The 108743-nt window shown below is 53.1% G+C and overlaps 6 protein-coding genes, 1 long non-coding RNA gene and 1 other non-coding gene across 51 annotated transcripts in view; 5 read left to right on the top strand and 3 right to left on the bottom strand.

Moving 5' to 3' along the window:
- Nucleotides 1-403: 403 nt before the first annotated feature.
- ATXN2L (ataxin 2 like) lies at nt 404-14053 on the top strand. 32 transcript variants are annotated; one of them, XM_060172982.1, is made up of 24 exons: nt 462-944; nt 2098-2134; nt 2311-2367; nt 2451-2522; nt 2985-3135; nt 3666-3790; nt 6288-6379; nt 6640-6840; nt 7549-7724; nt 7881-7991; nt 9318-9530; nt 9618-9689; nt 9905-9975; nt 10148-10443; nt 10529-10598; nt 11055-11201; nt 11310-11382; nt 11469-11656; nt 11924-12053; nt 12134-12255; nt 12399-12611; nt 12751-12940; nt 13267-13303; nt 13573-14053. In XM_060172982.1, exons 1-23 carry the CDS (start codon nt 664-666, stop codon nt 13296-13298), a joined length of 3120 nt encoding a protein of 1039 aa, XP_060028965.1. In that variant the 5' UTR covers nt 462-663; the 3' UTR covers nt 13299-13303; nt 13573-14053. The 32 variants fall into 32 exon arrangements, with proteins under 32 accessions (XP_007534702.1, XP_007534701.1, XP_060028968.1 ...); XM_060172983.1 differs by having other exon boundaries at nt 13570-14053; XM_060172980.1 differs by having other exon boundaries at nt 13416-14053.
- On the top strand, nt 7156-7283 carry LOC132533250 (small nucleolar RNA SNORA66). The gene has a single exon (XR_009545147.1). It is a non-coding gene; the product is annotated as a small nucleolar RNA SNORA66 (small nucleolar RNA).
- A 6158-nt stretch (nt 14054-20211) lies between the features above and the next one.
- On the bottom strand, nt 20212-26315 carry TUFM (Tu translation elongation factor, mitochondrial). The gene is made up of 10 exons (XM_007534634.3): nt 26167-26315; nt 25864-26058; nt 25372-25538; nt 25104-25208; nt 24536-24700; nt 24282-24414; nt 24099-24203; nt 23835-23986; nt 23622-23741; nt 20212-20570 (listed from the first exon to the last, which is right to left on the bottom strand). Exons 1-10 carry the CDS (start codon nt 26207-26209, stop codon nt 20397-20399), a joined length of 1359 nt encoding a protein of 452 aa, XP_007534696.1. The 5' UTR covers nt 26210-26315; the 3' UTR covers nt 20212-20396.
- Nucleotides 26316-39535: 13220 nt separating this feature from the next.
- Nucleotides 39536-53165, top strand: SH2B1 (SH2B adaptor protein 1). Of its 6 annotated transcripts, none has more exons than XM_060172998.1 (10): nt 39983-40155; nt 41564-42597; nt 44231-44332; nt 47856-47947; nt 48040-48215; nt 50917-51120; nt 51239-51450; nt 51543-51714; nt 52168-52267; nt 52404-52772. In XM_060172998.1, exons 2-10 carry the CDS (start codon nt 41653-41655, stop codon nt 52420-52422), a joined length of 2022 nt encoding a protein of 673 aa, XP_060028981.1. In that variant the 5' UTR covers nt 39983-40155; nt 41564-41652; the 3' UTR covers nt 52423-52772. The 6 variants fall into 6 exon arrangements, with proteins under 6 accessions (XP_060028976.1, XP_060028977.1, XP_060028981.1 ...); XM_060172997.1 differs by having other exon boundaries at nt 51543-51770; nt 52404-52542; XM_060172993.1 differs by lacking the exons at nt 39983-40155; nt 52168-52267 and adding an exon at nt 39536-39669 and having other exon boundaries at nt 52404-53165.
- Nucleotides 48792-57265, bottom strand: LOC132533102 (uncharacterized). Of its 5 annotated transcripts, none has more exons than XR_009544991.1 (5): nt 57179-57265; nt 54709-54751; nt 54383-54604; nt 51230-51381; nt 48792-48922 (listed from the first exon to the last, which is right to left on the bottom strand). It is a non-coding gene; the product is annotated as an uncharacterized LOC132533102 (long non-coding RNA). The 5 variants fall into 5 exon arrangements; XR_009544988.1 differs by lacking the exon at nt 57179-57265 and adding an exon at nt 55324-55455; XR_009544989.1 differs by lacking the exon at nt 57179-57265 and adding an exon at nt 55324-55434 and having other exon boundaries at nt 54709-54754.
- Nucleotides 56338-78181, top strand: ATP2A1 (ATPase sarcoplasmic/endoplasmic reticulum Ca2+ transporting 1). The gene is made up of 22 exons (XM_060172991.1): nt 56338-56657; nt 56926-56943; nt 57220-57302; nt 58574-58678; nt 59680-59818; nt 61719-61799; nt 62517-62602; nt 62703-63000; nt 64359-64525; nt 66474-66562; nt 66766-66868; nt 67037-67168; nt 71102-71227; nt 71334-71552; nt 73070-73405; nt 74097-74317; nt 74419-74621; nt 76211-76296; nt 76692-76825; nt 76908-77025; nt 77141-77258; nt 77872-78181. Exons 1-22 carry the CDS (start codon nt 56540-56542, stop codon nt 77895-77897), a joined length of 3006 nt encoding a protein of 1001 aa, XP_060028974.1. The 5' UTR covers nt 56338-56539; the 3' UTR covers nt 77898-78181.
- On the bottom strand, nt 78137-94804 carry RABEP2 (rabaptin, RAB GTPase binding effector protein 2). 4 transcript variants are annotated; one of them, XM_060172999.1, is made up of 13 exons: nt 94218-94804; nt 93593-93802; nt 91186-91424; nt 88718-88828; nt 88269-88619; nt 85706-85801; nt 85512-85610; nt 82920-83075; nt 81390-81567; nt 81286-81297; nt 81151-81206; nt 80903-81016; nt 78137-78717 (listed from the first exon to the last, which is right to left on the bottom strand). In XM_060172999.1, exons 1-13 carry the CDS (start codon nt 94531-94533, stop codon nt 78616-78618), a joined length of 2040 nt encoding a protein of 679 aa, XP_060028982.1. In that variant the 5' UTR covers nt 94534-94804; the 3' UTR covers nt 78137-78615. The 4 variants fall into 4 exon arrangements, with proteins under 4 accessions (XP_060028982.1, XP_007534691.2, XP_060028983.1 ...); XM_007534629.3 differs by having other exon boundaries at nt 91186-91343; nt 94218-94799; XM_060173000.1 differs by lacking the exon at nt 85706-85801.
- Nucleotides 94805-105832: 11028 nt separating this feature from the next.
- Nucleotides 105833-108743, top strand: part of CD19 (CD19 molecule) — a 5597-nt gene continuing 2686 nt past the window's right edge. Inside the window, exons 1-4 of the mRNA XM_060174107.1 lie at nt 105833-106000; nt 106213-106482; nt 107126-107329; nt 107439-107732. Coding sequence (XP_060030090.1) covers nt 105916-106000; nt 106213-106482; nt 107126-107329; nt 107439-107732 — 853 coding nt within the window. The 5' untranslated portion in view covers nt 105833-105915. The remainder of the gene's footprint in view (nt 106001-106212; nt 106483-107125; nt 107330-107438; nt 107733-108743) is intronic.

The following is a 108743-nucleotide window of genomic DNA, read 5'->3' as shown; positions in this document are numbered from 1 at the left end:
CGCTCGGCCCCGCCCCCGGGCCGGCGGAAGAACTGCACGTTACGTCGTGACATCTCACGCGGTTGCGGAGGCATCGCGGCGCTGCGCCGGAGGCGTGGGCGGGGCGACCGGCCCTTCCTTCCTCTCGGCTTCTTGGGCTCCTCCCCCAGCGCTTCACACGCTCATTGTGAAGCGACCGGCCTGTAGGGCTGCTGGAGACCCAGCGCTTTTAAACCCGTGGCGCGCGTGAGCGCCCACGCAGCTCCTGCCCCACACGCCAAAGACGCGGGGCGCGAAGCCCACTTTTCTTCTCTGCTCTCTGGCCCGGCGCCAACCGCCCGGGCGCGCGCGGACTCCGCGCCGCCGCTCCTCTTCCCCGCCCCCTCCCCCCGGCTCCCGCCCGCGCGCTCCTCCCCCCTTCCCCGGCGACGCGCACGCGCGCCAGCCCGGCTCGCGCCCTCTCGCTTTCCTCCGGCCCGCGAGACCCCCTCCCCTTCCGCCTCGCGGCGCTTCCTCGCGCCGCGGCCTCGCCTATCCCCCCGACACCGCGGGGCTCCCCCCCGCCCGCCAACGGCGGGTCCCCGGCTTCCCGAGCCCCATCGCTTCCCGCGCTCTCCGGCGGGGGCCTAGCCCCGGCCTCCTCACCCTCCCTTCCCCCTAATTCCCTTTCCGGACGCTGCCATCATGTTGAAGCCTCAGCCGCCACAGCAGCCCTCCCAGCCCCAGCAGCCGCTCCCCGCGCAACAGGCCGTGGCCCGCCGGCCTCCCGGGGGCACCAGCCCTCCCAACGGCGGCCTGCCGGGGTCGCTGGCCTCCGCTCCGGCTCCCCCGGGGCCTCCTGCGGCCGTTTCCTCCTGCCTCGGGCCTGCCGCCGCCGCCGGGAGCGGGCTCCGCCGCGGGGCCGAGGGCATCCTGCCGCCGCAGCACCAGGAGCGACCGGGGACCGCGGCCGTCGGCAGCGCCAGGTGAGGAGGGTGGGCTTCCGGGCGGCGACGGCGAGGTGCCGACCCGGCGGCCGGGGTCTGGGCGCCCCGCGCCAAGCGCGTGTCGAGCCCGGCCACGTTTGAGAGACGCCGGAAGGGGGCGCGGGGATCCCCGCGAAGTTGGGGGGCGCAGAGGGAGGAGGCCAGGGGCCACGCTGGGCCCTGCGAGCCCCGTCACCCCGGGGCGGGTGCCTCCCGCCGGCGCCGTGGGGACGAGCTAGTGGGGGGGCGAGCAGGCGACCGGGGTTCCCGGCTCCATTGCCACGAAGGGTCTCGCGGTCCCCGGCTGCAGCCAATGGGGAGGCGGCTGCGGAAAGGGGTCCCCGGCCGCGGCCAATGGAGGGGGGCGCGCGGCTCACAGTTGGGCCAATGGGGAGGGCGGGACCCGCGCGGCGGCGGCCTCCCCTCGCGGCCGGGCCAGTAGGAGGGGAGCGGGGCGGGCTCGCGGCGGCGGGCGCGCGGAGCTCGGTCTCATGACCCGGGCACTGGCGAGCTCCAGGTGAGCCGCGGGCTGCGGGGGCCCGGCCGGGTGCGGGGCGCCGGGGAGCTGCCCCGCTCGGGGGATGTGCGGCGGCACACGCAGGCGCAGTGAGCTCTGGCGGAGGGGGCCCGGAGAGGCCCCGAGGCCCCAGCGCGCAGGCGCAGACCGGGCGAGGCCTCCTGGCACTGGCGTCTGCGGCTGCGCCGTCTCCCCGGCCCCGCCAACGGCTCGGTCGTCGCCCTCCTGCGAGCGCCGGTTACATCAGCCAGCGGGCGCTGCGGGGCCGGGGCCGCCGGGCACGGGTAGCTGCGGCGCTCCCTCCCCCGAACGGGTAACGGGGCTGAGCGAGCACCGAGGTGGGGCGGCGGCAGGCTGCGGAGAGGATGCTCCCTCCCTCCCTGCGGGGGCCCGCACCTCTGCGGCCATGGGCGGCCGGGGAGGCGGCGCGGCGGGTCGGCGACGCCGCTTGACAGCCTGGTTCCGGGGTCTGCGCCCCCCCCTCCCCCGCGCGCCGAGGGTTTGAGGGTGATTTGGGCTGATTGAATTGGAGCCTCGATCGGTACCTTCACATGGCGTGTAGCGCCAGCATCCTGAGCCCTTTGAGTTTAATCTGCAAGAGGACTTGGGTGTGACTAGTGTTTCCTTCTCTTGCAGGGGACAAAGCACAGGAAAGGGACCCCCCCAGTCACCGGTGAGTGTCTTTCCCCACCTGGGCTGCAGGGGTCTGGGGGGGGCGCACGGCAGGTTAGGCGCAGAGCTGGCTTCAGAAGGCCCCAGCCCGCAGCTGTGAAGCTGTGGCCTTTATTGTAGCTGGGGGGCGAGTGTTTCAGGGCTGAGCCTTGGTTTCTCCCTCCTGTGCCCTGACAGGTGTTTGAGGGTGTGTACAACAACTCCAGAATGCTGCATTTCCTCACAGCTGTTGTGGTAAGTGCGCCCTGACTCCTCATTGCCGGAGGACCACCAGCCCTGGCTTGCTGGAGCCGCTTCTCACCACCCTCCTCTTCCAGGGCTCCACTTGTGACGTGAAGGTGAAGAACGGCACCACCTATGAAGGCATCTTCAAGACTCTGAGCTCCAAGGTCAGTGACGGGAACAGGCTAGATTTTGTTCGAGAAGTTGACGGAATGGTGTCTTGGGTGGTTGCTCATTTCTGTAGTCTGGTGCCTGGTAGCACACTGCAGGCCATAAGACACGCCTTTGAAGTTGGAGGGTAGTTTAATGTCAAGAAGCCTAAATGGTTTAAAATTGAGCTGTAAAGTTTCTAAATTCTCGGGCTAGGGAGACAGCATAAAGGTTACGCAAAAGACTTTCATGCCTGAGGCTCTAAGGTCCCAGGTACAGTTCCCAGCACCACCATAAGCCAGAGCTGAGCAGTGCTCTGGTGTCTTTCTTTTGTTTAAAAATAAATTTAAAAAATTTTTTAAAAGTTTCTAAATTCTCTGGCTCATTCTGAGAAGGGCATGCACACGAGCACGTGGGGGGGGGGCGGACAGACAGTCATTTCTTCTGACTTCGGGTGTTGGGAAATGGGCCTTTTGCAGTTTGAACTAGCGGTGGACGCTGTGCACCGGAAGGCGCTTGAGCCGGCGGCTGGCCCTCGTCGCGAAGACATTGTGGATACCATGGTGTTTAAGCCAAATGATGTTTTGCTTGTCCACTTCCGAAATGTTGACTTCAATTATGCCACGAAAGGTATTGTGCCAACCTGGTGTTTGATTTGTGTGAGTAAAGATCGAAGAGCAATTAGTTATGTGATGGCTTGATCCCCACCTTCAGCCTTTTTGAGAAGGTGACTGGATTTTTCTTTTTTAAGACTTTACTTATTTATCCTTGAGAAAGAAAGGGAGAAAGAGTTAGACATCACTCTGGTACATGTGCTGCCAGGGATTGAACTTAGGACCTTATGCTTGAGAGTCCAACGCTTTATCCACTGCACCATCTCCTGGACCATTGGACTTCTCTTAAATAGATCATCATGTCTAAGATACAGTGGAGTGAATTCAAGCCTGTTGTGGTCTTTGTGATTTGTTTGCTTCGTTTTCAGCTTATTCTTTTGTTAAACTGTTGAAGGTGTGTGCTTTTTTTTTACGTTGCATCTCCCTCAAAGATGACATACACATGTACTTACTCTGGTTCTGAGGCTGTGAGTAATGAGTAATGTGAGGTGCTGAAAGGCCACAGAGCGTGGACTAGATTCCTGATCTTCCGCTCTGTCTCCGTAGACAAGTTCACTGATTCAGCCATTGCCATGAACTCAAAGGTGAATGGCGAGCACAAAGAGAAGGTGCTTCAGCGCTGGGAAGGAGGCGACAGTAACAGCGATGACTATGACCTGGAGTCTGACATGGTATGTGCAGTAGAGTCCTTCTCCCCAGCACGAGTCTGCTCGGGTGCCAGCATTGAGTGACATCACTCTTGGAACTGAGAGTTGCTTCTGGGGAGCAGGAAACTATTATCCCCTCCCCCAATTTTATATTTTATTAGCGGCAGGGTTATCGCTGAGGTTTGGTGTCTGCACAGTGAATCCACCACCCTCAGTGGCCATCCACCCCCTCCCTTTTTCATTTAGTAGGACAGGAAAATTGAGGGGGCTAAGATAAGAGACACTTGGAGCATTGCTCCCTGCATGTGGGGAGATCTGGGGCTGAGCCTGGGTCCTTGTGTGTTCTATCGGGCCCCACCACCTGGCCCTCCTATCGATTACTTGTTGATGGCAATAAAGTTTCAAAATATGGAGGGTTGCAGAAAATAAAAATTACCTCTTAAGCCACCATCTTCAATTGACAACTATTTGCATTTGCTTTGTATCTTTTATATGATATAGTAAGTATACTGTCAAGTAAGGAGTACCCTCATGGAATAGTACTGTGTGGACTCATCCGTCCCAAAGCTAACTTTGTTACATTCACAATTTCCTTTTCTTTTTTAAATTTTTGTTATTGGGTAGGGACAAATTTGAGAGGGGTGGAGGATACTGAGCGGGAGAGAATCCTGCAGCCCTACTTCACCGCTCGTGAAGCTTTTCCCCTCCAGGTGGGGACCAGGGGCTGGAACCTGGGTCCTTGCACATTATAATGTGAGTGCTTAACAGGTGCATCATCACCTGGCTCCCCAAATCTCCATGTACTGCTGCCTGCATCATCAGTTTGTGAGAATTTCCCCCCCCACACACACACACACACAAGAGCACTGCTCAACTCTGGCTTATGTTGGTGCCTGGGTTCAAGATTGGGGCATTGGAACCTTAGCCATAAAAGTCTTTTAAATTTTTATTTATTTTTTGCCTTTAGGGCTAATTGCTGGTGCTCAGTGCCTGCACTACGAATCCACTGCTCCTGGAGGCCATTTTTTCCCTTTTTTTTTTTTTGTTGTTGCCCTTGTTGTCATTGATGTTGTTAGGACAGAGAAATGGAGAGAAAAGGGGGAGAGACATTTGTAGACCTGCCTCACCGCCTGTGAAGTGACCCCCTGCAGGTGGGGAGCCGTGGGCTGGAACCGAGATCCTCAGGCCGGCCCTTGAGCTTTGCGCCATGTGCACTTAACACACTGGGCTACTGCCCGACCCCCTGAAAGTTTTTACGTAACCCATAGTCATTATGTTGTTTCCCCACCCTGCCTGTTTTTTTACTTTTAACTATTGTATGCTATTCTATTTTTCTACACACACATGTGGCATACATAACAAAACGAGTCCCTTTCTTACTATCCGCTATTAAAAATAGTCTTGTAATGAATTTTGGAGCATGTATCTCCATGGACATGAGCCAGAATTTCTTTGGGATGTAAACCTGAGATCACTTTTTAGATTCTAAGACTTGAACTTTGCCAGCTCAGGAGGTGGTGCAGTGGATAAGGTGTTGGACTGTGAAGCTTGAGGTCCTGACTTCCAGTAACTGGCACACCTGTGCTAGTGATGCTCTGGTTCACTCACATTGATAAGTTAAATCCTTATTTTTATTTATTGATTTTTTTTTTTTGCCTTCAGGGTTATTGCTGGGGCTCGGTGCCTGCACTACGATTCCACTGCTCCTAGAGGTCATTTTCCCCATTTTGTTGCCCTTGTTGTTGATGTTGTTACTGCCATTGCTGGATAGGACAGAGAAATTGAGAGAGGGGGGGGAGAGAAAGATAGATGCCTGCAGATCTGCTTCACTACTTGTGAAGCGACCCCACTGCAGGTGGGGAGCCACAGGTTCAAACTGGGATTCACAGTCCTTGCGCTTTCCGCCATGTGTGCTTAACCTGCTTTACTACCGCCCAGCCCTCTAAATCTTTATTTACTTATTTTCCCTTTTGTTGCCCCCTTTTTTTTTTTTATTGTTGTAGTTATTGTTATTGAAGTCATCGTTGGGTAGGACAGAGAGAAATGGAGAGAGGAGGGGGAACCGGGGAGAGAAAGATAAGACACCTGCAGACCTGCTTCACCGCCTCTGAAGTGACTCACCTGCAGGTGGGGAGCCGGGGGCTCGAACCGGGATCCCTAAGCTGGTCCTTGCACTTTGCACCACATGTGGTTAACCCGCTCCTCTACCACCCGACTCTAAATCTTTTTTTGTTTAGACTTGCTAGCTGTTGCTGAATATGGTGTAGTTTTCGTACTAGTTTAATGGTTCCTACTAGCCATGTTCCTATCTTCCACTTTTTAATTTGGTTATATTTTTAAGTATTTGTAAGGGAGGGAGGGCCAGGGAGAGCATCACTTTTAACACACTGAGTGCTGGGGATTTATTCAGGACCTCAGGCTGGCGAGTTCAGCACTTAGCTACTCTCCACCTCCCTGACCAAACACAAGGATAACATTGTTTTCCTGATGGATTTTAAGATTTTTCCTTCTTACTCCCCAGTCCAATGGATGGGACCCCAATGAAATGTTCAAGTTCAACGAGGAGAACTATGGTGTGAAGACCACCTATGATAGCAGCCTCTCTTCTTACACGTGAGCATCTTGATGGTTTCTGGGGGGGCGTGGTCTGAGGTGGGATCACACACAAGGGAAGGCAGCGGAATGAGTGGAAGCATACATAGCTCTTCTCACACTTTCTTGGCATCCTGGTTGGCCTTTGTCCTTTTAATGACCTAGTAATTCAGTGCTGAGCTGCAAAGGCCTCAAGCCCCTGCATGGCTCAGCTGATGATAGGACTAGTGGAATGGCTTTCTTTTCCCCTCCTTATCTCCTGACTACGATGGTCCTTGCAGGGTGCCGTTAGAGAAAGACAACTCAGAAGAGTTTCGCCAGCGGGAGCTGCGTGCCGCCCAGTTGGCTCGAGAGATTGAGTCGAGCCCCCAGTACCGCTTGCGCATCGCCATGGAGAACGATGACGGGCGCACGGAGGAAGAGAAGCACAGCGCGGTCCAGCGCCAGGGGTCTGGGCGGGAGAGCCCCAGCCTGGCGTCCAGGTGACTGGGCCTGTGCTGAGACCTCCTGATGCTCACGAGACAGGATATTAATGGAGTTGCTTGTAATTTTTACTTTTATAAGATTGAAGCCTGCGTCTGTTTAATGCTTGTCTAAGATGACCAAGCTGAAATTTTGGACTTGAAAAACATTCAGAATTTTGACATTTTTTTCCCCCTTCTCCTCTGACTATTCCAGTTTCACCCCTCACTTTTATAAACCTGAAAGGCCACCCATGATCTGTCTTCTCATGAAAATTGCCCCTTAGACAGCCCCCTTGCCCAGACATAGCTCAGGAGCTGGAAGAATGGAACATTGAGCAGACTCGATCCCTAACTGCACGGTATTGCAGGAGTGAAGGGAACCAAGTTTGCTAAGGTCATTGTGGTGGATAGGAATTCAGCCTCAGCAGCTGCTGAGGTGTCCGTTCTGTCCTGCTGTGTTTGTTTTGTTTTTAAAGAGAACAGCTGGAGCATTGGTCGGACTGGTTGGGTCAGGGGTAGTGGTAAAGCACAGACTCAGAAGGCCGGAGCCACGGTCCATTTAGCTAGGATGAGAGTTTTGAGCTGTGTGATGCAAGACCTTGATGTTTGAGTAGAGTGTAGGGTGCGGCAGGGAGTGGACTTTAAAAGGAAAGGTTTCATCTTCCCCAAAATGTGGGTTTTCTGACAACTTAACCTACCTAACCTACTTAAAACTCTCTTCCCTAGGGAGGGAAAGTATATTCCTCTACCCCAGCGAGTTCGGGAAGGTCCCCGGGGAGGAGTTCGATGCAGTAGTTCTCGGGGCGGCCGGCCTGGCCTTAGCTCTTTGCCACCTCGTGGCCCTCACCATCTTGACAACAGTAGCCCTGGCCCAGGTTCTGAGGCACGTGGTATCAATGGAGGTGAGTCATGAGAGCTTCTTGTGGGGATAGGAGGCTAGGAAGTGAGGGGTAACTGATGGGATTGGAGTGGCTTGGAGCATTTGATGGCATGGTTGGTAATGTACTAGCAGCTACTGCCTCTTGCTTATCTCCATCTCATCTTTATCATTTGAACAGGCCCTTCCCGCATGTCCCCTAAGGCACAGCGGCCCCTGAGAGGTGCCAAGACTCTGCCTTCACCCAGCACCAGGCCTTCTGGAGAAACCTCTGTTCCTCCATCGCCTGCAGGTAAGATTTCGATGGTATTGCGTGAAGATGTTGAGCTTACTAAGCACTAGTGAGTGTTGCTTGTTGAAAAGTTGGGGTGACGGTTCCAAGATCTGAAAGGGCTAGATGTATGTCATATAGGAAAAGTTGATTTTTCTCAGGAAGTCCTAGTGTAATCCATGCATCCTGATTGGCTGGTAGGGTTTTCTTTTTTTTTCTGGGCTCTGCACAATTCCACTGCTGCTGACAATCCTCCCCCAATAAAAGGTGAAGGGGGGCTGGGCAGTAGTGCAGCGGGTTGAGCGTACTTGGTGCAAAACATAAGGACTGGCTTAAGTATCCCGGTTCGAGCCCCCAACTTCCCCCTTGCAGAGGGGGGTTGCTTCACAAGTGGTGAAGAGTCTCCAGGTGTCTTTCTCTCCACTTTGTCTTCCCCTCCTCTCAATTTCTCTCTGTCCTATCCAACAATGACAGCAATAAGAATAATAATAATAACTGCAATAAACAACAAGGGCAACAAAAGGGAAAAAATAGCCTCCAGGAGCAGTGGATTCACCGAACCCCAGTGATAACCCTGGAGGCAAAAAAGAAATAGTTAAGGAAGGACAGGAGTACATAGTATATAATGGTTACGCAAAGAGAGACTTGTGCCTGAGGCTCCAAAGTCTCAGGTTCAATCCCCTGCACCACCATTAACCAGAGCTGGGCAGCGCTTTGGCAAGAATAAATAAAAGGTGGAAGGATGGAGACACCACAATATTGACCGCTTAAGAAGGCTCTCCCTGGCGAGGTATCTCCCATGTTGTGGCCAGGGTTTCAAAACTGGGACCTCATGCATGAGGAAGTATGCGCTCTACCAGGCAAGCTAGCTGCTTTGTTAAGTCTTGGTCATGGTGATGAACCTGGTACTTTGGAGCCTCAGGCATGAAAGGCTTTTTGTACACCTGTTATGCTCTCTCTTCTGGCCCTTGAACTGTTCATTAATTTTATTTTTTTCTTGGGTAGAGACAGAAAGGGAAGGGAGGGATAGAGAGGGAGACAGACACGTCTGCAGCCCTGCTTCACCAATTGTGAAGTTTTTTCCCTGCTGGTGTTTTGTTAAAGCAAAAGAGATGAGAGAAAGGTTTTTTTTTCCCCTTGAAATATGTAAAGTTAGGCCAGCACTGCATAGCTAGCTCTGAGTGGCTCTAGCTGAATGCAGCTGCCCCCGTAAGCATTGCCAGTCTTTCTGGTGCCCATGAGGCTGTTTGACCTGCCATGGGTTGGTGGTGATGTCTATTAAGTGGTGTTTCTTCTAAGTTCTCTTTTGTACCTATTAATTATTGACCAGCAGTAACCATTGTACAGCTTTCCCTTTTCTTCCAGTGGGCCGGATGTACCCCCCACGTTCTCCCAAGTCTGCTGCCCCTGCCCCAATTTCTGCTTCCTGCCCTGAGCCTCCCATCGGCTCTGCAGTACCAACCTCTTCATCTTCCATCCCTGTGACGTCGTCGGTTGTGGATCCTGGAGTGGGCTCCCTCTCCCCAGCTTCTCCAAAGATCTCTCTGGCTCCCACAGATGGTAAGGACCACATAGTGGGTACTATACACAGTGGGGAGGCATGATGATATGCGCAGAAGGACCTCAGGCCTCTTTTCTCTTGCTTAGTAAAAGAACTTCCGACCAAGGAACCTGGGAGAACTCTGGAGTCCCAGGAGTTGTCCCGAATAGCTGGAAAAGGTAAGGGTTGTCCACGTCCCCTGTTCCCCCCCCCCCCATGAGATTTAATGCCCTTTCAATTAAAAGGAAAGTTGTTGAAACTCAGATGAAGTGCTCGTCCATTATCTAGTTTTTTTGTTTGTTTTTTTCAAGAGTTTTTCATAGACTTTTGGGCTACTAGTATGGTATTTGAGTTACCTTTGAAAAACGTTTTTCCGTCTTCCTGTTTCTGCTAGTTCCCGGTCTGCAGAACGAACAGAAACGCTTTCAACTGGAAGAACTGAGGAAGTTCGGAGCTCAGTTTAAGGTAAGAGGTGTGAGAATGAGTTGGAATGGTGGGGAAGGTGGCAGGGACTTGGGCTTTTTAAAGAGTCACAGGACTGACGGGATAGAAGAAATGAGAGCAAGCATGGGAGAGGATGGGGGGGGGGGCTGGGGGGGTTGCATCGACGTTGCTGTATGTGTGTTTCTCCTTCCAGCTTCAGCCCAGTAGCTCCCCTGAGAGCAGCCTGGACCCCTTTCCTCCTCGGATCTTAAAGGAGGAGGCCAAAGGGAAGGAGAAGGAGGTGGATGGTCTATTGACATCAGAGCCCATGGGCTCCCCAGTCTCCTCGAAGACAGAGTCCGTATCGGATAAGGAGGATAAACCTCCCCTGCCTCCAGCAGGAGGCACTGAGGGGCCGGAGCAGCCCCCACCACCTTGCCCGAGCCAGACGGGCAGCCCTCCAGTGGGCCTCATCAAGGGAGATGACAAAGATGAGGGGCCTGTTGCAGAGTGAGTGGGATGAGGGGCCGGGTGGGTGTCAGTCAGGCAGGTGAGAGATAGGCCGCGAGAGCTGACTTTTGTTGTTCTCTTGTAGACAAGTGAAGAAGTCAACATTGAACCCCAACGCCAAGGAGTTCAATCCCACAAAGCCTCTCCTCTCTGTGGTGAGACGGGTTGGGAGTGTGTAGTTTGGTTTTCATGCGGGAGACTTGGGAGTGGGGTCATGGAGCAGCTGGCTGTCCTGTCAGACCACTTAACCTCTGCCTCGGTTTTCTCACCTATAATTTGGGGAGTGTGGGAACTGGGTGTTGGCACCCATATTAATGAGTGCAAAGGCCTGGATTCAAGCCCCCAGTGCCTACCAACGCCTCATTCGTTGATGGAGCAGTGCTGCAGGTGTCTTATCTCTCATTCTTTATCAAGAAAAAGCAATAGAGGCGATAGCCAGGAGCTGTGGAGGCACACAGGCACCAAGCCCCAGTGGTAGCTCTGGGTTGGATGGGGTTTACTGTATGGCATGTGTGAGCATCCCCAAAGGCTGCTGCTGTTGGCAGGCACAGGAGGTGGGGTGTGAAAGTCGCAGAAGCAGCTCTTACATGTACTTCCCTTCTCTCTTACAGAATAAATCCACCAGTACCCCAACTTCTCCAGGACCCCGAACTCACTCAACACCCTCCATCCCGGTGCTGACAGCAGGCCAGAGTGGACTGTACAGTCCCCAGTACATCTCCTACATACCTCAGATTCACATGGGACCGGCTGTTCAGGTGAGAGGGAGCTGGCTTGGGGCCAGGGGAAGAAGCCTGGTCGGGCAGACTGGGCCAGCAGACAGCCTGTCCCTGAGTTATTCAGCCTCCCTGTGCTCTTGGCTCTAGGCCCCTCAGATGTATCCATATCCTGTATCCAACTCAGTGCCTGGACAGCAGGGCAAGTACCGGGGAGCAAAAGGTGAGGGGGCTTAAGATGGGGCAGTTGGTGGGGTCCCTTGCCTACAGGCAGACAGCTAGAACTGGCCCCCCTTTCTCCATCCTCAGGCTCCTTGCCTCCCCAGCGCTCGGACCAACACCAGCCAGCCTCAGCCCCTCCTATGATGCAGGCCGCCGCCGCCGCTGGCCCCCCTCTGGTGGCCGCCACCCCCTACTCCTCATACATCCCCTACAACCCGCAGCAGTTCCCGGGCCAGCCCGCCATGATGCAGCCCATGGCCCATTACCCCTCGCAGGTGACTTGGGGGGGGGGGGGGCAGCACACAGGCTCGTGGTCCCACTTACCTCTAGGCTCGGGAGTGATGGGAGGCAGCTTTCGGGGTGGCAACGTCAGGCTCCGCAGGGCGTTGAAGACTGAGCCCTAGCTCTTTGAGCACTGTGGGTAAAGCACATCGTCCTGGGAGAAGTGCTGCAGGGAGTTGTGACTAGGTCTGGTGACCGTGAGCAGAACGTGTCTCCCATGTCCTCGCTGTGCCAACCTCCCTGTCTCCCCGTCTCTGCAGCCGGTGTTTGCCCCCATGCTTCAAAGCAGCCCACGCATGCTGACTTCGGGGAGCCACCCCCAGGCCATTGTGTCATCCTCTACCCCCCAGTATCCTTCTGCAGAGCAGCCCACCCCCCAGGCCCTTTATGGTGAGTTCGGCACCTGCCCCTCCAGGCTGCACAACTGCCTTCCCGCGTGTGCTCAGCCAGCTCTTTTCTTCCCGCCATAGCCACTGTCCACCAGTCCTACCCACACCATGCCACGCAGCTCCATGCCCACCAGCCGCAGCCGGCCACCACGCCCACTGGAAGCCAGCCGCAGTCCCAGCATGCGGCCCCCAGTCCCGTCCAGGTGCTTGCCATAGTAGGGAAGGATGGTTGGGCAGGGTGGGGTGAGCTCTCAATCTCGGGGTGGGAGGTGATGGTGGTGTGTGAGGTGGGCCTGGGTTGCAGAGGCCTGGCTGGCACTCACCACCCTTCCACTTCCCCTGACAGCACCAGGCGGGGCAGGCCCCACACCTGGGCAGTGGACAGCCCCAGCAGAATCTGTACCACCCAGGGGCCCTGACAGGCACGCCGCCTTCTCTGCCACCGGGGCCTTCCGCCCAATCCCCTCAGAGCAGCTTTCCCCAGCCAGCCGCTGTGTATGCCATCCATGCCCATCAGCAGCTGCCTCACGGCTTCACCAACATGGCCCATGTCACCCAGGTAAGAGCCCAGGGCATCCACTCAGCCGGGCCCTTGCAGAGCACCCGCACCACGGGGCTGTTGCACTCTGCCACCTTTGCTTTGATTCCCTGAGTGTGCAGGTGCGTGTGGTGCTCCCGGGCTCTCTCTCTCTCTGCAGGCCCATGTCCAAACTGGAATCACAGCAGCCCCGCCCCCTCACCCTGGGGCTCCCCACCCGCCCCAGGTGATGCTGCTGCACCCACCCCAGAGCCATGGGGGCCCCCCCCAAGGCGCAGTGCCCCAGAGTGGGGTGCCTGCACTCTCAGCTTCCACACCCTCACCCTACCCCTACATCGGACACCCCCAAGGTGAGCAGCCTGGCCAGGCGCCTGGATTTCCAGGAGGAGCCGATGACAGGATTCGTGAGTTCTCGTTAGCTGGGGGAATTTGGCATGGACGAGCTGACGGGCTGCAGGTGGGGCAGGACGCGCGGGTTCTGGGCGGGGAGTGAGGGGTCTTGGAGGCAGGGCTGGCCCACAGGGCGCCTGCCGACCTGCACCTGTCTGTGAAGTATGTAGGGTGGGCAGAAGCCACAGTCGCCGCCGCCAGGGGCTTGCTCCTGGCTCTGTCCTTTGCTTCCCTCCGTCCTCGCTCAGTTGTGATCCAGCAGCCCCCCTCCCCACTGCCTCCCCAGCTCTCAGTGACCCCGACTGTCTCCTGACTTAGCCGAGGTAAGGTCAGCGCAGCAGGCAGGCCCAGGCTGGGATGTGGGGGGCTGAGCTGGGCACATGAGCAAGGGCACTGGCTCACTGGGAAACAGCGATTGATCTGTGCTTCTGACAGCCCCGAGACACCTCGAGGAGGCCGCTCCTACCCACCCCAGCGCTCCCCCACACCCCACACTGGATGGCATTGGATGAAGGGACAGCTGCTTGGGTTCTAATGCTCCTGCTCTCTTCTCTTTCCCCTCCAACCAGTTCAATCTCATCCCTCCCAGCAGCTCCCCTTCCACCCCCCGGGGAACTGAAGATTGTCCTGGCCGCGACCTGAGACTTCCATGAGCGAGGGAAGAGTGCCCTCTCTCTTCCCCCAGCAGCTCGGACCAGTCCCAGCCCCCAACCCCCCTCCCACCCCCACCCCCCTTCCCCAGGAGAGCTGGGGAATTCCTGCCAAGCACCTTGAATGGGAGGGGCCTCGGAATGGGCAGGGGCCAGCGGGGGTGGGGGGTTCCTGCTCTGCCCTGCCCGTCCTCCACGTCCTCCCTTCTTGCCTCTCGTCCATCCCCCGCTGGAGACGGAAGATCTTTTATTTTCTATTATTTATAACTTCAGACTTGGGCCCCCTGTTCTTTCTTCCCCATTAACTTGAGAGATCTGCGTGAGAGACAGACAGATGCCCCACAAAGATGGTTGGACAAGGACTTTTACTTTTTATTACATAAAAATATTAAAAAAAATAAAAAAAATAAAATTTTAAACTAACTTAACCTGCCTGTGCTTTCCTTGGAAGAATAAGTGTGATAGCCAGAGCTGGCGCGCGTGCGAGGCCGGCCTTGGGGCTGTCTGTTTGTTGTCGAAAGGTCTCCAATCTGGGGCCAGTGAAGCATGTCTGATGTTATTGCCTAGACAGGTCACCTGCTCTCCCAGTGACTCTCAAGGGTGGGTGGGTGGGTGTGTGCGCACACGCGCACACTTGTGCTGGGGGCTGAACTTGAGTCCCTTGCTGCCTCACACATGAACGTCTTCGTGCCTCACCATTTATCTTATCTCCCCAGCTTTCTGTGATTCCTTATTTTAACATTGGCCTCATCTTGGTGTCACCGACTTGAAATGCCCCAGAAGTGTCATTTCCCTTTTTAGAGTGAAGAAGCACTTGAGGGGCTGGGTGGTGGGGCACGTGATCAAGTGCACATTTACAGTGTGCAAGGACCCGGGTTCGAGCCTGCCAGTCCCCACCTGTAGGGGGAAAGCTTTGTAAGTGGTGAAGCAGGGCTACAGGTGTTTGTCTCCCCCTCTATCACCCCCTTCCCTCTCAATTTCTGGCTGTCTCCAATAAAGAATAAAAAACATTAAAAGGGCGGAGGGTAGATGGTTATGCAAACAGACTCTCGTGCCTGAGACTGCACAATGTCCCAGGTTTAATCCCCCGTACCACCATAAGCCAGAACCGAACAGTATTCTGGTCAAAAAACAAAACACGAGTCTCTGGCCCCTGGGCAGGTCTGGCTGCTGAGGAGCGCACTCAGGTCTGTGAGCAGAGGAGGTAGAAGGCGGGGCAGGGCCCATCCCGTATCTACAGGGGCTGGGATGTTGAAGTGACTGAGTGCACAGGAAGGTGTTGCTTTTTACTCTGGTTTCGCCCTTGCAGGGACACGAGGTGGGAAGGTGCATAGGGACCCTGGGCTGGGGCCCAGGCAGGCAGACTGAAGGGAGGCTGCAGAGGTCCCAGGTGTGAGGGTTTGAGCTGTGGTGGCATGAGGCTGGGCGGGAGGTGAGTGTAAACATCGTCCAGTTGCCTCCTTCCTGAGGGAGCAGTCTGCTGAAGCTGAAGCAAGCCACTGGTCAGCATGTTTGAATTGATGGGAAGAGGTCTGCAGAAAGATTGCAGACGACTAAGTCTCAAAGCTGGAAGAGAATTTCGTCCCCACCCCCTCAGGAATTCCTGTGAAACCTTTCAGCTCTGTCTTCGATGCTGAGGGGAGGGTAAAACAGACCTAGGAACGTGCTGCACTACACCAATCCACTGCTGCTGGAGAATCCACTGCTCCTGGAGGCCACTTTTTTCCCTTTTGTTGCCCTTGTTCATCGTTATTGCTATTGTTGCCAACAATGACATTAGGACAGAGAAATGGAGAGAGGAAGGGGAAAGATAGACACCTACAGACCTTCACTGCTTGTGAAACGACCCTCCTGCAGGTGGGGAGCCAGGGGCTCATGAGCAGTCATTATTAAAGTCTTTAAAAATCTCAGCATGGTGGTCTGGGAGGTGGCACAGTGGATAAAGTGCTTGACTCTCAAGCATGAGGTCCTAGGTTCAATCCCCGGGCGCACATGTACCAGGGTGATGCCTGGTTCTTTCTCTCCTGTCTTTCTCGTGAATAAATAAAATATTAAAAAAAAAAAAATCTCAGCATGAATCTTGGTAAATACCGAAAATAAAATCTCTAGTCTATAGCTTCGGTCTTGTGCTGGGTACTGGTGATACAACAATTACCACTTAAAAAAGAGATTGTTGTGGTCCAGGAGGTGGCATGGTGGATAAGGCATTGGACTCTCAAGCATGAGGTCCTAAGTTCAATCCCTGGCAGCACATGTACCAGAGTGATGTCTAGTTCTTTCTCTCGCTCCTATAATTTCTCATGAATCAATAAAATCTTTAAAAAAAAAATTGTTGACTATGGTCTGCAGTGAATAAAGCCTGAGGTCCTGAGTTCAGTCCATAGCAGCACATGTACTGATGGAATTTCTGGTTCTCTATCTTCATGAATAAATAAAATCTTACAAGAAAAAGAAAAAAAGCTCGTTACTGAGTACTTCATGTGCAGGGTGTTGGCCCCAGTATCAGCTGAGCAAAAAGCTGCATTTTTTTTTTAATTGTGGTGCAGGAGGTGGTGTAGTGGATAAATCACTGGATTCTCAACCATGAGGTCCCGAATTCAATCCCCAGCAGCACATATACCAGAATGACATCTGGTTCTTTCCTATGAATAAAATCTTTAAAAAAAATTATGTGAAAGATAAGAGAACCAGATGTCACTCTGGTACATGTGCTGTCAGGAACTGAACTCAGAATCTCATGCTTGAGAGTCTAGTGCTTTATTCACTGCACCATCTCCTGGACCATGAGCTGGATTTTCTTTAATAGACAAAGGGGTAGAGGAGAGATAAGGAGAAAATGTGAAACACAAGCCGCTCTGCTTCAATTTAAAGATTCCTCCTGCAGGTGGGAGCTTGAACCCGGGTCCTTGAGTTGTGCTCTCAGCTGGGTGTGCCACTGACTGGACTTTAAGTTTTTTATTGAGAGAGAACCAGACATCACTGGCACATGGACTGCTGAGGATTGAACTCGGGGCCCTCATGCCCAAGAGTCCAACACAAACTACTACCCCACACTGACTTTTTTCGTTTTTGTTACTAGACAGAGAGGCAGACACCTTAGCTCCACCACTTCGGAAGCTCTCCCCCTGCAGGTGGGATGGAGGGGCTTAAACCGAGTCCTTGCACACTACAGTGTGTGCTTAACTGGCCCCCACAGTGACTTTTCTCTTGCTGCCAGGCGTATCATTGGGGCTTGGTACCAGCACTATGAATCCATAGCTCCTGGCAGCCAGTTTTTCCTATTTGATAGGATAGAGAAATTGAGGGGGGAGGAGGTTGGCAGAGACACCAGATCTGCTTCACCTCTTGTGCAGGTGGAAAGTGGGTCTCAATTAGGTGCACCACTGCCCAACCCCCTCACGATGATTTTAAAAGTGCTTAATGCTTATGGTTCCAGGTTTAAGCCTTAGCACTGCTAGGGGGAAAGGTAACAAGAGCACTGCTCAGTTCTGGCTTAGGGTTATGGCAGGCTTATGGTCAGCCTGGGACCTTGGAGCCTCAGGAATGAAGGTATTTTTGCATAAGCATTGTGCTATCAGGCATTATGTTGACTTTTAAGTCCAGGGTAGCATAAGGCCCAAGAATCATTTGGATTGGTCCTGCAAATGCAACTGAATTTTTTTTTTTTTTTTTTTTTTTTTTGCCTCCAGTTATCGCTGGGGCTCAGTGCCTGCACTATGAATCCACTGCTCCTGGAGGCCATTTTTTCCCCCTTTTGTTGTCCTTGTCGTTACCTATGTTGTTGTCATAATCACTGTCATTGCTGTTGTCACTGGATAAGACAGAAATGGAGAGAGGAGGGGCAGACAGAGAGGGGGACAGACCTGCTTCACCGCCTGTGAAGCGACCCCCCCATGCAGATGGGGAGCCAGGGGCTCAAACAGGGATCCTTATACAGGTTCTTGTGCTTTGTACCATATACACTTCTTCTTCTAGTGTTTGCCCTTCTTCCGTAGCCAGTCAACAGCATCAGGTTGAGCCTGATGTAAAGTTTCGAGACCTCCTTTGAATCTGGAGAGGTGGCAGTCGTTGACTATGTGGGTCATAGTCTGTCTGGAGCCGCAGGGGCAGTTCGGGTCGTCTCTGGCTCCCCAGCGATGGAACATAGCGGCGCACCGGCCATGGCCTGTTCGATAGCGATGAAGGAGGGCCCAATCACAACGTGCTAGGTCAAAGCCGGGCTGACGCTTGCAGGGGTCTGTGATGAGGTGTTTGTTCTTTACCTCAGCTGACTGCCAACTCTGTTTCCAAGAGTCTGGAACAGAGAAGTTCAGTGTAGGCGTAGGGGACCAGATTGGGTGACGAGACGTCAAGCGTTGGACAGGGTGGGCAAAGATATCCGCGTATGTTGGCAGGTCCGGTCGAGCGTAGACGTGGGAAATGAACTTAGATGATGCCGCATCCCGACAAATATCTGGCGGGGCGATGTTGCTAAGAACTGGGAGCCATGGAACCGGGGTGGAATGGATGGTTCCAGAAATGATCCTCACGGAGGAATATAATTTGGAATCGACCAAGTGGACATGGGGGCTACGGAACCATACTGGGGCACAGTATTCTGCAGTGGAATAGCATAATGCCAGAGATGATGATCGTAGTGTGGAAGCGCTCGCGCCCCATGAGGAGCTGGCCAGTCTTACAATGTTATTCCTCGCGCCCACCTTTGCTGCAGTTTTTATGAGATGACAGAGTGCGATCGAGAGTAATGCCAAGATAGACTGGCTGGGCTTCATGCCGGATTCTCGTATCGTCAAACTGCACATTAAGCTCACGCGAGGCCGAGGCATGGTGTAGATGGAAAACAGATGATACTGTTTTTGCAGTGCTAGGGATTAGTCACCATTTTTTACAGTAATCAGATATCAGAGACATGTCTTTCGTGAGTGTTTCCTTGAGGATGTCGAACTTGGATGCCTGAGTTGCACAGCAGATGTCATCGGCGTAGATGAACTTCCTTGAAGAGGTTTCTGGGAGGTCATTGATGTAAATATTAAATAGCGTAGGAGCCAGAACAGAGCCCTGGGGGAGGCCACTTGAGACAAGTCTCCATCTGCTAGACTTGTCACCCAGATGCACCCGGAATCTTCTGTTTTGGAGAAGAAACGATATAGTGTTGGCCACCCGTGGAGGCAGGCATCTTGAGATCTTGACTAGGAGACCACGGTGCCAGACCGTGTCATAGGCTGCTGTGAGATCAACAAAGACAGCACCCGTCTTTAAATTCCTCTTGAATCCATTTTCAATATAAGTTGAGAGGGCCAGGGCTTGTTCGCAGGTAGATCTTCCTGGGCGGAAACCAGCTTGGGCGGGTGATAGGAATTTCTCTGTAAGAGGAGAAATACGTGACAGAAGCAGCCTCTCAAGGAGTTTGTAACACACGGAGAGGAGAGAAATTGGTCTATAGCTGGCGGCCAGTGTTGGGTCTTTCTTTGGTTTCAAAACCGCTATTATCTTCGCACGACGCCAAACTTTGGGCATAGACTCAGATTCCAAGATGTGGGACAGGAATGAAGCAAGCCACTTCTTTGCCGCAGCGCCCAGGTTAAGAATGAGTTCTGGGGTGATGTTATCATAGCCAGCAGCTGTTCCCGGTTTAACCCTCTTCAAAGCGTCTTCCAGTTCAGACAGTGTAACGGGAGAGAGTTTTGGAGATGGACAAGATAACCGCAAGTGGGAATGACCACTCATGGGAAATTCCTCTTTTCCATATGCACTTAACCCCTGTGCTACCACTGCCCCCCCCCACCCTTTTTTTTAACTAGAGCTGTGCTCAGCTTGGATTTATGAAGGTGCTAGGGATTGAATCTGGGACCTTGGAGCCTCAGGCATGAGTCTGTTTGCATAACTATGCTAGCTTCCCTGTCCTTCACAAATTTTTGACAGGATGTAAGTTGAGAGGGGAGGGGAGATGGGGAGAAAGAGACACCTGTAGACCTGCTTCACTGCTGATGTTCCCTGCAGGTAGGAAGTGAGGGCGTCCACCCAGGTCTTTGTACACTGTAATATATGCACCCTACTAGGTGTGCCACCACCTGGACCCCCAAAACTGTTGCCCTAGTTTTATTGTTGTAGTTATTATTGTTATTGATGTTGTTGTTGGATAGGACAGAGAGAAATGGAGAGAGGAGGGGAAGACAGACACCTACAGACCTGCTTCACTGCTTGTGAAGCGACTCCTCTGCAGGGGGGGGAGCCAGAGGCTCGAACCAGGATCCTTATGCTGGTCCTTGTACTTTGTGCCACCTGCATTTAACCTGCTGCACTACTACTGTCCGACTCCTGTTTTTTTTGTTTTTGTTTTTTTTACATTTATTTTTACTAGAGCACTGCTGAGCTCTGGTTTATGGTGGTTTGGGGGATTGATCCTGAGACTTTTGGAGCCTCAGGCATGAGTCTCTTCTAACCATTATGCCTTCTACCCCTGCCCCAGGTATCTCTTCTCTTCCTATCAAACTAAAACAGGTGAGCTCAGTTCACATGAGCTTAAGTCCAGGGCATCCCCCCATGCTCCAACTTACAGAGGACACAGGACACAGGCTAGGTGCCTATTCACAGAACAGTTTATTACACCGCCTCCCCTGGCAAGGCACACAGCCCCTCGCACCAGGGCAGGTCTACCCGTCTAGCTGTGCTCTCCCAGTTGCAGCAAGTGCCCTGGGAAGGGGACACCAGAAGCAGGACGACACTGACCAGCTCGAATACAGGGCAGCCAGAGCAGGTTCCAGACTCAACCCCACTTGATGTTTTTGTCCTCCTCAGTCAGGGACACTGTGCCTGTGACGAGGCCGGTGCCGATAGTTCGGTTGCCATCCCGCAAGGTGAAGCGCTGGCCTTTCTCTAAGATCATCGGCTGCCGCAAGACTAAGGTGAGTTTCACATCCTCCCCGGGCATGGCGAGTTCCTGGGAGAGAGCAGAGCCGTGGGGATCATGTGCTCTCTTCAGTAACCGGTTGGGTTGCTGAAAACAGCCAGTGACTACCTCTTTCTGGGAGCAGCCCTTCCCCTGCTACCCAAGGTAGAAAAGGCCTAGTGGGGCGGGGGAGGTGGTATCATGGTTCTGCCAAAAGGCGAGTCTGATAAGCCAGGCCTCACCAGCGCTCTGGCTAAAATGGACCCAAACTAGCGAACAATGTTCTTTATCTTTTCGTTCTTGTGTCTGGGGCTTCACTGTTCGCCAAAGACAACCTTTTTAGGTAGACAGGCAGTGAAAGGCCTGGATGCTTCCCTAAGGCCATACCAGCCTACAAGAACCTGGGTCATGAGTATGACAAAGCAGGCACGGCATCCAACTTATTCTAATTGTTGGGGAAACATATTTAGGAAGTTTTGGGGTTATGGAGGCTTTAGATGCAGAACTTTAAAAAAATTTTTTAACTTTGTTATTGGATATAGACAGAGAAATTGAGAGAGAAGGGGGAGATAGAGAGGAAGAGACAGAGATACCTACAGACCTGCTTCACCACCTGTGAAGCAACTCCCCTGCAGGTGGGGAGCTGGGGGCTTGAACCCGGATCCTGACCAGTCCTTGTGCTTTGCGCCATGTGCGCTTAACCCCCTGTGCTACCGCTCGACTCCCATAGATGCAGAACTTCTCTAAGTTCTTATAAAACAGGAGAATCCCCCCCACACACCTGCAGGGGTATCGCTTCACAAGCGGTGAAGCAGGTCTGCAGGTGTCTATCTTTCTCCCCCTCTCTGTCTTCCCCCTCCCCTCTCCATTTCTCTCAGTCCTATCCAACAACGATGACAACAATAATAACTACAACAATAAAACATCAAGGGCAACAAAAGGGAATAAATAAAAATAAATACAAAAATATTTTAAAAAAAAACAACAAAAAACAGGAGAATCCCCACAAGGACCCAGGTTCAAACCCCTGGCTCCCAGCCCCCACCTGCAGGGGGAAAGTCTCAAAAGCAGTGAAGAAGCAGTGCTGCAGGTATCTCCTCTACCTCCCTAAAAAAACAAAAATTTAGAGCAAGTGCAATCCTTTTCTGGCAAACCCTTCTGTTGGTTAAATATTGGTATAACTCATTTTTTTTAAAGAATATTTTCTTTATTCCCTTTTGTTGCCCTTGTTGTTTTATTGTTGCAGTTATTATTGTTGTCGTCATTGGATAGGACAGAGAAATGGAGAGAGGTGGGGAAGACAGAGGGGGGGAGAGAAAGATAGACACCTGCAGACCTGCTTGTGAAGTGACTCCCCTGCAGGTGGGGAGCCGGGGGCTCAAACCAGGATCCTTACACCCGTCCTTTGTGTTTGCACCACCTGTGCGTAACTGCTGCACTACCTCCTGACTCCCATATCCACATTTCTAACCTGTTTCAGCCTAGAGAATAATGGAAATGGATTTGTTCTCCTAACTTCAGGCCATTGTGTCTACTAGTCTCCTTTGAATCTAAGCTTTCTTCACCCAAGAAAAAAGAAATCGACATCTCTCAATGAGCATAAGGCCCCAAGTTTAATCCCTAGGCATTACACTTAATAGAGTGACTCTTTGGTTCTCTCTTACTAATCTTAAAACAAGGAATTATTTATGAATGAAAAAGATAAAGAGAGCCAGGCTGCCATGAATACAACTCAGGACCTCATGCTTGAGAGTCCAGTGCTTTATCTGCTGTGTTATCGCCAAGACCACTTTTTAAATTTAAAAAAAAAAAATTTTTTTTTAATCTTTACTTTTTGGATAGATAGCCAGAAATTGAGAGGCTGGAGGAGATAGGGAGACAGAGACACCTGCAGCCCTGCTTCACCAGTTGTGAAGCTTTCCCCCTGCAGGTGGGGACCAGGGACTTGAACCTGGGTCCTTGTGCACTGTAACAAGTGCGCTCAACCAGGTGCGCCACCACCCAGCCCCCACTTTTTAAATTTTATTTGTTTTTATTTTACCACAGTACTGCTCAGTTCTGGCTTATGTTATCTCCCCCATACCATTTTTTAAAGATTATCTTTATTGGACAGCCAGAAATTGAGAGGGGAGGGGGGAGATAAGAGACAGAGAGACACCTGAAGCACTGCTTCACCACTTGCAAAGCTTTGCCCCTGCAGGTAGGGGACAGGGGCTTGAACTCAGGTCCTTGCGCATTATAACGTGAGCTCAACTAGGTGCACCACTACCCCCCCCATTTTTAATAAGGTCTCAGGTGGAGAGATAGCATAATGGTTATGCAAAGAGACTGCCAAGTTCAATCTTCCCATCAGAAGTCAGAGCTGAGCAGTGTTCTGGTTACAAAAAAAAAGTCCATGTCCTTGGAACTATGACAGGAAGAGTGATCTCATGTCATACACACCCTCCCACGCCCCCTTACCTTCCTTTTTTTTTGCCTTCAGGGTTATTGCTGGGGCTCAGTAACTGCACTACCCCTGGAGGCTATTTTATTTTTTTCACTTTTGTTACCCTTGTTGTTTATAGTTGTTATTTTTTAAAGATTATTTTAATGTTTATTCATTTATTCCCTTTCATTGCCCTTGTTGTTTTATTGTTGTAGTTATTGATGTTATTGCTGTTGTACAATACAGAGAAATTGAGAGAGGAGGGGAAGACAGAGATGGGGGAAAGAAAGATAGACACCTGCAGACCTGCTTCACCACTTATGAAGTGACTCCCCTGCAGGTGGGGAGCTGGGGGCACAAACTGGGATCCTTATGCTGGTCCTTACGCTTTGCACCATGTGTGCTTAACCCGCCCCACTACCGCCGCACTACCGCCCAACTCCCAGTTGTTGTTATTCTTATTGTTGTCACTGCTGTCATTGTTAGATAGGACAGAGAGAAAAGGAGAGAGGAGGGGAGGCCAGGGAGAGAGAAAGACAGACACCTGCAGACCTGCTTCACCGCTTGTGAAGTGACTTCCCTGCAGGTGGGGGCCAGGGCTCAAACCTGGCTGGTCCTTGCACTTTGTGTCATGTGCACTTAACCTGATGTGCTACCACCCGGCCCCTCCCCCTTACCTTTCCTGGAGGTAAAGTGACACGGCAAGCCATGTCCCAAGTCAGGGAGAACATGATAGGAATGAAGTTGGATACAACTGGCTTGTGTCGGCCACCCTCCTTCTTGCTGAGGAGGTAAACCTGGAGAGTGAGCAGAGGGAGGAGCTGGGCTTGGCTTCTGTGCCAGGGACAGGAGCAGCAGCACCCAGCCTTGTCACCACCCCTGGAGCTCACCTGTGCCTCGACCTTCTGATGGGGCTGGATGGAGCCTGGCTTGACCATGACCACACCCCGCCTCAAGTCCTCGCGCTTCAAGCCTCGAACCAAGGCTCCGAGGTTATCCCCTGCTTCTGCCCTGTCCAGGCTTTTGTGAAACATCTCAATGCCTAGGGTGGGAGTGGGGAAAGCAAGAGGCAGAAGGAAGCCACAGGGCAGTGCCTACAAGGCCCGAGGTCATCCTGGAGGCGGCCTCTGTGCCCCAAGCCTGCTTTGCCATACCTGTCACCACACTGCGGAAGTTCTTGCTATGTCCTAGGAACTCACACTCGTCTCCCTTCTTCAAAGTGCCTCGCTCCAATGTCCCTGTCACTACCGTGCCCCGTCCTGGAGGAAACAGGAAGGGACGTCACGGGATATGGAGAAGCCCTTGCCAGAGGGAGTCTGCATGGGCAGGGCCCTCACCAGGGATAGAGTAAATCGACTCCACAGGCAGCAAGAATGGCTTCTCCAGGTCTCGAGTGGGCACCGGAATGTAAGTGTCCACAGCATCCAGCAGTTTCTGCACGGACTTCAAGCCCAGCTCCGGGTCACGTTGCTGCAGGGAGAGGTAATGGGGCCCTGGAACTCCCAGCATTCTCAGCCACCAAGAGCCACAACCCAGACTCAGAGCAGAGCTCTGGCTGGCCACACAGCCTTGGCCTGGTGCCTGCATTCACCTCCAAGGCACAGAGGGCAGAGCCTACGATGACCGGGGCTTCATCCCCTTTGTAGCCGAACTCAGTTAGCAGCTCCCGGACCTCTAGCTCGACAAGTTCCACCATCTCGGCATCTTGGACAGCATCGGCCTTGTTCACGTACACAACAATGTGCTCTACTCCAATCTGGAAGGAGAAAAGTGACAGAGATGGCGCTGTCTTCCGGAAAGATATGGAGAGAACCAGAGCATCACTCTGGAGCATGTGATGTCAAGGGACCAGCCTCAGGCCTTCTTTTTTTCCCTGGGCGTGAAATCTGATATGCAGGTGGATCCAAGTTATTGTCTGAGGAGATGATGTCATGGCTGGGAAAAGGACCAGAAAGCTAGATCAGGGAAGAGAGAGTAGCTCCCTAATATGGGAAAGGGGTATAAATATTGCTGATTGTAAACCCCATCCATTTGATGTGACCTGGGCAGACTCAGGCCTTCTACCTTGAGTCCAACACCTAATCTGCCCTGCTGCCCCCTGGCGCACAGAGATGGCGTCTCCTGCTGCCCGCCGCCCCCCGGGGCTGTGAGTACTGTACCTGCTTGGCCAGCAGTAAATGCTCTCTTGTCTGGGGCATGGGGCCGTCATTGGCTGCCACCACCAGGATGCAACCGTCTAGGGGGGAGGTGCCTGTGATCATATTCTGGGGTGGGCGGGAGGAGAGGAGAAAACATTACTCAGCCCAGTTCAGGAACCTTCTCCCCTCTCCAGCCACCGGCCAACCATCACGACGAGGACCCAGTCCTCCGCCACCTGCTCCCAGACACCTGAGTGTCTTTCCCCTCGAACCCACGAGCTCCTCTCACCTTGATGTAGTCGGCGTGGCCGGGGCAGTCGGTGTGCGCGTAGTGGCGGGCGGCCGTGCTGTACTCCACGTGGGCCGCGTTGATGGTGATGCCGCGGGCGCGCTCCTCCGGGGCATTGTCGATCTCCTCGTACTTCTTGAACTTGGCCCCGCCACCCTCGGCGAGAACTAAGGGCGGGCAGGGAAGCCGAGTGAGTCCCGGGTGGGCTCCCAGGCAGAGGCGGCGCGCGCGCCACGCCCCCGAGCCCCTCCCACCCAAACAAGTGACAAGCCCGCGAGGTCCCCCGGAGGGAGTCCCTCTAGCAGGACGAGCAGCAGCGGCCCCGGATCCCGCCCGGCGACGCCCCCGGGGCAGAGCTCCAGCTTGCGGGGCGCATCCCACGGCCTGCGGGTGCGGGTGCGGGTGCGGGGGGAGAGCGGCTTTCCGCCCCGGAGAGTCTGTCCGACCCCGGCGCCCTCTCCGCGGGCCTCACCCGCCCCAGCCCCGGCTAACTTTTCGTGATGGCCGCGGTCAGTGTGGTCTTGCCGTGGTCCACATGGCCGATGGTCCCCACGTTGATGTGGGGCTTGTCGCGCACATAGGTCTTCTTGGCCTCCACGGCCAGGCCGCGGCACAGAGCGGACAGAGCCGGCGCCTTCCGCGGCCGCAACAGACCCTGCAGCAGCGGGGTCGGGCCGCTGCCGAGACCTGCCGGGGCAGACAGACGCTCGCGGTCAGACCGCGGGACGGGTCCCGGCCGCCCCCGACGACCCCCACGTGTCCCCGGACCCACTTCGCCCTCCCCGCCCCCCTCACCGCCGAAGAGGGGCGTCGCGCGCAGCAGAGTGCTGACCGCCATTGTGGCCGGACCCGCTCCCGGAGCACCGGCGCACACGCGAGTAAAACGAAAGGGCACTTGCGCCTAGAGGCCACTTCCGGCGGAAGCGATGGTCGGGAGGACAAACGTAGGCGCCTCTAGCCCCCAGTTTCTATGGCCTTCTCCGCCCACTTCCGGGAGCAACGAGGAAGACGCTGGGAAGCTGCGCGTCCGAGGTGGTTGGGGGGTGCGGGCAGACCCGGCTGAGACATCCCATAATGCCGCGGCGCCGCAAAGGCTCATGGTAGTGTAGTTCTCCGGGCGGGACTTAGAAAGATGGTCGTCGTGATTTAGAGGAGCTGGGTGGGGGGGACTACTCGGCCGCGTCTTCGCGCAGAGCCCGGTGGAGTCAGACCCAGCGCACGGATCTGGCGAGAGATCTGGCGGCCCTCGTGCTGCAGCTGGAGATGGTGACGACGCCACTGAGAGCCTTCCTGGGATGGGGCGCCTGCGGGACCCTTCTCTCTGCGGCCCCCTTGTTTTCACATGTGGGAGGTGGGTGGTAGCATCTGCTTCCCGGGAAGGAGGCCGGGGTGGGGGGTCCTTGACCCGCAGGCAGGTAGCCGCCCTTCCAGCCCTGTACTGCCCCTCTCGCAGGACCCGAGCCCCCAGGACCACGCCAGGCTCTGCGCCCGCCCCGCACCTCCACCCTACCCCAAGGCCACTGGTTTTTCCCTCTCCCTCTCTCCCTATCTCTCCCTCTCTCTCTCTCTCTCTCTCTCTCTCTCTCCTCCCATCTTTATTTATTATCTGAATAGAGATAGCCAGAAATCGAGAGGGAAGGGGATGATAGGAAGAGTGACAGACAGACACCTGCAGCACTGCTTCACCACTCACAAAGCTTTCCCCCTGCAGCTGGGCACCGGGGGCTGCAACCCGGGTCCTTGTACATTGTAACATGTGCGCTCAACCAGGTGCATCGCCACCCAGCCCCTACTGGTTATCCTGAAGGTGGCCACTTCTCTCTAGCTTCACGGATGACAGCATGATTCAAGCTAGGAACATTTCTCGTTTTGGTTACCTCATCACTTCTGTTCTTTTTCTTTCTTTTTATTTTATTTATTTATTTATTCCCTTTTGTTGCCCTTGTTGTTTTATTGTTGTAGTTATTGTTGTTGTTGGATAGGACAGAGAAATGGAGAGAGGAGGGGAAGACAGAGAGGGGGAGAGAAAGGTAGACACCTGCAGACCTGCTTCACTGCCTGTGAAGCGACTCCCCTGCAGGTGGGGAGCCGGGGTTCGAACCGGGATCCTTATGCCGGTCCTTGTGCTTTGCGCCACGTGCACTTAACCCGCTGAGCTACCGCCTGACTCCCTTGATTTTTTTTTTTTTTTCTTAAATAGGACAGAGAAATTGAGAGGGAAGGGAAGATAAAAGTGGGAGAGAAAAATAAGACACCTATAGCCTTGCTTCACTGCTTGTGAAGAGACCTCCCTGCATATGGAAACTGGGGGCTCAAACTGGGATCCTTGCTCCGTCTTTGTGTTTCGTATTATGTGGCTTAACCCAATGTGCCACCACCCACCCCGACCCCGACACCTCCAAAGTTCCTGTAGTTCTAACATTTCAAAGGGTAGGATCTGATATAATTGCAACCAATTTGTAATCTGCTTTTGGTCAGAGGCAGAAGTTAAGAGGGAAGTGGGAGAGAGAGAGAGAGAGAGAAACCTGTCATCAATACTTCATCACTCCTGAAACTTTCCCCCTGCAAGTGGGGATTGGAAGCTTGAACCCAAGTCCTTGTGCACAGTAATGTGTGCTCAATCAGGTGCACCACCACCCAGCCCCTGACCAATTTGTTTTTGTACCAGAGCACACTCAGCTCTGGTGCTGGGAATTGAACCTGGGATCTCAGAACCTCGGCTATGAAAGTCATTTGCAAGGAGTCATTTGCAAGGTGGTAGCTCAGCAGGTTAAGTGCACGTGGCACAAAGCGCAAGGACCGGCATAAGGATCCCGGTTCAAGCCCCCAGCTCCCCACCTGCAGGGGAGTCGCTTCACAGGCGGTGAAGCAGGTCTGCAGGTGTCTATCTTTCTCTCCCCCCTCTGTCTTCCCTCCTCTCTTCATTTCTCTCTGTCCTAACAACGATGACATCAGTAACAACAACAATAATAACTACAGCAACAATAAAAAGAACAACAGGGGCAACAAAAGAGAAAATAAATTAAAAAAAAAAAAAAGAAAGTTGTTTGCAGAACTATTGTGCTGGGTGACCAGCAGTAGCTGATTGAGGGATAGTATCCAGAGCTTTGTCCTCAGTGCCCCCAACACTTATTAGAAATTGAACCACTGCCTAAAAAAGAGAAAGAGAGAAAAAAAGAAATTGAGGGGCCAACAAAGGCAACAAAAGGAAATAAATTAATAAATATTAAAATAAAAGAAATTGGGGAGTCGGGCGGTAGTGCAGTGGGTTAAGCGCACATGGCGCAAAGCACAAGGACCTGCGTAAGGATCCCTGTTCGAGCCCCCGGCTCCCCACCTGCAAGGGAGTCACTTCACAGGCGGTGAAGCAGGTCTGCAGGCGTCTATCTTTCTCTCCCCCTCTCTGTCTTCCCCTCCTCTCTCCATTTCTCTCTGTCCTAGCCAACAACAACATAAATAATAACTACAACAATAAAACAACAAGGACAACAAAGGGAATAAATAAATATAAAAAATGAAAAAAAATCTTTTAAAAAAAAGAAATTGAGAGGCATTCTTCACTCATTTTTCACCCACAGTCAGCTTGGCATTACCTCTTCAGAAATCTCCAGACAACTGTGGGCAGGCGGCCTCCCTAACAGAGTGCACAGGTTACCATGCCTCAGGGCCCAGGTTCAAGTCTCCAGGCCTCATCTACAGGGAGAAGCTTCACAAGTGGTGGAACAATGCGGCAGGCGTCTCTCCTATCTGTCTGTCTATCTCTCTCTTTCACCCATATCAAACAAAAAGAGGAGGAGGAGGAGAAGAAAAAGAATAGGGGCGTCAGGCGATAGCGCAGTGGGTTAAGTGCACGTGGCGCAAAGTGCAAGGACCAATATAAGGATCCAGGTTCGAGCCCCCGGCTCCCCACCTGCAGGGGAGTCGCTTCACAGGCGGTGAAGCAGGTCTGCAGGTGTCTGTCTTTCTCTCCCCTCTCTGTCTTCCCCTCCTCTCTCCATTTCTCTCTGTCCTATCCAACGACGACATCAATAACAACAGCAGTAACTACAACAATAAAACAATAAGGGCAACAAAAGGGGGGGAATAAAAAAAGGGAGGGCTGGTTGGAAGCACACCTGGTTACAGGGCACATATTATCAAGTGGGGTCCACTTCATGAGTGGTGAAGCAGGCCTGCAGCTGTCTCTTTTTAACCACCAGAGTTATTGCTGGGGCTCAGTGCTGGCTCTAGCAATCTGCTGCTTCTGACAGCTACTTTTTCCATTTTAGTGGATAGGACAGAGAAATCGAGATAGGAAGGGAGAGATAGAGAAGGAGAAAGATGGGAGTCGGGCAGTAGCGCAGTGGGTTAAGCACACGTGTCACAAAGCGCAAGTACCATAAGGATCCCGGTTCGAGCCCCTGGCTCCCCACCTGTAGGGGAGTCGCTTCACAGGCGGTGAAGCAGGTCTGCAGGTGTCTATCTTTCTCTCTCCCTCTCTGTCTTCCCCTCCTCTCCATTTCTCTCTGTCCTATCCAACAATGACATCAATAACAACAACAACAAAACGATAAGGAGAAAGACAGACCCACCTGCAGACCTGCTTCACCACTTGTGAAATGGCCCCCTGCAGGTGGGGTGTCAGGTGATTGAACCTGGATCCTAGCACGGGTCCTTGTGCTTCATACTATGTGTGCTTAGCCAGGTACACCACCGCCTGGCCCCCTCTCTTCCTCTCTTGCCCTCTCTCCCAGTCCTCTCTCAATTTCTGTCTGTCCTATCTAATATAAATTAGAAAAAAAAAAAAAAAAAGGTTAAATCCCCTGCACCACTTTAAGCCAAAATAGAACAGTGTTCTGGTAAAAACAGGTAAATAGGGAGTCGGGTGGTAGCGCAGCGGGTTAAGCTCACATGGCACCAAGTGCAAGGACCAGAATAAGGATCCCGGTTCAATCCCCTGGCTCCCCACCTGTAGGGGAGTTGCTTCACAAGAGGTGAAGCAGGTCTGCAGGTGTCTATCTTTCTCCCCCCCTCTGTCTTTCTCTTCTCTATTTCTGTCCTATCCAACAACAACAAGAGCAATAACAACAACAATTATAAACAACAAAGACAACAAGAGGGAAAAATATAGCCTCCAGGAGCAGCGGATTTGTATTGCAGGCACCGAGCTCCAACAATAACCCTGAAGACAAAAAAAAAAGTAAAAAAATGGTAAATAAATATAAAAAATTTTTAAAAAAGAAAGAGAAAAAATGGCCACTGGGAGCAGTGGATTTGTAGCACTGAGCCCCAACAATAACCCTAATGACAAAAAGAAAGAAGGAGAGGCAGGCTGGTGGTGCAGTGGGTTAAGCACGCATGGTGTGAAACGCAAGGACTGGTGTAAGGATCCCGGTCCGAGCCCCCCAGCTCCCCACCTGCAGGGGAGCCCCTTCCCAGGCAGTGAAGCAGGTCTGTAGGTTTCTTTCTCTCCTCCTCTCTCTGTCTTCCCCTCCTCTCTCCATTTCTCTCGGTCCTATTCAACAACAATGACAACAACAGTAATAACAACAATGATAAACAAGGGCAACAAAAGAGGGAAAATGTTCTCCAGGAGCAGTGGATTTGAAGTACAGGCACTTCTTCTTCTTCTAGCGTTTGCCCTTCTTCCGTAGCCAGTCAACAGCGTCAGGTTGAGCCTGATGTCAAGTTTCGAGACCTCCTTTGAATCTGGAGAGGTGGCAGTCGTTGACTATGTGGGTCATAGTCTGTCTGTAGCCGCAGGGGCAGTTCGGGTCGTCTCTGGCATTGAGCCCCAGCAAAAAAGAAAAAAGAAAAAGAAGGAAAGAAAGGGGAGGGAGCGAGGGACGGATAAAAGGGAACTACATGCGGGGTCAGGTGGTAGCACAGCGGGTTAAGAGCATATGGCGCAAAGCAGAAGGACCGGCTAAAGAATCCTGGTTCGAGCCCCCAGCTCCCCACCTGCAGGGGAGTCACTTCACAGGCGGTGAAGCAGGTCTGCAGGTGTCTATCTTTCTCTCCTCCTCTCTGTCTTCCCCTCCTCTCTCCATTTCTCTCTGTCCTATCCAACAACAAACAACATCATCAACAACAATAATAACTACAACAAGGCTACTACAATAAGGGCAACAAAATGGGGGGGTGGCCTCGAGGAGCAGTGGATTCATGGTGCAGGCACTGAGCGCCGGGCAGTGGTGCACCTGGTTGGGTATGTTATAGTATGCAAGGACCTGGGTTCGAGCCCCTGGTCACCTGTAAGGGGAAAGCAAAGTGGTGAAGCAGTGTTGCAGATGTCTTTCTGTGCCTCTCCTCTATCTCCCACTTCCCTCTTGATTTCTGGCTATGTCTATTAAATAAAGATAATAATAATAATAATAATAATAATGGCATTTATGGGGAGTCGGGCTGTAGCGCAGTGGGTTAAGCGCAGGTGGCGCAAAGCGCAAGGACCGGCATAAGGATCCCGGTTCGAACCCCGGCTCCCCACCTGCAGGGGAGTCGCTTCACAGGCAGTGAAGCAGGTCTGCAGGTGTCTGTCTTTCTCTCCTCCTCTCTGTCTTCCCCTCCTCTCTCCGTTTCTCTCTGTCCTATCCCACAACAACGACAACAACAACAATAACTACAACAATAAAACAACAAGGGCAACAAAAGGGAATAAATAAATAAAATAAATATTTAAAAAATAATAATAATGGCATTTATGAAATGGCCTAGTGTCCAGGAGGTGGCACAATGGATAAAGCATTGGATCCTCACGCATGAGGTTCAATCCCCACAGCACGTGTACCAGGGTGATGCTCTGGTTTCCCTTCTCTCTTTCTCTCATTAGTAAATAAATAAAAATCTTTAAAAAAAAAAAGGGTGGGGAATGTTATGCATGTACTAACTATTGTATTTACTGTTGAATGTAAAACATTAATTCCCCAATAAAGAAATAAATTTTAAAAAAAGGGGTGGTGGCCTCAGTGGCTTTACCTGGTTCCCTAGAGACCAGACCTTCAGACGGAGGCTGGAAAAAGCAAGACTGATGGAAGAGAAGGGTGGTGGCCATTCATTCAGAGGCAGAGCCTCTGTGAGGCTGCCGTGCTCCAGGCTGTCAAAGTGTTCCCACTGCACAGGCTACTCTGCTTGAGGACCCAGGTTCAAGCCCCCGAGTCCCACCTGCAGGGAGGAAGCTTCATGAGACGTGAAGCAGTGGGTTATTAAGCGCAGGTGGCGCAAAGTGCAAGTGTTTTTTTATTGTTGTTGTAGTTATCGTTGTTGTTATTGATGTTGTCATAGTTAGATAGGACAGAGAGAAATGGAGAGAGGAGGGAAAGACAGAGAGGGGAGAAAAAGATAGACAAATGTAGACCTGCTTCACTACCTGTGAAGCGACTCCCCTACAGGTGGGGAGCCGGGGGCTCGAACCGGGATTTTTAGGCCGGTCCTTGCGCTTTGCGCCATTTGTGCTTAACCCGCTGCGCTACCGCCCGACTCCCTTTTTTCTTTTTTTTTTTTAGATTAAGACGGAAAGAATTGAGAAAGGAGAGGAGATAGAGACAGGGGTGGTGGGGGAGATAGCATAATGATTCTGCTAAGATTCTCATGCCTATGGCTCCAAAGTCCCAAATTCAATCCCCCACACCACCATAAGCCAGGGCTGAGCAGTGTTCGAGTCCCCGGCTCCCCACCTGCAGGGGAGTCGCTTCACAGGTGGTGAACCAGATCTGTAGGTGTCTTTCTCTCCCCCTCGTTGTCTTCCCCTCCTCTCTCTATCTCTCTGTCCTATTCAAGAACGAACGATATCAACAACAATAATAACCACAACAAGGCCACAACAACAAGGGCAACAAAAGGGGGAAAAATGGCCTCCAGGAGCAGTGGATTCATGGTGCAGGCACTGAGCCCCAGCAATAACCCTGGAGGCAAAAACAACAACAACAAAAAAATACCAAAATTCTATTTCAACCCTAACTGCTTACTGCAGTGTTCTGTTCTGTTTTTTCAGAAATCACACATGCCATGCATGGCTTTACTACTTCTGGGTTGCAATTCATCTTCATTCAGCCACTACAACACTGCAGCTTCCTCTGATGCCCCCCCATGTGGTGCAGGGGCTCACACACAGGCAGTGTGCACAGCAAGTGCACATCCTACTTGGTGAGCGATCTCTCTGGGCCCTCCTGAACTTACTGTAAACACTAGTGACTCAGAGTTAGCACAGACTCTACAAGTTCAGGATCACTTCACCTCAAGACTACCTACCCTTTTTTTTTTTTTTGCCTCCAGGGTTATCACTGGCGCTGGGTACAGGCACTACAAATCCACTGTTCACGGTGGCCTTTTTTTTTTTTTTTTAGTATTTATTTTCCTTTTTGTTGCCCTTGTTGTTTATCATTGTTGTTGTAGTTATTATTTTTGTTGTTGATGTCCTTGTTGTTAGATAGGACACAGAGAAATGGAGAGAGGAGGGGAAGACAGAGAGAGGGAGAGAAAGACACCTGCAGACCTGCCTCACCGCTTGTGAAGGGACTCCCCTTGCAGGTGGGGAGCCGGGGGCTTGAACTGGGATACTTAGGCCGGTCCTTGCGCTTTGCGCCATGTGCGCTTAACCCGCTGTGCTACCTCCTGACTCCCTGTGGCTTTTTTTTTTTCTTTTCTCTTTTGTTGTCCTTGTTTTTTTATTGTTGTTGTAGTTATCGTTGTTGTTATTGATGTTGTCATAGTTAGATAGGACAGAGAGAAATGGAGAGAGGAGGGAAAGACAGAGAGGGGAGAAAAAGATAGACAAATGTAGACCTGCTTCACTACCTGTGAAGCGACTCCCCTACAGGTGGGGAGCCGGGGGCTCAAACCGGGATTCTTAGGCCGGTCCTTGCGCTTTGCGCCATTTGTGCTTAACCCGCTGCGCTACCGCCCGACTCCCTTTTTTCTTTTTTTTTTTTTTAGATTAAGACGGAAAGAATTGAGAAAGGAGAGGAGATAGAGACAGGGGTGGTGGGGGAGATAGCATAATGATTCTGCTAAGATTCTCATGCCTATGGCTCCAAAGTCCCAAATTCAATCCCCCACACCACCATAAGCCAGGGCTGAGCAGTGCTCTGATGTAAAAAAGAAGAGGGAGAGGGAGAGTTAGACACCTGCAGACCTGCTTCACCACTCACGAAGAGGACCCCATTGGACCCCCTGCAGGTGTGGAGCGAGGGCTCAAACCCAGGTCCTAGTGCTTGGTGATGTGTGTGTGTAACCAGGTGCACCACCACCTGGCCCCTAGGCTTCCTCCTCTTCCTTCATTCCCTCCAACTGGCTGCACGTTTGGGGGGGGGGTCCCCATGAGGTCCTTCAAATTTGATCGCTGGTTAGAACAACTCACAGAATACAGAAGAGCTCTACTACTTGGTGGTACACTTGGTTGAGTGCACAAATTACCATGCACAAGGACTTGGGTTCGAGCCCCTACTCCCTATCTGCATGGAGCAGTGAAGCAGGTCTACAGGTTCTCTCTCTCTCTCTCTCTCTCTTTCTCTTTTTGCCTCCAGGGTTATTGCTGGGACTTAGTGCCTATACTACGAACCCACTGCTCCTGGAGGCCATTTTTTTCTTTTGTTGCCCTTGTTGTTTATCATTGTTGTTATTATTATTGTTGTTGTTGCTATCATTGTTGTTTGATAGGACAGAGAGAAATGGAGAGAGGAGGGGAAGACAGAGAGGGGGAGAGAAAGACAGACACCTGCAGACATGCTTCACTGCTTGTGAAGGGATCCACCCTGCAGGGAGGGAACTGGGGGCTCAAACCGGGATCCTTACACCGGTCCTTGTGCTTGGTGCCATTTGCGCTTAACCCACTGCACTACTGCCCGGCCCCCACCCCCCTTTTATATATATATAATTTTCCTTTTGTTGCCCTTGTTGTTTTATTGTTGTAGTTATTATTGTTGTTGTCGTTGGATAGGACAGAGAGAAATGGAGAGAGGAGGGAAGACAGAGAGGGGGAGAGAAAGAGAGACCCCTGCAGACCTGCTTCACCGCCTGTGAACTGACTCCCCTGCAGGTGGGGAGTCAGAGGCTCAAACCGGGATCCTTATGTCGGTCCTTGAGCTTTGCATCACCTGCTCCTAACCCACGGCGCTACCAACCCCTCCCCCCCTTTTTTTTTGTACTAGAGCACTCTTCAGCTCTGGCTTGTGGTGGTGCGGGGGACTGAACCTGGGACTCTGGAGTCTCAGGTATGAGAGTGTATTTCCATAACCATTATGCTATCTACCCTCCGCCCCCATTCTCTTCTATATAGCTCTTACCAAAAAAAAAAAAAAAAAGTAAAAACTGGCTGCTAGGAGGTGTGGATTCTTTTTTTTTTTTACCTGAGCACTGCTCAGCTCTGGCTTATAGCGGTGCAGGGGATTGAACCTGGGCTTGGGAGCCTCAGGCATGACAGTGTCTTTGCATAACCATTATGCTATTTACCCCTGCCATTTTTTAAAAGATTTTATTTATTTATTAATGAGAATGACAGGAAGAGAGAGAGAAAGAACTAGACATCACTTTGGTACATGTGCTGCTGGGGACCGAACTAAAAACCTTATGCTTGAGAGTCTAGTGTCTTAGCCACTGCGCCACCTCCTGGGCCACGGGAGCTGTGGATTCCTTTTTTTTTAGATTTATTTTGTTGCCCTTGTTGTTTTAGGAGCTGTGGATTCTTAGTGCTGGCACAGATCCCCAGTGATAACCCTGGTGGCAATAAAAATATAAATTAGGGAGTTGGGTGGTAGTGCAGCAGGTTAAGCGCACATAGCATGAAGTGCAAGGACCGGCATAAGGATTCCAGTTCGAGCCCCCAGCTCCTTACCTGCAGGGGAGTCACTTCACAAGTGGTGAAGCAGGTCTGCAGGTGTCTATCTTTCTCTCCCCCTCTCTGTCTCCCCCTCCTCTCTCCATTTCTCTCTGTCCTATCCAACAACGACGACATCAATAACAACAAAAATTACAACAATAAGGGCAACAAAAGGAGGTAAATAAAAATTTTAAAAAAATATACATATAAATTAAACAAAAAAAGAACATAGGCAGGGAATGTACATACAGATGAAAGGTGAGGTCTGGGAGGTCGAATGCTCTGTCCACTTGCAATCAGTCCCCACCCCCAGCATGTTAATATACAAAGCCAAGAAGCCCACTGCATTTGTGTCAAGTTTTTTTTTTTAAGTATTTATTAAATAGACACACATCAAGAGAGAAAGGATGTAGATGGAGAGGGAGAAAAAGAGACACCTGCAGCCCTGCTTTACCACTTGTGAAGCTTTTCCCCTGCAGGTGGGGGCTGGGTGCTTGAACCGAGGTCCTTATGCACTTGACCAGGTGCACCACCTCCTGGACCCCTGTGTGGAGTTTTTCTTGGGGCTCCATTACTTAGGAATGACTAATTTTTTTAATTTCTCTCTGTCTCTTATCTATCCAATAATATGAAAAATAAATAAGAAAAAGGAAAAAGTCCTGGAGTTGTCATGCAAACACTGAAACTTAGCAACAAAAACCTTGTGGCAGAAAATAAAAAACTTTTCTAGTCATTAAGATGTTTGTGTCTTAATTCCTGGGGTTCCTAAATATCTCAGCACACATAACCAAATAATTCTGTAGATGTTAATAATTGAAGGATTGTAATTTAAGAAGATTGTCCTTGATTATCCAGATGAGTTCAGTGTAATCATAATGTTTTTTTTTTTTTTTTCTCCTCCAGGGTTATTGCTGGGCTCGGTGCCTGCACCATGAATCCACCGCTCCTGGAGGCCATTTTTCCCCCTTTTTGTTGCCCTAGTTGTTGCAGCCTTGTTGCGGTTATTATTGCCATTGTTGACGTTGCTTTGTTGTTGGATAGGAATAGAGAGAAATGGAGAGAGGAGGGGAAGACAGAGAGAGGGGGAGAGAAAGACACCTGCAGACCTGCTTCACTGCCCGTGAAACGACTCCCCTGCAGGTGGGGAGCCGGGGGCTCGAACCGGGATCCTTACGCCGGTCCCTGTGCTCTGCGCCACCTGCGCTTAACCCGCTGCGCCACCGCCCGACCCCCTCATAATGGTTTTATAACATGTGTGCTCAACCAGGTGTGCCACTGACCAGCCCCAGGCATGACTAATTAAGTCATTGCCTTGTGACTGGAATCAATCTTCAGTCCCCCTACCCCCCTCCATGGCGATCACACTGGCTCAAAACCCCAACCCTGCAATCAGTAGGCTGGTCTTGCTGGAGACCAGGTCCCATTCTGACGCTCTCTGGAGGCTGCCACGAGTCCCCTAGTTTTGCAAGAACTCAGGTGCTGTGACCTGGGAGTTGATGCAATGGATAAAGTGTTGGATTCTCAAGCATGAGGCCCTGGGTTTGACTCCCACATCACATGTGCCAGAGTGAAGCTCTGATTCTCTTCCTTGCTATCTCATCAATTAAAAAACAAAGAAAACAAACAAAAAAACCTTCTTTTTGGGTCAGGTGGTGGTGGTACATGCTGTTGAGTGGACATGCTGTCATTTGCAAGGACCTGGGTTCAACTTCCAGTCCCCACCCGCAGAGGGGTAAACGTCATGACCAGTGAAGCAGTGCTGCAAGTGTCTTTCCTTCTATCTCCTCTTCCCCTCTCATCCCCCCCCCCTCCCATATATATATCCTCCAGGGTTATCTCTGGGGCTCAGTGTCAGCTCTAAAAATCCACTGTTCCTAGTAGCCATTTTTTCCATTTTATTGGGTAGGATAGAGAGAAACTTAGAGAGGAGGGAAGACTGAGAGGGAGAAAGACACCTGCAGACCTGCTTCACCGCTTGTGAAGCATCCCCCCTGCAGGTGGGAAGTGGGGCTCAACCCAGATCCTTGCTGTTCGAACTATGTGGGCTTAACCGGGTGCACCACCGCCCGACCCTCTAAAATATATTTTTAAAAATTCTTGAACATTTTTATCCATAAGTTGGGGAGATGGCATAATGGTTCTGCAACAAGACTCTCTTGCCTAAGACACCAGGGTCCCAGGTCCAATGCCCAGCACCACCATAAGCCAGAGTTGAGCAATATTTTGGTAGAAAACAACAAAGAAATTATTAACGAGTGACAGAGCTAGAGAATATTACTCTAGTACATGTGATGCCAGGGCTTGAACTGAGTACCCCAAGCATGCTGTGTCATCTCCAGGGCAAGTAATTTTTTTTGCCTCCAGTGTGGCAAAGCTCAGTGCCTGCACCATGAATCCACTGCTCCTGGAGGCCATTTCCCCCCCTTTTGTTGCCATTGTTGTTGTAGCCTTGTTGTAGTTATTATTGTTATTGTTGATATTGTTCGTTGGATAGGACAGAGAGAAATGGAGAGAGGAGGGGAAGACAGAGGGGGAGAGAAAGACAGACACCTGCAGACCTGCTTCACTGCCTGTGAAGCGACTCCCGTGCAGGTGGGGAGCCGGGGGCCTGAACCTGGATCCTCATGCCGGTCCTTGCGCTTTGTGCCACGTGCGCTTAACCCGCTGCGCTACAGCCCGACTCCCCCAGGTCGCGCTTTTTAAAGCTCTTTTCACTCTGGAGTTTTCACTGCCTTGCACTGGCAGATGCCCTCAGCTAGAGCTGGGTCAACCAGACCCACAGGACCGCACCAGGCTGTGACTTCAACCACCCGCTAGACCTGAATGCGGCTCAAGTTCTGTGTGTGGTCTCCATGTCTTGCTTCCTTACGTCCCACAAAGACGCCCCAAACTGACTGCACTGTTTTCGCTCCCACCCCCACTTTATCCAGGATGGGTTCCCCAGCCCCTTTTGCTCCGATGAGCCTCCTCCAGGGGCCTCTCCAAGGTCACCCGCTTTTTCGCAGGCACGGCCCGTTGGCTGCGGTGTCGGCGAGCAGCCAGGCCGGACGCTCTAGGCTGCATCGGGCCCGGATAAAGGTCGGTTCGTCTCGTTGGTTTCTAAGCACCCGGTGGCTACTCTAGCCTCCAATAGCGTCTGGGGACTCTATGGTTGACAAGCCCTCTTTTGTCCCTGAATTCCTTCCGCGAGATGCCCTGATGGGTTTCAACTCCTTCCTTAGGGTCCTTCTAGGGTCTCTTTTAGATGCACCTGGTGACGTCCCGGAACCCTCGAGAGTCACATGTTCCTAAGTGTCTCCAAGTGTCTCCACGGATCGGGAGGACAACGCAACTATGAAGGTGCCCTTCCCTCTCGCCTTTCCTCTCGATGGTCGTTTCCTCTGGTGACCGGAAGAAGGGTCCCCCACGTCTGCGCAGAACCCACCTGGACGCTAGGAGTGGAGGGGGTGGGCAGGGAGTCTGAGCTGCCGCCGCGGCCGGAGTTAACCGCGGGGACCGAGATGCAGGTGGGACCGGAACCGGAACTCCCCCTCTTCTAGTAGCTCTTCCCTCTCCGCGACCCAGCCCCGGCACCCGAGGGGAGTCCTGGGTGGGGGCGGGCGTGGGAGGCTCCCCGCGGCAGGTGGGACGCTCGGCCCTGGAGATCGAAGCCCGCGGGACGGGCGCGGAGGAAGCTGCGGCCCGGGAGAAGGGGCGGGGCGGGGCGGGGCGGGGTGGAGGGACCCCCGGGCCCGCAGCCCAGCCTGCAGCTCCCACCCCTCCTCCCGCGGGGGCCGAGCCCAGAGGCAGGTGCGCGGGGGACGGTGTCCAGCCCGCGGGCAGGAGACGCCGAGTCGCCGCTCGGGGGGCACCTGGGTCGCGGGGCGGGGGGCTCGTCTCCCCCACTCCCGCCTCATTCGCTTTGGCGAGGAGTGACCCCCGCGTCTGCAGCCATCGGCGCGCGTGCGGCCGCCGCCCTGGAGGGAGGAAGAGCCCCGGGTGGCCGCCTGCAGGTCCGGCCAGGAGCCCGAGGGCCGAGGGGAGACTTTGCTGAGCTGCCCGGCCCCCCCTTTCTAGCAGCACTTAGAGCCCCCTGCCCGGCTCTGCCCCCCACCCGCCGCTTCCTTTGCGACCGGTCGGTGGCTCCCGCGGCTCTGCTGCAAGGGCCCCGCATGGGGATGTCACGCCCGTCCTCACCCCGTAACTTTAACCTCCAAGCTTCCCAGTGAGGAACGAGCGAGGTGGAGAGTCTCATAACCCCCACACTGACTGTTTGGTTTGACGGATTTTTATTTTTAGTTTTTTTGAATTTTTATTTGGCAATGAGAGAGAACCAGAGCATCACTCTGGTCCATGCGATGCAGATGTCGGGGGTTGAACTCAGGACGTCATGCATGAGAGTCCAAGGCTTTAGCCACTGCCCGCCACCACTCCCCCCCCTTACTGATTTTGTGGTCAGCCACGCCTTGCCCTGACCCCCTTCCTCACCTGCTGCCGCTGTCTCTGGGCCCCAGACGGAAGGGCACCGGTGAAGCCAGTTGTGGTGGTTCCAAGTCTCCTTCCTGCAGGGCTTGGGTGCTGGGTTCAGGGGCCAGCTTTCAAGGCAGTTGCCGTTTTAGTTAGTTTTAATCCTACCGGTGGTAATCTGGGGCTTAGGTGCTGTAACCGAAAACCCACCACTCTCGGAGTTTTTGAGAAGGATGAGGGAGCTAGAAAAGGAGAGAGAGAGAGAGTAGTCTGGGGTGTGGTGCGGGCGATAAAGCATTGGACTCTGTAGCGTGAGGTCCTGAGTTCAGTCCCCGGCAGCACATGTACCAGAGTGAAGTCTAGTTCTTTCTCTTCTCCTTTCTCAATAATAACATATATATAAAAGGAGGGAGAGAGAACTGCAGCACTGCTTCACCACTCCTGAAGCTTCTCCCCCATGCAGGTGGGGATGGGGGTTTGAACCCTGGTCCTTGTGCATGGTAATGTGTGCACTCTACTGGGTGTGTCCCACCCACCCTGACGTTAATCAGTCATCATCCTCTCGGCCACCCTCCCCTGAGATGGACCAGAGGATGCTCGAGGCAGGGCCTGGGGACCTTGTAGAGCCCCCCGAGTGAGGACGGTGGGGGGCTGTGACCGAGGTTGGCACTTGACTAACTAGTGGGAGAAGCAGCGGCTCGTAGTTGGAGCTCCAACCTCCTCGGCAGGAACTGAGATCCAGCCTGTGGCAGGGAATGGTGGAGCGAGTGCCCTGGATGGGAGATGAGGGGCAGAAGCCCTCTCTCAGAGGTGGCCGGGAGCCAGCACCCAGGAAGCAGCTGGAGAAGGGTGCAGGCTCAACTTGGGGGGCTTGTGGGGTGGGAGGAGCGGGGCCAGGGCAGCACTGGGAGGGCCGGAGCCCACGGGGTAACTGTGCCTCTCTTCCTCCTGCAGCGGCTGCGGCTCTGCCCACTTCACCTGGCCCTGCCCCTCGTCACCGGTCCCTGCCGCAGGCTGCCCCTCTCCTCCTCCTGGGGCCCATCATGAATGGTGCCCCTTCCCCGGAGGACGGGGCCTCCCCCTCGCCACCCCCGCTGCCACCCCCGCCTCCCCCGAGCTGGCGGGAGTTCTGCGAGTCCCACGCCCGTGCTGCCGCCCTGGACTTCGCCCACCGCTTCCGCCTCTACCTGGCCTCGCACCCCCAGTATGCGCACCCCCAGTACGAGGTCGCCTTCTCCCGGCGCTTCGCCGAGCTCTTCCTGAAGCACTTCGAGGCGGAGGTGGCCCGGGCCTCGGGCTCGCTGTCACCGTCCGTCCTGGCACCCCTGAGCCCCGGCGTGGAGCTGCCTCCTCACGAGCTGGGTCTGGAGAGCTGCCGGCCGGTCGGGCCCCTGGCGGTGCTGGGCCCCTCTCGCTCCTCCGAGGACCTGGCCGGCCCCCTGCCCAGGTCCTCCGCCTCGGCCTCGGCCTCCTCCACGGTGTCCTCCAAACCCAAGCTCAAGAAACGCTTCTCTCTGCGCTCGGTGGGGCGCTCAGTCCGGGGCTCTGTCCGGGGTATCCTGCAGTGGCGGGGGGCCGGTGACCCTCCCTCCCCGGCGGGACCCGTGGAAACCTCATCGGGGCCTGCAGTCTTAGGTGGGAACAGCAACTCCAACTCCTCTGGTGGCACCGGGACTCTTGGCAGGGGCCTGGGCAGTGACGGAACCTCTCCAGGGGACCGATGGACTCACCGCTTCGAGAGGCTGAGACTCAGTCGGGGTGGGGGCACCGTGAAGGATTCTGGGGGGCTGGTGCAGAGGGAGGAGCTACTGAGCTTCATGGGGGCCGAGGAGGCAGCCCCCGACCCAGCTGGACTGGGCCGGGGTGGAGGGGCGGCCGGGCCCAGCTCCGGGGGAGGAGGGCAGCCGCAGTGGCAGAAGTGTCGCCTACTGCTTCGAAGTGAAGGAGGAGGAGGCGGAAGCCGGCTGGAGTTCTTTGTGCCGCCGAAGGTGAGGCCCAGGGCAGGTGGGGGACAGCCGAGCCGCCGGAGCCCTGCTTGCTAGATTTGTTGATGTATTCCTTTTGTAAGAGGAGAGATGCCAGGGTCCCATCAGGCCTATGCAGAGTTGGGGACCAAATGTGGTACCTCCTGCTTGGAAGTCTGAATGTTACCCCTATGCCACCACCTGGGCTGCTTGCTTCATTTTTTTTTTTTTTATTTGTTTGTTTTTGCCTCCAGAGTTATCGCTGGAGGTTGGTGCCCGCTCTGTGAATCCACTGCTCCTGGAGGCTTTTTTCCCCCTGTTGCTTATCTTTGTTGTTGTTGGATAGAACAGAGAATTGGAGAGATGAGGACAAGATAGGGGAGAGAAAGGTGACACCTGCAGACTTGCTTCACAGCCTGTGAAGTGACCCCTTCTGCATGTGGGGAGCCGGGGTCTCGAACCAGTATCCTTACACCAGTCTGCGCTTTGCGCCATGTGTGCTTAACCCACTGCGCTACTGCCCAGCTCCCCATTTTTGGTTTTATTTTACTACATGTAAGAGAGAGGAGAGAGAGAGAAGCCAGAGCATCTCTCGGGTACGTGTGGTACTGAGAATCAAACTGGGAACCCTTGGCAGGCAAGTCCAGTGCTTTGCTAGCTGATCCATTTCCCCAGCTGTGTTTGCTTCAGTTTTGTTTTTGTTTGTTTGTTTGCTTCTTTGTTTTGAAGATGCTGTTTGTTGTTGAGAGATTACCAGAGCATCACTCTGGCACATGAGATGCCCGGAATTGAACTTGGCACCTCATGCTTGAGAATCCACCGCTTTAGCCATTGCACCATCTTCTGGTCCTTGCTTGCTCCATTAAAAAAAAAAAAAAGATTTTACTTATTTATTAACACAATAGGGGCTGGGTGATGGCTCCCCTGGTAACATGCACATGCACAATGTGTAAGGACCAGGGTTCAGGCCCCCCAGCCAGTTCTCACCTGCAGGGGGGTCGTTTCACAAGTAGTGAAACACGGCTACAGGTGTCTCTGTTGCTCTCTATCTAGCTCCCTTTCCTCTTTCTCTGTTGCAATACAAAATTGCATAAATACTAACACAAGATAGAGAACCAGAGCATCACTCTAGCACATGTGATAGCAGGGCTTAAACTTGGGCCTTGATGGCTCCAAGTTCAGCACCTACCCACTGCATCGCCTTCCTGCCCTTGGCTTCATTGCTTGTTTATGTATGAACCTGTCCACAAATGACTCCGCTCTGGCATGTGGGGTTGATCCTGGGACTTGAGTCCCGGGCAGGATTGTCTGCTGTATAAACCGCTGTGTTACTTCTCTAGCACTTGCTTTGCCGTCTTGAAGCTAACTCCTGGTTTGGGGTTAGTAGCTGTGGGCAGGGCTTAAAAACCAGGATTGTGGGCAGGGATAGATAACATAATAATTATGCAAAGAGACTCTTATGCCTGAGGCTCCGAAGTCCCAGGTTCAATGCTCTGCACCACCATAAACCAGAGTTGAGCAGTGCTTTCGTGAAAAACAAACACAAAGAAACCCAGGATTGTTAGAATCTGTTTGCCAGCCTGAATGCAAGGGAGGGAAAGATGGTTGCCCTGTACCCACCCAAATCGTAATTTGTTTCTCCCCCACTCCAACCTAGGCATCCCGGCCTCGACTCAGCATCCCCTGCTCTGCTATCACAGACGTGCGGACCACCACTGCCCTGGAGATGCCCGACCGGGAGAACACATTTGTGGTCAAGGTAGGAGGCCTTGGTGCCCTACCCCTTGAAGCATGTGTGGAGGGGAGAAAGCTATTAGCATAGCTGTCTGTTTGCTTTTAAAGATTGCTAGTGAGAGAGGAGGAGCGGGAGGAGAAGGAGAACCAGAGCACCATTCTGGGATATGTGATACCAGGTGTCAAACTCATGCTTAAGAGTCCAGACTTCATCCTCTGTGCTACCTCTCATGCCACAGTAGCGCAGTGGGTTAAGCACACGTCGTGACGCGAAGCGCAAGGACCGGCATAAGGCTCCCAGTTCAAGCCCTCAGCTCCCCACCTGCAGGGGAGTTGCTTCACAGGCGGTGAAGCAGGTCTGCAGGTGTCTGTCTTTCTCTCCCCCTCTCTGTCTTCCCCTCCTCTCTCCATTTCTCTCTGTCCTATCCAACAACAACTACAATAATAACTACAACAACAACAAAAAAACAAGGGCAACAAAAGGGAAGATAAATAAAAAAAAAAAATTGAATATTTCATAGTGCTAAGCACAAGGACCTGCCCAGGGATCCCGGTTCAAGCCCCCAGCTCCCCACCTGCAGTGGGTAGCTTCATAAGCTTCATAAGCGGTGAAGCAAGTCTACAGGTGCCAGTCTTTCTCCCTCTCTATCTCCCTTTCCCCTCTCAATTTCTCTCTGTCGTACTGAATAAAATGGGGAGGAGGGGGACAGGAGCTGTGGATTCATTGTGCTGGCAGCAGCCCTAGTGATAATCTTGGAGACAAAAAATAAATAAATAAATTGTTAACGAACAAGATAATTTGTATCAGAGCATCACCCTGGCACATTCACTGGTAGGGATTAAACTCAGGATCATGTGTTTGTAAGCCCACAGTGTCACATCCTTCGGCTATTAACTTTTTTTTTTTTTTTTTTACCAGAGCATTGCTAAGCTTTGGCTTATAGGTAGTGCCAGGACTTGAACCTGGGACCTCTTGTGCCTCTAGCATGAAAGCCTGTTGCATAAACCATTGTGCTATTTTCCCCAGCTTGCTGCTTTTATTTAAAAAGAAAGAAGGGGCGGGGGATGGTGCACTGGGTTAAGCACACGTAGTACAAAGTATAAGGATCCTGGTTCAAGTCCCCAACTCCCCACCTGCAGGGGGGTTGCTTCATAATTTGTGAAGCAGGTCTGTAGGTGTCTAGCTTCTTTCTCCCTCTCTATATCCTCCCCTCCTCTCAATTTCTCTCTGTCCTATCCAAAAAAAGTGAAAAAATGGCCACAGAAGCAGTGTTTTTGTTTTGGGGTTATATTGCCTCCAGGGTCATCGCTGGGGCTCAGTGCGCACTACAAAAACACTACTCCTGGAGGCTATTTTTTTCCTTTAGTTACCCTTGTTTATTTTATTTTATTTTATTTTATTTTATTTTTTTAAGATTTTATTTATTGATTGATGAGAAAGATAGAGAAAGAACCAGACATCACTCTGGTACATGTGCTTCCGGGGATTGAACTCAGGACCTCATGCTTGAGAGTCAAGCACTTTATCTGCTGCACCACCTCCGGGACCACTACCCTTATTTTTGTTGTTATTGCCTTTGTTGTCATTGGATAGGACAGAGAGAAATAGAGGAGAGGAAGACAGAGAGAGGCAGAGAAAGATTGACCTGCTTCACCGCTTGCGACCCTCCTGCAGATGGGGAGCTTGAACTGGGATCCTCATGCTTTGTGCCATGTGCACTTAACTCGGCCCCCCTATGTTGTTTTTAATGAGAAAAGTACAAAGAGAGAGAGACACACACTGCTCAGCTCTGGCTGATGGTAGTGCTGGGAGTTGAACCTGGGACTTCAGAGCCTCAGGCATGAATTTTTTTTTTAAATTTATTGTGGAATTAATGTTTTGAATTTTTTTTTAAAGAAATGTTTTTTATTTTATTTTATTTATTCCCTTTTGTTGCCCTTGTTGTTTTATTGTTGTTATTATTATTATTGTTGTCATTGTTGGATAGGACAGAGAGAAATGGAGAGAGGAGGGGAAGACAGAGAGGAGGAGAGAAAGATAGACACCTGCAGACCTGCTTCACCGCCTGTGAAGCGACTCCCCTGCAGGTGGGGAGCCGGGGTTCGAACCGGGATCCTTATGCCGGTCCTTGTGCTTTGTGAATTTTTTTTTTAAAGAATTTTTTTGGGAGTCGGGCGGTACCGTAGTGGGTTAAGTGCACATGGTGCAAAACGCAAGGACTGGTGTAAGGATCTTGGTTCGAGCCCTGGCTCCCCACCTGCAAGTCTGCAGGTATCTCTCTGTCTCTCTTCCTCTCTGTCTCCCCCTTCTCTCTCAATTTCTCTCTGTCTCCAATAACAAATTTAAAAAAGTTTTTTTTTTTTTTTTTTTTTATTCATGAGAAAGATAAGAGAGAGGAAGAACCAGACATCACTCTGGTACATGTGCTGTCCGGGATTGAATTAAGAACCTCATGCTTGAGAAGCCAATGCTTTATCCACTGCACCACCTCCCAGAACACTGATTTTTTTTTTTTTTTGGCAGAACCACTGTTATCTCTCCAGCCATGTTTATTTATTTGCTTGTTTATTTATAATTGCTGCTGGTGCCACATGCCTGCATGACTCCACTGTTCTGTTTCTTAAATATTTTAATTTATTTATTATTGGATAGAGACAGAGAAAAATTGAAGGAAGGGGGAAATGGAGAGGGAGAGAGACAGCGAGACACCTACAGCCCTGCTTCACCACTCATTAAGCTTTCTCCCTTGCAGGTGGGGACCAGGGGCTTAAACCTGGGTCCTTGCACACTGTAATGTGAATGCTTAACCAGGTGCACCCCTGCCTGGGCCCTGACTCCCATTGTTCTGATGAACTCCCCCCCCTTCAGTTCCAAATAGAAATGGATAAAGGGGGTGGGTGGTGGTGCACCTGATACATACACTACCATGTGTAAGGACCTGGGTTCAAGCCCCTGGCCACCACCTGTAGAGGGAAGCCTCATGAGTGGCAAAGCAGGGCTGTAGTTATTTGTCTCTCTCCCTATGTCCCCCTTCCCTCCTAATTTTTCTTTGTCTCTACCCAATAGTAAACAAATAAAAAAAATTAAAAGTCAAAAGGGGAAGAGAGGAGAAACACTGCTTCACCCTCCAGTTTTTTTTAAGATTTTATTTATTTATTAATGAGAAAGATAATATAGAGAGAAAGAACCAGACATCACTTTGGGGCATGTGCTTCTGGGGATTGAACTCAGGACCTCATGTCTGAGAGTCTAGCCACTGTGCCACCTCCCGGACCAACTGCTTCAGCATTCATTAAACTGCTTCCCCATGCTGCAGTACATGGGGCTCAAACCCAGGTCCTAGTAAAGTGTTGCTCTACCGGCTCAGAGCTGCCTCCCAGCACATTAGCCGTGTAAGCAAGGTGGTAGGGGGGTACATACGTGTGTCGAGAGCCTGTCTACGGTGCAGTGGTTCTGGCAGGAAGGGGCAGGGAGGAGCTTCCTAGCCTCATTGCGTGAGTCGGTGAAAGTCTTGACGTGGCCTGCGTGCCCACCTGTGTCCCTGTAGGTGGAAGGCCCCTCGGAGTACATCCTGGAGACAGTTGACGCACTGCACGTGAAAGCCTGGGTGGCTGACATCCAAGAATGCCTGAGCCCAGGGTGAGGAGCTGCTGCTGAGGGATGCTGGGAGTGAGGTCGGGGAGCAACCCTGCACCTCTCACCTGGCGACTTGCCTCCTGTCATCCCCACAGCCCCTGCCCTGCCACCAGTCCCCGCCCCATGACCCTCCCGCTGGTCCCCGGCACCTCCTTCCTCCCACGGGAGAGCACGGGCACCCTGGAGCCGCCCTGCCTGAATCACTCAGAGAGCCTGCCCAGCCAGGACCTGCTGCTGGGCCCCAGCGAGAGCAATGACCGTCTGTCGCAGGGTAAGGGGGCCCTTGGAGGGGTGACCCTCACAGCAGCCCTCAGCCTGGCTCTTCTCTGCATCCTGGCTCTGCTCCCCAGCCGTCTTGTCTTCTGCCTCTGAACCCATCAAGCCACTGTCAGCCATTAGAACCATCTCCACCCTCAATCTACCAGAGCCCCAAGCCTCTCCCAGCCACCCTGATTTATTTTTATTTTTATTTTTATTGGGAGAGGTACAGACAGACCAACAAGCGCACTGCTTAGCTGTGGCTTATGGTAGTGCTGGGGACTGAACCTGGGACCTTGGAGTCTCAGGCATGACAGTCTTTGCATAGCCATTGTGCTGTCTCCCCTGTCACCCAGCTGGCCTTCTGTGCCCAGCCTTTTCATCTTTCCCAAACTCTCATGGCAGCCACAACCCTAACTGGTAATAATGGCTCTCTCCTCCAGACTTCCGGAACTCGTAGGCATCTTGGTTTTGGCCTTGTTCTTTGTTTCTCTGCAAATGTCAGCAATACTTTTTAAAAGATTTTTTTTTCAAATTTTTAATTTAATTTGTTAGGACAGAGAGAAATTGAGAGGAGGAAGGGGGTAATAGAGAGACACCTGCAGCATTGCTTCACCACTCATGAAGCTTCTTCCTCCCCCACTCCTGTGGGTGCTGACTGGGGTCTTGAACCCGGGTCCTTGTAAATGGTAATGTGTGCTCAATCAGGTGTGCCGCGACCTCGCTTAAAAATTAGTTTATTAGTGAGAGGAAGAGAGAGAAGCAGCACTTCACTCTGGCACACACGATGTGGGGGATCAGACTCAGGACTTCATGCTTAAGAACCCCAGTGCTATGTCCACTGCCCTCCCTCCTGGGCTCTGTAGTACTTCTTGGCCGGATTAAACACACACCCAGCTGACCATGTAAACTCCCAGAACCGCGTCTGCCTCACTGAGTGTCATTCTGGCCTGCAGGCCGTGCTCAGTCAGTGGACAGATGAACTCGACATTCTCAGTGTTAGAGTGAACCTTACAAGTGGTCAGTTCTAGCTCCCTCATTTCTCAGCTGGAATCAGGGAGGGACTTCTGGGCTCACCCGAGGGTTGCTGACTAGCCCTGTGTCAGGCTGCGGGCCGGGGCGGGGCTCGGTGGGGTGGCACAGGGGTGCCCGAAATGAGCTCCTCACCCTCCTGGGGGCCCACAGTCTAGCTGAGTTGTCAAGACTTCACCCCCTGTCCAAAGTGCCACCTCTAAAGCGGAGAGCCCCATGCTCGGTGTCCTCCGAGCACTGTGAGCAGGAAGCGTCTCGGAAGCTCAGAGGAGGAAGAGAATCGAGGAAGGAAGGCGGATAGACAGGGAATGCTACCCAGAGGAGGTGAGAGAAAGACGCGGGGCTGGAGGAGGCAAGCGGCCAGAGCTGAGCTGTGACGGGCAGAACTCAGGACCTGCGGGGAAGCTGGATGGGGGAGCTGGGCTGAAGTGGAGGGTGACCTGGATGCGAGTTAGCATAAGGATCAGCTTGGCCCCATGGCGGTGTGTGTGTGTGGGGGGGGGGGTTAGTCATCAAAAGCAGTTCTCTAAAGCCTCTTGAGTGGTGAGGACTTTATAGGCCAGCAGAGACCCTCCACCTGCCCTTTTGGTTTTAATCACATCCAGGGTTATCTCCGGGGCTCGGTGTTGGCACTGCCACTCCCAGAAGCCATTTCCCCCCCTTTTCCTTTCTGTTTTATTGAAAGGGGAGTGAGAGATAGAGGGAGAAAGAAAGACTTGCAGATCTGCTTCATCACTCGTGAGGCATCCCCCCCTGCAGGTGGGGAGCAGGGTTCCAACCCAGGTCCTTGCACATGCTAATGTGTGTATTCAACCAGGGGCACCACTGTCCAGCTCCCCCCACTCTTAATATATATTTTAAAGTAGAAACAAGAGAGAGAGAATGAGAGTGTGACTCTGGTACATGCCATGCCGGTGATTGAACTCAGGACCTTGCACTTTACTGTTTTATTTTGTTTCTTATTGGATAGAGATAGAAATTGCGAGGGAAGGGGGAGATAGAGAGGGAGAGACAGACGCCTGCAGCTCTTACTCCCTTCGGTGGGGACCAGGAGCTTGAGCCTCAGTCATTGCACACTGTAGTGTGTGTGCTTAACCAGCTGCACCACCAGTTGCCCACACCTTAGAGTTTTAAGTTTAAAATTTTAGCCACTACACTATCCCCTGGGCCACACGATCCCCGCCTTTTATAATACTTTGGATAGAGACAAATTGGGGGGGGGGGTTGAGAGTGAGAGTGAGAGAGAGAGAGAGAGAGAGAGAGACCTGCAGCACTGCTTCACCACTTGTGAAACTTCTCCCCTGCAGGTGGGGACTGGAGGCTTGAACACAGGTCCTTGTGCATGGTAATGCGTGCTCAACCAGATGCGACACCTTCCAGCCCCACACAACCCCCCTTTTAAATGCAGAAGTATTTGAGGGATTCTGCCTTTATCTGCAACAATAGCCGTCATTTAAGCCACTGTTCAGGAAAAGCACAGGCGGGCCTGGGCGCTGGGTCATGTCTGCAGCTCGGGAGAGTGAAGCCGCTGCAAACGCGCCGGCAGCCACGGCCTAAGACACCTGGCAGTTTGCTCAGCAGGGCTCTGTGGGCGCCTGGGGAGGTGGACCCAGGCGGAAGGGTCCTGCCAAAGGGTGGCTGGCAGAGTTGTCAGCTCGACCCGCTTCTGTTTTTACCCACAGGGGCATACGGGGGCCTCTCAGACCGTCCCTCAGCGTCCATCTCCCCCAGTTCGGCCTCTATCGCTGCCTCCCATTTCGATTCGATGGAACTGCTTCCCCCTGAGTTGCCCCCTCGCATCCCCATTGAAGAGGGGCCCCCAGCAGGGACAGTGCACCCCCTCTCAGCCCCCTACCCACCCCTGGACACTCCAGAAATAGCTACAGGTACCAGTGGTGGGTGTCTGCCCCACAGGAGGGTGGTGGGGTGTGTGTGGGGGGGGCAGCCATCCAGGATGGGGGAGACCTCCCTGACTCCACTTTGCCTCCTCCTCACCTTCTGAAGGGTCATTCCCGTTTCCCGGGGAGACAGAGGGCAGTGACAGCGACCAGCCCCTCTCAGGGTATCCGTGGTTCCATGGGATGCTCTCTCGGCTCAAGGCCGCCCAGCTTGTCCTGGCGGGGGGCACCGGCTCCCATGGTGTCTTCCTGGTCCGGCAGAGCGAGACAAGGCGGGGTGAATACGTCTTGACTTTCAACTTCCAGGGCAAGGCCAAGGTGAGTGTCGGGAAGGGTGGGTGGGGGTGTGTCGGGGAGTCTGTCTGTCTGGGGCACGTGCTCCTGCCTCACCTGGCTCCCCCCGCCCTCAGCACCTGCGCCTGTCGCTGAACGAGGAGGGCCAGTGCCGGGTCCAGCACCTGTGGTTCCAGTCCATCTTCGACATGCTCGAGCACTTCCGGGTGCACCCCATCCCCCTGGAGTCCGGAGGCCCCAGCGACGTGGTCCTTGTCAGCTATGTCGTATCCGCCCACCGACAGCAGGGTGAGCAGAGCAGGTCTGCAGGGGAGGAGGTGCCCGTGCACCCACGAATCGAGGAGGTGTGTGTGCCAGAAAGACGGGCCGGGAGTGGGGCGGGGGGGAGGGGGGGGGCTGGCGTGAGGAGGAAAGGCTTGTTGGGGGTGGGGGACTGGGCAGAAGGAGCTCGCGGCGAAGACCCAGGCAGGCGAGGGATGGAGTGGGGGGACACTTGCTTGGGCCAGGGGGGCAGCTGAGCGGTGGGAGGCGCATCCCCATTCCATTCAGCCCTATGTTCCATCATCGTCTGTCTCCGGACCCTCCCGGCCTTGTCCTCCTCTGCCCTCCCTCCGTCCGTCCGTTGCAGCCTGGCCTTGGGCGTGCCCGGCTCCCCCAGTGTCTGACAGCCCTGTCTGATCTCTCCCTCTCCCCCACCCCAACGTCCCATCTGTCCCCACATTCCCCCACCCCCACCCCCAGGCCGGGAGCAGGCTGGGAGCCATGCAGGGGTGTGCGAGGGAGATCGATGCTACCCCGATGCCTCCTCCACCCTCATGCCCTTCGGAGCGAGTGACTGTGTGTAAGTGTGGTGCTCCTCAGCGCCGCCCATGCTCCATCCTCCACAGACGGGGGGGCTGCTCAGGACACGGGGCGCGGGCCGAGCGAGGGCCAGCCTCCCTCCACAATCCATGTGTCTTCTCGCCCTTCCTCTCCAGAGCCGAATACCTCCCATGACCCACCCCAGCCCCCTGAACCCCCTTCATGGACAGGTCCCCCACAGCCTGGGGCAGAAGAGGCGTCGAGGACGCCAGAAGTGGCCACCGCAGCAGCCAAAGAGAGGCAAGAGAAAGAGAAAGCGGGCGTTGGAGGGGTCCAGGAAGAGCTGGTCCCCGTGGCTGAGCTGGTCCCCATGGTTGAATTGGAAGAGGCCATAGCAGCAGGCGTGGAGGCCCCGGGGGACACCGGATCCCGTGGGGACTCTGGGGCCAGCCAGATGGTGCAGCTCTCGCAGCTACCGCTAGGGGGTGAAGGAGACGCAGGGGGCCACCCCAGAGCCATTAACAACCAGTACTCCTTCGTGTGAGACCCCCTCCCCCTCCACAGTCCACCTCCTTGCTCCGCAGCCAGCCCTCAACTCATGAGGGGCTGTGCAGAGACCGAGAGCAGTAGGAACCCCCCTCTACACACTTCCCAACCCTTGACAGCCAAGGGCATGTATGTCGGTACAAGAAAAGGTTCGAGAGCCCCGTTCACTCCCCACACCCCCAGTTCAGACACTACAGGCACTCCCTCCCCTGGGCAAGGGACCTGGGCTCCATTACCTCCCCAAGGGGCTATTACAGTTGGCCCCACCCTGGGGGCCATTTCCCCATTAATCACCCCCCAGCCCTCGGAAGGGTGAGGGGGGAAGGGCTGTCAGTTCTATTAAGGTTGTTGTTGTTGTTTTAAACAAAATGAAGACAAATAAATAAATAAATGGTTTATCTCCATTCCAGCATGATTACTGACGGGGGGGGGGGGGGGGGGCATTGGTGGCTGGTTCAGGTGGCTGGAGGAGCAGCCCCCAGAGGACAGGCCCCCACGCCAGCTTCATGCCTTTAGCCCACCTCTCTGTGGGCTGCTCTGTTTGTTGAGCAAAAAGGGGAGAGCCAGACATCACTTTAGGGGTCTCCAGCCAAGAGCAGTGGGGAATAGCAAGCAGCAGCTGAGCCCCGCAGGCACTTCCTCCTCGCTCTGCTGTGAGGCTGGGGTGAGAGGGCGCAGGCGGGGAGGGGTACAGTCTGGCACAGAAGGGCCCCAGAGCAGGCTGGCTGTAACTTAGAGCCAGGCGGGGAAGCCGGAGGCTGGGCGACAAGGGACACTGGCTTCTGTCACTGTAACCTGGACAAGGTGCAGCCACTCCATCTCATCTCAGTTCTCTCAGCTGCCAAGTGGGAAGAAGCCTCATCCAGGCCCGGACTGCGGCCATGGTGTGTGCTTAGCCCAGATGCTGCCCTTGGGACCTGGCTTCCAAGACCAGAAGGCCTGGCTTCCAGGGAAGCTCCCGCTCTGCAACTCTGAACAGAACCGTGCCCCCCCACCCCCAGCACTGGGCTCCCCAGGTGTGGGATGAGTGATGGAAGCCAGTGCAGGGGCAGGCTCTGGAGAATCCCACTTCTTGGTCTCCCCCCCCATCTGTGCTCCTCAGCCTCTGCCCCCACCTCCAGGAGGCCCTTCCCCTCATTTGTGACCTTGCTATTCTGGGCCTCGTGTCCTGTCTGGAGATGGACAGGAGACAGCTGGGCTCTCACAGGCCACCCAGGCTGGGGGCTAGTGGGGGTGGGGGTGGCAGAGCCGGCTGGCTTGCCCGATGCAATTGAATCCCTGGGGCTCCCCCAAGCCTTGGCCTCAGGAGAGGTAGAATCAGCCGTGAAGAGCAGGGATGATTTGGGGATCTGGGTGGCGGGTTCTCAAAGCCAGGTGGCAGGGCTGTGGTGCCCCTGGGGAAGCAAGACCTTGTGCCACTAATCCTCCAGCAATTGGTTCTGTGAGGTTCCCCTCCCGACCTCTCAGCCTTCAGTGACTTGCTTTCTGAGGGTAGGGTGCAGAGGTGGCCCCTCCGTGGGCAGTGGGCCTCAGAAGCAGTCAGGGCTTGGCCAGGCTACACATCCTCCTTCCAACTCCGGGCCCCAGACTCTGGGTGGGAGGGACACACCTGCTCTCCAGGGTGATCCTCCAGTGGCCCTGGCTGGTGGCTGGCTGGCTGGTTGGCTTCAGTTGTCCCCTCCGGGAAGCTGGGGGAGGCAGAGACCTTAAAGGGCCCCACTGGCAGCACTCTGTCCTGGGTCTCACAGCACCACCGCCTCCTTGAAGCCCAGCTCTGTCGGGATCACTGCTCCATGTTTGGGCATTCCTGCTTCTTTAAGACATCAGTCCTCTGGTGGGTGGTGGGGAGAAGTCAGTGGGTGCCAAAAAGGCCTGGCTCCAGCCTGGGGGGTGGGTGCAGGCCAGGTGGTGGTGGCTGTATGATGAGATACTCACACCCCATTGTCTGGGCTCCCCCCTCCAGGGTCACAGCAGGATTCTGCTAGGGGAGGGAAAGGAACACCTTGTCCTCAGGTCACCCGGGAGGCTGCCCCTCCCCCACGAGCAGGCAGTGGATGGGACATGGGACACTCATGGGGGGTGGGGGTAATCTTAAGCCTCACCCACCCTTTCTGGCCCAGCACCCCAAAAATGGGTCTTCCTTTTGCCGGCCATCCACCTGAGTGCCCACAACAGGCCACCCGACTCCTTGTCCATTTGAGGAAATTGAGGCCTAGATAGCGGAGGACCTTGAGGCCCAGGTCTTGAGCCTCCACACTGACCTTGTGCCAGGAGTCTCTCCTTGCCCACATCCCTGCTCTCCCAGCAGCTGTCCCATAGGAACCCCGAGCAGCCCTCAGCCTGGGGCAGGGGTGGGGGCTGGGGGGCTCCAAGCAGCTGCTGCTCCAAGGAAGCTGACACCCAGCCCAGTTCTGCAACAACTAGTGGCTTTGCCAGCTCCCCAGCGCGCCTGCTCCTCCTCACACGCTTCCCCCTGATCCCACAGCCCTGCTCCAGACCTGTCCTGCTGAATTGCGCCCCCCACCCTTGCCATATTTCCAAAGCCTCTACCATCTCCAGCTGACCCAGGTCCCCAGCATCTGCAGTGGGATACAGTCCTCCGGATCTGAGCACACAGCCCCAGCACACTCAACAACACAGCTTCAAGGCACATGCCACCCGGGGTCTGCCGTGGGCACACCCCTTGGGTTACAGAGCACTGTGTGGGCTAAGGTCACCCTCGTCCTGTGACTTGGGGTGACCCCCACCCCCAGCCTGAACACTTATCCCTCCCCCTCTGCCATCAGCACATTCTGTAGCCTCTCGGGTTAGCTGGCTGCCTGGGTATCCCATTTTCTTGGGGCGGGGTGGGGATTCCCTGTCAGGGATGGGGGGGGGGGGGCTGGAGGCTGTGTTCCCAGACACCAGGGTGTGCACACTCGCGGGGTGGGGGTAGTTGAGAGGAGAGACGGGCAGTCCTGGCTTTGATCACCAGGCCTGGACACTAAATCCCTTGTTGATGGCTGCCGCAACCCCTCCCTGGAGTAGGGTTACCTCCGCGGCCCCATCCCCTTGACCCCATCCCTCTCAACTTCCCCTGGTCCCTCCAGAGCCACTTCCTCTGGCCCCCAATGGATGTTGACACCCCCCCACCACCGTCCCTACCCCTGAAGGCTGCAGTATCTCTGCTGCTGCCTTTTTTCACAAACTGGGCGAAGCCAGGAGCCTGTGGCCATAGAACAAGACTCGGTGTAGAGAGGGAGCAGGTGCCGCGAGACAAGAGTGGGAGGTGAAGTCGGGGTTAAGGGGATGTGTTTGGAAGGTTGAAGTGAGAGAGGAGGTCGAGGCAGCTGGGGGAGGAGTCTGTAGCAGGAGAGAAGGCTCTCCCTGCTCCCCTCTCCCAGGGCTGGGGGGGCACCCTCCCATCATGACTGACACCTCAGCCTGCAGCCCCACCGTTCCCCCTCTGTCAGCAGAAATCTCTCTCTGTTGACCCCTCCTGCTGGAGTCCCAGCCAGCCAATCCCTGGCCTGCGGGAGGGGGGAGCCTGGCCCCCCCACTCCCTCATAAGGACCAGCCGGGGGCTGGGGGGGCGGCCGGCTGTGCAAGTGGGACGGGGGTCAGAGCCTGGTGGAGGGAAGACGAACCTGGGGGGTTAGGAGAGGGGACTAGAAAAAGGAAGACGCCCAGACACAGGCAGGTGGACACACTGAGGAAGGCCCCCCACGCCTGAGAGCCCCCCAGAAGGAACACACAGCCCTCCCTGGGCCCCCAGGAAGGGAGCGCGATGGAGGCCGCACACTCCAAGACCACAGAGGAATGTCTGGCCTATTTTGGGGTGAGCGAGACCACAGGCCTCACCCAGGACCAAGTAAAGCGGCACATGGAGAAATATGGCCCCAATGGTAAGTGTCCCTGAGAGGGGAGGCGGGCGGTCCACCCTCCCTCCAGGGCGGGACCCGGGTAGGTACAGTGATGCTGAGAAAGCAGGGGCCCCCGAGACCCGGAGTTTGGGGAGGTTTGGTGGAATGACCTTGAGCTCCAGATGCCACTGGCGATGGCTGACCTCTGACCTTGGCCCTAAAGTCCCGGGTGTGGGGACATCCTCACAAAGGACCCCTGAGTGACTATGTCTTGTCTTTTTCTTCTTCTGCTTCTTCTCTCCCTGGGAAGAGCTCCCTGCCGAGGAAGGTAAGCCACTGGCAGGCTCTCTCAATAAGTGACACCCCCACATGTTTTCGGGGTTTCGCCCTCCCCCGGGGAGGGGGCGGCTCAGAGTCTGGCTGGGGGCAGAAGGTTCCAGGCTTTTGCTCAGTGTGTGTGTGTGTGTGTGTGGGGGGGCTCCTGGCGAGCGCCCTCGGCCCTTCTCAGTACCCAGCGGCAGGCCGCCCCCCTTCTGCTGCAATCTGGGGCTCGGGGCCCTGACCTTCATCGTGGGGGCCCCCTCCGCTTGCCTCTTCCCCGCAGGGAAGTCCCTGTGGGAACTGGTGGTGGAGCAGTTTGAAGACCTCCTGGTGCGGATCCTTCTCTTGGCCGCCTGCATTTCCTTTGTAAGTGGGGGAGCTGGGTGGGGATGGGAGGGCCTCATGTCGCGGGGAATGGGGGTGTCACAGGGCGGAGGGGGTGTCCCCAGCTCACGCAGCCGAGCCCGCAGCCCTGGAACAAGAGGGAGGCAGGGCCCCACGCTCCCCCCGCCCCCGCCCGCGTCTCGCAGGCGGGTTTTATTTTAAGCTTGAAGGGTGTCCTCCGCCAAGACGCGGCCGCGCTGCTACCCCCGCGCCCAGCCCCGCCGCGCTCCCATCAGGCCTCGCGCCACGCGCGCCCGCCAATCACCGGCCTTCTGGAGCTCCCGCCCCGCCCTCCGGGCTGCCGATTGGCTCCGGCGGGCTCCCCTCAGGAGGCGGGAAAGAGCCGCGGTGCGAGGGTGACCGAACTGGGGGCGCAGGTGCACATGTCACCCTCGTCCCCGCCGGGGCTGCGAGTCCCGGGGTCGCCTTCTCCCGCGCCTGTTCTGGCCCGGCCCTTCCACCTCCTCCTTCCCCGGGGACAAAACGGGGGTTGATTCTCCACTCCCGCTTCGACGCCCTGACCCTCGCCTGCCCCGCAGGGTCCCCACCACCCATCAGCCCCTCCTGTACTTTTGTGGGGCTTCTCTCGCAGTTCAGTGCTGCAAAAAAAAAAAAAAAAGGCACTGGATGGAAAAACAAATATATAACATTTTTGTTTAAAAATCCAGCCCCTCTGGCAGCATTGAAGGAGGCCTCTCCCGGCCCCCCAGGGCCCCCCGAGTCCGAACTGGCAGGGCCTCCCCTCTCCCTTCTCAGATTTGCTCCTTGACATTTGCCGGGCGGTTGCCTGGCAGTGGCAACAGCTGGGGTGGGGTGTGGACCAGGGCGGGTAACACTATCCCCACCCCTCCTGCTCCCGCTTGAAACTGGAGCTTCCTCGCCCTCGGCCGCGGGGTGGGGGGAGGGCTGCAGCTGGGCCCCGCGCCTGCGAGGACCACAGGGTCTTTCAAGTTCGGGGGCCCCAGTGGGCTGGATGCAGACTGAGGGGAGCTGGCCTGGGTGTCCCCTGAGGCTCCAGGACAAACAGGCAGGGAAACCCGAAAGCATTCCCGCTAATCCTGGGATTATGCGAGTCTGTGCCCGCCTGTCACCTTGCATAACAGCAGTGAGCCTGCGCCTCTGTGTGTGCAGAAAACCAGACTGATGTGGGGTGCCCCCCAACACACAGGTGTTCCCCTTCACTTCCTGCCACTTCCTTCTGCATCCATTTGAGGGGCTTCCTTCTCCCTTCTTCCCCCTCTCCTCACCCCCAGGTGCTGGCCTGGTTTGAGGAAGGCGAAGAGACCATCACAGCCTTCGTAGAACCTTTTGTCATCCTCTTGATCCTCATCGCCAATGCCATCGTGGGGGTCTGGCAGGTCAGCTTGGAGCCCCCCTCACCCCTTCACATCCTGAGTGCGCTAAGGACAAGCCTGCCTCTCTCCCTGTCACTCCCGCTGCACCTGTGTAATTGCTCCTTTTGAGAAAGGGACAGTGTTGGGGAGGGGGTTGGAGGGGGCTGGTGTTCCCACTGTCGCTTGCTTCCCTGAGCCTCTGTGTTCTGTCCAGAACACGAGGCTGATAGTCCCCTAGTGAATCTCTAGTACAGTGATGAGTAGCGGGAAGGTGCCCAGGACTACCTGGCATGTCTTGGCATCCCGTGATTAATTGTTTGGTGGCCTTCTTTCTGTCACCTTACCCCCTGTTTCCTGATCTTTGATTTTCTTTCTTTTTCTTTTTCTTTTTTTTTGTATTTTTACTTTTCATGAAAGAGATCTATAGAGAGAAGGAGGTAGGGAGAGACCAGAGCATTGCTCAGCTTCGGTGGTGCTAAGGATTGAATCTGAGTCCTTAGAGGCTTAGACATGAAAGTCTTCTGCAAGGGGCCAGATGGTGGCACATCTGGTTGAGTGCATGTATTACAATGCGCAAGGACACAGGTTCAAGCCCTAGGTCCCCACCTGCAGGGGGGAAAGCTTTGTGAGTGGTGAAGCAGTGCTGCAGGTGTTTCTCTGTCTCTCTCCCTCTCTATCACCCTCTTCCCTCTTGATTTCTGGCTGTCCTTATCCAATAAATAAATTTTTTTTAAAAAAGTCTTCTGCGGAACCATTATGCTGTCTTCCCAGCCCTGATTCTCCTTCTTTCTTGCCTTCCATGCTTCTCAGCCTTGACAGTTTGCTCAAAAAACACATACTCTTCTACCCTCACTTGGATCTTGTATTCTCCCCTTTGCCCCATAGCCAGCCTCTCCCTCTGTGCTGTGCACCCCTCCCCCCCCCCCAGGACACTGGTCCCTGCTCTTCCATTTCTCCTCAGTAAGGCCCATCCCAGTTCTATGACCCCCCTCTTTCTGCTGAATCCTTTCCTTCCTACACCCCAGGAGCGCAATGCAGAGAATGCCATTGAGGCTCTGAAGGAGTATGAGCCTGAGATGGGGAAGGTCTACCGGGCAGACCGAAAGTCCGTGCAGAGGATCAAGGCTCGGGACATTGTCCCCGGGGACATCGTGGAGGTGGCTGGTGAGTGATGGGGACATCGTGCGCAGGTGGCCTTGGGCTTGGGGCCAAGGTGTGGGGAGTGGGCCCCCGCCCCCTGCTCCTGGTGTCTAGGAGGTGACCAGGATGGCGAAGTCTTCGCTTTTCCTTCCCAGACGCCTCCGGAGGTCACCCCAGGGCACCTTGGCCATAGCATCCCCCTGTCTCCACCCCCCACCCCCCCAGTCAGAGTCTCAGCAGGAACAGCCAGTCCTGTTCCCGAGGCTGAGGGCAGACCCCCGGCTCCCCCTCTGCCGCCTCAGCCTTCCCAAGCGACAGGTGGAAGGCAGTGCCTGCCAATGACCCCATCTCCACCCCCTTCCAGAGGCCTACTCCTCACTCCTCCCCCCCAAGCTTGGTCAGCTTGAAATTGTGACCTCTCTGCCCTTGAGGCCTCTCAAAGGGGAAAGAGTGAAGGTGGAAGAGAGGAGGAGGGCCGAAGGCTCAAGCCCCCGGCCTTGTAAGGGAAACTCGAGGCAGCTAGAGCACGGGACTTGGGTGGGGAGTTGGAGGAGAGGCCCCGCCTCTCTGGTGAGAGACACTTAATGCCCAGCAGGGAGGGGGGGCCCAGCAGCTGAGGTTACTGGGATTCTGCCCCCTTCAGCGCTTTTAGGATTTGCCCTGTGCAGGCCACCACACACCTCCAAGGCCCTGGCATTGGGGTGCCTCCTGTTCCAGGCCCCCTTCCCTCCACTGGACACTTCAGTCGCCACCAAGGGGGTCCTGGGGAGAGGGAGGAGGGCATTCTGAAGACCCCAGTGCCCTATTATAAGGACGGCCCGGCCCTAGTGACAATTTGGAGTCAGTGCCATGAAGGTCTATAAATATCACCTCGGCTTGGGTGACAGGCTGTTCTGCCACCTCCTTCGCCACCTCCCCACCCCCTGCCCTCCTCGGACGCCTCCTCTGGCACAAAAGGAGGGACCTTAGAAACCACAGAGTCTGGTCCCTAGAACCATAGAGGGGAGCAGTGAGATTAGGCAGGGGTCCCCTGGGGCCATTAGCCTCCTCCTCTGCTGGCCACCCCCAGGCTGGTTCCTCCAGCTGGTCCGCTCCATAAGCGCCTCTCCCTTGACCTCAGCTCCTGGGTGGTCTGTGTGTTTTCCCCTGCACCCCCAAACCATGTGTCCTGCAGACAGCTCTCCCCTGCTTCCTGGCCCCTCACAAGGTTTCCTGCCTGCTGGTGCTCTGGCCAGGCCCTCGGCCTTGCCCGCTGCTCCCACTCCTGTGCCTTCCTCGCCCACACTTGCCTCTGGCTTTCTCTCTCTTACCTCTAGTCATTTACTTGAGAGCCAGAGAGAACCAGGGCATCACTCTGGCACATGCAATGCCAGGGGTGGAGCTCAGGGCCTCAAACTTTGAGAGTCCACAGCTTTGTCCACTGCACTGCCTCCTGGGCCATTGCTCCATCCTTCCCCTGGTGGACAGTCATTTCCTCACTTCCCACATTCCCTCCTTCCCAGCCAGCCCCCTTCATTCTTGTCTCTTGATACTGTGTCTGTTCTCTTTTCTCTTTCACATTTTTCCTTCCTCACCTTCTCTCTCGACTTTGCTGTCTCCCCCTCTCATCTGTGCTCCCCCTTTCCATCCAGCCCATTTCTCATCTCCCTCAGCCCATCAGCATGTTTGTTGAGCACGTACTAGGTGCATGCTGGGTCCTCCCTGAGGCAGGGCTCTGGGGGACAGTGAAAATGAAGGCTTAGAGAGAGCTGTTTGTTAGGGGTGACAGGAGCACATGCCTGGAGTCCAGAGGGGGTCACCTGGCCCAGTGACCTCCTAAGTGCTGAGGGATGAGGTGAGGGAGACAAAGACTGGGCTTTCCTTAGGAAGGAAGAAAACTCACACACCCTTGTCACTGACTGCCCTCCCTCTGCTCTCTCCACAGTGGGGGACAAGGTCCCTGCAGACATCCGGATCATTTCCATCAAGTCCACCACCCTCCGAGTGGACCAGTCCATCCTGACTGGTGAGTGGCTGGGGAGGCATGGGAAGTGGGGGGGGAGCTGGGTAGACAGACAGAGAGTGAGGGGCACAGCTCTGGGTGGACAGAACTCATCCAGCTGGGGACTCTTCTGGGAGAAGGTGGGAGATAGCATAGTGATTCTGCAAAAAAAGACTTTTCATGCCTGAGGCTCCAAGGTCCTGGGTTCAATCCTCAACATCCCCATAAGCCAAAACTGCCACCCACTGAGCAGTCTCTCAGATCCAGAGTCCAGCTCCTTTCTAGGATTTTTTTTTTTTTTTTTTTTTTGCTTCTAGGGTTATTGCTGGGGCTTGGTGCTGGTACTATGAGTCCACTGCTCCTGGCAGCCATCTTTTGAATTTTTGTTGCTGCTGCGTGTTGTTGTTGGATAGGACAAAGAGAAACTAAGAGAGGAGAGGAAGACAGGGAGAGAGAGAAAGGTAGACACTTGCAGATGTGCTTCACTGCTTGTGAAGTGGCCCCCCTGCAGGTGGGGAGCCGGGGGCTTGACCTGGTATCCTTGAGAGGGTCCTTACACTTAGTACTATGTGAGCTTAACCCGGTGCGCTACCACCGGCCCCCTTTCCTAGGATTTTCTATTGGCTCTTTGCAGGCTGTTTTATTGGGGGTGGGGTGTATGTATGTACGTGGGGGGGGGAGGGTGCAGGCCATATGTGAGAAGGCCTCGATGTCCCATGAGAGCCCCTCCCCTCTCTGCAGGAGAGTCCGTGTCTGTCATCAAGCACACGGACCCCGTTCCTGACCCCCGAGCCGTCAACCAGGACAAGAAGAACATGCTCTTCTCGGTGAGTCGCCAGGGCCGGTTGGCAGTGGGCAGACACCCTGGTCTAGGAGATGCATGGTTAGGGGGCTGTCTCACACCTGACTCCCTGTCCCCCCACCCAGGGCACCAACATCGCAGCTGGCAAGGCCTTGGGCATCGTGGCCACTACTGGTGTGAGCACCGAAATCGGGAAGATCCGAGACCAGATGGCTGCCACGGAGCAGGACAAGACACCCCTGCAGCAGAAGCTGGATGAGTTTGGGGAACAGCTGTCCAAGGTCATCTCCCTTATCTGTGTGGCCGTCTGGCTCATCAACATCGGCCACTTCAATGACCCTGTCCATGGCGGCTCCTGGTTCCGAGGTGCCATCTACTACTTCAAGATTGCCGTGGCCTTGGCTGTGGCTGCCATCCCTGAAGGTGGGGCGCCTGCTCCCTGCTCCCCAACTAGGCGGTTAGGACCTGATAGCTTGGGGGTGTGGGCCAGGAGCCAGCCCCAGCAAAAGTAATTGAGAGTCCCTGAAGGATGGGGGAGTCGGCAATGAAGAAATGAGAGACATGTCAGCTGCTTCAAGTGTAGGAGAGAGGCATCTTTGGCCTCTGTCTGCAGAGGTTTTTTTTTTATTATTATTATTATTATTATTTTTCCTCCTCCAGGGTTATTGCTGGGCTTGGTGCCTGATCCACCGCTCCTGAGGCCATTTTTTTCCCCCTTTTGTTGCCCTTGTTGTAGCTTCGTTGTGGTTATTAGGTTATTATTATTGCCCTTGTTGACGCAATTCGTTGTTGGATAGGACAGAGAGAAATGGAGAGAGGAGGGGAAGACAGAGAAGGGGAGAGAAAGACAGACACCTGCAGACCTGCTTCACCGCCTGTGAAGCGACTCCCCTGCAGGTGGGGAGCCGGGGCTTGAACCGGGATCCTTATGCCAGTCCTTATGCTTTGCGCCACCTGCGCTTAACCTGCTGTGCTACAGCCCGACTCCCTACACAGAGTTTTTTTTTTAAAAAAATTTATTTATTTATGAGAAAGATAGGCAGAGAGAGAAAGAACCAGACATCACTTTGGTACATGTGCTGCCGGGAATTGAACTCTGGATCTCATGGTTGGGAAGCCAGTGCTTTATCCACTGTGCCACCTCCCGGACCACAACTACACAGCTTCTATATTCATATATCATAGATGCCTGTAAGTGAGGCAGGGGGTTTGTGGGTGAGGGTAAGCAATAGGGCCTCTATATAATTAGGTGAAGACTATAGTCTGTCACTCATACTATAAGCCACCCGTAATTCTGGCTTTTGGTCTGAGTCCAGCTGATTGAGAAGTTGTAGTGGTGATAAGTAGCTCTTTTTTCTGAAAGCCTTTCAATGGGCACAGCAGCTTCTGCTCTTGGGCCACTTTTGGTCTCGTCACACTCCCTGCCATAATTGCTGTCACTATGTACTTCCCCTGGGGATCTCTTTCTGTTGTCCCCAGGTAATATTTCTGTATTTGCAATAAAGCCAATAAATCCTCAAATTATCAATGTAATTAAAAACAAATAGCTTCGGTTTAGTCTAGAACTTCCCGCTCTGCAGTAGGTTCCAGTCTGTTCAGACTTTGTCTGGCAACAGACGTGACGTCACCTGCGCCATTACTCAAGGATGAATAGTTTCAGTCTGGTCCTGGCTTGCTCAGACTTTGTCTGACAGCAGCCGTGACAGTTGCCTCCACCAGGTGTGGGTAGGGGCACAGACGCAGCTTCCCTCTCGGAGACCACCCCCTCTCCCTCCTCACAGGCCTTCCCGCCGTCATCACCACCTGCCTGGCCCTGGGCACGCGCCGGATGGCGAAGAAGAATGCCATTGTCAGGAGCCTGCCCTCTGTGGAGACACTGGGCTGCACCTCCGTCATCTGTTCTGATAAGACCGGCACCCTCACCACCAACCAGATGTCTGTGTGCAAGGTGAGTGGACGGTCTCCGGGCTCCCCCACAAACACAGCGGACCCCCTTCATCATTGAGGGCACCTCACAAGGGCGGAGAGTGGCTTCCTGCCAGCTTCGAAAGGGCCCCAGGAGCCCCTCCCACCCCAGCAATGCCACTACCTGCCCTGTGTTACCTCCAGCCCCCACAAGAGCCCATGAGGGTTGCGGCGGCAGAGGTGTAGGGGTCCCCGTTTTTGGAGGAGGAAGTCACAGCCGTGCGAGATTCAGTGTGTGGAGAAGCAGCAGAGCTGCGTTCACACCCAGCTTTGAGCCCAGGCTCTTGCCAGAGCACCAGGCTGTGTGCCTCATGCGATCTGTGACGGGCCCGGCCCTGGGCCCGCCGCCTCCCAGCGAGGGCAGCTTTGCTAAACCTGGGCTCTATCTCCTTTCCAGGCCTTGGACTATTCGACAGTTGGGACCTCTTTCCAGTATAGCAGTTTCCTTGTTTATTTATTTTTAGCTAGAACCAGAGAGGCAGAGAGGGAAAGAAGGAAGGAGAGAGAAAGGGAGAAATACCACAGCAAACGAAGCTTCCTTCAACCCAGTGAAGTCTGGACACGAACCTGGGTCCTGCATACTGCAGAACAGCACGTCATCTGAGTGAGCTACTTCACCACCCTCCAGGACAGTACTTTGATGTATACAGTCAGTCACATAGAAGATGTATTTGACACTGAGGAAGAGAGGGGGTTTCCAAAATGTCCCGGTGGCACATGTGATATCAAAGATTGAATTTAGGGCCTCATACTTAGGAGTCCGACATGTTATCCACTGCACTACCTCCCAGGTTCTGCCAAAATATGTTAAAATCACACCTTGCTTTGGTAATGCATAGGTGTGAAGTGGCAGGGGTTGGTGCTAGGTCTGAGTTATTTATTTATTTATTTAATTTATTTTATTTATTTTTGTCTCTGGGATTATTGCACCAAAGTAAAAGATTTGGGTGTGTGTGGGGGGTAAGTTCTGGAACATGATGGTAGAGGAGCACCTAGAGGGGGTTAGATTGTTATGTGGAAAACTGAGAAATGTTACATGTGTACAAACTATTTTACTGTCGACTGTAAACCATTAATCCCCCCAATAAGTCAGATGTATTTAGTCTTTAAGGAGAGAAGGGAAGAAAGAGAGAGGAACCACAGCATCACTCTGGCACACGGGCAGCTGGGGACTGAACCTGGGACGTCATGCTTGAGAGTCCAGTGCTTTATCCACTGAACCACCTCCTGGGCCACTATAGTTACTTAAAAAAAAAGAGGGAAAACAAAAAAAGACACGATGTTAGCTAGGTGGTGGCACACCTGGTTGAGCACCAGGCACAAAGACCCAGGTTCAAGTTCCCACTCCCCACCTACAGGGGAAAGGTTCACAAGCAGTGAAGCAGGGCTGCATGTCTCTCCCCCTGGCCCTCTCTTTATTTGTTTTTTGTCTTCAGTCGCTGGTGCTTGGTGCCAGCACTACAAATCCACTGTTCCTGGTGGCCATTTTTTTCATTTTCAGGACAGAGAGAAATGGAGAGAGGAGGGGGAGATAGAGAGGGAGAGAGAAAGATAGACACCTGCAGACCCGCTTCATCGCTTGTGAAGCAACTCCTCCCTGCAGGTGGGGACCCGGGGGCTCAAACCGATATCCTTGCTTGTGTCCTTGCACTTAGTGCACTTAACTGGGTGTTCCACTTCCTGGTCTCTCTTTCTCTCCGTCTTCCTGGTCTCTCTTTCTCTCCGTCTCTCCTCCTCCTCCTTCTCTATCCTCCCCTACCTCTCTCAAATTCTCTCTGTCTTATTAAATAAAACAAACATAAAAATAATAATAATAAAAGGCTTGATGGGAGGTGGTGAGACTCCGGGCCTAGCAGAGGAAGAGCCTCAGACTACGCTGCCATCAAGGGTGGGGGGGTGTCAGCTGTCCTGTATGCCCCCTTCTTCCTCAGATGTTCATCATCGACAAGGTGGACGGGGACATCTGTGTCCTGAACGAGTTCTCCATCACCGGCTCCACTTACGCACCGGAAGGAGAGGTGTAAGTCCCCGGAAGTGCTCTCCCCAGTTGCTTCAGCCCCAGACCCCATGCTCCTCTGTCCCCGAGGGCGCCTCCCCTCTGGTTTTATCTTCCATTCTTCTCTCTGGCCTCTGCCTTCTCCCTGCGACCTCTCTGCATCTCACCCTCTATTCTTCTCTACCTGTCTCTCTCCCTCCCTCCCCTCCTCCCCGGCCTGCTGCCAGCTTGAAGAATGATAAGCCAGTCCGGGCAGGGCAGTATGATGGGCTGGTGGAGCTGGCCACCATTTGTGCCCTCTGCAATGACTCCTCCTTGGACTTCAACGAGGTAATCTCTCCACTCCTCACCCAGCACCCCCACTTCCCTCTCCAGATGGTACAGAGGCCAGACCTGGGGAGGGGGCCACCTGTCCAGGGTGATCTCCTGGGTGTCTGGAGGGGCGTGCACCCCTGGGGTGGGGACCAGGCCACCTATGCCTTTCCTCCTCTGCCTCAGGCCAAAGGCGTCTATGAGAAGGTGGGCGAGGCCACCGAGACGGCGCTCACCACCCTGGTGGAGAAGATGAATGTGTTCAACACTGACCTGAGGAGCCTCTCCAAGGTGGAGCGGGCCAATGCCTGCAACTCGGTAAGTCGGGGTGGGGGTGGGGGGTGGCTGTCTCCCCCACACATTGTCCTGCTTCACACTCCCGGGACCTCAGGAGGCAAGGTCCCTGTGGAGCCAGGCTGGGACCTCTGCCAGCACAGGCACGAGTCTGTCCATCCCCACCCCACCCACACCTGCTCTCATACAGGTGATTTTAAAATTAATTAATTAAAATGTTTTTGTATTTATTTATTTAACTTATTCCATTTTTTGTTGCCCTTGTTGTTTTATTGTTGTTGATGTTGTTGTTGTTGGATAGGACAGAGAGAAATGGAGAGAGAAGGGGAAGACAGAGAGGGGGAGAGAAAGAGAGACACCTGCAGACCTGCTTCACCGCCTGTGAAGTGACTCCCCTGCAGGTGGGGATCCGGGGGCTGGAACTGGGATCCTTACGCTGGTGCTGGTCCGTGCGTTTTGCTTCAAGTGTGCTTGTGAAGATTTCCCCCCCTGCAGGTGGGGAGCCAGGGGCTTGAACCAGGATCCTTGCAAGCGTCCTTTCACTTTGTACTATGAGCACTTAACCCAGTGTGCTACTACCCGGCCCCCCTCATTAATTTATTGCCACCAGGGTTATTGCTGGGGCTCCACCATTCTGGGTGGCCAGTTTTCCCCCTTTTCTTTCTTTTTGATAGCGGCCGAAAGACACAGAGAATCCAGGAGGGAGGAGGAGGGCTGGTCGGTAGCCTAGTAAGCTCTGCAAGAAGACTTTCATGCTTGAGGCTCTGCGGCCCAATCCCCCCCCCCCGCCCCATCCCCTCTCTCTATTTGTAAGATGCTCATTGATGTTTCATTCAATATGGCAGTAATAATAATAATTTAAAAAAACAATGGTGATCTCTCCAGATGGTTTATCTTTTGTTGCCCTTGTTGTTTTATCATTGTTGTGGTTATTATTATTGTTATTGATGTTGTCGTCATTGTTGGATAGGACAGAGAGAAATGGAGAGAGGAGGGGAGACAGAAGGGGGGAGAGAAAGACAGACACCTGCAGACCTGCTTCACCGCTCATGAAGCGACTCCGCTGCAGGTGGGGAGCCGGGGGAGGGTTTATCTTGAAATTAACAAGTGGGGCCGGGTGGTGGTGCATCTGGTTGAGTGCACATATTACCATGTACAAGGACCTGGGTTTGAGCCCCTGGGTTCAAGCCCTTGCAGGGGAAAAGCTCTGTGAGTGGTGAAGCAGTGTTACAGGTGTCTCTCTGTCTTCCTCTCTCTCTCTCTTCTCTTTCTCTTTCTCTTTTTCTTTCTTCTTCTTTTTTTAAATTTCTTTATTGGGGGATTAATGTTTTACAGTCGACAGTAAATACAATGGTTTGTACATGCATAACATTTCTCAATTTTCCACATAACAATACAACCCCCACTAAGTCCTCTGTTCTCCTTTTCCAGTACCTGTACCCTCCCCACCACTTACCCCAGAATCTTTTACTTTGGTACAATACACCTCTTTCTCTTTTTCCATTCTTCTTCTTCTTCTCCTTCTTCTTCTTCCCCTCCTCCTCCTCCTCCTTCTTCTTCTTTTCTTCTTCTTCTTCTTCTTCTCCTCCTCCTCCTCCTTCTTTTTTTTTTTGTTTTTGCTTCCAGTGTTATTGCTGGGGCTAAGTGCCTGCACTATGAATCCACTGCTCCAGGAGGCCTTCTCTTTCCATTGTTGCTGTTGTTGCTGTTATTGTTGTTGCTGGATAGGATAGCAAGAGAGGAAGACAGAGAGAGGGAGAGAAAGATAGACACCTGCAGACCTGTTTCACTGCTTGTGAAGTGACACCCCTGCAGGTGGGGAGCTGGGGGTTCGAACCAGGCTCCTTATGCGAGTCCTTGTGCTTTGTGCCATGTGTACTTAACCCACTGTGCTATCGCCCAGTCCCTGTCTCTCCCTCTCTATCACCCCTTTCCCTCTTGACACACACACACATTGTAATGTCAACTTTAACAAATGTTATTATCATTATTATTGTTTTGTCTTCTCTTGTGGAGAAACATACATAGTGCATCCAGTGTCAAAATACCCTTATGCTTTAAAAAAATATTTACTTGGGGAGTCGGGCTGTAGCGCAGCGGGTTAAGCGGAGGTGGCGCAAAGCACAAGGACCGGCATAAGGATCCCGGTTCCAACCCCGGCTCCCCACCTGCAGGGGAGTCGCTTCACAGGCGGTGAAGCAGGTCTGCAGGTATCTATCTTTCTCTCCTCCTCTCTGTCTTCCCCTCCTCTCAACATTTCTCTCTGTCCTATCCAACAAGGACAACAACAATAATAACTACAACAATAAAACAACAAGGGCAACAAAGGGAATAAATAAATAAAATAAATATTTAAAAAAATATTTACTTATTTATTGTATAAAAACAGAGAGAAATCTAGAGAGAAGAGGGAGATAGAGAGGGAGAAAGAAAGAGACCTGCAGCACAGCTCCACCACTTGTGAAGATTCCCCCCTGGAGGTGGGGACCAGGGACTTGAACCTGGGTCCTTGTACACTGTAACCTGCCCCCTACCTTGTGTATTTTGTGTGGCAGACACCAGGTATGCACCGCACAGCAACACACTTCTCTAGTAGCACCCATGCTGTTATTTAACTTTAAATTAAGGGCCAGGGATGTAGCTCAGCAGAAGAGCATATGCCTTGCATGCCCAAGGCCCTGGGTTCAATCCCCAGTACCATGTAACGAGAAAGATGAAAAAATAAATAGATTATCAGTGGACCAATGAAATAGCTCACTTAGCTAGTGAGCTGCTTTGCCTTGTGCTCCACCTAAGTTCAAGCCTGGCCCCCATTGCATTGAAGGAAGCTTCCGTGCTGTGGTCGCTTTCATTTTCTGCCCGACTCTCTGTCAAAAACACAGAGGAAGGGAGGGAAGAAGGTGGTGAGGAAGGGAGGGAACAACACAAGAGGCAGAGTGATGCTCTGGTCTCTCACACAATAATTATACTTTTAAATTAGTTAAAGTTAAGGGAGTTGGGCAGTAGCACAGCAGATTAAGCACAGGTGGCGCAAAGTGCAAGGACCGGCATAAGGATCCCGGTTCGAGCCTCTGGCTCCCCACCTGCAGGGGAGTCGCTTCACAGGCGGTGAAGCAGGTCTGCAGGTGTCTATCTTTCTCTCTCCCTCTCTGTCTTCCCCTCCTCTCTCGATTTCTCTCTGTCCTATCCAACAACTACGATATCAATAATAACTACAACAATAAAAAAAAGAGCAACATAAGGGAATAAATAAATATTTTTAAAAATCTAAAAAAAAAATTAGTTAAAGTTAAATAAAGGGAAAAAACTCAGTCTCAGTCACACTCAGCATATCTTCTGGGCTCAGTGGCTCTGCTCCACTGCCTACCCTGGACAGTTCATGTCTCCATCACCACTGAGCAGGCCACGCTGGGCCTTCCTGAATTTGCTATGCTTTCTTTTTTTTAAAGATTTTATTTATTGATTGATGAGAAAGATAGGAGGAGAGAGAGAAAGAACCAGACATCACTCTGGTACATGTGCTGCCGGGGCTTGAACTCAGGACCTCACGCTTGAGTGTCAAGCGCTTTATCCACTACGCCACCTCCCGGACCACTGCTATGCTTTACAGTGGACACGGTAGGGCTGGGGAGACAGCAGAACTGTTATGCAGAAAGACTTTCGTGCCTGAGGCACCAAAGGTCCCAGGTTCAATCCCCAGCACTACCATAAGCCAGAGCTGAGCAGTGCTCCAATGAAACTAAAACCCAGCTGAAACAAAACAAAGTAATAAAATAAAGTGGACACTATGGGTCCACGGTAGCATCTGTCTTGGTTGTCTCTCCCTTTGGGCTGTGGGCAACAGGCTTAGTTTTAGTCTCAGACTATGTTCTTAGAAGTCTGAGATGTCTCCTGTGTCACATCAGTGGCATCCTCCTTCTCTGCCCACCCCACTCATGCCCGGCTCCTCCCTCCCAGGTGATCCGCCAGCTGATGAAGAAGGAATTCACCCTGGAGTTCTCCCGGGACAGGAAGTCCATGTCCGTCTACTGCTCCCCAGCCAAGTCTTCCCGGGCCACGGTTGGCAACAAGATGTTCATCAAGGTCAGCTGTGAGAACATGCCCCGGCCCCCCTCCTTTCTGATTTCCAGTCCCCCTCCTATAGCTGCCCAGAAGGCAGAGACCTCTGACCACTGTTCTGAACCCCTAGGGGGCCCCTGAGGGTGTCATTGACCGTTGCAACTACGTGCGTGTGGGCACCACCCGCGTGCCCATGACCGGCCCTGCGAAGGAGAAGATCCTGTCTGTGATCAAGGAGTGGGGGACTGGCCGTGACACCCTGCGCTGCCTGGCCCTGGCCACCCGGGACACACCCCCCAAGCGAGAGGATCTGATCCTGGACGATTCTGCCCGATTCATGGAGTATGAGGTGAGCAGATGGGGCCTCGCTCCTCTGCCCTGTGGCCCTTTGGTTCCCCCAGTCTTGGGACATTATTGTGAGATGAGCAGAGAGCCCATCTGGTCTGGGGCTCCTTTGAGTGACACCAGGGATCTGCCCACGATGAGGTCGGGAGGCAGCAGCCTCAGTGGAGCACAAGCCAGCTGGCCCACCAGGCACACACCAGGTTCCCTTAGCAGTTCTCCCAGAGTGAATTTTCCTTCTTTTCTTTAATATTTGTTCATTTTTTTCCTATCTTTATTTATTGGATACAGTCAGAAATTGAGATGGGAGGGGGAGATAGAGAGACAGACACCTGCAGCACTGCTTCATCATTTGTAAACCTTTCCCCCTGCAGGTAGGGACCAGGGGATTGAACCCGGGTCCTTCTGCATTGTAACATGTGTGCTCAACCAGGTGTGCTACCACCAGCCCCCAAACTGAATTTTCTTGAGGAAGAAACAGTGCACCAGGGGCTGGATGGTGGTGCACCTGGTTGAGTGCATGTGGCACATTGTGCAAGGACCCGAGTTCAAGCCCCTGGCTCCCCACCTGCAGGGGGGGTGTCACTTCGCAAGCAGTGAAGCAGGTGTCTTTTTCTCCCCCTCTCTGTCTTCCCCTCCTCTCTCCATTTCTCTCTGTCCTATCCAACAACAACAACATCAGTAATAATAATTACAACAATAAAACAACAAGGGCAACAAAAAGGGAATAAATAAATATTTTTTTTAAAAAGAAAAAATCAATAAATAAATCAGCCTTGGGAGCCAGGTGATGGTGCACGCAGTTGAACACGCATGTTACTAGGCCCAAGCACCTGGGTTAAGCCCCTGATCTCCACCTGCAGGAGAGAGGCTTCATGAGCCGTGAAGTAGGGCCACAGGCATCTCTCTTTCTATTCTCTTTATCTCCCCCTACCCTATCAATTTCGATCCTATCATAAATGAAAGAAAAAAAAAAGAGGAAAAGGAAAGGAAGAAAGGAATGGAGGAAGGGAGGAAGGAAGAAAAATGGCCGAGTTGGGTGGTGGCACACTTGGTTAAGCTCACGTTATACAGAGCACAAGGATCTGGGCTCCAACTCCTGTCTCCACCTGCAAGGGAAAGCTTCACGATCAGCGAAGCAGGTCTGCAGGTGTCTCTCTTTATCTCTGTCTTTTCTTTCTCTATCTCCTCCTCCCTTCTCAGTTTCTCTGTCTCTAGCCAGTAAATAAGTAAATAATAATAAAATGACCGCCAGGAGCAATGGATTCTGTGTAGGCACTGAGACTCCACAATAACCCTGGTGGAAAGAAAGGAAGGAAGGAAGGAAGGGAAGGAAGAGTAAGACTTAGAAAAATCTTAAAAGTCTTTCAGGATTGGTGAATCCTGTGAAGTCCTGCCAGAAAAAAAAAAAAAAAAAAAAGCTGCTCTCTGTCTCCTGTGGTAAGACCCTGCCTCAGCTGTCCCCAGCGTCCTGCCTGCTCTGTCTGTGCTTCTCCCTGACCCTGTCCTCTGTCCCTCCCCCAGACGGACCTGACCTTCGTGGGTGTGGTGGGCATGCTGGACCCGCCCCGCAAGGAGGTCTCGGGCTCCATCCAGCTGTGCCGCGACGCGGGCATCAGGGTGATCATGATTACGGGAGATAACAAGGGCACGGCCATCGCCATCTGCCGGCGCATTGGCATCTTCGAGGAGAACGAGGAGGTGACCGACCGGGCCTACACCGGGCGAGAGTTTGACGACCTGCCCCTGGCCGAGCAGCGGGAAGCCTGCCGCCGTGCCTGCTGCTTTGCCCGCGTGGAGCCCGCACACAAGTCCAAGATCGTGGAGTACCTGCAGTCCTTCGATGAGATCACCGCAATGGTACAGTGTGTGTGTGGGGAAGGTGTTGTTATTTAACTTAAAAAGAGATTTTGGGAGCTGCTTGAGGTGCGTAAAAGAATTCACAGTGGGGAGCTGGGAACTGGTTTAAACAACACAAGGTTTATTAGGGTGAAACAGGCAAAAGGCAAATCATCAAGGGTTAGAGTACTAGGCCCATAAAGTCTGAGTATAGTTATCAAAAGTTTAGTCCCATAAGATAAAGAATTATCAGCTCTGGTAAAGGTTGCTCATGGCTGTAGAGGGGTCTAAAAGTTTACCGGCTAGCAGAGTCACACGTGTTCAGTTCAGGAGAAGCAGCCATGTTGGTGCACCTCCACTGAAATGCCTCTCACCAGGAGAAGAAACCGCAGCCAAAGAGAGCCATGTGCTCAAAGTCCCTTGCTTTTATACATTCCCTTATCTGAAATACCTCCTCAGGGTGATGCCATTTATATGCTAATAGCCCCAAACTCCTGTTGGAGTCACGGGGGGGGGGGGGTGGTGGTGGTGGTGGTGGTGGTGGGCACCTGGGTGTCCTGAGACGGGGCTGGGGGGCTAAAGGGTGGGCATCCAGCCAGCTGCCCAGGGTGGAGTGAGGGAAGAGGTTTGGCTCCCTGGAGGCTCTGGAGGAGGGAGAAATGTGAAGGGTGGGGTTCCACCTGCACTGTCACCCCCCCGCCCCCCCCACTAGACTGGTGACGGAGTCAACGACGCTCCTGCCCTGAAGAAGGCCGAGATCGGCATTGCCATGGGCTCTGGCACTGCCGTGGCCAAGACGGCCTCCGAGATGGTGCTGGCCGACGACAACTTCTCCACCATTGTGGCAGCCGTGGAGGAGGGCCGCGCCATCTACAACAACATGAAGCAGTTCATCCGCTACCTCATCTCCTCCAACGTGGGCGAGGTGGTCTGGTGAGCAGCCAGGCTGGGAAGGGGCATAAGCCCAGGTGGTGGTGGGGCAGCAGGACCATGGTGTGATGCTCTCCACCCCCTACCGCCCCCACCCCCCACAGCATCTTCCTGACGGCCGCCCTGGGGCTGCCCGAGGCCCTGATCCCAGTGCAGCTGCTGTGGGTGAACCTGGTGACAGATGGGCTCCCAGCTACCGCCTTGGGCTTCAATCCCCCAGACCTGGACATCATGGACCGGCCACCCCGGAGCCCCAAAGAGCCCCTCATCAGCGGCTGGCTCTTCTTCCGCTACATGGCAATTGGGGGTAAGCCTCCTGGGACCCCACAGTCATTTAAAAAAATATTTATTTATTCCCTTTTGTTGCCTTTGTTTTATTGTTGTAGTTATTGTTATTGATGTCATCATTGTTGGATAGGGCAGAGAGAAATGTAGAGAGGAGAGGAAGGCAGAGAGGGGGAGATAAAGACAGGCACCTGCAGACCTGCTTCACCGCCTGTGAAGCAACTCCCCTGAAGGTGGGGAGCTGGGGGCTTGAGCCGGGATCCTTATGTCGGTCATTGCGCTTTGCACCACCTGTGCTTAACCTGCGGCGCTACCACCTGACTCCCCACAATCTTTTATAACCCTCAGAACTGACTCTTCCTCCTCTCTCTCTCTCTTAATGTTTTTTTAATATCTTTATTTATTGGCTAGAGACAGTCATAAATCTAGAGGAAAGGGGGAGATAAAGGGAGAAAGTCATCTGTAGCCTTGCTTCACCACTTGCGAAGCTTCCCCCTGCAGGTGGGGACTGGGGGCTAGAACCCTGGTCCTTGTGCACTGTAACATGTTCACTCAAGCAGGTGCGCCACCATCTGGTCCTCGACTCCCCCCTTTTCTGGGACACCAGCTCTCCCAGGAACCAGGGTATCACCTGTGATGTCAGAGATTGAACTCAGGGCCTCATGCTTGAATCAACACTTCACCTCAGTGTTTGTCTCTGACTTTTTCCCTGACTACAAGGTTCTTTTCTTTTTTTTTTTTTAATTTTTAAAATTTATTTATTCCCTTTTGTTGCCCTTGTTTTATTGTTGTAGTTATAGTTATTGATGATGTCATTGTTGGCTGGATAGGACAGAGAGAAATGAAGAGGGGAAGACAGAGGGGGCAAGAAAGAGCGACACCTGCAGACTTGTTTCACTTGTGAAGCAACCCCCCTGCAGGTGGGGAGCCAGGGGCTCCAACAGGGATCTTTGCGCTTTGCACCACCAGCACTTAACCTGCTGCACTACCGCCTGACTCCCTACAAGGTCCTTTTCTTATCATTGGGGCTTGGTGTCTATATGACTCTGATGATCTTTTTTAAAATTATTCTTCCTTCCTTCTTTCCTTTCTTTTGATAGAGAGTAAGAGATATGGGGAGAGAGGGAGAAGGGAGGGAGACATGAGCCAGTAAAACAGCTCACTGGAGAGTGCCCCTCTGCACAGCTTGTGTGTGTCACCCAGGTTCGAGCCTGTCCGCTCCACACTGAAGGAAGCTTCAGCGCTGTGGTCTCTTTCAGTCTCTCTTTGCCTTGCTGTGTCTCTAAGAGAGTGGAAAGAGAAATACCTCCACACTGCTCCACCTCTTGTGAAGTTTCCCCTCTGAAGGTGGGGGCTGGGGGCTTAAGCCCAGCTCCTTGCGTGTGGTAATACGCACTCCACCAGATGCACTGCCTCCTGGCACTCAGACCAGTTTATTAATGAGACAGACAGAGAGCGAGCACCAGAGCATCACTCTGGCACTTGACATGCCAGGGATCCAACTCGGGACCTCGAGCATTCAGTGCTTTAGCCACTCTGCCACCTCCCAGACAGCATGAACCCCCTTGATGCCCCGCTAGCCCTCCAAATCCTGTCTTCTCCCGACCACAGGCTACGTAGGTGCAGCCACCGTGGGGGCGGCCGCCTGGTGGTTCCTCTATGCTGAGGATGGGCCTCACGTCACCTACAGCCAGCTGGTAGGGAGGGTGGGCAGCTGGGGTGGGGTGGGGAGTGTGATGTGCTGCGGGCTTCCCGGGGCTCTCAGCCCCTCCCCCACGCCCTCAGCTCCTCCCCCGCACCCTCACCTCCTCCCCCTGTGCTCTCAACTCTTCCCCCTGCGCCCTCAGCTCCTCCCCCTGTGCTCTCAACTCTTCCCCAGCCCTCAGCTCCTCCCCTGCACCCTCACCTCCTCCCTCTGTGCTCTCAACTCTTCCCCCTGCGCCCTCAGCTCCTCCCCCTGCACCCTCAGCCCCTCCCCCTGCACCTCAGCTCCTCGCCCTGCACCTCAGCTCCTCCCCCTGCGCCTCAGCCCCTCCCCCTGCGCCATCAGCCCCTCCCCTGCACCCTCAGCTCCTCCCCCTGCACCCCACAGACTCACTTCATGCAGTGCAACGAGGAGAACCCCGACTTCGAAGGTCTGGACTGTGAGGTCTTCGAGGCCCCCGAGCCCATGACCATGGCACTGTCTGTGCTGGTGACCATCGAGATGTGCAACGCCCTCAACAGGTGGGCGGCACCCTCCCCTCCGGCCTCCAGGCCCTGCTGCCCCTCTTCACCCCTGCTGATGCCCCCCCCCCTCCCCGCACAGCCTGTCTGAGAACCAGTCCCTCCTGCGGATGCCGCCCTGGGTGAACATCTGGCTGCTGGGCTCCATCTGCCTCTCCATGTCCCTCCACTTCCTCATCCTCTACGTGGACCCTCTGCCTGTGAGTCCTTTTCTGCTAGGGGCCCCCGGACCCCCAGAGCCTGGGCAGGGAGGGAGAGGGTGCAGGCGTGGGCAGTGCCAGCCTTCTTGCTACCACTTACGCCTGCCCCCCTCAGATGATCTTTAAGCTCCGAGCCCTGGACGTGACCCAGTGGATGATGGTGCTCAAGATCTCCCTCCCGGTCATCGGGCTGGACGAGCTGCTCAAGTTTGTCGCCCGCAACTACCTGGAGGGTGAGCACCCCCCAGCCTCCCAGCTCCACACCCCGCCCTGAGCCCACCCCTCCCCAGCGCTGCGAAGCGCCCGCCCCTTCCTTTCCAGGCGGGGACTCCTGGGGGGTCCCTGGTGGCCCCCCGCTGTCTGCACCGGGTGCAGACACGGACTCCTGCTCCCCCAGCCCCTTGGCCCCCTGTGCCCACCCCCCTGGATAACGGCTCTCTCTGTCCTCTCTGGCCATAGGATAACCGTCCCCCTCCTCCAACTCTTTGAACCGAGTCACAGGTATCGCCCCCACCCGCCGCTGCGCCCCCTGCCCCACCCGCGCTCCCGCGCCCCGCGCTCGCTGCTCCTCCTGGAGCCACCTGGAGCTTCCAGGCGGCCGGGCTGCTGCCCCACGGGCTCCGCACCACCTTCTGCTGGCACCTCTGGGCTGCGCTGCGCTGCGCTGTGCTGTCTGCTGCTGGGCTGCGGTGGGGGGTGGCGGGAGATCTGGGGACCCAGGTGAGTATGGGGAGAGGGCTGAGGCAATGCTGCAGGTGAGTGGGGGCAGGGAGCCTGGGGGGACGTCTCCTGTCCTCCATGGGCGGGACCCCTCACCCGCCCCACCGCTGCCCTTTCTCCCTCTAGATCCAGAAGATGAGAGAAGGAAGTGAGCCCGCCTTCCGCCCTCTGCCCCGCCCCATAGCGACGCATCTTCAGCCAGAGCTGTGGCTCAGACCCCCCACTCCCCTTCACCCCCCCCCGACGTTTTTCTGTTTATAAACACTCTGTCCTCTTCCCCTGTCCCCTCACCCCGTCCAACCCAGTCAACCCCCCTTTTCTCCCTCCTGGCCCGTACAGCCCCTCTTCCTCCCACCCCTACCCCTGGGGCTTGCAGGGACAAGGTGACCGATTGAGCTGAGCTGCTTATTTATTGAAAATAAATGACAGAAAAGTCTGCCCTTGCCTCCGTACTCGCGCTGGGGCCTGGGCTGGGCCTGCGGACAAGCCTTAGTGTCATGCGGTCCAGAGGCAGCTGACTGTCCCAGGAGTGCCTGATGGAAAGGGAGGGGGAGCTCCCAGCCACCACGCATAGCTGGGGGCCAGGACAGGGGGTGGGATCCAGGATATGGCACAGCTGCCAAGAAGCCACAGCGGCTGAGCCCGCACCTCTGGTCCCAGAAGCACGGTGGGAGCTCACCCAGTGAGTGTCCTCCATCCTCCAGAGCAGAAGGCCCAGCCTCCCTGGGTATCACATCGGCGGGGGACAGGGCCGCAGCGGCCCGTCACCTCAGCCTCAGGCCTGGAGAGGGTGAAGGCCCCAAGGCCCTGGCCTCTAGCTCCTCTGCGGAAAAGGGCAGTGTCCCCAGGTGGGCGGCCTCCTCTGGAACCTCAGGTATCTTTGATGTCCCTGACGTCCCTGAGGGGCGCCTCGTCCATGATGCGCCGCACTTGCTCCAGCGTCTCTGCCTGGCGGACCCGTTCCAGGCGCACCTGGGGGAGGGTGCGTGGGTGGAGGGGTGGGGGGGCAGAGGTGCTTGGTGGGGAAATGCAGGACCCCTGGCACTCCCAACCCTCAGTGCAGCCAAGTCCCAGGCAGCGAGGGGACAGGGTCAGAGGCTGGTGGGAAACGACGAGCGCCAGGGACTCCTCAAGACTGATGAAGGTGGCGCCTAGGAGGTGGTGAGGTGGGTAAAGCCTAGGCCCCTGAAGCATGAGGTCCGGAGGTCTAGCCTCCCAAGAATGAGCTTTGGAACTAGCTCTTTCTCCTCTCTCACGAATAATACATACATTATATATATAGTAATATATATTAATATAATTATATATCTTATTATATATTATATAATAATATAAATACATCTTAATACCTATGCCAGAGTAATGCTCTGGTTCTCTCTCATTAATAAATAAAGAAGAGGGGAGTCGGGCTGTAGCGCAGCGGGTTAAGCGCAGGTGGCGCAAAGCACAAGGACCGGCATAAGGATCCCGGTTCAAACCCCGGCTCCCCACCTGCAGGGGAGTCGCTTCACAGGCGGTGAAGCAGGTCTGCAGGTGTCTGTCTTTCTCTCCCCCTCTCTGTCTTCCCCTCCTCTCTCCATTTCTCTCTGTCCTATCCAATAATGACGACATCATCATCAACAACAACAATAATAACTACAACAACAATAAAAAAACAAGGGCAACAAAAGGGAAAATAGAGACATCCTTTAAAAAAAGAAAAGATCTTTAAATAAGTCAATAGGGTGCTGGGTGGTGGCTCACCCAGTGGAGCACACACATTGACCGGTAGAGGACCTGGGTTCAAGTCTTTGGTCCCTTACCTGCAGGGGGAAGCGTCACTAGCAGTGGAGCAGTGCTGCAGGTGTCTCCTCCTCTCTGTCTCTCATCCTCTATCCAAAAAAAAGGCCACAGGATGGTCCAGGAAGTGGCGCAGCAGAAGCTTAGGCCCCTCAAGCATGAGGTCCGGAGGTCTAGCCTCCCAAGAATGAGCTCTGGTACTCGCTTTCTCTCCTCTCTCACTAATAAAAAATATATATACATCTTAACGCCTATTTCTTTTTTTAAATTTTTTTTTTTAAATTTTTTAACCAGAGCACTGCTCAGCTCTGGCTTATGGTGGTGCGAAGGATTGAACCTGGGACTTTGGAACCTCAGGCATAAGAGTCTCTTTGCATAACCGTTATGCTATCTACCCTCCGCCCTTAATGCCAATTTCTAATATATTTTATTTCAATGAGTGAGATACAGAGAGAACAGAGCACTGCTCAGCTCTGGCTTCTGGTGGTGCTGACGACTGACCTGGGATTTCAGAATCTCAGGCACAAAAGCCTATAAATATTTCTTGGAAAAAAGAGAAAGACAATGTTGGATACAGGAATCAGTTTTTGTGGGGTCAGGTGGTGGTGCACCTGGTTGAGTGCATATGTTACAGTGCACAAGGACCCGGGTTCAAGCCCCCAGTCCCCATCTGCAGGGGGAAACTTTGCAAGTGGTGAAGCAGGTCTGCAGGTGTCTCCCTTTCTATCTCTCCTCCTCTCAATTTCTGGCTGTCTCTGTCCAATAAATAAATGTGTGTGTGTGTGTGTATATATATATATATATATATTTTTTTTTTTGCAGAGATAAGCTTTTGGGAGGAATATCCCAGAAAGAGAATGAGGGGTGGGGGTAGACAGCATAATGGTCATGCAAACAGACTCTCATGCCTGAGGCTCCAAAGCCCCAGATTCAAGCCCCCCCACACCACCATAAGCCAGAGCTGGTCATTGTTCTGCTATAAATAAATAAATAAATAAATAATAAGCGGGGGGGGGGGAGGAGGTGGCTCACTTGGTACAGTGTACCTGTTACCATGCACAAGGACTCAGGTTCAAGCCCCCAGCCCCCATCTGCAAGCTTTACAGGTGATGAAGCAGTGCTTCAGGCATCTGCCTGTCTCCCTCTACCTCTAGCTCCCTCTTCCCTATCTATGAATGAAAGGGAGAGAGACCACAGCACGAGAGCTTCCTCTGTCACCATAACATCTCCCATGTGACACCTGCCTGGGCCTTGCACATGGCAGTGAGTATCTCTTTGGTCCCAAGAGAACATGTTTTATCAGGGGACTCACAGCCTCTGTCCACTCACAGGAAGTGGCCCTGAGTGTCACCCGCAGGGTGGGGAGGGCCTGCCGTACCTGCAGAGCCTGGGAGAGTCGGACAAAGTCCCTCTGCACCTGCTCACTGGTCTCCAGCTCAGCCTGCAGCCGCAGCACCTTCGCCCTCTGCTCAGACAGGTCTGGGAGCTGGGCCTGGGGGACGGTACCACGCCGGGGCCTGGGCTTGGGCTGGGCCAGCTGCTAGGGGGTTGCAGCTCACAAAAGGGGACGTGTGGAGCCCCTCTGGCCTGGGAGAGACACATAGGGCAGCCCCCCCCCCCACTGACCTTGCCCTGTCCCTGCTGCATGCGCTCCATCTCCGTCCGCAGGCTGCACAGCGAAGCTGAGGGTCAGAGGGGGGCATCAGGCCTGCATCTGCGACCCCTCCACCCTGCTCTGCTGCCAGGCACTCCCATACTCACCCTCCAGCACCTCTGTGTGCAAAGGAGAGAAAAAGTGGTCAAGACCTGCCCCCTCAAAAGCAACTCCTCTCTGCACGCTCGGGCCCCCCAGAAAGCAGCCTCACCTGTCTCCTCCCGCTGTAGCCGCAGCTGCCCGTCCAGGCTGGCCCTGGCCGCTGTCTCCTCCTCTAGCGCCTCCCGCAGCGTCACGATCTCGATTCGCAGGCGCTCGGCCTCATGCTCGCGGGCCTGCTGCTGGGCCCGCGCCTCCTGCCGTGTGTGGAGCACCAGCTGCTGCAGCTCCTGGAGGGGGAGACAGAGCCACCAGGACAGGGTCCACAGGGGAAACCGTCCATAGCAGGGTCACGACAAGTCCCAGAGTCACAGGGCAGGATCCAGCACAGTGAAATGGATCCCCGCCACCCCTCCACCCAGCAGGGAGGGTGCCTAGGAACAGTGCTGAGTGAAAGTCTAGAAGATGACTTAAATAAGATAGCCTAGGGGGAAGCTTGCACCCCAAGTGGACACTCCCATGGCTAGGCAGACGTGCTATAAAAAACCATGCCAAAAAGCAAGTGGGGAACACGAGTGAGCACGGCAGGATGAGAGCCGTGGCATCTTGAGAGTGCACGTAAGGACAGAGGTTAGAGGGTTGGGAACACAGCATAGTGGTTTGCAAAAGGCATTTATGCCTGGAGCTGAGGTTCAATCCCCAGCACCACCATAAGCCAGAACCGAGCAGTGGTCTGGTAAGAGAGAAACATAAACAAAAAACTATAGTTCTTAGGGTGGGCGATTCTGGGCCATTTGCATATTACTAAGAATTATTGGAGGTGCGGGTAGATAGTACAATGGTTATGCAAACAGACTCATGCCTGAGACTCTGAAGTCCCAGGTTCAATCCCTGGTACCACCATAAGCCAGAGCTGAGAAGTGATATGACAGAAAAAAGGAAAAGGAGGAGAAGGAGGAGGAGGAGCAGAAGAAGAGGAAGATGAGAAGGAGGAGAAGGAGAAGAAGGAGGAGGAGGAGAATATGACCACTGTTTTGCCATGTGTGTGAGCCAGGTTGGAGTCTGGCCCCTGCCTTCTTGAAGGAAGCTTCATGCTGTGGTCTCTTTCACTCTCTCTGGTTCCACACACATGCACAGGAAAGGAAAAATACTGTGGTATTGAAGGTATTGTAGTGACTAGACCTTTAGACTTAAAAAAGAGAGAAGGCACTGAGGTGACCCAGGAGGTGTCTAGACTCTCAAGCATGAGGTCCTGAGTTTGACCCCCAGCATCACGTGTTCTCTTTCTTTCTTGTACTACTATTGCTACTGCTAAAAAAACAAAACACCAAAACAATAAAAAAAAAAACCCAAACCTTCATCTCTCCTGAACAAACCAAGTTCTGCATTGAGCACTCTGCTAACCTCTCTAAGGCATCCTTCACACCAATATCACACCAATGGGAAGCAGGTATGGTCCCATTTTCCAGAAGAGAAAACTAAGCCTCAAAGAAGTGAGTCAGCGCGGGTGACAAGAGAGCTACCATACAGCAGCCTGAGCCTGTTGCCGGGTCCCAATGGCTCATGGTCCTAAGTCTGTGCTGTGCCTGGAGGAAAGGGCAAGACAGGGTGGTCCCTGGGCCTTCTATCTGAATGCCCTTACCAGCACTGAGCTGGGCAGTGTCTCCTCAGGGGTCCCGTCCTGCTCCAGGCCCTGTGGGGCCCAAGATGGCGGCTGCTCTGCCCGCAGCCCTTGGTTCTCCTCAGTCAGCCGTTTCACCTCGTGGCTCAGGCACTTGTGGGAGGTGGCCAGTTCTGCCTGCAGTGGACAGTTAGGAGTGAGTGGTGAGGGGGACAGGGGTTTCTCCAGTCTCTGGGGAGGCCCAGCCCTGAACCCACCTGCCAGGCACTGCTGACCCCAGAACACTCCTCCTCTGCCAAGAAAGGAGGGACACCTCTCTTCCAGGTCTGGGGTTCACACGCTCATGCTCACGTACAGCAGCTAGGGAGCACCTTCATTTTGTTTCGCTTTCTTCATTGTTGAACAAGGACCTTAGCATGCATGATTTTTTTTTTTTTCACCACTCCTAGACCACTATTTCATTCAGATGGAGACAGGAAGAGACAGAGAGGAGAGATACCACACCACTAGAGCATCTCTCAGTGCCACGGCTATTTAATGTTTATGCAAAAGACTTTAATTTTAGAGGCTCTGAAATCCCAGGTTCAGTCCCTTGTACCATCATAAACCAGAGCTCTGGGAATAAATTAATAGTACATATATAAATATTTTAAGTGGCCAGGAGGTGGCATAGTAGATGAAGTGTTAAGACTCTCAAGCATGAGGTCCTGAGTTTGATCCACAGCATCAAAGATGCCAGAATGATGCTCTGATTCTTTCTTTCTTTTTTTTTTTTTTTTTTTTTTTGCCTCCAGGGTTATTGCTGGGGCTTGGTGCCTGCACCACTAATCCTCTGCTCCTGGAGGCGATTTTCCCCATTTTTGTTACCCTTGTTGTTGGATAGGACAGAGAGAAATGGAGAGAGGAGGGGAAGACAGAGAGGAGGAGAGAAAGATAGACACCTGCAGACCTGCTTCACAACCTGTGAAGCGACTCCCCTGCAGGTGGGGAGCCGGGGGCTCAACCGGGATCCTTACGCCGGTCCTTGCGCTTTGCGCCACCTGCGCTTAACCTGCTGCACCACCGCCGGGCCCCCGATGCTCTGGTTCTTATTCTCTTTCTCTCTCATTCATGAATAAATCTTTGAAAGTTCCTCTCACTTTCTGTATGTCTCTCAAAAATAAAATAAAAAAAAAAATCTTTGAAGAAAAAAAACCTTGTGCCCTATCTGGTGAGTTCTCTCTCGGACCCACTATATGTGTCTGTGTGTGTGCTTCCCCTTGAATCTTAAATTAGCTGCCAACTTTACTTATTTATTTTATTTTATTTTGATTTATTAATGAGAAAGACAGGAGGAGAGAGAGAGAGAGAACCAGACATCACTCTGGCACATGTGCTGCTGGGGATCGAGCTCGGGACCTCATGCTCGAGAGTTCAATGCTTCATCCACTGTGCCATATCCTGGACCACAGCTGCCAACTTTAAAAACCAAACTTTTAGCTCAGGTGATGGTGCATCAGGTATTATGCTGGACTTCAAGCATGAGGTTCCAAGTTCTGTTTCTCTTGCTATTACAAAATAAAATATATAAACAAATCTTTTTAAAATGGTTGTACCAGTTTATTTTTATTTATCTATTCCCTTTTGTTGCCCTTGTTGTTTTATTATAGTTATTATTGATTATTGTTATTGATGTCATTGTTGTTGGATAGGACAGAGAGAAATGGAGAGAGGAGGGGAAGACAGAGAGGGGGAGAGAAAGATAGACACCTGCAGACCTGCTTCACTGCTTGTGAAGCGACTCCCCTGCAGGTGGGGAGCTGGGAGCTCGAATCAGGATCCTCAAGCCGGTCCTTGAGCTTCGCACCATCTGTGTTTAACCTGCTGCGCTACTGCCCAATTCCCATAAACAAATCTTAATGATTTACTTTGCGCTGGCGAAATGGTTCACTTGGATAGGACGCAGCTTTGCCATGTGCACGACCCAGGTTTAAGCCCGGTCTCCACCAGACTGAAGGAAGCTTTGGTGCTGTGGTTTATTTCACTCTCTATCTTAAAGTTTTATATTTATATATATATATATATATTTTTTTTTTTTTTTTTTTGGGGGGGTGAGAGAGTGAGGACCAGAGCATCACTCTGTATGTATGATGCCAGGGGTCCATCTCGGGACAAACACAGCAGTGGGGCTTCTTCCCAAGTGGTCCTGGGGCTTGAACCTGGGCGCAGCACTCACTGCACTGCAGGAAGCTTTAGTAATGTAGTGTCTCTTGCTCTTTCTATCTGGAAAATGAGCCAGAGCAATGAAACCCCTGAAACAAAACAAAACAGAACAAACAAACAAAAACCAAAAAAGGCTTGGGTTGGGGAGATAGCATAGTGGTTCTACAAAAAGACGTTCATGCCTGAGGTTCCAAAGTCCTGGGTTCAATCATAAGCCATCTGGTACCACCATAAGCCAGAGCTCAGCAGTGCTCTGGCAAGACAAACAAACACAGCAGCTTCCCTCTAGGGTGACAGCTTCCCTCTAGAGTGTCTGAGGCAGGTGGTTCATCCCTCTAGGGGTCTCCAGCATCCCCTTCTCACCTCACTCTTCCCACTCCCTTCCTACCCTCACCCCCACCTAGTCCTTACCATCTGCAGCTGAACCCGCTCCTGGGCCTGGCTCACGGTCCCCTGCAGGGTCCGCAGCAGCTGCTCAGAGTTCTGAACCTGGGCCAGGAGCACCTGCATCTGTAGGAAGAGGAGGAGGAGGAGGCCGCAGGTGAGGCTGGGAGGGAGGAGGCCGGGGACAGAGGCTGCAGGGGCCGGGACGGAGGTGAGCCCACCTGCTTGCTGCAGTCCTCATTGCTGCGCCTCAGGCCCTCCTGTAACTCGTCCCGCTCGCCTCTGATGCTCTCCAGGTCCTTCTGCAGCTGTCGGCTCTGCCACAGATGCAGGCTTAGCCTTGACCTTGGGGGAGCACCCTCTGCCTCCCCTCCTTCATGCCTCTCCTGCCTTCCCTAGTTGCACTTCTGTGCCTGGGGGTGTTCAGGCCAAAGCCTGGAAATGGGGTGGCTCATTCCCCGCCTCCACACCCCCATTCAACCTCCCAGATGGACTCCAAACCCACCTGCTCTCCCATCTCTGTTGCCAGCTCCTGACCCATCATCCATCATGGCCCTCTGTCTAGCACCTCACAACCAGCTGTCTGACTCCCTTCTCCCTGCCCCCACCCCACAGTCCATCCCCACAGAGGCCCCCTCCCCCGAGTGGTCAGTTAGAAGGCTGAATGAAGCAGGGGGTTGGGTGGTAGCACAGCGGGTTAAGCGCATGTGGCGTAAGTGCACAAGGGCCAGCGTAAGGATCCTGGTTCCAGCCCCTGGCTCCCTGGGGTCGCTTCACAAGTGGTGAAACAAAAAGGGACCGAGTGGTGATGCATCTGGTTGAGAGCACATGTTACAAGCGGTGAAGCAGGTCGGCAGGTGTCTCTCTTTCTCTCTCCCTCTCTGTCTCCGCTCCTCTCTAGATTTCTCTCTGTCTTACCTAACAACATCAATGGCAACAATAACTACAACAACAACAACAAGGGTAACAAAATGAAGTGGGAAGAAGAAGCCTGAAGTAGAGGAGGCCTCTCTCTGGACTCAGTTCCCTGATTCTGTCTCAAAAGCAAGGCTGTGGCTGGGGAGATAGAAAATGGTTCTGGGGTGGGGGTACAGCATAATAGTTACGTAAAGAGACTCATGTCTGAGGCTCTGAAGTCTCAGGTTCAATCCCCCACACCACCATAAACCAGCGCTGAGCAGTGCTCTGGTCAAAAAAAAAAAAAAGGTTCTGCAAAAGACTTTCATGCCAGAGACTTGGAGGTCTCAGACTCAATCCCCATCATAAGCCAGAGATGAGCAGTGCAATGATTAAAAAGAAATAAACAGAGCTGGCAAATTAGCTCACTTGGCCAGTGCACTGCTTTGCTATGAGCACGGCCCAGGTTCAAGGCCCCCGCCCCCAGCTGCAGGGGCGAGCATTAAGAGTGGCAGAGCAGAACTACAGGTGTCTCACCTTATCTTTCTTTCTCCTCCTCTCTTTCCCTCTGGTTCTTACCCTCTATCCTAAAGAAAGAAAAAAGGGGAGAGCGAATGGCCACTGGGAATGGTGGAGCCATGCAGGCACTGAGCCCCAGCAAAAACCCTGGTGACAACCTAAGTAAGTAAGAAAATCAAGTAAGTAACCGACCAGGAGGTGGGGCAGTGACCTAAGTGTTGGACTCTCAAGCATGAGATCCTGAGTTTGATCCTCAGCGCTGCATATGCCAGTGTGAATGTTCCGGCTCTCTCTCTCTCTCTTCTGTTCTTTCTTGTGTTAAATAAACAAACTCATTTCTTCTTTTCCCCAGAGGCCTTTCTGGTCTTTTGAGGACATCCCATGGGCACCCCGCGGACCTCTGGACATGCAGTTGTTTCTGTCCTCGATCTTTTCTTTAGAAAAGTTTTTTCTCTTGAAATTCTTTTGAATCTTTTTATTTATTATTGGATAGAGACAGAGAGAAGTTGACAGGGGAGGGGGAAACAGAGAGGGAAAGAGACAGAGACACCTGCAGCCCTGCTTCACCACTCGTGAAGCTTTTCCCCTGCAGGTCGGGACAAAGGGCTTGAACCTGGGTCCTTGCACGAAGTAATATGACCGCTTAACTAGGTGCGCCACTGCCTGGCTCCATCAAAGCTTTCTTCAGTGCAGTGGGGGCCGTGCCCTTGAATGGGTTTTAATTTTATGTGTGGAAGTGGGACCTCAGGCCTTTGAGATTTCATTGCTCTGGGCCACTTTCTCATTCAGGTAGAAAAACAAAGAGAGCTGGCAGTCGGGCAGTAGCGCCGTGGGTTAAGCGCAGGTGGTACAAAGGACCGGCTCAAAGATCCTGGTTTGAGCCCCGGCTCCCCACCTGCGGGGGAGTCGCTTCACAAGCAGTGAAGCAGGTCTGCAGGTGTCTCTCTTTCTCTCCCCCTCCGTCTTCCCCTCCTCTCTCCATTTCTCTCTGTCCTATCCAATAACGACGACATCATCATCATCATCAACAACAACAATAATAACTACAACAATAAAACAAGGGCAACAAAAAGGAATAAATATTAAAATAATAAAAAGAAATAAAAACAAAGAGAGCGAGGGAGATGGGGAAGAACACGGCTTCAGCACCCGAGCTTTCTCTGGTACCATAGCACCTCCCCAGCTGGAACCTGGGCCACCTGCATGGGGAGGGAGGCGCCCTACCTGGCGAGCCAGCTCTCCGCCCTGTGCCTACACTGTCAGTCTCCCCCACCCCGTGACTTGACTGTCTACCTGTCATCCTTCCTTGCCCACGTCTGGGGTGCCCCCTTCTAAGGGGGCACAGTGCAGGCAGGCCCCTGTGCTCACCTCTGCCTGCAGCTGCTCCCACTGGCTGTCGGGGACGAGCTGGTAGCCGGGCGGGGGCAGGTAGATGCCCTCGGGGACCAGCGTGCCGGTGGACACCAGCGAGGCCGTCTCCTCCTGCTCGGGGCTCAGGCCCTGGCGGCCGCGGGGCAGGGAGGCGCTGCTGCCCACCGCGCCGCCCAGGGAGAAGGAGGAGATGGAGGCGCTGTCGTCGCAGTTGTGGGCGAAGGCCTCGGCGGCCGCACCCCCGTCTCCACTCAGCTCCTCCAGGGACTCCAGCGGCGGAGACGGGTCCCGGGACAGGGTCAGCAGCTCGGCCGAGCCGTGCAGGGAGGGCGGCGGCCGCGGGCGGCGCTAGGACAGGGCGCAGGCGGGAGGCTGAGGCCCTGCGGCTCCCCGGGCGCCCCTTCCTTCCTCCCTCCCTCCAGGGGCGCCCCCTGCCGGCCGCTCACCTGGATCTCTTGGATCAGCTCCTCTGCCCGCAGCAGCTTGGCCTTCAGCTCCTCGATCTCCTGCTCCATGGGCAGCACGATCTCCCGCAGCTTCTCCGAGTCCTCGTGGGCCTGGGGGAGGGGCGGGTGGGGAGCACAGTCGGCTTTCCAGGGCGGGGCCCCCGGGGTCTCTCAGTGCTCTCTCTCCAAGCACATCCTCTCCTCAGATCCTGCCGGGAGGCACCACCCGAGACTTTATCTTATTTTATTTATTCGTTTTTTGGATAGAGACAGACGCCAGGACCTGGTCCACTCATAGCGCTTTCTGTTTGATGTAGCACAAGGCATTTGCACGTGAAGCTGGGGGCTCAAACTTAGGTCCTTGTGCATAGCAACGTGTGCACTTCACCAGCTGAGCTATCTCTAGACCCTGAAATCAATCAATCAGTCAGTCAATCGGCCCAGGAGATGGCACACTGTCGGACTCTCGAGCAGGAGATCCCAAGTTAGATCCCCAGCATCACATGTGCCAGAGTGATGCTCTGGTTCTTCCCCAACCTGACCTCTTTTTCATTAATTAATAAATTAAAGTTTGAAAAAAGAGAAAAAAAAAGCCCTCTAGAACCAGACTGCCTAGATTTGAAAATCCTAACTGATCTTTTGCCTGTGTATTCACTGGGGAGCTGACTGAGCTTTTCTGAGCCTGCCCTCACTCTATGCTGAAGTGGAGCTATGTGACCTCTCTTACAGGGGGATGAACGGGGAAACTGAGTCGGCCTCAGTTAACACTATCTAGCACATGACAGGAATCCTGGGGTGTCGGCTTCCTCCCCGGGGATGTGGCCTCCTAAATTCTGGAGGTCAGTCAGCCTGGCCTTTCCCCCCACCCCCCCACCCCAGTAAGCAGCAAACTAGTTCTTGGGGGCCCGGCAGGTGGCTCATGTCCCCATGGGTGAAGCGCTGGACTGGAATGCCAGGTCCCACATAGGAGGATCTGCAAGTGGGAAGTTTCATGGGCAGTGGCAGAAAGGGGCTGTGGTGTTTCTCCTTCTTGCTCTGTCTCTCTATCCTGTCTCTGTCTCTCAACTCTAATGAGTAAATCCTAGAGAATTTAAGGCCGAGGAGACAGCATAGTGGTTATGGGAAACTCTCATGCCTGGGGCTCTAGGTCTCAGAATCAATCTGCAGCACCTCCATAAGCCAGAGCTGAGGAGTGCTCTGGTCTCTCTCTCTCTCTCAAACAAAATATAGTTTAAACGGCCGAGTGGTGGCACACTTGGTTGAGCACATGTTAATAGTGCACAAGGTCCCGGGTTCAAGCCCCCGGTACCCCGGAGAAAGCTTTGCATGTGGTGAAGCAGGGCTGCTGGTGTCTCTCTGTCTCTTTCCCTCTCTATCTCCCTTTTCCCTCTTGATTTCTGTCTGTCTCTATCCAATAAATAAAGATAATAAAATTCAAATATATATATATATATTTTAAAATTTTGAGGGTCGGGTGGTGGTGCACCTGGTTGAGTGTACATGTTACAGTGTCCAAGGACCCAGGTTCAAGCCCCCAGTCCCCATCTGCAGGGGGAAAGCTTCATGAGTGGTGAAGGAGGGCTGCAGGTGTCTCTCTGTCTCTCTTCCTATCACCCCCCTTCTCTCTCAATTTCTGGCTGTGTCTATCCAACAAGTAAATAAAGATAATACAAAACACTTTTAAATATATATATTTTAAACATTTGAAAAATATGGGCTGGGGAGTTTTGCACCTGGTTCAGTGTACACATGACCATATACAAGGAACTGGGCTCAAGCCCCTGCCACCCACCTGCAGTGGGGATGTTTCATAAGTAGTGAAGCAAACATGGCAGGTGTCTCTGTCTCTCTATCTCCCCCTCCACTCCCCTCTCAATTTATCTGTCCTACAGAATAAAGGGGAAAAACAAAAAAACCTCCCATTGCCACCGAGGACTGTTACTAGTACTGAGTACCCTGCTCCCAGGGATCTGTGAAGGGGCGGCCAAGTGGTGGCGCATATTGTTAAGTGTACCAGGACTTGGGTTCAAGCCCCTGGTGCCCACCTACAGAGGGGACACTTCACGAGCAGTGCAGCAGCTGCCTCTTTCACACTCATTCTCTATACTTCCTTCCCCTCTCAATTTCTCACGGTCCTATCAAAATAAAATTGAAATAAAAAGATTTTAATAGAGGTGGAGGGGGCCAGATGGTGGTGCACCTGATTAAGCACATACAAGTCCCCGGCTCCCCACCTACAGGGGGAAAACTTCACAAGTGGTGAAGCAGGGCTGCAGATGTCTCTCTGTTTCTCTCCCTCTCTATCTCCCCCTCCCCTTTCAATTTTTTTGTCTCTATCAAAAATAAATTTTAAAAAAATTTAAAAAAAAAAGAGAGAGATCTGGGAATGGCTCCCAAGTATGTGACCACTGGTTGCCTCAACTACTCCCCAAATGCTGGGATAAGGGGGAGCCCTCCCCACCCCCAACCTTTTCCATCTGCTTCTCCAAGGAGTCCAGGGGGTGAGCCCGGGACAGCAGCTGCTTCAGGCGGCCCAGCTCTCGCTCCTTCTCCTCACAGTCCTGTTGCTGCTGCTGCCGCTCCTGCTTCAGAGCCTTGATCTGGGCCTCATAGCTGCCGATGGAGTCTGGGGGTGTGCGGAGGGGGAGAGGAGAAGGGGGAGGGTGAGCATGCTGGCAGGGTGGTGGCTTCCCGTGGTGGCTGCTCTCTGAGAGGAGGAGGAGCAGAATGGTTAGGCCCTGGGCAGTGTTTGCCTGCCTGCCTCAGTGTCCTCAGCTGCAAAGGAGGGAGGACACTTGAGATCACCCTACTGGGTTGTTACAGGATCAAATGAGATGACACGGGGAGGGGCACTAATGCACCTGGGTTGTGGCACACCCAGAACAGCTCAGGTTACTCAGGTTCAAGCCCCTGCTCACACAAACGGTGAAGCAGGTCTGCAGGTGTCTCTCCTTTCCTTTTTTTTTTATTTTAAAGATTTTTTTATTATTTATTTATTCCCTTTTGTTTGCCTTGTTTTATTGTTGTAGTTATTGTTGTTGTCATTGTTGTTGGCTCCTTTCCTTTTTTCTTTCTTTTTTTTTTTTAAGATTTTAAAAAATATTTATTTATTTATTTTCCCTTTTGTTGCCCTTGTTTTATTATTGTAGTTATTATTATTGTTACTGTTGTTGTTGGATAGGACAGAGAGAGATGGAGAGAGGAGGGGAAGACAGAGAGGGGGAGAGAAAGATAGACACCTGCAGACCTGCTTCACCGCCTGTGAAGCGACTCCCCTGCAGGTGGGGGGCCGGGGGCTCGAACTGGGATCCTTATGCCGGTCCTTGCACTTTGCACCACGTGTGTTTAACCCGCTGTGCTACTGCCCCACTCCCACTTTTTTCTTTCTTTTTTTTTTTCTTTTTGCCTCCAGGGTTATCGCTGGAGCTACTAATCCACTGCTCCTGGAGGCTATTTTCCCTTTTTGTTGCCCTTGCTGTTTATTGTCATCATCGTTGTTATTATTGTTCTTATTGCAGTCGTTGTCAGATAGGACAGAGAGAAATGGAGAGAGGAGGGGAAGACAAAGAGGGGGGAGAGAAAGACAGACACCTGCAGACCTGCTTCACTGCTTGTAAAGCGACTCCCCTGCAGGTGGGGAGCCGGGGGCTCAAACTGGGATCCTTAAGCCAGTCCTTGTGCTTCGCACCATGTGTGCTTAACCTACTGCGCTAGTGTCTGGCCCCCTTTTTTGCTTTTTTTTTTTTTTTAAAGCCCAGCTCTGGCTTATGGTGGTACAGGAGATTGAACCTAGGACTTCAGAGCTTCAGACAAAAAGAGTCTCTTTACATAACAATTATTCTCGCCCTCTCCTTTTCTTTCTTACTTTCTTTTGCCTCCAGGGTTGTCACTGGAGCTTGTTGCTGGCACTACAAATCCACTGCTCCTGGCAGCCATTTTTTACATTTTACTGGATGAGACAGAGAGAAATTGAAAGGGAAGAGGAAGATAGAGAGAAAGATAGACACCTTCAGACCTGTTTCACTGACTATGAAGTGACCTCCCTGCAGGTGGGGAGCTGGGGGCTCAAACCTGGACCCTTGCTTGGGTTCTTGTGCTTTGTACTATGTGTGCTTAGCCTGGTGTGCCACCACCTAGCCCCCTCTTCTCTATCTCCCCTCTCCTTTTAATTTCTCTGTTTCTATAAAAAAAAAAAAAAACAGTTGCTGGAAGTGGTGGATTCATGATGCAGATCTGGTGACATGGTATCACTGGCTTTGGGGATGTTTACTCTGGAGGGCAGTGTCAGCCGGACTTGGGGGGGCATGAGCAGTCCAGGGAGTAGTTCAAGACACCCCACCCCCTCCACACACACCTACAGCTTGGAAGTGGCAGCTAAGGGGTGAGTGTGGCCCAAAGTCTGTTTCTAAGACTCTGGCCTCTGTTTAGAGAAGGAAAAGGAACGAAAGAGGCTAAAGGACCCAGGGCAAGGGGAACCAGCTATGCACCCCCAAAACAGGGTATGACATGGAGGGAGGGAAGTCAGAGGATGCATAGGTATGGGGTATGGCTGTAGGTGATCCTGGGGTAGGAAGGACTCAAGACATGGTCCAGGGCTGAGTCTGCAGCCCAGAGGCTCAGATGAGGCTGATTCAGGGAACTGAGAAGAGGTTCATCGTCAGGGTTGAGCAACCATCAATGGGGGACAAAAGAAAAAAGATTGGGGCAAGGCAGCAGGCAGAAACTTGGAGCTAAACTTAGCTGGAACTGATAGAGCCAGCACAAAGGGTGTCTTTACGCAAATCACAAAAAGAGCACCCTTTCTCTGGGCCCGGGGCCTGGCCATGCTCAGCTTCCTGGGACTGACGTGGCATCCTGAAGCAGCCCCCACCTCACCTTTCAGAATGGCCTGCAGCGAGGCCACCTCCTCTTGGCACTGCCGCCGCACTGCGGCCACTGCCTCGGCCTTCGTGCTCTCGCTCACCTCCGCCACAGCCTTCATGGTCTCCATCTCGGCCAGGGCGCCTGCCAGCTCGGCCCGCAGCCGGCAGATCTCCCCAGACTCGGCCTCCACCTCTGCCCCGTCCTGGGGCGAGGGGTCCAGCGCTGTGGGGGACAGGGACCAGCTGCTCCTCCCATCTCTCTCGGATACCCAGCTCCGCAGGGCTGCAGCCACCGCCCCCTTCAGATGACCCCGCCCCTTTCATCTGACCCCGCCTCCTCGCCACCTAGCTGGGCTCAGCTTCTTTCTGACACGCCCCCTTCTGGGGCCCCCCTCTCACCTGTTCCCCCATAGCTCCACCCTCTATACTCTCATGGCCACGCCCTCCGCAAGAGTTCCACAGGCCCCGCCCCGTGGCAGGCAGGACACGCCCCCCATGGATTCTCTGGCCCCGCCCCCGACCCGGGTGGCCACGCCCCTTCTCGCAGCTCCCCTCCGCACCCCCCATCCCGCGGCCTCTAGCGAGGCCCCGCCCCCGCCGCCCCCGCCCCGTGCCTGCAGGCCCGCACCCTCGCTTACCAGCCCCCGGCCGTCGTCGCCCGCCATCCACCGCCTCCGGCGCCGCTGCCGCCATCGCCTCCACGCAAACGGCGGGTTCCCGCACTCCCCGGTGACGGCGCTCCCCGCTTCCGGGTCCGCTCGGTTGTTTCCGGATCCGCTCGGCTGTTTCCGGACCGGCCCTGGACTCGAGGCCGGACAGGAGGAGCGCGGCCGAGCGGGGGCCGAAGATTCCCGAGTGGACACCGGCGGCGGCCCGGCCCGGCCCCGCCCCTCTCCACAGGGGCTGCCTCGAGCTAAGGGCGCCCGGCCTTTCACCCAGAGGAAGCTCCTCCATCTCGGCCCTCCGGGCGTCTCCGCATGACCTTGGATGATACCTCCTCCGGGACGCCTGCCGACCTGAGCGAAGCTCTGCCCGGCATCCGAGTCCCGGAGCCAGGTCCCTGCGCGGCCCCGGACGCCCCTGGCCGGAGCCTGGGTGGCGGCGCGGCGACGTGGCCGGGCCTCTGCACCCCGCCCAGGCGGGAGGTCCCTGGAGCCGGACCGGCTGCTCTAGTCTGTGCGCCCGCGGTGTCAGTCTGTCAAAAGGAGCCAGAAACCTCACGCCCGCACCCCAGCTCCGACAGGCAGGCTGTCAGCACCTCCTGCTAATAATCCCTCTCCCGGTGTTTAATCCCCCGCCCACCGGCCAGGTTGGCTGCGATTTTCTGTGACCTCAGCCTCCTGACGCCGCTCGGACCTGAGTCTGGAGCCTTGACACCCCTCCGGTCTCCCTCTGTAATTGCTGGACGGCCTTGACACCCCCTCCGGTCTCCCTCTGTAATTGCTGGACGGCCGGCCGGAAAGATAGCTCACTTGGATAGTGCATTGCATTGCCAGGTGCACGACCCAGGTCCGAGCCAGAACCCCACCGCAATGGGGGAAAGCTTTGGTGCTAGGGTCGCTTTCACTTTTCTTTCTTTGCCTTCTCTGTCTCCATTTAAAGGAAAAAGAAAAGAAAAGAGAAGCCAGGAGCAAGAGCCTGGAAGCCCTTGGTCATTAGTGTCTTGCAAGTTCTCTCTGCTTCCAGTGGCGTGAACATTCCAGAATTTTCTCTTCATCTCCAGTGCTGACACTCACCTCTCTTCTGAACCCCTCCGCCTCCAATATTCCTGCTGTTGCCTTCTGACCCCCTTTAGTTAATTCTCAGATAAGCTAGGGGTTCTCTGCAGAGCATACAAATCTTATTAACATGTGTCCAACCCCATTTGAAAGTGAGCAAAGAACCCAAGTACACAAGTCAGAGATGGCAAGGATGCACAAAAGAGGCCCACATCAGAGACTTCTCGCTGCTCAAAATCATTCCCTGAAGAGCCGTGGCGGTAGCACAGCGGGTTAAGCACACATGGTGCAAAGCTCAAGGACTGGCTTAAGGATTCCCGTTCAAGCACGGGGGTGGGGGGTGTCACTTCACAAGCGGTGAAGCAGGTCTGCAGGTATCTATCTTTCTCTCCCCCTCTGTTTTCCCTTCCTCTCAATTTCTCTCTGTCCTATCCCACAACAACGACAGCAATAGCACCAACAACAAGGGCAACAAAAGGGAAAAAAATAGCCTCCAGAAGCAGTGGATTCGTGGTGTAGGCACCAAGCCCCAGCGATAACCCTGGAGGCAAAAAAAAAAAAAAAATCATTCCCTGATTCATTTTATTACGTTTCCCATGATCCTTCAAAGGCCCCCAAACTTTTCTTTTTTAGATTTTTAAAAATATTTTCCCCTTTTTGTTGCCTTTGTTGTTTTATTGTTGTGGTTATTGTTGATGATGATGATGTCGTTGTTGTTGGATAGGACAGAGAGAAATGGAGAGAGGAGGGGAAGACAGAGAGTGGGGAGAGAAAGACAGACACCTTCAGACCTGCTTCACCGCCTGTGAAGCGACTTCCCTGCAGGTGAGGAGCCAGGGGCTGGAACTGGGATCCTTACGCTGGTCCTTGCGCTTTGTGCCACCTGCGCTTAACCCGATGTGTTACCGCCCGACCCCCGATTTTTAAAAATCTTTATTTATTTATTGGATAGAGACAGCCAGAAATCGAGAGGGAAGAGGATGATAGGAAGGGAGACAGTGAGAGACACCTGCAACCCTGCTTCACTACTTGCAAAGCTTGTGGGGGCTGGACCCCAGGTCCTTGAGCATTATGTTTGCGCTCAACCAGGTGCGCTGCCACCCAGCCCCCAAGGTCCCACAACTTGATTCAAATATTTATTTATTTTTAGAGAGAGTGAATGAGAGAGGTAGACAAACATAAGGAGAGACACCACAGCACTGATGCATGGCGTGGGAAGCTCCTGTCTTCTTTCCCCATGCAGGTGCTACCATGTGGTGCTGGGGCTCGAACCCGTGTCCTTGGTTATGATGAAGTATGCCCTCTACTGAGTAAGCTATCTCCTGGCCTTCACTTCATTTCTTTTACTTATTTTAAATTTATTAATGGGGGGGTCGGGTAGCACAGCGGGTTAAGTGCACATGGTGCAAAGCACAAGGACCAGCGTAAGGATCCCAGTTCCAGCCCCTCGTTCCCCACCTGCAGGGGAGTCGCTTCACAGGCGGTGAAGCAGGTCTGCAGGTGTCTATCTTTCTCTCCCCCCCTCTCCATTTCTCTCTGTCCTATCCAACAACGACGACGTCATCATCAACAACAACAATAAAACAACGAGGGCAACAAAAGGGAAAAAATAGCCTCCAGGAGTAGTGGATTCATGGTGCAGGCATCAAGCCCCAGCAATAACCCTGGAGGCAAAAAAAAAAAATCAAATTTATTAATGAAAAAGGAAGGGGGGAAGAGGAAGGGAACCAGAGCATCACTCTGGCACATGTGATGTGGGATATCAAACTCAGGTCCTCATGCTTGAGAGTCCAATGCTTTATCCACTGTGTCATCTCTTGGGTCACACTCAACTCCCTTTCTCTCTTTCTTTCTCTCTACCTTATTTATTTATTTATTATTGGATAGAGACAGAGAGAAATTGAGAGGGGAAGGAGAGGTAGAAAGGAAAAGGGACAGAGAGAGACTCCTGCAGCACTGCATCACCACTTGTGAAGCTTCCTCCCTGCAGAAAGTGGGGACCAGGTCCTTGAACATGTGATGTGCGCACTCAACAAGCTGCACCACCACCTGAGCTTGACAATTTCTCTCTCTTAAACAAATTTTTGTTCTCTTTATTCATTTATTTATTGGCTAGAGACAATCAGAAATCGAGCAGGAAAGGAGAGATGAGAGGCAGAGAGACACCTGCAGCACTGCTCATTGCTTCACCACTCGCAAAGCTTTTCCCCTGCAGGTGGGAACTGGGGCTCAAACCTGGGTCCTTGCTTATGGTAACATGTGTGCTCAACCAGATACATCACCACCGGCCCCTCTTTCTCTCATTCATTCATTCATTCATTCATTCTTTCTTTCTTTCTTTCTTTCTTAAGCAGATCACTATTCAGCTCTGGCTTATGGTGGTGCAGGGGATTGAACCTGGGCCTTTGGCGCCTCAGGCATGAGAGTCTCTTTGCATAACCATTATGCTATCTACCTCTGCCCCATTTCTTTCTTTTTAAAGACTGATTTGTTTACTATCAAGAGAAGGGAGAGAGAACCAGATCGTCCCTTGGGCATGTGCAGTGCCAGGGATGGAACCTGAAACCTTGTGCCTGCTAGTCCTGTGACCCACTGCTGATCTTCACACTGATCTCTCTGGTCTCTGTCCAACATCCTCCCTGCCACAGTGCAGCCAGGGACTGGGGGTGGGGTGGGGAGAGATAGAAAATAGAAATCTAACCAGGTCAACTCCTGGTTTATAAATCCCCAATAGCTTCCTGCCCTGAGAATGAATTACAGATTTCCTGTATAGGTGGCAGAATTTCTTTCTTTCTTTTTAATTTTTTAAATTATCTTTATTTACTCGGTAGAGGCAGCTAGAAATGGAGAGGGAAGGAGGAAATAGGGAGAGAGACACTATAGCCCTGCTTCACTACCTGTGAAGCTTTCCTCCTATAGGTGGGGACTGGGAGCTAGAACCCAGGTCGTTGTGCATTGTAAGGTATGCTCAACCAGGTGTGCCACCATCTGGCCCCTCTTTCTTTCTTTAAGACTTAGCACCACTTTCTTTTATTATTATTATTATCTTTATTTATTTTATGGATAGAGACAGCCAGAAATCAAGAGGGAAGGGAGCAATAGGAAGAGAGAGAGAGAGAGAGACACCTGCAGCCAGCTTCACCACTTGCCAAGTTTTCCCCCTGTAGGTGGAGACTAGGGGTTTGAACCTAGGTCCTTGTGCATTGTAACATGTGTGCCCAACTAGGTGCACCACCAGCCGGGTCCATGGCAGAGTTTCTTAGGCAGAGAGTGAAATGATGACTGTCAGTAAGTGTCCAGTTAGTTTTTCATGCTTAGATTGTACCCTGCAGGCCCTGGGAGCCATTGAAGGTGGTTGAGCAAGGGCAGTGCACACTGGGCTGCTGAAGACGCTGCTGAGATGGTTCAGACGGTGTAGAGAAGAGTCCAAAAAAGGGAGAGAGATGCAAGAACCTGGGTTTGAGCTCCCGGTTCCCACTTACAGGGGGAAAGCTTTGAGAGTAGTGAAGCAGGACTGCAGGTATCTCTCTGTCTCTCCCTCTCTATCTCCTCCTTCCTCTCAATTTCTTCTTTTTTTTCTATCCAATAAAGATAATAAAAAAAAAAAGAGGAGAGAGATGTACTATTCTAGAACTAGCAAAGACAGGATGGACTAGCCTGAGGCTCCAAAGTCCCAGGTTCAATCCCCCACATCACCAGAAGCCAGAGCCGAGCAGTGCTTTGGTAAAAATAAAACAAAACAAAATAAAATAAAATAAATCTCTGTCCTGTGGGATAAAAAAAATTGAAAAATGGCCACAGGGTGGTGGATTCACAGTTCAGGCACCAAGACCCAGTGATAACCTTGGAGGAAAAAAAAAAAAAGAAAGAAAGAAAGAAAGAAAGAAAAAGAAAAAGAAAAAGAAAGAAGGAAAATCCCTGCGAAGTCAGGGATGCTCAGCTTGAGGAGGTAACATTTGAACTCAGACTTAAGCAATGGATAGGGCAGTGAGAAATTGAGAAAGGAAGGGGAGACGGAGGTGAAGCCCTGAGACCAGACGGTGGCACACCTGTTTGAGTGCACATGTTGCAATATGGAAGGACCCAGGTGAAAGACCCCAGTCCCTACATGCAGGTGGAGGAAGCTTCATGAACAGCGAAGCAAGGCTGAAGTGCCTCTCTTTCTCTTTCCCCTCTACCTCCCCCTTCCTTCTCTGTTTCTGTAAAGAAGAAGGAGGAGGAGGAGGAAGAGGAAGAAGGGAAGAAATATTTTGAAAGAAAGAGAAGCTTCAGGGGCCGGGTGGTAGCGCAGTGGGTTAAGCGCAAGTGGCGCAAAGTGCAAGGACCGGCGTAAGGACCTCGGTTCCAGCCCCCGGCTCGGCTCCCCACCTGCAGGGGAGTCGCTTCACAGGCGGTGAAGCAGGTCTGCGGGTGTCTATTTTTCTCTCCCCCTCTGTCTTCCCCTCCTCTCTCCATTTCTCTCTGTCCTATCCAACGACAACAATAATATTAACAACAACAACGATAGACAACAAGGGCAACAAAAAGGAAAAAATAGCCTCCAGGAGCAATGGATCCGTAGTGCAGGCACTGAGCCCCAGCAATAAGCCTGGGGGCAAAAATAAATAAAGAAAGAAAAGAAAAAAAGAAAGAGAAGCCTCAGCGATGACAAAAGAAGAGGGGACCTCACCAATGGGTCCTGGAACCTCACCTCTCTAGAGCCCTACCCCACTAGGGAAAGGTAGAAATGGGGGAGTCAGGCGGCAGCGCAGCCGGCTAAGCTCATGTGGCGAGAAGCACAAAAACCGGCCTAAGGTAGAAATGGGCTGGGGATATGGATTAACCTGTCAGCACCCAATGTCCAGTAGAGAAGCAATTACAGAAGCCAGACCTCCCATCTTGTGCACCCCATAAAGATCCTTGGTCCATACTCCCAGAGGGATAAAGAATAGGGAAACTTCTTTTATTATGTTTTTATTATATTTGTTGGATAGAGACAGCCAAAATTTGAGAGGAAAGGGGGCGATAGAGAGGGAGAGAGACAGAGAGACACCTGCAACACTTTTACCACTCGCAAAGTTTCCCCCCTGTAGGTAGGTATCGGGGGGCTTGAACCCAGGTCCTTGTGCATTGTAACATGTGCGCTCTAACAGGTGCGCCCCCCCCCCCCCCCCCCCCCCCCCGCGCCTTGAAAATAGGGAAACTTCTAACAGGGAAGAGGGGATATGGAATGCTGGTGGTGGGAACTGAATTGTATGGGACTGTACCCCTCTTATCCCACAATCTTGTCAATCATTATTAAATCACTAATAAAAAAATTAAAAGAAGTGGGACTAGAAACCCCCATCCCCACCCAAAGCATGGAAATTGTGTAGGGCAGGTTGAGATGGGCAGTGTCTTTCAGGACTGGGGAGGCATAGTTTGCTGCATTTTTTTTTTTTTTTACCAGAGCACTGCTCAGCTCTGGCTTATGGGGGTGTGTGTGGGGATTGAACCTGGGACCTCTAGGGCCTCAGTCTGTTGTGCTACTGCTGGTGCTATCTCCTTGACCCTGCTGTGTTTATTTATATTCATTCTTTTTTTTTAATAATTTATTTCTTTATTGGGGAATTAATGTTTTACATTCAACATATATTCATTCTTATTTATTTTTACCAGAGCACTGCTCAACTGTGGTTTTCGGTGGTGCCAGGGATTAAACCTGGGCCCTTTGGTGCCTCCAGCATGAAATTTTTTTTGCCACCACCATTATGCTGTCTCTCCAGCCCTGCATTTATTTTATTTTTAATTTTTTTATATTTACTTATTTTCCCTTTTGTTGCCCTTGTTGTTTTTCATTGTTGTTGTATTTATTGTGGGTTTTTTTGTTTTTGTTTTTTGTTACCAGAGCACTGCTCCACTCTGGCTTATGGTGGTGTAAGGGATTGAACCTGAGACTTTGGAACCTCAGGCATGAGAATCTCTTTGCATAACCATTATTCTGTCTACCCCTGCCCATGTTGTTGTTGTTATTGATGTCATTGTTGGATAGGTTGGAGAGAAATAGTGAGAAGAGGGGGAGACAGAGAGGGGGAGAGAGAGATAGACACCTGCAGACCTGCTTCACCACTTGTGAAGTGACTCCCCTGCAGGTAGGGAGCTGGGGGCTTGAACCAGGATCCTTAGTCAGGTCCTTGTGCTTTGTGCCACGTGTGCTTAACCTGCTGTGCTACTGCCCGACTCCCCACCTTGCATTTATTTTTAGTAGATGGAAAGTCACTGAGGACCAGCAAAATAACTCCTGGGATGGAACACCTGCTGTAGCATGCCCTGACTCAGGGTCAATGTTGTGGTCTCCTCTCTCTCTCTCTCTCTGATAGCTGAAAAAGACAGTTGGAGCAGTGAAGCTCTGTCAACACACAAGAAAGAAAGGAAGAAAGAAAAAATAAAGGAAGGGAAGAAGGAAGAAAAAGGAAGGAGGGAGGGAGAGAGGAAAAGAAAAGGCAGCGTGGCTGAGGTTCTAGAAGTGGGGCCGAATAAATTCTAGCAAGTGTCTATAGTGCGGGAAAGGTGGCTGGGAAACCCCGAGGCAGCTAGGGGCTCTGCTGCCTCAGCCTCACAGCCACCCATTTCATCCTCCAGTGCTCCCCCTTCCCTTCTCAGCCCCACCAAAGGGAAGTGGGGGCCCTGCCAGATGAAGGGCCCCCTGGGGCTGGCCTGAGGCAAACAGGAAGCCACAGCTCTAGTGAGAAGGGCCTGGGAAGCAGCAACTGAGAAAATGGGTCTCCCGGGTCCCTGGGCCCTTTTCCTGAGTAACCTCAGCAGTGAAAGGCACGGAAGCAGAGAGGGGGTGGGGGGAAAGGAAGAAGGAGAGGGGGAGGGGAGGGGAAGGGGAGGGGAGGGGGAGAGGGAGAGAGAGAGAGAGAGATTGGAACATGGGGGCAGAAAGCAGATTGCAAACCCAGATTTCGATTCTTCTGCTCACTGCACCTCTGCTCAGTGTGAGCTCAGCAACAACCGGCCCCCCACCCAACCCCGTGCTCCCATTTCTTAATGAGTGTCTGCTTTCACTGAAGCTGGACTCCCTGGGAAAGAACCAAGAGAGACTGGGAAGACAGCACAATGGGCCTGGACTCTCTTGCTTGAAGCCCCAAGGTCCCAGCTTCAATCCCCAGCACCATCATAAACCATAGCTGAGCAAACAAAGGAACCAGGAGAGAAAGGGGCAGGAATAGAATGGAACTGGCAAGCACTCAGTTGTGTGTGTTGGGGGGGTGGGGGGCAGGGCAGAGGGGAACTTGCCTGCAGCCCTGAACCAGGAGTCATTTCGTCTCTCATTAATGCTGGACAGTACACAGATATAGCTCATCTGGTGGAGTGTGTGCTCTGCCAAACTCAAGGACCCAGGTTTGACCCCCGTGTCCCCCTTCCCGCGCCCTGCGCTACATGGAGAGAACAGCATTAGAGGAAGCTCTGGGAATGGTGGAGCTGTGCTGCAGTGTCTCTCCTTTCTCTCCTTGCCCCTCGGTCTCTCCTTAGCTAAATGTTGAAAAAGAGAAGGGAAATGTTGGATGGGAGCAGTGGGATCATGCAGGCATGAGACCTGGTGGGGAAGAATGAGAGAGAGATGGAGGGGGTACAGAATGCATGGGCCCTGGAAGATGTTGCACTGGGTAGGGCATTGGACACTCAAACATTAGGTCCTAAGTGGACCTATGACTGGCTCTCTCTCTCTCTCACTCTCTCTCTCAATAATACAAAATATATATTAAAAAAAAAACACTTTATTTATTTATTTATTTATTCCTTTTTGTTGCTCTTGTTGTTTCATTGCTGTAGTTATTATTGTTGTTAATGATGTTGTTGTTGGATAGGACAGAGAGAAATGGAGGGAGGAGGGGGAAGACAGAGAGGGGAAGAGAAAGATAGACACCTGCAGACCTGCTTTACCACCCCTGAAGCGACCCCCCTGCAGGTAGGGAGCCAGGGGCTTGAACCAGGATCTTTAGGCTAATCCTTGTGCTTCGCGCCATGTGTGCTTAACCCACTGTGCCACCGCCTACTCCCTGCAGAAGACTTTTATGCCTGAAGCATCAAAGTTCCCAGGTTCAACCCCCAGCACCACCCTAAGGCAGAGGTGAGCAGTGCTCTGGTAAAATAATAAATAAATAAATCTAAAAAGGAAAAAAAAAACAAAAAAGAATTTTGGGAGATGGGCGGTAGCTCACCCAGGGGAGCTTACACCTTGCCATGACATGGGTTCAAACCTTGGGCCACCACATGGGACCACCAAACAAAGGAGGGGGCTTCACAAGTGTGGAGCAGTGAGTACTGTGGTGTCTCTCCATGCTCTCTCTTTCTCTCCCTCTCTTAAATGAATAAATAATGTTTTTGTTTTTTGTTTTGACTCCAGGGTTGTTGCTGGGGCTCGGTGCCTGCACTACAAATTCACTGCTCCCGGAAGCCACCTTTTCTCATTTTTTTTGCCCTTGTTATTATTGTTATTGCAGAGGTGGAGGATTTGAACTCGGGTCTGCCAAATTCCATATTCCATATTCCAGAATATGTTCAAGGGGCTGGTTGGAGGCGAGAGGAAATCTGAACGATGTTTGTTTGTTTTCAGTATTTTATTTTATTTTATTTTTTATTGCCTCCAGGGCTATCGCTGGGGCTCAGTGCCTGCACTACAAATCTACTGCTCCTGGAGGCTAATTTTTCCCTTTTGTTGCCCTTGTTGTTTATCGTTATTGTTATGGCTGTCATTGTTGTTGGATAGGACAGAGAGAAATCAAGGGAAGAGGGGAAGACAGAGAGGGGGAGAGAAAGATAAACACCTGCAGACCTGCTTCATCGCTTGTGAAGCGATCCCCCTGCAGGTGGGGAGCCAGGGGCTCGAACCAGGATCCTTAGGCTGGTCCTTGCATTTCGCACCATTTGAGCTTAACCCATTGCGTTACTGCCCAGACCCCTGAGTGATATTTAGTTGAATGAATGAGGGAGGGAGTGTCTCGGCAATGGTGCATCTGGTTGAGCACACACATTACGGTGCTCAAGGACCTGGATTCAAGCCCCTGACCCCCACCTGCAGGGGGAAATTTCATGAGTAGTGAAACAGGACTGCAGATATCTCTTTTTCTCTCTCTCTCTTGTTTCCCCCTCTCAACTTCTGTCTATATATATATATATATATATATATATATATATATATATAAAAGGGGCTTGAGCGGTAGCAAAGCGGGTTAAACGCACATGCTGCAAAGTGCAAGGACTGGTGTAAAGATCCCAGTTTGAGCCCCCAGCTCCTCATCTACAGGGAGGTGACTTCATAAGCCGTGAAGCAGGTCTGCAGGTGTCTATCTTTCTGTTCCCATCTCTGTCTTCCCCTCCTCTCTCCATTTCTCTCTGTCCTATCCAACAACAATGGCAGCAACAATAATAACCACAAGATAAAACAACAAGGGCAACAAGACGTAAAATAAATAAATCTAAAAAAATTTTAAAAAGGGAAAAATATAGCCTCCAGGTGCAGTGGATTTATGGTGCAGGCACTGAGCCCCAGCAATAACCCTGGAGCCAAAAAAGAAAGCAAGCAAGAAAGAAAGAGAGTGGATGAATGAATACTGTGTGTGTGTGTGTGTGTGTGTGTGTGTGTGTGTGTGTAAATAAATTCAGATGCTGGAGTTGAAGGAGGGAAGAGAGATGAAAGAAAGAGGACCCTCCCCAGACTAAATCTATTTATCCAATAAATACTTTAAAATTAATTTATTATTATTATTATTATTAGTTTAGTTTAATTTTTTTTTACCAGAGCACTGCTCAGCTCTGGCCTCTGGTGGTGCGGAAGATTGAACCTGGGACCTCAGAGCCTCAAGCACAAGAATCTGTCTGCGTAACCATTTATGCTATCTACCCTCTGCCCAATATTTACTTTTTTATTTAAGATTTATTTATTGGGAGCTGGGCGGTAGCACAGTGGGTTAAGCGCAGGTGGCGCAAAGCGCAAGGACCGGCGTAAAGATCCCTGTTCAAGCCCCTGGCTCCCCACCTACAGGTGTCTGTCTTTCTCTCCCCCTCTCTGTCTTCCCCTCCTCTCTCCATTTCTCTCTCTCTCCTATCCAATAACAGTGACAACAATAACTACAACAATAAAACAAGGGCAACAAAAGGGAATAAATAAATAATAAAAAATTATTTATTTATGAGAAAGATAGGAGGAGAGAGAAAGAACCAAATATCGCTCTGTTACATGTATTGCTGGAGATTGAACTCAGGACCTCATGCTTGAGAGTCCAATGATTTATCCTCTGTGCTACCTCCCGGACCATGCCAATAAGTATTTACTGTCCCCCCCAAATATGCCAAACACCGGACAAGTGCCTGCTCAGTGTGGGGAGCAGAGATGGAGCCTGTAGACTCACCCCAATGCTGCTTCTCACACTGCTAAGAGTTGTTAACAGTGAGCAGGCGGGAGGCCCAGTCGGTGGGTCTGGAGGGGGGTATGGAGAAGGGGGCTTGAAGCGTGACTACCCCTTCCTCCCCGGGGGAACTGCCAGCCAGCCTGCCCGCCCCCACAGACACCCATGGTCCAGTGCCCACCGGCCCCCGCCTGCCCCAGCATCCTCTGCGCGGAGAAGCTGCGTGCCTGGGGAGTTGGGCCACCATGCCACCGCCTCTCCTCATCTTCCTCCTCTTCCTCACCCCCTGGGAAGTTAGGCCCCGGGAGCCTTGGCTGGTTAAGGTGACGGGTAAGTTGGAACTAGAAGGACATGGGTGCAAGGAGTCGGGGCTGGACTTACCCAGCCAAGTAGCTCACCCTGTCTGAGCTTCCACTTTCTTGTTTCTCCAAATTCGGGGAGAGCTTGGCTGGGTTCCCGCCTGGTAGCAGGGGCTTGGGCTCTGCAACCCAGTGCAAGGCATAAAGGGGGTTCGGGGCCCCCTCGCCCCTCTTTCTCCACAGAGGGAGAAGATGCCCATCTGCCGTGCCTCACAGACCCCCCTGACAATCTCCTGGAGTCGCTGGCCTGGTATCAGGGGGCCCAGTCAGAGCCCTTCTTAGTGTTGAGCCATCGGGTCCCAGGCCTGGGCCTCCAGAAGGGGCCCCAGGGTGTCTGGCTGTCCCTCTTCAACATCAGCGAGCAGATGGGGGGCTTCTACCTGTGCCACCTAGGGCCCCAGTCCTCACAGCTTCAAAGTCAGTCTGGCTGGACCGTCAGCGTGAATGGCAGTGGTGAGGCCTTGGAGTGGGGATGGGAGTGCAGGGGAGGGGGTTTGAGAAGTGGGGGGCTGACTGTGACTTATTTCCTTTTTTCTTTTCTTTCTTTCTTTCTTTCTCTCTCTCTCTTTTTAATTCTAGACCCTCTCAGTCTTTTAAAAATATGTATTTATGCAGGGGTAGATAACATAGTGGTTATGCAAACAAACTCTCATGCCTGAGGCTCCAAAGTCCCAGGTTCAATCCCCTGCACCACCATAAGCCAGAGTTGAGCAGTGCTCTGGTTAAAAAAAATAATAAATTAAAGACATAAATTTAAAAATATATATATATGTATTTATTCATCTCTTAATGAGTGAATTTACAGAGGGACCAGCGCCCTGCTCAGTTCTGGTTTATGGTGGTGCTGGGGATTGAACCTGGGGCCTCAGCGGGAGCTCCTAGCTCATGGTGGTAGAGGGCTGGGCTGAGGGCCCAGCAGGGAGCCTCTAAAATCTCCCTGGGCTTGTGAGCTCAGCACTGAGTTTCTGTGTCTATCTGTCTCTCTCTCTCTGGGTCTGAAACTCTTCTTTGTCTCTGCATTCTGTCTCTGGGTCTCAGTAGTGTCTCTCTCTGTCTGTTGGGTGTCTCTGGATCTGAATTCCGGGTCTCTCTCCAGGAGAGCTGTTTCGGTGGAATGCTTCAGACCTGGGTGGCTCAGGCTGTGACATAGGGAACAGGTCTGTGCAGGACCCCAGGGGGCCCCCTGCTTACCCCCCAGCCTCCCGGATCTATGTGTGGAAGAAAAATTACCCTGAGATCTGGGAGCCAGAACCTCTATGCGCCACACCGAGAGCTCAGTCAAACCGGAGCCTCAGCCAAGGTAAGGCACCAGGATGACCACAGACATTGGGCAGGGGGGTATCCCCAGGGAATGGGGGGCTGGAAATTAGGAATTGCAAGAGTTCCTAGCCTTGGTTCTCCCTGCCCAGACCTCACCGTGGCTCCTGGCTCCACGGTCCAGCTGCCCTGCGGGGTGCCCCCGGGCTCCACGACCAGTGGTCCTATCTCCTGGACCCGTGTGCACCCCAAGACTCGGAGTGTCTTACTGCTGAGCCTAAACCAATTCGGTGATGACCCTGCCACAGAGAAGTGGGCCCTGGGCATCCTTAAGGGAGGAACCATCCTGCTGCTGCCCCGGGTCACAGCAAAGAGTGCTGGCCTCTATCACTGTCGCCTAGGCAACCGGACCCTCAGGATGGAGCTGCAGGTCACTGCCCAGTCAGGTAGGACTCCTCTCACTTGTGGGGCATCTGTGTGGTGCTACAGGGATAGCTGGAAGGTGGTTAACTGAGCCCCAAAATTGGAGCCTCACAATAATCCCCATTTGAACCAAACCTCTATGCATAACACTTAACCCAGCTCTCCTTCTTGGCTCCTAAATACTGCTTCCCCTTCCTTCCTTCCTTCCTTCCTTCCTTCCTTCCTTCCTTCCTTCCTTCCTCCCTCCCTCCCTCCCTCCCTCCCTCCCTCCCTCTCTCTCTCCCTCCCTCCCTCTCTCCCTCCCCCCCCTTCTTTCTGGAGCACTGTTCAGTTCTGTTTTATAATGGTCTGGGGAACTGAACACATTTCTTACTTTAAAAAAATATTTATTTATTTGTTAGTGAAGGTGGGACAGGAAAATAGAACCAGAGAATCACTCTGGCACATGTGATGTCAGGGACTGAACTTGAGACCTCATGCTTGAGAGAGTCTAATGATGAATCCACTTTGCAACCTCCTGGGTCTTTTTTTTTTTTTCTTCCCCTTTAAATCTAGACCCTCTAAGTCTTTTAAAAATGTTTATTTATTCATCTCTTAATGAGTGAGACTTACAGAGAGGGACCAGAGCCCTGCTCAATTCTAGTTTATGGTGGTGCTGGGGATTGAACCTGGGGCCTCAGAGCCTCAGACATGAGTGTCTTTTGCGTGACTATTATGTTGTCTCCCCAGCTCTCCTTTTCTCTATTAATTAATTTAAAAATATTTATTTATTCCCTTTTGTTGCCCTTGTTGTTTAATTGTTGTAGTTATTGTTGTTGTTATTGATGTCATCGTTGTTAGGACTGAGAGAAATGGAGAGAGGAGGGGAAGACAGAGAGGGGGAGAGAAAGATAGACACCTGAAGACCTGCTTCACCACCTGTGAAGTGACTCCCCTGCAGGTGGGGAGCCGGGGGCTCGATCCTTATGCCGGTCCTTGAGCTTGGTGTCATGTGGGCTTAACCTGCTGCGCTACCACCCGACTCCCTTCTTCTT

This window comes from Erinaceus europaeus, chromosome 15 (assembly GCF_950295315.1).
Source record: "Erinaceus europaeus chromosome 15, mEriEur2.1, whole genome shotgun sequence".
Lineage (NCBI taxonomy): Eukaryota > Metazoa > Chordata > Mammalia > Eulipotyphla > Erinaceidae > Erinaceus > Erinaceus europaeus.
This window is presented reverse-complemented; position numbering and strand designations above follow the sequence as displayed.

Bases quoted from the DNA above. Each gene is read 5' to 3' on its own strand.
- RABEP2 (XM_060172999.1), bottom strand. From the start codon at position 94,533: ATGGAGGAGCTTCCTCTGGGTGAAAGGCCGGGCGCCCTTAGCTCGAGG. The intron at 91,425-93,592 runs GTGAGGTGGGGG...TCCTCCTCTCAG, and splicing joins GCTGCAGGCCATTCTGAAAG to AGAGCAGCCACCACGGGAAG. The intron at 81,017-81,150 runs GTCAGTGGGGGG...ACCGTCCCCCAG, and splicing joins TGCAGCAGGGACAGGGCAAG to GCCCAGCTCCCAGACCTGTC.
- SH2B1 (XM_060172993.1), top strand. From the start codon at position 41,653: ATGAATGGTGCCCCTTCCCCGGAGGACGGGGCCTCCCCCTCGCCACCC. The intron at 51,451-51,542 runs GTGAGTGTCGGG...CCCCGCCCTCAG, and splicing joins ACTTCCAGGGCAAGGCCAAG to CACCTGCGCCTGTCGCTGAA. The intron at 51,715-52,403 runs GTGAGCAGAGCA...CTTCCTCTCCAG, and splicing joins ATCCGCCCACCGACAGCAGG to AGCCGAATACCTCCCATGAC.
- ATP2A1 (XM_060172991.1), top strand. From the start codon at position 56,540: ATGGAGGCCGCACACTCCAAGACCACAGAGGAATGTCTGGCCTATTTT. The intron at 57,303-58,573 runs GTAAGTGGGGGA...CCTCACCCCCAG, and splicing joins TGGCCGCCTGCATTTCCTTT to GTGCTGGCCTGGTTTGAGGA. The intron at 74,318-74,418 runs GTGAGCAGCCAG...CACCCCCCACAG, and splicing joins AACGTGGGCGAGGTGGTCTG to CATCTTCCTGACGGCCGCCC.
- ATXN2L (XM_060172959.1), top strand. From the start codon at position 664: ATGTTGAAGCCTCAGCCGCCACAGCAGCCCTCCCAGCCCCAGCAGCCG. The intron at 2,523-2,984 runs GTCAGTGACGGG...GGCCTTTTGCAG, and splicing joins TCAAGACTCTGAGCTCCAAG to TTTGAACTAGCGGTGGACGC. The intron at 9,531-9,617 runs GTAAGGACCACA...TCTCTTGCTTAG, and splicing joins CTCTCTGGCTCCCACAGATG to TAAAAGAACTTCCGACCAAG.
- TUFM (XM_007534634.3), bottom strand. From the start codon at position 26,209: ATGGCGGTCAGCACTCTGCTGCGCGCGACGCCCCTCTTCGGCG. The intron at 24,701-25,103 runs GTACAGTACTCA...TTCTCCTTCCAG, and splicing joins ATTTACTGCTGGCCAAGCAG to ATTGGAGTAGAGCACATTGT. The intron at 20,571-23,621 runs GTAAGGGGGAGG...GCTCTCTCCCAG, and splicing joins TCACTTTACCTCCAGGAAAG to GAACTCGCCATGCCCGGGGA.